Source organism: Drosophila gunungcola, unplaced genomic scaffold (genome assembly GCF_025200985.1).
Source record: "Drosophila gunungcola strain Sukarami unplaced genomic scaffold, Dgunungcola_SK_2 000001F, whole genome shotgun sequence".
Lineage (NCBI taxonomy): Eukaryota > Metazoa > Arthropoda > Insecta > Diptera > Drosophilidae > Drosophila > Drosophila gunungcola.
In genome coordinates this window covers 7,734,521-7,876,451 of record NW_026453197.1, presented here as the reverse complement: position 1 = coordinate 7,876,451, position 141,931 = coordinate 7,734,521, and the positions used below count along the sequence as shown (strand labels likewise).

Genomic DNA, 141,931 nt, shown 5'->3' with positions numbered 1-141,931 from the left:
ATTTGGATTCGGACTCAGATCCAGATGCTGATTCTCCCCTTCCACTTTTTGCAACTAACAGGAATTCCCAGGAAGCAGACTATCCGGGCACAAGTGCGATCCCACTGAGATTGCCAAACGAGGAACCCAAAAACCGCCAGCATAAATTAATAGATAAACATGTGCAATTCTAGAGACAGGTTCGGTTTTGGCAGGCAGTGTTGGCCATTTGGATATTTTCCCCTTAAGTCAAAATACTAACAGTTTTTAAAAGCAATGTCTTAAATTTTTAATGTATTTTGTATTCAACTGGGCACTATATTTTATATAATAATATTTTTTTAATAGTGAATGTAAATACAAATAGTTATGTAATTAAATGGGGTTATAGAAAATTGAAATAGAGTTAAATTAATAAATAAAAATGTATACAAGTTTCACTTAGATATTAAGCTTCATTCAGAGGGTATTTTATGAATTTTTTTTGTTTTTTCAATACATTGCAAAATTATAGCTAAAAAATTTTGTTAAACAAAACTTTATACACGTGTTGACTTATTTACTGGAAAGTGTCAGTAAAGATGTTGAGGAAAAACAAAAATTTGCCGTTTGTTTTGTAATTTGTAATGCAGGTATTGTAAGTCATCCATGATAGCTATTTTGGCCAAGTTTTTGGAGTTGAATTCAGCTGTTTTGGCCACTCTGTTGGCTCTGGGCCACGTACTCCGATTTACATGCCATGTCCAGGTATTTTGGGTCTGGGCATTTGGACCAGCTAGAGTCCCTGGGTCTGGGCATCTGTTATCTTATCGCACGTCGTTGGCTCGGCTGTGGTTATATGGCCAAACTGCCCATGACGTCTCCTCTAATTCCCCGTAGAAGTCAACGAGCGACGGAGACTCTGTCTCCGTTGTCGTTGTCGTTGTCTCTGCTCGATAGGCTGTTAACAAAGATTTAATGATCTTGTTAACTAATTTTTTTCTGGCTTCGTTCTTGGTTCTAGCCGGAGTAAAAGTGGTCGGGAGTGGGCCGGCAAGAGGACCACCCACCGCCAAAGTGGCTATCCATTCGACCGCTGTGCAAGTTAATTAGTTTGCGTTTGTTGCCGGTCTTAAATCACACTCGAACGGGTTTATTGCGAGCAATTCTACGTCAGCAAGTGAGAGTGGAAAGATCGCAAGTTATTTTGCTAAGCAAAGCAAGAAAATTAAAAAAAAAAAGGAAAAAGGAATATGAGTTCCAAAAATTACTCTTAATTAATTATTTTAAAGTCCTTGAATTACACTTGCTTACACTTAAATGAACTTTAAATCTTATTAAAGAAAATTGAAAACATTGTTAGTCTTGTTATATGAAGAGTAATAGTTTTAAAACACATTAAAAAACTTTAATAAGCTCCCTTTAAGCAAAGTTTAAAATCAATTTTTGAACAATAAAAAAAAAATAAATCAGAATTTTATATATTAGCTTACATTCTTTTTTTAGCTCTGCCAAAAATCAATCACGAAATTTATAAATAGGTGACCCAGATAAGCAAACCGCAGACTTCATTTCAGAATCGAAGCCAATACGCATCCCTCTGCCTGCCATAACATTTTGAAAGCGTGTAAAATGGTGATATTTAAGCGATTTTTGGATGTTGCAACATCCCATACACGAGCAGCAAAAAAAAAAGAAAAAAAATGAACCCTCAACAACATTTAACAAAAACAAGACGCAAAAAGAGGCCAAGCCGCAACAGGCTAATCCTATTTTGGAGGCAATGAAAATGAAACAAAAATAATAAAACTTTTTTACGACAAGCTCTAAAAGCAGACGTACAGCGCGGCCAGAAAGGGTTTCTGGGTTTCGGACTGGTTCGGACCTCTGTTTTGGTTTGGTCTGGGTCTGGGTCCGGAGCGAGCAACAAATTATTAACGACATTTTAAATGCAACGCCTCTCGCCTGGAAAAAAATATAAGGGAAAAAGGGTCACAACCACAAGTCGGCCGATGACTGGGCCACGATTTCTGGATGGACTTCGACATGGATATGGACTACAGGTCGAGAGCCCGACTCCTTGCGGGCTCAACACGAAGACGCGACGCCTTTTAATGAGATTTGTCTGAAGACATGAAAAACTTTTGTAATTCCCTCGTTCTTGCAGGACACGCAGCAAAAAGCGACAAAAGTTGACACTCAGAAAAAGAGATTCCATTATTTAAACTATATTTTCTTAATAAAGATCGTTACAACAGAACTTCCAATTTGAAAAATTCCGTTGAACAAAAATTAAGTGCATCAATGGAATGGAAGACATAAAATTAATCTTTTTGTGTACCAATCAAATTGTTTAAGTAAATGATATACAAATAAACTTTGATCAATGTCAAAAAACAAATATCTCCAGAAAAACTTTTATATACCGGCATTAATATATTTTTTTTTGTAGAACATATTTTATATATTTTCTTGGGATGTTTAAATTTTAATACACCTGTATTTCTGCAAACTTTTTTCGAGTGTGAGCATCCCATGTGGAATCACTTGCCCCAACGTGTGGCATTAACAAGTGTGTGCTGCAAGTTGTGCTTTATATTTTATGCTCTGGCTGTTAAAATTGAAAATTACTTTTGGCCCAGTCTCTGCGACGCTCGCATTTCGAAAACTTTCGAGGCCTACCGCATTTGAAAGCTGAGACAATAATTGCAGAGGGAAAATTACAATCGAGCGTTTTTATTATTGCTCAAGAAGACTCTGTCACGGATCTGTGGGGATCTTTAGTTCAGTTTGGCTTGCTTTGGTTTGCTTTGGTCTTCAATCCCAATCCCAATCCCAATTCCAGACCCGATGAAAGTGCGTGTGGGTTGTGGCCCCTTGGGGCTTTTGTTTAAGGTCTTCGGAAATGAAAGTTTTCTCTTCATCGATGCTGCAGGACATTATGTTTGATTAACGAAACGCAGGGCGAACGTCGGACGGTTGTAAATAAATTTTACAACCTTTAATGCCACCCGGGCAACGTTAAAACGAGAAGCAATTGAAATGTCTGAATTATGTTTGTTGAATTATTGAATTATAGGTGGTCGCAGGGCCAGACATATCGTAAAACACAACATACCCAAAACATGTAACCGAGCCAAGTACTTAATTACTGAAGGAGAAATTTAGTTTCTTACCGGAAAACAGAATAAATACTGAGAAGAAATCAAAGGGCCTTTAAAGACATCATAAAACTGCCAAAACATTTTGATTTTAATTATATATTATAAGGGATTTGCCAATTTAATTGGTTGTTTTAAATTTAAATTGCCGTCTGCTCTAAGTTTTCATCCTGGAAAATCAAGAAAAATATTTTCAAATTTATTTAAGCTATTAAATTAAGTAAATGTGAAGAATTTAATTTCCAATATAACCAGTTTTGGTTTGTAAATATTTTCCTATGGCAGCCTTATTTTTGATCTTTCAGTTTTTCGAATGTGTTCTTTCCTTAATTTAAATTTTTAAAATTTTATCCTCAAATAATTTGTATAGCTTTGTTGCAGGACTAATATAAAAATTTGAATAAATCGTGTTAAAAATGCACTAATAATACAAATAAAAATCTCGTCTTGCAAAAAAAAGCACAACAAAATCACTTAAAATCTGGCAGCGAGCAACAGGTCGAACCCCAGCCCATTTCAGCCCAACTAGTAGCCGCACATTATAACAACATCAACATCAAGCACATCGGTTAAGTATAATGCATGCCACGAGCATAATGATGCACTCCCCAAAAAGTGCTCGATGTTGACGATGGGGAGACACGGCGACTGCGAAAATTATTACATACGGAGCGGGAATTCGGCATGAACATGACGCGCGATGCCACCATAAACCGGCCGATAACCCGGTCCAAGCCATGGCCCAAACCGTGGCCCAAGCCATGACCCATTCGATGAGCAGGAGGCGGTAACGGAGCTCCAGCAAAGTAAAAAAAAAGTATCATATGCAAAAATTGCGGCGGAGGAGGGCGGTGGCAACCGCTTAATGGCTGTTAGGTTTTCTGGCGTGCCTGGCCTGTGGATCCAAGCCCGCCACACTGCCTTTAAATTGCACTTCCAAAAACCCTAAGTTAATTACCTATAAATCCAATATACATTTGCCTAAAATTAAAACATTTATTTTAAAAATGTATGATAATTAAAAGAACTGCTTATTTATTCTTATTATTGGTATTATTGAGCCATAATATTAGAATTTCTAATTTTTTGAATCAAATCGTATCCCAAGATACTTTTATTAATCGAATGCCATTATAGTTAATACTTTGGGTTATTTTTCTAAGTGCAGCATCATTTGCAGGCTCCAAAACTGCAGTGCACCAAGTCCATCGATATGGTTTCAACCTGTAAAATGTATAACGACAGCATTAAGCTCGTGCCACCAGCTGGAACGGTTTTCTTCTTGTTATATTATTTTTTTGTGGGGTATTTTCCCCACTTGGATGCTGCAACGCCACATGGGACAACGGTACACTTGGCGCAGGTTCAGGTGGGTTCAGCAACGTCCGATCTGATTTGTGTCATCAGTCTACCTTCTCTGCCTTGGTCAAAGCTCAAAGAATGCTCAGATACATTGTAAAATATCCTATAATAAGGGGACTAGCTTCGGTGGCACAGTTTAAAAATGCTTCATAAATTTTTAAGCAATAGTTTACCTCAAAAATTGTGGCAAAAATTTTATTTTTTACTTACAATAAAAGAATAGAAAAAAGTATGTTGATGAATTTATTTTTAAAGGCATTTAAAATTGTAAATAATAAACAACATTTTTTTTACTTTTTCGGAAATTATAAATGTTAAAATTTTTAAGTATGTAAATACTTTAATATATAATTTTTAGACAATAAATATATCGGAAAATAAATTATAGGTGTTTTTAAATATTTATTTTCAAAGATTAAAATACATTTCCTATCTTTTGGTAAGTATACTTATTAAATAAATTTTAATAGTCGTCTTTAAGGATTTAAAGAGCACTTAAAGTTTAAATATTTAACAAAAGTTTCTTCGTTCCTCTGAAATTTTACAATTTAAACATTTTTGTTATGTTTTAATATTTCTTTTTTGGTATAAGAAAACATCGAAAGATAAACTTGTAAATAATATGTGTTACCCTTTTAACGCTTTGCTAAGTATTTAAAAAGTCGACTTTATTTCCTATACAAAATTTGCATATATGGACATAATATTTTAATATTGTAATTTAAGCAGGACCTCCTGCTTTGTGTCCAAATATTCTGTGCTCGATCGTGAAGCTGGCTTCGCTTCTGTGTTTTTTTTGGGATGCGATCTTCAACCTGCTCCCCTACCATTTTAAGTAGCTTGGTTCTTAAAATCACAGCCAGGTGCGGCTCATTCAGACTGTCGTGGCATAAAGGATCTCGGAGCTCAGATCGCTGGATCTCCTATTGCATTCAGGCGAAGCCACCGCAGACATTGTACCTCCAGATGCCGGGGTGCCATTCAAATTAGTGCTCGACACTCGGGATGCATTATCCTGCGGCACGTTGATTTATATACCGACAGGCTGGCGCACGCTTCGTTCTTTTCAATTGCTCAACGCTTCCCCATCTCCAAATTTCGAGGGGATTCCCCTCAGCTCCCGTTTCGCCTGTCATGTTTCCCTTTTTTCCATTCTATTTACTTATTTTTATATTTATTCAAATGCATCGTGCCTCGAGAGGCCGCCCTAATGAACAAATCCTGTGCAGCCTGCCCGAGTCCTGAATATCGAATCCTGAATGGTTTTCCGGGGAAACATCTGCGCGTGCGATTGAAGTGCATTTCTGGCTTGGCTGTGGATAAGTGTGCCGATGTCAGTGCGTTGGTCCCTGTCGGAAATCCAGGATAATGGCTCACCAGCGATAGGGATACTCACAGGGGAAATGGGAAAGGTGAAGGCACTTTTACTTCAAAATAAATATATATTATATAGCAAAGAGACAACTAAGAAAGCTATTATGATTGAATGACTAATGGCTGAGTAGGTGCATTTAAACCATTTTGCATTTGCTTGCATTATTGTCTTGCTTACCCAATACAACATTATTTTATTTAGATTGCCTAAAAAACAATTAAGAGGTCAAAACGATTTAACGTTTTGAAAATATTTGAACATCAATCAATAAAACTGATAATAATATTTCAATTAAAGTAGTACCTTTCCTATTTGTATTCTAATCAAAACATGAGAAACATATAATTTAAAAAGCTACTTTTTACAATTTCTGTTATTATTTAACAAACCTCCTTTGCCTTTAAATTCCCTAGGCCCAATAAAAACTTAGTGCCTACGAAATCTTACCCACATTTGATCAGTCAAATCAGCTAACCCATTTTTTACTCGCTTTTTATCGCGTATGATACCTATCCTTACTTAGCCCCAACATCTGTAACCCAATTACGAACCCATTGAGAGAGATCTGTGGACCTCCCACGTGCTGTATGCCATAAAATAAAACTTCATTCCGCTCCGCGGCCAAAAAGACAACTCGCATTTTCACCTACAACCCATCAAATTGATGGACATGATTAGAGGAGAAAATGAAAGAGGAAAGTGCGACCTTTGGCGCCTCGAAAAGAGTGGAGACCGTAGACCGAAGACTGAAGACTGACGACTGACGGACCGATCCCCGAAATAGGCAGATGCATTGGGCATCGGGGCGATAATTGATGAGCTTTTAGCATTTTGAGCAGCGGAAAATACCAACTAACGCACTTCAGTCAAGGGCCGCGGCAAAATGATTAATCATTTGGCAGGTGCTCGCTTCGCAGCGAGGCCAAAAAGAGGCATCCATAAAGTGTAAAGGCGAAAGGGTTCAATATCCCGGCCCATCCCTGCTTAACGAGAAACTATTTAACTTCGTTTCAACGGTTTGCATTTTTGGTTAAACTGTCAAGTGGCCGCAGAAAAGGGACGACGAGCCGCACACAAAAGGATTCGATGGTTTCGGCCAAGGATTACCGACTTTTATTTGGCCTGCCTGGGCCACACCCACGCAAAAGGTGCGTCGTCGACTGATTTCGAGGGCTGTGAGTGGGCGTGGTCCCCGCTGACCTGGTCCAAAAAGATCTGGAGTAGGCTGGCCCCTGTTGGCATCATTATATAATTTGACGAAAGCAATTCGAGGCGAGCATCGAAACAGTTAACGGGTGAGATCAAAGACTTTGGCACAGTGGAGGTGAAATTGGGAATATTTTCTGTTAAAAAGTTAGAATTGAAATGGAATTTGGCAGCAGCAAAATTGCACAAAACTTTTTTACACTCAAGACTACACATTTTAATTGATTTTTTTTTAAATAAAGTAAAATAAGAACGAAAAAAAGATTTAAGTTCTTAAACAGTGTAACACTGTGTGACATTTAAAAAAGAATAAAACGCTTCGTTAACATTAAGTTTAATTCTTTTAAAATGTTTTGTATTATGTACTTAAACGTTTTTTTTGCATCTAAAACATCCAAAATCATAATTTAGTTTGCATTGATTTAAGTTGATTTATATTAAATGAAATATTTTCTAATAAATAATGCAACATAATATTAGCATAAGCAAATTTTAAGCTATAAAGGCCATACAGATGCAAGAAAAAATATTTTAAGAAAAAATATTTTTAAACTCCCATTTTCCTACCGCTCTTAACCCACGGTATGCCCCATTTAATGACGGGTTAAATGTCTTGGAAACTTTGCAGCTTGTACACTCATTCGTGGTCCCGACTTCTTATTATTGATCCAAGATTTATGACAATTAATAATAGGTATAAGGCAGCCCAGAATGGATGCCACTTCCGTTCCCAATCAATTAAGAGGGTCGAAAATCTCTCCAACGAAAATTATGACAAACTATATATAAGCCAGATTTATGCTGACAGTTTCTACTTATCTAAGAGGGCTTTAAGATCATTTCATTTTGTTTTCGGGGACCACCTAGCCGTGGATGATGTAATCAAGACGAGCAGAGCACCTTGCCAAATCCTGATCTTCTCCTGGGCAGCTGGCATGTGTTCCACAAGCCATCGACATGGCTTCATCTCATCGGATTTGTCAGCTGTCCCGAGCCCGCTTTTGTTTGCACTTCTTTTCTTCAGTACCCAATATGTTTTGCGAATAATAGACAGACATCGAGATAGGCATCGCTATATAGCCTAGGCGCAGGTTCCTTTTTCGCCTGACTTCGGCATCTCTTGTTTTTGCAGAACAATGCCCGGAATAAAGAAGAAAGATGTTCATCACCTGTCCTTGCGAGCGAACAGGATTCCATTTTTTTGCCAAATGCCTTTTGTATGAATTGATCCTGCGACCTGCGGCATTGGCTTGTGCCAGTTTTTGAACAGAACTCATAAATATTTGCTAGGAAAATACTTTTGTATATTTATCAGTTTTGAAATCGATAAAAGTTAAAAATGAAAATAGCATTTCATTTTGGGATGCATTTAATCCCCTTTTTTTTTATTTTGTTCTGAAATATGTATTGCGATTTTAATGAGTTATACTTATTTCATAGAAATATATTTTATTTTATTTTATAAATTTCTAAGCAGGGGAGGTTTCTTTGCCCTACAAATTTTTTAACCAGCTAATATATATAATATAAGTAAAATCTACATCAATAACATTTATTTTACTGTTGGTATCAATACTATTTTTGCAATTTAAAAAATAATTTAACATAGTTGTGGGTTTTATGGCCCTTGTTCATTATGTTTCATCCATTAACAAGTTAAATGGTGATATTTAAATCTGTTTTATTAAAACTAGGTAAAATATATGTTTTTAGGTAGAGTAATAGTTAGCTGGCACACCTAGTATTTCTTACATTTTAAGCTCTTAAGCATATTTTTTTTTTTCAGTGCCAGAGTACAGATGTTCAGAATTCTTTAGCCAGGAGCCCACCTGATCGAAGGGCGGGATCGGGCCACGCTAATGCGCCACCTACTGCTACTGGGAAAACAATGAGGAACAAAGCCCGCTGCCATAAGAATGGAAAAACTGCGCAAAATGCCAGGACGCATGCTGGGCAGGAAGGCGCTCGCCAAGGATTCATTTCGAGCCAAAGACAGGGGACAAAGGACCTCGTCGCGGGACAATGCTAAGCCAAATTGTATGGCTTTCTAACGATGTTGTCAAGCGGCGACGGGTTATTCATGGCCGATCGGTGCGACGTGTCGGTGGTCTGGCCACAGAGATAGCTCTAAACACCGATACCAAATACGAATTCTGCTTCCATATCGGGACAGATCTTATCGTTTAGCACCTGCCCGGGCATCTTGCTCTTGCCCAACCAAATATAACTGAGCAAATAACCCATTTTGTGGTAAATATGCTCATGTCATCGAAAATCACGATCACCTTGACTAGGTAGCGCCCAAATAATATGGAAATGGAAATAGTAAATGGTAAATGGTAAAAATTCAGGTGCCCAACGTGTGCGTGCCTAAATGACACTTAATTTATCTAACATTTGCTTTTTCCTGCGGTCGCCGAGTTAATATTTGCTCACAGTCCGCAACTATTTACCTAGTTTTTTCTGTTTTGTGTGGCGACTGCTTAACAAGTGTCTGTCTGTCTGTTTTTTTTTTTTTTTTGTTTATTCCAGTAACCCTTGAGAGTTACATGTTTCAGATAAGATAATTTCGGTTATCCTTTTTTCTGATATGTTTCGGTAATATTTTTGTTTGGACAGATTGCCTGGGAATGAAGGCGAGCATTATGGATCTCTGTTGATATGTTTTTCTAAAATCCCTTTCAGAAAAGCACTTTATTAAAGTGGGAATTCGAGATATTATTTTTTTTTTTTTTTGTTAACTTGAGAAAAATTATGGGAATTTCAAGAATTTTAATTAATTTGTATCTTTATAATATAAATTATTATTTGAATCTGAGTATAAATCTTAGTTTTCTTTAGTCCGAATTGGGATAAATTCCGAATATTACTGCAGATCATTGTTCTGCTCCCTGTGCCAGATTGGCAACATCTTTATTTTTGGAAGAAAAGGCTCTCGATAATCATGGGTGTAGAATTCGCATCCCCTTAACTCTATTGTACGCAAATCTGCACCAAATTTATGCAAATTGAAATTCCTGAGCAACACCTGGAAGGCAGAGACAATTGTCCGGATGATGAATGTGCTGCTGGATTGTTTTCTTGTTTTCTTGTTGTATTACTTTGCTTTTATTTGCCTTCTGCTAACCAGAACGGGCCAGACATCTTGGCGCGCTGAGTTCGAAACTGTAGCAAAAGGCAAGGTGTCAATTCTGGGAAATCTGCCCAGCGTGCAGACAATGCCTGTGCTCAGCGGGATATCCATGGGCCCTCCACTCCCAGTTGGCCAAGAAAATGGTTATGGCCATGTCCATGGCCATGGGTGACAATGGCACTGGTTCGAGGTGGGATCAGGTGAGGTTTTGCACTCTCGTATCGGTGCTAGCCGGGCCTTAACGAAGCGCAGACAACATTATTGTCATCTTCGACTTCGGCAAAAGTAGTCCAGTGGGCTGTGGGAGAATCCTCTAGTAGCGTTCCAATTTACTCCGTCCTCCACTCACTCACTCACTTATTCTTCTTCCCACCAGCAATTTGCATTTGCTGCCTTTTCACCGGCTAAAAATCACTTTGTTCGCCCTCTATTGCACTTTGCATTGGGGGAACATTTGTTTATCTAGTAAATGCTGATGATTTTGCATAATTTATAACGTTTTGCATTTACTGTTGTTGCTTATATGTACAAAAAAATTGTTTGTATGCAATTATTCGTTTGCAATGCAGCAGCTTATATAGAAATAGTTTGGCTAAAATAAAAATTTTTATCCAATTTATCAAAAAAAAAAACAATATTACAAAGGAACAAATCACTAACATTATTATTTTGTCATATATTAAAATTTGAACTATTTTTTATTTTTACAATTATAATAACTCAACATGTATATTTATTGTTTAACTAAAATTTTCAGGATTTGTTAGCAATTTAATGATATTTATCGCAACAAAAACCAACCCACACTTGTTGCTTTTTGGAAAAAATGAACCTGTTAACAAAGCAATTCCTGTGACCTGTTTCCCAAACAATGCCAAACTCAATGGGATGTTCTGGGAACGGAAACGGAGATGCTGTAAAAATAAATTAGAAGTGAAAAAATAACAATTCTGCTGTAGGTGTCCTTTTGCAGGCGTGTCAATTTACTTCCGCTTTTCTTAAGGGAGATAAAAAAATAAATCCCAAGGCAGGTGTTCATCCCACTCACCTTGCTATTACTTTGGCATTAATTACTACCCAAAATGGTTGATAATTGAAACATTTGTATGGTCTGTCTGCCATTTCCATAAGCCAAACAGATCGCTTCCCCCTTTTGACAGATGGGGCTAGCATTTTCAAATGCCCACGCCCACTTAAGTGGGAAAAAACCAGTAGCAAAACTGCTGCTGGGCTGTGGTTGCAATCAAAACCATCAGCGGCCACAAAGTCCACGTCGTCGTCGTCATCATCATCATCATCGTCGTAAAGCGTTTCCATGGCCAAGATTGATCATCGGGCTGGGCCCGAGCTCATCCATTTTTGTTTGTGTCTTTTTTTTTTTATTTTGCTCCGCTGCCTTAGCTTTTTGGCCTGCCCAATCAGCCACACCCACAAGATGTGCAACGCTCATATTAAAATGGCTTAAAAAGGCAGCAGGCAGCGCTGAAAGTGGCAAGACCGAGCAATAACAACGGCGACCCGCAGGAGATCTCCCAGAGATGGCTCGCTTCCGTTCCAGCTGCAAGGTGTGTGGCAGCAACCAGGCCCAAACAGTAGCTGTAGCTTTAGTTGTAGCTGTAGCCGTGGCCCCCACTTCCACATCCACATCTACTGCCACATTCACTGCCACCGAAAGCGCAACAATTGGCAATTTCATTTGCTGCGCCCCCAAAAACGCAGCTCCAACAGGTACGCAAAGCCGCTGATGTGGATATGGTTGCCTGTTGCTGGTGGGTCTTACAGTGAAGACTCCATATGAAAAACTATCATAGGGTGAAACCTAAAGACTTTATTAGAAAAACTGTACAAAGTATCAACTACAAAGGGGAGCAATTAAAGCTTACCCTAGTCAAGATAATGAAAATAAGTAATATGGTAACTCTATAATTTATTTTTAAATCGATTAACGAAAAAATGTAGATTTATAATTCTAACTAGATTAAAAAATGTTTTTGTACTGTTTCTTAATAAAAATAAATGCTATATTCAAGGTACAACATTTTATAAGTAGGACAAAAAAATTTTAAAGTATTATTGCTAGCATACATGACATTGTGCATCTATTTATAAAACCTTTAGCCTAATAGGTTAAATGTCAAAAATGTTAAAATATTTGTGAGATTTTTTTTTTATTACCTATGAAACCTTTAAGATTTTTTTAAGCTGTAGCCACAGTTCCCAACTTAGCATGCTCCATTCAAACTTTCTACGACTGCGACACGATGTGATCTCTTTGAACATGGTCTAAATGGCGGTGGGCCAAGTTGGAGGTGGAAGTGGAAGTGGGTACCGGGGTACAGAGCTGGTGCTCCGTGTGCAGTGCATAAAAGCTGGCGGTGCTACATCATCGTCAAACCCGTCGACTTGCGACTTCGATTTCCTGTGCCTGGATTGACGTCTCCCAGGTCACTTGCCACAACGTTTGGCTGCATTCGTAATTGCTCCGCAGTGAAATTTCCATATGATAATATTTATTCGCTGGAATATGCCTCCATCTCGAGTCGTCTCAACTGCATCTGTCCGTCCTGTGGTGGCTACGCCTGCGCTCCACGCAACACTCGCTTGCACTGAGAAAAAAAATAGGGGATTCATTTATGAATTGAAAGAAATTTTCATAAATATTTTAAACATATTTGATTATTTCTACATATAATTAAATATGTAACAGATTAATAATATTATTTGTTGGGATTCCCAAAAATGGTATTTAACATTTCAACCTCACATAAAACGATATAAATTTTAAAGAGGATTAAATGAATTCGAACGAAATTTATTAACTATTATTATTAAACTCATAAGCCATAAAAATGTTTTTAAAATAGATAACTTGTCAATTTAATTACATATTTGATTTTATTAACTATTTTTGTAATATTAAATATATACAAAAGACACTAAGTTTGAATTGTTATGATTTCTTTCTCTGTGCGGTAGTTTTTGTTGTCTATTTGACACTGCGCAGGCGGCGAGGATGCTCTGCATCCAACTCGAAACTCCACCTCCAAACGGCAAACGGCAAACTGCAACTCCAACTCCGATTCAAAAATGTGTGGGTGGTCGTTTGAATGCCCTGCCCGGCTGCAAGTCTTTCTCCCGACTCCCAGCTTCGTGTTCGCATTTTTATTTCCATTTTTCATCATTCGGAAAGGCCAATGCTTCCACTTCTTCAATCGATTTGAGTTTTATTATCTGGTTGGCATTTTAGTTGAATTGTTAGCTTAGTTTATGCGGTTTGCTCCTCGGAAATGGCAGGCGAAGACCATGTGTGGATTATGCAAGGCGTATGGAATCTGCATTTTCAACTGTTGTTGGGTGGGCATATAACACGGTCTGTATAAGACGTGAAAACTAGACAAAAAAAGGCTCAATTGAATTTATAAAAAAACTTAACAAATAAAAAAGAAACCAGTAAATAATTATAACACTATATAGTTAAGTTAAGCGATATTACCTATTTAAATTAAAATGAAGTGTGAAGCTTGAGCTTAAAAAAATCAGGACATTTACATAAATGATTTTACTAAACCAACCATAAATAAACCAAAGTATATTTTAAAACAAACATTTTTCGTTTGCATGAAATCATGAAAAGTATTAAATTTAAAAAAAAAATATTAAATGCGATTTTATTTCATTATAATTTAATATTATTGTTAATATTTTCTATTTAAAAAATATTTTAATTTTAATATTAAAAAGTTATACGCTATATTCAGGGCTTAAATATCTTTAAGGGATTAAAACCCATAATTGATTTTTAAGTCCAGGTATAAGTAATCTATTCTTAATTAGTTGAGTGCAAGTACAGTTTCCTTGGTCACTTTATAGAATATTTTCCTGCGAACAACGTGCACCTTGCATTGGAGTTAAACTGTAGTGACACCACAGCACCACCCGCAGCAGCAGGAATAAAATAGCTACCCCTATAAGTTCAGAGGGCACGAAATTTACAAAATAAAAAAAAAATAAACAGGTAATTAGGTCAACGCCGCGTTGTCGAGTGTCGCCGGCACGCGTAATGAACCTGTTCGGGAGTTGAGCTGGCCGACAAAGACACTCACTCGCCCTGCATTTCTAATAAATTTCTAGCCGGGCCGATGAGACGTCAAAACAACACGCGCTTCTTGCTCCTGGAAATGTCAGGTAAGTCGGCAATTAAATATGCGACCCAGCACACCCTTACACATACGAATGATGATGATCTTTCTGGCCAGAAGTTCAGTGGTGCACGGAAATGTGCGGGACACGGCGACAGGAGACGGCGTTGGAAAACGGGCGACTGTCGCGCGCCGCTGTTTTCACTAATATCCGCTCACCCCGACCGGCGACGGACTTTATTTTAAATGTCTAGGACAGAGGGCATTCCATCAGACCGCCTCCATTTGAATAATTAGGCGCTCGTGCCCGTCGCCAGTCGCCCGAAAAGGAAAAGGCCCACTTGCATTCCTGTGCACTTTGCATAACGTGTCCTGCGCCTGCTCGTGCTCCTTCTCCTCGTCCTCCGCCTCCTCCTGTTGCTGGGCATTGAACAGGAACAAGTGCTTTACCCCGGTAGGAGTTGGTGGGCCGTGTCAGGCACTTGGAAAAAATACTCATAAAAAATGCATTATAACTATTTTATTATCAAATTATGTTTTTATTACAGAAAAAGTTTAAGAAAGTAATTCTTTTCAAAAACAGTTTTTTTTTAAGTTTTAAAAATTGATTGAAATCTCTAAGCCATATTATTTCATATATTAATAAGAAGCAATTGAATTCATAGAAATAATTCATAAACAAATTTATTAAATTATCTAACAATTTTATTTTCTACAAATTAATGTTAGCTTATAAAGATTTTTGAACTTTTAATTTGGTTTTGGAAAAGCCGTTCAGCTTAGCATAGTTTTTAAAGTTACCAAAAGTTTTACGACAGCCAAAAATACAATTTACAGATTTTAGTGGCAACCCTAAAATGGTTTAGAATATAGCACAATTAATTGGCTTAGACTTCAAGCAATAATAAAAATAAACTACGAAATAGACATAGACAATATTTAGTAAAATTGCATTCAGCAAGACTGTGAATAATATAATAATATTAAGCAAATAAAAATGTGCTGAAACTAGTGGTATAAAAAACAAAGGGTGGTTTTATTCGAGTGTAGGAAAATGTTGCGGTCAGCAGAGTCCAAAAGGGGCGGGTGCACTGAAGCGCTGAATGCCGGCATATGTTTCCATGTAGGTGTTGCTGGTGGCTCGTGGCGTCCACTGTGGTGCAGTAGGTGGTATAGCACCTGGCTGGGTGGCGTAGGATAAGGGCTGTAGCGGAATTTAGAAGTCCAGCTGATGGGTTTCTGAAATCTCTTAATGGGAAATTCAGTACTGTACAAATTTAATAACCATTGTTCAACAATGGCAATCTATAAAAACTATAGTAGGTTTGATAACAGTTAATAAAATAATGTGTTTAAAAAAATAAAAAATATATATATTTTAAAATTATTTATTTATTTTTTATATTTATAATTATTTTTTCAATTCATTAATCGGTCTATATTAATTTAAATTTGGTTTTTATTAATTTGATATGACATTAAAATACAGTCATATTTAACACTTTTAGATTTGATTTAGAGAAATAACAATAATGTTAAAATTGTCTTTTTTTCGGAACAGTCCATAAGAAATGAAACATTTGCTATTTCCAATTGCAGTAGGCCTGGACTAACTTTAAATTTTGACAAGGAAAATTGGTAGGCCCATTTGTCCATTTGACAATTTTTCACTATAGAATATCAACCTCTTCCGAATTAGTTAACTATCTACAAAATAATGTCAATTCAACCCATCGAAGTTCCAATTCAGCCGTATGCTGGTCATCTGCTGATCATCAAGAGCATTCTGCCGGACGTAGCTCCTCAGGATTTGAACAAGTCTAGCAAGTCGAAAAAGTCAAGGCCATCCTACTTCGAGCGTAGTAGCATTCTCAACAAGCTACAGAAACATTTCGCCGCAAACAACCAGGCGGCTGAGATAGATCTGGTGGACTGCGAATCCCTCTTGGATGCTTTTCTGGCCGCCTTGGAAACCTACATGAAGTTTGTAGTTAAGAAAACTATAGAGTTGTGCGAACATCGATCGGGTTATCATTTGTTTAACGATGAACGCTGTGTGATGAAGAACGATATGAGGATTACGATGACGTTTCTCAACAATTTGGAGATGGCCGACTATGGCTCGTCGGATGACGATGCCGGCTTTTATCGCAAGCGCCGTGCGGAGAATGTCGAAAGGGAGAAAAAGTCGGTGCGCAAAGAGTCGTCGAATGACACGGCCATGATGGCCATCAGTGGTCGGAAGCGTCCGGCGGAGGTTCCAAGTTCGGAACCCACTCCTCTTCCCATTACCGCACCAGCTAAAGTCGCGGTCCAGCGGCCATTTGGCATGAGATTCAAGCACCTGATCATAAGGGATGTGATGCAGTTCCTGGAGGAGGACAGGCGCTACTCCCGCTCCAACATGCTCTTCGAAGCCTACTTGAAGTACAAGGCATAAAAAATATATTTGAAGAATTTTGAAAACAATAAAAAACTTTTATCATGCCATGAATATCCTTATAAGCCTACATAAACAACAATAACTAACACAATCCTTTCCTTATTTTTCAATTTAGTTGCCAAAGTTGCAATTGTTTTAATTGAAAAAATTTGTTTTTGACTTTTCTTTTTTAAAAATTGTGCCTATACTATTTATACATTTTTAGTTGTCAAAAAAAATACCTTTATAAAATGGAGGTAATTTTCTTATTATTTTAATCAAATATTTTTTTTTAGAAAGGGCAGCCAATTTTTAATGAATACCTGAAGGTATTTTAAAATATTTTTTTCATTTTTTTAAGCAACCACTTCTCATTCCATACATTTTTTGTGCTCCGCTGCACGCGCGTTACGATTTCAATTGCAGCAAAAGTAATCGCAGTTCAATGAACTTCCTCTTCGCGTGAATCCCCAATGAAAACCCGACAAAAGCCCAAGGAAACAGGTGGTGCTCGGTAGAAATGTGTGTGCTGTATCCTTTGTTCGGCTGCACTTGGCATTCAATGGATCCCGATCCCTCGATTCGTGCACTTTGAACTTTAGTGCTGCACTGCTGCAGACGCAGACGGAGACGGCTGACAATGGAGCCGGGCACTCAAAGGAATATCCGGCGGGACAGGAAGCATATGCGCACTGGAATCGAGTATCGAGCATTGCGCATGCGCCGCCGCGCGATAGGAAACGTGATTTTATCGGTGCGGCTCATTATGTTAAGCGCTGGCAATAAAATCAAAGCGCACGCGGGCGACACATTTCATTGAACTTCAATTGAAGCCGTTCGTTCTTCACCACTGCTCACTCACGTATTCTTACGGAGACATGACCGAGGATCGTGCTAGGAACCTTAGCATTAATTTCCATGTAATTGTGGGCATTCCAAAGGGGTTAGTGCGATTATAAATGCATTGAGGTTCGGTATATCTAAAAAGAAACCTGGCATAGAATTGGTATTGAGCTGGTGTCAACCTTTGATCAGTCTTATAAGACGCTGTCGGTAATATGTGCTCGAGTTCTTGGTGATATCAACAAAGAGGTTAAGAATAGGGAGTTCCAAGAATAGCAGAGCTATCAAAAATAATTTATTTAAAATATTTTGAATTAATATTAAAATAAAAGTAGTCAAAGAGTTAAACTCGCTACAGTAAACAATTAATTTATAATAATTGTTTGTGTTTAATATATATTTAAGTGCTTTCTTTAGTGTTTTCAAAAAATTTATTCAAAATCAACCATTTAATGTGTAATTTAAAATTTGGTTACCATTTTTAGTCACGCATTAGGACAGCTGCAAATACACAAGATCACAATCTAATATTATGTTTAGTTTGAATATAAAGAAACTTGAAAAAGAACATCCTTCGCCACAACAATGCACACATACAATACTGTACCCTTCCTATTCATAGATAACCGCTTGATAAGTGCCTAATGTTTAAACAAATTCAAAGTGGGCCCATCCGTAGGATCACCACCTGTCTGAGGTGCAAAGCTAGCCACCCCTATAAAATGCACCCTCTCCAAAGTACTTGCTACATGTTGCAACCTCAACTCGGGCGTATATCCCTTTTTTCAAGGACTCGCAGGAGCAGCTGGCAGCGATGGCTCGAGGAAAATATCAAACGCTGTCAGGCGTAAACTTGACAAGTAGACGAGCAGGAAAAGTTCTCCCTTTTTTCTCCTTGACCAGCGATCGGAAAAGAAGCGGAAACCACCCCAAATTTGGCACTTTAGGGCACTTAGAAAAACATTTTATAATATAAATATTAATTTATTGAAAATATTTTTTTTAAAACGAATGTGTTAAAATAAGTTACATTTTTTATTTTAATATTAGCAATGATCGTTGGCAATCGTTGATTTTTTATTTTTAAAAGATCTTTGGGATTTCAATCTGTTTTGTTTCCATTTCAACTGATTTAAATATATATTCATACTTGGTGGCCAAGAATGAATACAAATTTTTAATATTGGAATATTTTGTGAAAAAGTTTAAAAGTTTTTTATTTTGTGACATTTTTAAACGTACCAGTAGACCATTTAAAATATAAGTTTTATTAAATATCGATTTATTTACTCCTTAATTTTTAAATTTAGGTTTTACAATTTTAATTCTAAAGCAAAAACATTTTAGTAGTAATGTAGTAATGTATTTTGAAAGTGTACGTATCGCTTTTCCAGGCGGAAGAGACGACTTTTTATGATGTATGCAAGGTGTATTTGAACAGAGGGCCGTGTTGCCGAGAACCTTGCAACCCAGTAAGGACAGGAAGGCGAATTCCAGCACATGCAACACCACCGCACCACCACCAGTTTCGATCCGTTAGGTTCTTCTTTTATAGGTGCACCACTATCGTGTTTGTATAGCAGGAACACACAAAGAGTTGCTTTTGTGTGGGGCAGGAAAATGTGTTGCACCTTTTTTGCATAACGCCGTTTTCTGTTCTGTTCTGTTCCGATCCGACGATATATGTTTGTCATCGTTGTATTTTTAAAGACGACTTCGTCTCTTCCTCGCTGAAGTAGCAGCTGTGCCAATACGACACCGTTAAAAATCCAACAAATTGTTATTTACAGAATGGCTTTCGGGACCGGTGTTCCATTCAGACGGGGATCCCGGGGAATCGGAATGGGATTTGATTGGAGCCGGGCTACGCTGGCCGTGTTTACCCGCTTATTTACATATAATTGAGCACTCTCGTTATCTATCTAGTCATTTAAATAAACCCATATTTCGAAGGTCTCTGTGGGTACCCAATGACAATACTTTTATATGATTGAATTTACAAGTAACAATTAATATTTATAGTTTTGTCTTTGCTTGTGATTTAAAAAAATAAATAAATGTTTCGTTATAATATCACTCTGGCCCAGAAATTGGTTCTTCGATTTTACAATTTTTCGTTGTTCATCTCTTATCGAAAATAACTATACATTTTATTAAAGAATTATTTGGAACTGTTATTTTAAAATATGATTTGGTTTGAAAAACGATTTATATAGTTATGCATATAGTTTTAAGTAAGAAATATGCATATTAAGGTCAAAGCATTTAGGTCTATATTGTGAAAATATTTTTGGCTTTAAATTCTTTATTGGCATATTAAAAATACAAGAGGGCTTTCATTTTTTTTCTTATGGAATACTTCATGGAGGACTTTGTTCATTGACCTTAGGCCTTGATTTTTGTAAACATTATAAGCTCCACACTTTAATTACCACTACGATTCTGTATAATCCTCTGCCGTTTCGAAATTAAGGTGTTGGTCCTCAGTTAAAGTCGATCATAAAGATGATGAATAGAAGAATTCGAGTGCCTGGAAATCCTCACACTCCATTTCGGGCGGCACGGCTCCGTTTCTAATCCGCAACATATGCCGCCGAGCAGAGCGGAGCGGACCACCATCCAACAGCCAACAGTGGGCACTCACAAAAGAAGCCATAAAAACACATGGACACGTAACAATTTGCGACGCTGCAGACTGCGGCCCCAACTGTTGCGTATTAGAGCTGGAACAGTGAACAGTGAAGAGTGAACAGTGAAATCCGGGAAGAGGGAAGCGACCAGCCCCCGGTAAGACAATTTATGACTTTATTAACTTCAAAACGCAACCAGGCGGGCAACAAAGTGTTAAGCCACGCCGAAGCTGAAGCCAAGGCGATGAAGTTGTGTAAATGAAATTAATCTTCAATAGACACAGGGCAATAAACGAAACCAAGCATCCCGGGCACCTCTCACTTACACTGGTCGAAAATGTTGGCAAAATTTGATGAAATGTGGATTTTATGATATGAGGATTTAATCATGAAAAAATTTAACAAATACGGTATATACTTTTTAACAAAAATATTAAGAGGTACAAGCTCAAAGCAAAATTAATAATAATAAATATATTTTCATAAAAACGATTTAAATGCATTGATTTATTGAAAGAAAAATGATCTTATATATTTTAAGCTTTATAAAAAATTAGATATTCAAATTCAGACAATTATACAAAAATTCAATGTTTCAAGGTTCAGATTTGAATGGTCTATTATTTATGCAAAATAATAAAAATTAACAATGATCTGGGAAAACGTATTACCTATTATGAAAAAAAACACAAATTGTCTTAATAAAAACAACTTTATTTCACAAAATTTTGAGCAGATTTTTTGGTAAGACATAATTTTTGCAGTGTATTCAGCTATGCCATTAGTCATTAAATAACTTTTCGTCTGAAGCAGCCGCTTCCATCTACATTTTGAACTGCATCTCCTGGCGCAGTTGCTGCTGCTACTTTTGCTGCGGCTGCTGCGTATTTTGTCAGGTGTCATAAAAACTGAATTTATTGCGCATGTGCAGCGGCCATAAGAGCAGCGGTCTTCAGCATTTTGTTACAGATTTTCAGTTTTATTATTTAATTTTCTCGCTGCGAGAGCATAAATCACTATGCGTGCCGCACTAAGGTGACAGCACTTAAGGGCACATAAACACACATCGACAGCGGCATTGGAATCGAGATCGAGATCGGGATCGGGATCAGGATGGGTCGGATCCGCAACAAAAGCGAGGAGCAGGTTGCTGGAATTTTAATTAAATGGGACGCGGGCAGTTCCATTTAAGGTGCGTAACATGGACAGGGGTTTTCAGAGCGAAGTCGCTTTATCGGTATAGGAAAGCTGTTCGGTTTCGGTTGATTGATGTCCAGTCAAAAAACACATTGAAAATTCATAAGAATTCTCGAAATTTTTAAAGTAAGTTTGGTAATAAACCTTTTTACGTATATAAATACTAATGAAGTTGTATTTTTAATAAAAATGAAGGTATATCTTTACTTACAAGGTTTCGTTTTTGTGTTTATAAACTAAAACAGAATTATTTTATTATGTGTTCATAATTTAACACTATCTTCTTATATACAAAAAAAGTCAAGTTGAAAGTGGTTTTGTATTCATTTATATCCATTAAAAGTCGAAAAAACCAAATTTTAAATAATTTTAGTGTTTTTTCATATTAGAAATCTTTCAAATAAATTCAGACCCTTTTAGATATCCCAAAGTCCTTTATGTTTATGTGACATTTGTACTTCCCACTAACATCACACACAATATTTGCCATAATACCCAAAAAATCGTTCCCAAAAACTTGAATTTCACACGCTCTCGCCTGCGGGGGATCCTCCCTTGCCCCGAAAAAAAGAGCACGTAATGTGGTCGATGCTTCTTGTGCCGCTGCACTTGTTCCCACAAAATTCCGAGGCATAGGCCATTTCCATGAATGCCAAACAAGCAAAAATTTCACACTCAGCACAAATGGAAACCGGCGGGGGGAGGACGAAAAAGAGATGAACCTGAATGAGGCAGTGAACCTGCCAAGGGGCCTGAGAAACAGGCAACCGAATTTCTCGATCTCAATTCCAGACATCAGCATAATCAACAAGATCACGCATCAAACGAGACGACAGCCGCATAAGAATGCAAACATTAAGAGATTTTATGCGAGTTTGTTCACATGCCAAAAACGAAGGCAGCAACATCAGCAGCAGAGTAAAAAAAGGTAAAAAAACAGGGTGAACAAAGGAGCAGAACAGGTACCCAGGACGATTATCCTGTCATTCACTTGTTGCTGCCACAGGACAGGTAGAAAGGGCGGAGTCCAAGGAGCAGTAACCCCTGCAATTTCAGTTACACTTCCTGCAGATGAGGTGGTCCTGCTTCGGTTAGCGTGTGAACCTGTTTTTCCCCTACCCAGATTTTGTTTCTGTTCGATGCTAATCTGTGGCCTCAAATTTTTGCACAAATTTCTGGTTATTTTCGCTTTTTTTAATAGATTGCAACTGGGTCTTTGGAGCGGGCATTTCGTGTTTTTCGATAATTTATTACAGTTGCCCAATTGGACGAAACCGTTTGCTTCGGCCACTAAACACTTTTTTATTGTCATATTTATATTTGCGCGATTAGTTTTTCAGTTTTTCCTTCTCTCCCTTCTCCCTTTGTATTATATTTTGTACTATTCTCTTTTTTTGGCTTATTTCTTTGCTATAAATTCGAATTTTAAGTCGCACGCAAAATTTATTCCCACGCATTTTCAGTTCGTGATATTTTTTGGAGCTTTTATATTTTTTCATAATTTTTTCGAGAGCACAAATCAAGCGCAAAATGTAAAAAGCTACGTTTTATTGTTCTTTTTGTTCGCTGGGAGCTGCACTTTATTATCGAATTTAAGTTTGGAAAATGTGAAGCTCTTTGAATTATCATTGAAGGCAGATTTAATATCGAGATACTATTTTAGTATCATTAATCTATTTTTTTTATAAAAAACGTGAAGAGTTAATAAGTTGGATTTTTTATTTTTCCCAATAAGGTTAATTACAACATTTTTATTTTTACTATTTAAATAAATAATATTTCTTTCAACAATCTTCATAGTGTATAATGTCCTTTTCTTTAATCTTCTTCAGTTCAAAAAACTATGTAAATTATTATTTTTTGGCTTAACATAATTGTTAACTCACTTTTAACATTGTAGAGTAAAGAAGGTTCTTTAGTAAATAATTTATATTAAATATTTAAACACCCATTTAAATTTTGGGTAATCAGCACTATCATTCGCTTTCCAATAGTTATCCATCAAATCTTATTTCACTTTCTCCGCGACATACCATGGCAAATAACTCTTTTTGTTGGCCAATCATTTCCTATACAACTCGATGCTCGGTGGCCAAGTGACAGGTACAGCCATTCCCATTCCCATACTCATTCCCCACCCCTCGATTCAAATGACATGCAAAACAGTTGACATTACATTTAAGCCATTGCCGTAAAGGCAACCAGAAATATAAAATAAAATGAAATTGCTTAAATTGTTGGCCATAAATCAACGCCAGCCAACGAGGAGGAGATCAAGATCCAAGAGCCAAGAGCCAAGACCCACGAAAATCTTGCTTTGCTCGATTTCACTACCAAAAAGAAATAACAACGAAACAACAAAGCCGCACACAAAGCCAACTTCACCTGTTCGACGTACAGACAATGCTCCAACTTGGTGACAGGCATGTCCACCGGCACCTCCCCCGAAAAAAGGGGGGCAATGTTGACAAGTACCGAGAGGCGAGCGACTCAATTGCGGCACTTGTCGCACGACACTTCAACCCAAAGGGGGGTAAAATACCAAAGTACAAATACAAAACAGAATACAAAAAAAAAAGGGGGCAGAGATGGCGATGCCAGATGAGAAAACATCGAAAGTAATCAAAAATCCAGACCGGCCGAGTGTGTGTCATTTTCGGGGGAGTCAGAGACCAAAAAGAGAGGCAGTTCACCATTCGGTGGGCCATGACATGACAGAAACAAACCAAGAAAAAACGATTCGGCTTATTTCACGTTGCAGTTACGGATTTACCCGAAATTTGTTTACGGCCGAATACGTGACTTGCACTGAGAGGATGATACAGGAAATATATAAAATACAAATACCCAAATGGTTCATTTTCAAGCTTTAAACTATTTGTTATAAACCAAAATATACAAAATGAAACAAATAAAGTCTAGAATAGCTAAAATTCTCTATAGCTTATGAAGTAAATGCAGTGCTGTAAATTTTAAAACCATATTCAATCAAAAAGTAACATACCTTCATTTTCCTTAAATGATGTATTATTTTTCTGTAATTATATGAATAACGATTTAAGAAAAGAAACCGAAATTGATACAGAGTTTTAAACTTAATAAAAAGCGAAAACAAAATTAATTATCATTCCTTACAAAATTTAAAAATGTAATACAATAAATTAATAATGATAGTTAATTAAACGAAATATATTTAAAGATTTTAAAACTTGTCTTCAGGATAACTTTTTTTTCAAGCACATAATAAGGGTGTTTTGTTTACACCGCGTTTTTTTTATAAATTACAAATATTATATATATTTGACTTGCAACTTTAACAACACTTTATCTTAGTTTCGTTGCTTCTTTATACCCACCTTATTTACACGTGCTTAATTTTCTCCTGTATTTTAATTAACCGAATATTTTCCCGCAGTGCAGCTGAATGCCTTTTATGCATCTTTCGGCTGGTTTCATTTTCAGTGCAATTCCGTCTGGCCATTGAGGAGCTTTAGCCGGCCGACACGTCCCAGACGTGCAGACACAATAAGCACTAAGTGTCGCGGACCGACGAGGCATTCGCATTATGAGTTAGCAGTTTAACAACGAGATCATCTCCTTCTGCCTGTCGGAGCGCGGAATGGGACTGATTTAATCCCCCGACGAATGCAAAACATCGCCTTAATTGTGCTACAGCCATATTTTTACTAATTAAATGAGGTCCGAAGCGAAATTTCATTTCAGTTTGTTTAACAAATTCGCTGACATGAGCCGCTGACAGCAGAACAGAAACCGAAACAGAAACGGAAAACGGGCAACGGGCAACGGGCAACAACAACAAAAATAAAAACGAATAATATAAAAACGAAAGACTTAAGCAGCGAACTTGCCACACACTTGACCCCAAATGGGCGGTAACAATGGCGATGGAGTCGCATTTTAGCCGCTTTCCAGCCCAAAAGAAATTAAGCCGAAATTTCAATTTGCACTGGGCCACACACACTCACTCGCTGCCAGCACAATGGCTTTCTCTCCTCCCAAATGGCAAATCAATAGAAATTCGAGTATTTTCGCCGACTAGCGACTTGTATCTGTACCTGTACCCGGGTGTTCCCAGCTCACCAGCCCGTAAAAATAATAGAGAATTGAATGCCGGCCGGCCATATCATTCACCGCACCGGGGTAATTATTTGTTTCGCCAAAACAAAGCCAAGAGATTGTGGAATTTTTGTCGCTTACAAAAGTGCGTGTGAACCAACCATCTCTTTCTGGGCAATTCATTTCAAAAATTGTTCGGCCTACGCCCACACAACAAGTGCTTGAGTTTCGGATCCGCACTGGCATCAACAGGTAGCTACTGTAATTCGAAGAACAAATTTCTATAGACACTGATACTTTTTGGGGTGTTAGCGTTACTGCTACATGTTGGATAAAAACAGGCGTTGAAGGCGTGGCAAATCGATTGGGGTGAGGTCTTAAACTCAAAAGAAAAACTGCTAATCGGTAGAAGAATTGTTAAACACAAAAGGAGTTGTAAGTAGAATATGTTTGAAAAATCACGTAAAAATCTTAGAAGTCTAAGAAAATATGTTAAGAAAATTATGTAAAAGTCTTAAAAGTCTAAGAAAAATATTTGATTTTACAGTGTTTGTTTAGAATAATTTATAACACTTAACTGAACAATATTGCATGCATTTAAAAATATATGGTTTATCAATAATTATCAGAACATTTTTTAGCTATTCAACATTTTAATTATTTCTTTTTTTTTATATATTTGACAAGAATAGATTAAAATTTGTTTGTATTATCTCAAACCAAATGTCAATCAACTTTCCATATTCGGTTTGAAAAAATTTGATTACTGTGCACAAGATTTATTTAGAAATTCTGTGAGCTTTATAGTTTTCCAACATTTATCCACCTTTTTTATCAAACTCCACATAACAGATATCAGATCGAATGCACCATCGATGAATGAAATAAAAATAGAACCCATTGAGAACCCTGCGTGCCATCTTCCCCACACTTGGCGCCAGTTCACTGGACAATTCCCCTTCTCGTTTCCAGTAAACCATTCAAGATTCCTCCACAACCTGCAGAGTGCAGAGATGCAATCTCGACCATCTTTTTCATCAAAAACAAAAAGGAAAAAAAAACAAACAGAATACACGAGACTGGGGCTCCTGTTCTCGCGATCTCGTCACGTATCGCGGATATCTCTGCTCGCATCTCGGGCAATTAATTTAAGCGAACCCCATAATATCTCATTTTTTCGGTCTAAGACCAAGAGAAATGAGAATTCAAAGAAGCAGACATAAAGCATTTGAAATCCGAAAAGTTGAAATATAAACGAGAGTAGTAGGCATATCCACTTGTTACTCCATTTACAAGTTAGCAGGAAATGCGATTGAGATCGCTGTGGGGCAGTCGTAAAAAGCAAGTTTATTTGGAAATTTAGTTGTAAAAGTGTAGCTTGGCCCCAAGTGTGGCAGGGCAAGTGCCGGTCTGGCGATCCTAGACCTAGACTCGGCGCATAAATCTGGCCGGTGGGCAATTTAGTTTCCAAAACTTGGGCACTAAAAAAATTAGCCTAAAAACCGTTGACAAGTGTCGTTGTATATCTACGCTATACTGCAGCGGAAGTTGAAAATGAAGTCGAAGCCGCACGCCAAATCGCCTTTCTGGAATACCAAGAAGTTTTCCCCCGCTTTTCCCCCCAATTTTCCCCCCATTTTACCCAATCTGACAAAGTTGTCGCCATGTGTCGCGCAGCCCTGACTCTGAATTTAAGCCTTAGACCCCCGACTCTGATTCCCGATTTCGACGCGTTGCTTTGGCGGCTCGGATCCAATTTTATTTTTTCTCGTCTTGTGGTTCGTGCGTCGCCACCGCCAAGAAAACCAGCGCTTTTCGTTTTGTGGCTTTGGCGCGAGTTTGACTAATTAAAGCGCAGACTTTGGGCATTTTTAATTTGTACGCTTGTAAAACGAAATTTACTTTTTTCTGTCAGGCTTTGTTTTTTTCGGCTTTCTGCTTTTCGTGCAGCTTGTTTCCTTTTGAACTCTGAATTGGTGCGTGTCGCTCTTTTGGGTGATATCTTTGGAAAGGGAATCGATTGGGGTTGTTAGAATTTAGAATGGTATTGGCATGGCTATAAATATGTATTGAGAATACAAAAAAATTTTTGCTAGTAATCTTTTATGCCTTAAAAATAAACTTTTATTGAAATTTAATTGTTTCTATATAAAAGAAATACCTAACAAAAGTGTATACAATTCTTCTCTTGATAAAATAGGTCAATGACATATTCGTAATAATATATAAGAACAATTAATATTTGTAAATCTTGAATGTGGTAATGATTTGTACATAATTTTTAACAGGGTATTTTCAAGCTTTCCTTACATATCAACTGAAGTCAAAATCTTCTTAACTTGTCTTCCACCGGCCATTTGGTGCTTTATGACCAGCCCAAACTGTTTTCTGAACCCGGTACAATGTTATAGCCGACTCTTCCGAGAATCGCACGAATGGCCAGTTGACCTCTATAGCCTGGCTGGGCAAACTCAAAACTGAAAACTCGGAAGACTCGGTGTATATAGCTGCCACTTGAGGCACAGCCCCACAAAGCGCTGAACATTTCACTTTCAGGCCAAAACAACGAGCGGCAACGACATCTTCATCTTGGCTAAGAGCCAAAAATGGCTGCCATTGTAAATTTTGGACTTAATGGAGTGGGCGGGATGGGGGACTGGCTCGGCGCAGGTGCAGGTGCAGGTAAACACATGTTAACTAGCCCAGGTGAGCGGAAAATGAGGGGAATGGGCAACCATGTTGGCGCAAATGTCAAGCTATAAATACCGAATTGGAATTGGAATCGGGGAATTGGCCACAAATGCGTTGTACTCGCTACACATAACGCAAATATGGACATGGGCCTTTGTAGTGGTTGCTTGTTTGTTGCGGCCACAATTGTACAAATTTCGCAATCGAAATAAAGTTGCACTAAAACGCATTTGGCGGAAGTCGTTGCCGCCATTTGGAGGCATATTCAAATGAGGCTGAAAATCGTATTTCTCGAATTGGTGATGATGATGATGATGTAATTTGGCAATTGTTTTGCTTAGCAAATTAACACATTTTTCTCTATACACACACACTAAATGGGTTAATAATGACAGTGCAAAACTACACTTGAAAAACATAATTTTAAATAAATAATTCGGGAAACATAAGTGTGTTTCTTTTAAAATAACTTTTTCATAACTAAAGATGTTTGTATAGCTCCTAGGCCTTTATTCAGAAACTATATAAATCACATTATTACACCCATTGTTAGTTTGAAAGATTATTTAAATTTAATTCACTAATTTTCTTAATGGCTTAAAAGCTTATCTTATTTTTCTGTTCAACAAAAACTCTTTTCAGTGTACTAAGCAGCTTGTGAGGTACTTTCACCCACAATACCACACAATAGAAATAAAAGTTTACCTTTTGATATAATATTTTTTTGTATTTCTGTAAACAATGACCATATAAGATATAAGACTCACTCGGCTCACCTGCAACAATTGTTGATGTAATAAACAAGGGCCAGAAATGAGACAAAGAAACCGCTCTTTAGGGTAGAAAACTAGCCACTTTCAAATGCTAATGACACTCTCTCGATTTGTCCGAAATTTGAAAAGAATTTGTATGATAATTCTAAACGGCATGTGCCACACACACTCGATATAATTCATTTTTATGGTTTAGCGCATCAAATCGATTACACAAGTATCTATAGAATAAATCCAGAATAACTCACGGCTGGCACTTGGCGTTGATTTATCGGTGTTAAATATTTCTATGAGGCGATAAATGATATTAAGGGGAATGGGGATATTCAATCATATTGGGTTATAAATGGAAGGCTGAGAAAGCCACTCGGTAGTTGCTCCGCTTTCTTCTCCAAAGAATTTTGAAAATGAATCCCATTTCTATTGGAACCCCAATACGAACATGTTTGGATCTTGTAACGCCACTTGGCCCCTGGGGTGCCATCATAACACGTGTAACTCCATAAATAATGTCATCTATATGGCAAAAGTCTTCGGGTAAGCTGAAACCCTATCACTTATGAACTGCTATGCATTGCTACCGTATTATAACCCCAAAATTAATATGCAATCGGTATAATTTATGCACAAATACTTAAATTTATTAACGCAGCAAGTAGCCAAACACGGCGGCAGTACAAGATGAAGCTGAAATTAAATCAGACATAGGAACACTGACAAAAAAACAGTTCTTTCTAATAATGCAAAATAATATATATTATATATGGTCAATTTAATACAGTATTTAGTGAAATTATAAATTATAAAATATTTATTTTGTTTCTTTTGAAATAATACTTAATTCTTTAAGAATAGACAAATACTTTGTGATTAATAAATTTAAGATTACTTTGTTAAGCAACAAACAAACAAATTGTTAATAAATTGGCTATAATATTCTTTCAACAATAAATTATTAGATTTCCATATAACATGGTTTTTAAAAATGTGGGTAATTAAATTATAGCAAACTAGATTTCTTTTTCTCTGTATGAGAGAAGTGGAGTTGCAGGAAGTTTGATCATAACTCATCTACAGGAGGGGTGTTGTACGGGTGAAACGCGGAGATTTAGCCTCAACACGTGAGCATTGTATTATTTATAAACAATAATTATGGCAGCCACATGCGGTATCTAGTCTTTTGGGGCAGAGGAAAGTGCATCTGGGGTAGCTGGAAAGTGATTAGAGATGCTGCTGCTGAAGGAGGAGGCGAACGGAAAACGACGACATAGATGGCTTTCAAATTTGTTTCTCAGGATTGTCACCTTTCGCCCGACTTTGACTTTCCCCCATTTGCGTTTTCGGGGATGTGTTTCTTATTTATGAAATATCCAATCAATTGGCTTTCATTTTTATCTTAGGAACGGTGTGGGCCTGGGAAAATCCCAATCAGCTATGCCCCTAAGGTGGGTGCACAAGATAAACAAATGTTTCCAATTGGAAAAAATATATGGGATTTTCCCAAACTTCCTGTAAGAATGAAATATCTAAAAGTCTAATTGTGTTTGTCATGTTTCTAATAAGCAAACGTTAAAATGGAAAATTAAAAAACTAATTGTTGTTTGCTTAACAATATCATTTTGATGACTCTAAAATACTTATTTAATAATATTATTGTTTAATTTTGTAAATAACTAAAAGATTTATTAGATTTATTTATAAAATTTCTTAACCTTTAGAATATGGTTTATTTAGTTTTTACTAAATAAATTGAATATGCAGTGAACTACATATAAAAACCAATTTTAGATATTACCTTTGAAATTGGCTCAATTTCAGCACCTCAAGTTTGCTTCAATTTCAACACCCGTCATTCATCATCATCAATTTGCCATTCTCCGAGCTGAAATAAATAAAACTGCTTTGAATAAGCATATCTAAATACCAGTGGCTGCCGTTGCTTTTTACGAGCCGAACAAGTTGTTTGGCAAACTTACCGAAATGCCATTCATCAGACGAAAAGCTAATGAAAACATCAGTTCAAAAATTTGTAAATGCCCATATGAAAAAGTGCGTGTCGTGTCTGGGAAATAAAATGGAAATGCTTGTGACTAAAGGCACTTTGCAGTCGGCATTTGGCGTGACATTTCAATTAAAATGCTAATTTCGCAACGGAACGGATTGGAGGGACATGAGCTTGTTAAAAGGCACCCGAAAATATCAAGGAGGGTTTAAAATTGGCTGCCGGCAACTATTTAGCGGAGTAAATTACTTTATTAGAGTCGCGCCGTGGGCTGTGTAAGGCGTGCCATATAGCTCCACGGACTTTTATATATATAAAGTATAGTATAGTCAGAGGTTTCGAGTCGGGCCTGAGCGCAAGTGCATTAATCAAGTCCCCACACACACGCAGGTACGGTGGGTAACCCACTCTATTCCAAACTCCAATTCTCTCGCGCACTCACGCCCTGACACTCGTGACTTTTCTAAGCTAATTTATCATTTTTCGAGAAGAGGAAAACCGAAATTGATGCACTTTCTCCGCCATTCAGCGGCGTAAAGACAGTTCTGTACGGCGGTTTTCCTGCACTATGAAAAATGTATAGTTATTAAGTGCTCAAATTAAAAAACAAAGTATTTAACAAACGTCTATCTTATTGAAAAACTTTTAAAATAACAGCTTTTAAACGTAATCGTACATGTTGAATTGTTTTGGTTTTTTATTCATTTCTAGTGTCTAGCTAATGTTTTTAAATAATTTTTATCTAATTAGGGTCATCCTCAATACTAATTTTCACGTCTCGAAGATTTTTGCTAAATTAAAAATTGTTCCCACACGAATGAAAACTTAAATATTTATTTTACAAAAGGAATCAAATTAACTGAAACTTTTATATGAACAAAAAAAATTGTTTAAAATAATTTATGCATTTTTTTAAGTGCTTGACGGAAGTTTAAAAATACATAAAAATTGCAGCCCTTCACCTTCCATACAATCTATTTTCCTAGCCTTTAATTGTGACACGTGATGCGGCAGCCCGGGAGTGGGGAAATGGAAAATGGAAATGGGAAAACGGGAAACTGCCTAAACAGTTGCGCGCGCATAGAAAGCTGACAATTAATCTGAACAGATGCACGCTGCACTTTCGATTGCCCCAGCAAAAGGTAGGGTCTCGATTTGGGCTCGGGCTGGGGCTTTGGATCTCCGATCTCGGATCGGAGAAAACTATTTCCAAACGCCAATTGTTCATATATGTGGGTGGCAGAACATGTGAGGCAATTAAGGTCGTCATGGGTTTGCTGCTCTTTCCCCAGCACTGTCATGCATGGGATAAAATGCTGGAGGAGGTGTCATGCATAATGCATGGATCAAAAGTAAAGGCAGAGCTCTGAGTATTATGGGAATCGAGTTTTAATATAGTGGATTTTTGGCATTATATAGCTTAAAGAATTAAAATAATTTTTCAAAATACAATGATTATCTAAAAACTTAATGATAGATGTACAATCCAAGGGCGGCAAATATCTGGAAACAAAGTTAAAGAACCTACCTTTACAAAGTATTTTATAAATCAATTATAACATTATAATATATTTTAAAACAATTTTTTTTTTTTGAAAGAGTGTATAAAATAAAACTGCTCAATATTCAAAAATGCAATTGGTTTCTTTTATAACACATTTTATAACTACATTTTAATTTAATTGAACATTTTTATGAATATCAGATAATTGCATTTGCTGCTAAAACTCGAATACACTTTTAAACTACTTTTATTGACATTTACACATAAACTATTAAGCCATAAATTTTAACTTTTTGTTTATACAACGCTAGGCAGTCTTACCTTTTTTTCGAAGTTAATGTTTTGTTTTTAAATTTTTAATTATATAATTGTCCAGACATTGCAGTTTTATGGTCTACTGGTTTCTAATGAAGTTTCTATGCTTAGCTTTGCTCACTTTTATTATTTCTTACTCCAGCGAGCTAATTAATTTACTGCACAAGCATAATCAACACGTAAGTACGGCTCGCTTTTCGCGATCGGTGCAAACACCAAGTGGCCTTATCGCCCCACAGCATCGCAAACGCCTTCCGAGCCTTATCGGCTCTTGGCTAAATCGAAGTTCGGGCCACTTTCCGCTCGCCACATAATTTTACGCACGCGCCCCGCGGGCAAAGTTGCGGTCCAAGCTAAGCGCCAGTTGGGTCCACTTTGGGCCGGGTTAACAGGCCTCCACTTCGGTACTCCTCCCCTCCCCAGCCACTCTTCACCATCGGCTGGCAGGGATCGGGCCATCTTGGCGGCCAGGCCGCTTAACATGCTGCCTTCGTGTGCGCTGCTCATTGATCGAAATTGAATTGGACATAAATAAAACAAGATCAATCAATTGATTTATTTTGACATGTTGCAACAGCGTTGGCCTGTGCGACTTCGTCGTCGACTTTACTCCAGACCACGGCCGGTTTTGGCCAACTGTCCCACTGGCCTGCTGCTCCAGCTTCAGCTCCAGCTCCAGTTTGAGCTCCAACTCCTACTCCGAGCCCAACTTCAACTTCTTTGCCTTCTCCTTTGCACTGAGGAAAATGTTTAGCATGAAAAACGAGCTGAAAAGAAGACATTTTTAGTTGCATTTTAAGGTTTTATACAAATGTTTGCAGTACTAAATAAGGTAAAAAATATATTCTGATTAAAAACTATAACTGGTTAAAAAAATTTTGTGTATAAGGCAGCAAAGTTAATATGTCTAATGGTTAAGTTATGCAATATTTAACCTTTATATACTCTAAAGTATTTACAAAATAGGCTAACCTTATCATTTAATTTTAAAGATATAAACTTTAATTTGAAACCTATAAATAATGATCTTTAAATTTTAGGGCTTGTTAAGTGAAATTCTATTTTCAATTTTCAATTATATATTATTGTTAAATTATTAATGCAGAACACAAAATGAAATAAAGAAGTAACATATAAAAATGTTATATGTTTATTTTTAACATCCACGTTTGCTGTTCGATTAACACCTATGAAATTGTCATCATAATAGTTTTCCAGATTTCCTTTTTTCATCTTATTTAAATTAAATTAAAAATTAATGGTACATTATAATTTTTTGGCTTTCCTTGAAATTTACTTAACACAAAGTTGTTTTTTTTCAGTGCAATGCGCAGTGGGTCTCATTTGCTTTGTCGCTGGGGAGATTTGTATGCTGCCCCACTCGCATTTGCAACTTGTGGCATTGTTGTGGTTGCATTCAGCTCGACTGGAGTTTGAGTTTGATTTTATTGCTTGTTCTGCTGCCGTTTTTGGGCTCGTTTCGTTAATTTGTCGCTCTGTGGGAACGGGGAGCCTTTTGCCTGATTAATTTTTATATGCACTTGGGACACTGGCCCCCAGGCTGACATTGATTCTAATGAGGATTTTGATGGGGGCCATAGGAATTGACAGGTTTGCAGCGAAGACGATTCGCCTTCTGATTCGGATTACGCATCGTTTGGCTGGCGACACTGAATCATTGTCTCTGAAAAGTGATGAATATTGATGATGAACAGGATACTTAAAGAGCTACAACTGGGTTAGTTAATCTACCTGATTACTTGTAACATTAATTGGAGAATTCTTTAAAAATCTGCATAACATGACTTTTAATTAAACAGTATCTAGAGTTCATGTTAAAGAACTTCTTGTTTTAATACACATTTTTGTTTAATAACATTTTACGTGCCCCTAAACATATGCAACAGAAAATCATCATCCTCATTAGAAAATCAGATCAGAGATCAAAATCTAACTATCAAATGATTTGTTGAGCTCGGCTTATTCCTAATTTAGCATAATGCAGCGATGGAATACCAAGTCGCGGTTCTTTTCTCATATCTGGCCACAAGTTCATCTCCCCCATGACCTCGTATAAAGGCATAGATATGACCATGCAAATTTCACCTGCACCGAAGATTGGGTTTTGGGTTTACCCCGAGGTATTGCATATTTTGTCATATGCAGAATGGCTATTAAATATGTGCATGACATGGTATGGAAATTGTTTACAATATATGGATTTCTTTAGAGAGTTATGGACATTTGCAATACCCATCAGAATGAGGAGCTGTCAATGATCAATGGGGGAGTTCATTGTGTCCATTTGAATGGCAATCGCTTTGAATGGAAGAACTTCAAATGCATTCATTAAAAAAACGCTTGAAAAAGGTGTAGAATACAAAAGGAAATGCCTGCAAATATTTAAGAACAAAATATAAAAGAGAATGCATATATTCATGTTAATCAAGTTATATTAAAAGTGTAGCTATACATAAATAAACTTAAAAGTAAGAAGAGGATAACAATAAAATGTGGTAAGTATATAATACCTAGAACAACTTATGTTAACTATAAAGACACATAACATACAAACTAGATTATTTAATATATTTGTCGAGTATCTTTACTTGGTAGTTTAGATTAAAAGACAGATGTTAGGGTAAGCACTTGGTCTCCAGAGCTTTGTTTTCAAACTATAGTTACGTTCAGCATTCATAACAACAAAATGCATTGGAAAAGAAAAAACAAAAACGGAAAAATGCAATTGCATTATTTTGCATTTCATTCGGAAAAAAAGATCAATAAAAATCAAATAATACGAGAAAACTTGCCGCGACTGGGGGATCAATCACATTTATGCTAATTAAACTTACATAATATTGTTGCGGTGCGTGGACATGGACATGGACAGTATGCCTTGACAAATTCAATACAGATTTTGTTTTGACAAATTTCGTGTGTTGTGTGCAGAAAAATGTAAAATGCTTAGATAAGCCAGATATCGATGGCGATGGCGATGGCGATATAGATATAACGCTTAGGAAATGTAGCAACTTTATTATGCAGCCCAGAGTGATTTTGTTTTTTTTTTTTTTTTTTGTGGGGGGATGGGGAAAATGTGAGGGGTGGTTCCGTGGGGGTGGTGCACTCCATTGTAGCACAATGAACGGCTGTTTTGTGGTTCTTGCACTTTCGCTTTATTAATATGCACACCACCTACATTTGTGTTGCTCGCTTTTCTCGATCCGCGCGCGAGATTTCTCCACGCTGCAGTTCAGTGGCCAGCTATGTGGGATCGCCGGATCGGATCGGAACAGATCAGATCGCTTCGGATCGGATCGTTTCGGATCGAAATCCGTTAATTCCGTGCATGCTGCATAAAGCAGAAGGGAAATTGTTACGGGAAGACGATCTCCACCGATCACAGATCACCGTTCCGCGATCGATGCGGATGCTGTGCTGGGGACCATTGTTCTACTGCTGAATTGCAAATCAGGCCCATAGTTCTCACTGCTGCAATTTGCCGTTTGTTGGGGCAGGCAGCAACAACAGTTCTTCGCGGGATGTTTTTCCGTTTTCCACACTGCAAGAAACCAAGAAAATATTTTTTAATTCCAGGATTACATATTTAGGATTTATATATTTATGACCAATTTTACCAAGTTTAGGCCTTAGTTTTCAAGAGGTAAGTATGTATTTTATGCAGAAATTTAAATTGCTTGACCCTTAAGCGTTTACATCTTAATATTAAAAATAAAAATATTCAAAGCCTTCTCTAAAGAACCAATCAATTACAAAATAATTTAAAAGTACTAGTTATTTATAAAAAAATAAACAATTTTTCTTTACTTTTTAATTTATATGTTTAATTTTAATAAGAAAATAATTAATAGGTACTCTTAAAAGTAACATAATATGCAATATTATTAAGATTTAACAAATTAGTAGGATAAAGAAATGTTTATAAGATTAGTCTTTCATCTATAAAGTCTTTCTAAAGATTATTATTCTTTTTTCAGTAACTATTTTTGATTAATTAATTAAGCCTAAATTCAAGTATTATTTTAATAAAGAGTTACTAGGCTTAAATCGATTTTGGTTTGTTATATAACTTTGTGACCAATCAATATTCCAATGCAAGCAGCCGTTCTGAATTTGATTTTGCTTTTGGATCAATGACTGGGTATAACCTACACTTATGACTTTATAGATTGGAATAATGAAGAACGGATTCCTAGTGTTTTTGCCAGTGCGTGTTGAAGCTCCAGTTCAGTCAACCCGCCTGGTCAACGACTCCCCAGTCGCTGGACACACGTGGGTGTGGAGCGTGGTGTCGTTGGCGTGGCCTTGTCGCTTCCCCCCATCCAGGTTGAATGTCCCGTTGTGTCTTTGAACTCCCTGCCAGGGCTATGGCTATGGGTATAGCCATGGGTCTGGCTATGGCTATGGCATAATGCCCAGCGAAGTCGCCAGACAGTCAGACGTCTCTGATGAATGAGACAACGAACCCAATGGCCGCTGGCAGCAGCCGCCGAAAAAAAGCCGAAAGCCGCAAGATAAATCAATAAATAAGCAAATACCAGCCAAAAACGAAATATACCTGACGCGATCTTCGCATGCAAATCATGGGCAATGGTGGAGCTCTCCCTCGACGGCCAGTAATTAAAATTACAAATTCGCCCTCGCCAAACAAGCAGCAGCATTGGGCAAAAGGAAGACGCCTCTTCTGGCTCCGGCAATTAGCATCGCTGGGATAGGTTCTTTGCCGGATTGATATATGCATAAAGACGCGGCTACGTGACTTGAATGAAAGCGCTCGCTCCCCCGATGACAAAATCCTTGATCAGAGCGTTCATTGATCCCCGTTCTTGCATCGCCAGAGGCTGTTGCCAAGTCGGAGTCGGAGCTCTAAGATTGCAGCCACCACGAAAACAGAACGGTGATCTTCAAATTGTTGTAGATAACAGTGGTTTCAATATGGATCTTTAAAGATTAGAACACATTAGGTACTCATCATATCATGTTTTCTGGAAGACAAAATTCATTTGGAATTAAAATATATACATAGTTAAATCAAATTAATTTGGTTACATACTGTGAAGTAGCAATACAATAAAGGTTTAAAAACAAAGTAAATAAGAAGAGTGAATGAGCTAGAAAAAATCTAAACATATTTTATCCTCAAGATAAAAGTTTAATTTCTTTTCGGAAAACAGAATTTAGATTATCTTACAAATAGACTGATATTATGTGCGATACAGAAAGTAGTGTTTTATTTGAAAACATTTGGTTTTATATAATAATATTGCTTCAATTCCTTAAAGTATAAATACAACAAATGTTTCAAAAGCAGTGATTTGAAAAAGAAAAGATTTAACGAACCTCATCAACAAATAGTTTCCCACCCAAGGTCCATCTTCCCACTGTGCAGTCGTGCTGATAAATAAATGCTGGCATTAACTTGCCATATATTTTCATTATGTGCGACACAGAAAGTCGTGTTTTATTTCAACACAAGTGGATTTTAATAATAAAATGTGTCTAATTTGGTACCCACTCGCGGTGTGGACGAGCAAAGAAGGAGAAACAAACCTGATTGCAGCAGAGCCTTTTCGTATTTATTTTTATTTTGCCAGCCCACCAGTGGACCATTGGATGTGCCGGGGATATGGGTATATGGTTGCCTCGATGCACTTTCCTCGGCCTCGGCGGCTTCCTTCCCGGCTTCTATGTGGTACGTGCGAGGCGTCAATGCTTCATTTCCCCTGTCATCTTAAGTTGATTGCAAGTTACGACCGTGTCGACACCCTACCTGACACCCTACTCGCTCCTCCGCCCGGTTAACTAACGGTAATTGCCGCAGTTGCGCATGCGTGCGCCGGGGTTATATGGCTCGCGATTATGCTCGCACCTCGAGTACATCGGGTCCCGATTCGGGGTTAATTCCCGGCCTACTCCTGTCCATGTGCGGGCGGCTTATTAATCAGAGCGATCGTTGCACAACGCTCCTGCCACGAGTCTTTCGGGCATGATTCATGCTTAATTGGCTCCAGAAAGCCACACTGCAAAAAAAGCTTAAAATGCCCTAGACTTTTCATAATTTTTAAAGCAATTGCATTCGATTTAATGGGATAATTGCTGATTTAAAATAAGTATAAAAAAATATATATTTAGTTATGATTTTTGATTTGATTTTCATAAGAGATAAATATATAAATATTAATATTTTACTGTTGGAAAAAAACAGTAAATAAAATTGTTATACTTTAATGCAGAAATTAGGAAAAAGAAGATTTAATGGAAATACCGATTTAGTCTCTAAAAAATACAATCTTTGAAATTTCAATGACAGTGGGTTTTAATAATGTTTATAGAACATATAATTGTTCTGTGTCATTTAATTTGCATACTATTTAAATTTTTCCATTAATGCACATCTTATATCTGCGTTTGATAATTTTCTGAATATATATATACATTTGTATACTTCCAAACAAATAAAAATGTAGTAAGGCAAATTTGGTTTTTTCGACCAAGCTCAGGCATTCAGACTATTTTGTTTAGCAATAATTTTTTTTTAAACATTTGTGTTCAATTTAAATGGTCTATCTAAAATGTAATAGTTTGGACTAACTTCTCTGAGTGCCCCACCAAGCCGAAAGCGAAACCGAATAGCGAATCCAAACCCGAGACCGATCCAGCTGTAAGCCGTGCAAATCTCACCCAAGTTGTCAATTTCACAGACAACACATTTCAATCAAACTTCGCCGTGCCATAAATAAGCCGCCAAGTGGACCGATCCAAAAACCTGGCTCCACCACTCCAATCTTTTAAGTCTCCCTCGCTTAAATTACACATTGTACTTGTGGTTGCTTATATATTGGTTTTGGCTTTGGCTTGTTGTTGTTGCCGAGCACGCCTAACGTTCACATTTTTCCACATGAAATTATGAAGTTTCCATGGCAATTAATACGCATGCGCAGAGTTGCGAGTCCGAATCCCAAGTCTCAAATCCCAAGCTGCCATTCCAGGCGGGTGTTGTCGTCCGTCTCCGGCTGGCTCGCATGTCAATTTGATGGCAATTAACTTGGCTCCGACGCTGGCTTTTGTTTTAATAATAAATTTAATGAGCTGCCAAAAATGGTTGCAAATTTACGTGGCAATTAGCGGGCTAAATGACGGCGACACTTGGCCAAAGAGATCGTGCCTGGGCGGAAAGCTGCGACTCCGTATGTCCAAATGTCCAACTGTCCGTCTGCCGCTGCTGCTCCATTTTGCTAATGAGCGCTGCGATTTTCCTCGTATCTTTGGGGCTTGGCTAAGAGGTGGTGCTCAGTGCTCAGTGCTCAATGCTCAATGCTCAATGCTCAATGCTCAATGCTCAGTGGTTTTTGTTTTTTGTGCTATGTGGTGCGAAGGCATTTTCCAGGGTGTGGTTGCTTAGATTTTCGGCGGTGGGTCAGTTGGAAGTAGCCGCAAGGTGACAATGTTGCTGGTAGCTAAAGGTAGTGGTCGTCCGCTAAACTTGCGATCTGCCGGTTAATTTTCGAGATAGAGCGCTTTTTAAATACATTTTTATTTGCTCATGTATATTTGGTAAGCAAAAATTATGGTAATAGATAAAACTACTATTTAGAGATAACTGCTTTGCGTTACACATACACTTTTCATTTTTCATTGGGCTAAAAAAAACAGATTTAATATAAGCCACAAAAATAATACAACATGTTTAAGAAAAAAATATATTTTTTAATTATTTCGACAAAAAAAAATGCTAGCTAGGCTTAAAAAGAGAGCCCAAAAACCATCAACTTAAGCTGGATCGGGTGAAATATAGCTCTCAAAGGAATAATCGGAAAAATAAATGTAAAAAAAGTATAACTAAGCTGTTTTTAAAGTTCAAAGTTTAATGCGTATATCGATGTATAGTGAATTTAAGGAATATTTAATTTTTCAATAGTTCCAGAGGTGTGTAAACTTCGACTTGTCTAAGTTTGCTTCCTTTCTTGTTTATTTTATTCTGATAATCCGCTATATATTCTTATGATAAGAAACACCTTTTCTAGAATTAGTGCCAGTTTTTTGCATATGTTCGCCATTCACCATCACGCCAAATTAATAAAACGCTTACCTCTTTTCAAGAAAACTTCTTATTTGGTTTAAAATGTGTTTACAGCTTTGGTTGTTTAATTGAAAGCCCACTGAGTCCCTGGGAAGTGGGTCAACGACTAGGCAGGATTGTCATCCGTCTGAAGGCTACATCTACATCTGCGGATGGTAGCCGTGCATCTCGTACAGCTCCATCTTGGTCAGCGTCCGCTCCAACTGGTCGGGATCCAGCTGAAAGTGACGCCTGAGGACCTTCCACTGGCACATGTTGAAGTAGTTGTATTCGCCGGACTCCTGGAAGCCATGGTACGAGTAGTTGGGATTGTCCGCCTGCCTTTTGATCCAGATACGCTCGTGTGTGTGGTAGCGCCAGCCCCGTTCCGCCAGTTCCGCCGCCGCGAGCAACTGCATCATGTCGCCGGTGTACATGTAAAAGAAGAAAAACAGCAGCTCCGAATGCATCTGCCCCGTTTTGGGCTGTGGCAGACCCAATTTCCCAGCCATCCTATAGTTCAATGGCACATTGCAGTCATCACGTGCTCCGGAAAAGTACAACCAGCTGCTTTCTCCGGCCTCCACATTGTGCTGCACATCATCGGCGAACAAATTGGGCTTTTTTAGAGGATTTCGCTGCAGCGATTCCAATTTGCCGGCCAATCCCAGCATGCCAAAGGATCCTTCGACAGCAGCAGAACGTGGCGAGTTCTCCATCCTCCACATCCTGTCGTACAGAGGGGATTCCAGCTCGAAGTTGACCCCTCCGAATGGCATGCCCGTGTGGTTGGTATTCAGGCGGGCATACATTTTGACTTTCTCGAAGCCGGGCGGAGGATTGACATTTGGCTGGGACTTCTTGTGGCCATTGCGCAATGCCCGTTGACGGACGCCCTCGTGGAGGAATTGCTGGCCAAAGATTAGGCTCACATTGGGCGATGGGACGTAGCCGAACAGCTGGGGCAGGTACTCCTGACCCTTGAAATCGCTGGTACTGCTGTTCGTATCGCTGGACATGACAATGTCCTGGAATTTGCTAAACTCATCTGGTTCGCCGTCGCTCATCAAGGTCTTCCAGTCGTCGGGAATTGTCGAATTTGGGCTAGATGGTGATCTGGCAGTGCCTGGAAGGGCAGGAAAATCCTCCCGGAAGAGACTGAACTCCGGCGGAGTGGGCTCAGGCGGTGGGAGTGGCGTCGGGATCTCCAACTTCGGCATGTTCTTCACCACATCCACATATAAGGCCGGAGGATATCCATTGGTGGGCGGCGATGATTCTGGCGAGGAATATGTGGGCTGGCAGAGCGGCGGACTAGAGGAATTGTCCTTCTCCCGCTGCTGTTCATCCAAGATCTTGGTAATGTGGCGGTTCATCGTGTACTCAGGATTTGAATATATAATTCACAACGTAATCCGTAATTTAAGTCCAGATATTTGAGAAAATAACCACATGTGATTAATGACAAAAGTCGTTTGACAGTACCGCTCGCCATAATGACAAAATACGCTTACCAACACTGGCATGGTCAATAAAAAACTTCGACGAAACAATCGATAACCAATTGTTATTGTTGTCTTTTGCATTTATGTGAAAACAAAATAAAGTGCTTGAATTAATTTAAATAATGTTGATAATACAGTTCTTAGTGACATACAAATAGTTTAATTGTGTTTGTGCAGTTGTTTATTTGTGATATTAAATAATGGATTAATGGATTGATGGAGTTTATTAGACTTTTCTATAAGGTTCTTGAGGCTTTGCAAACATCTTTCAAATTGCAATTGTTAAACAATAAAGTAGTTTAAAATAATAACTCAAAAGAATAAGGAATGTTTTTATAAGTTAAAAACTATACATACATATGTTTTTTTATAGGGTTCAATTATTTTGGAACTATTTCATTTGTGCGACAGATTAAGTGCACCTCGGTCTTCCGCACAGTGGGCAGCTTTCAAATATTTGGTGACAAAAATTGTAAACTTCTTTTATGCTCAGAAGTTTTCATTATAATGTAGAATTAACCAAAACCGGATTTTTTAGATTTAATGATAAATTAATGCCTGACATTGTGTGGGTGCCACGGAAATTGCCATAAAGCAATTTAAAAGCCGAAGTCATAAATTCAAGTGAATCCACCTGCAGCTGGTGAAGAAAATACAAGAAAAAAAAAAGGCTAAGACTGTGCGAAGAAATAGAAAAAATAAGAAGCTAAGACGCACAAAAAAGTCTCTTCTATAAAAAAAGAAGGCAAAAATAACTGGTTGGGGAGCATAGCCCATTAACTTAAAATGACACCCGACTCACATAAATCTCGTTCTTTGGCCAGGCAAATGTCTCTGGGAATTGACAAAGGGAAAGGCCGCCAAAAGAGTATGAAGACCACGAGGAGGCGGATGAAGATCGGGCTAATAGCCCAAGTGCTCCTGCCCACAAAAAGGTTGAGCAGCAAATGGTCATTTGCCTGCCGCAAATCAACGAACTTGTCCAGCGGCCACAAAAGTCACAACACTCGCGGAGTCAGGTGCATGGTGCTCCGCAAATTAAGCACAAATAATATAAAAATACAATAACGTAGAATCCCAGCCGCTGGCCAAGAAAAATGATACACATAAGCACGGCCAAGTGCAGGATCCACAAACGAAAAGCTGTAGAGATTTCACAACCGAAGCTCGTAATACTCTTTAAAATAAATTAAACCCTGACCTTTTTAAACACCAAACCTAAAAACTATAGCGATATCCACGTATAAACTTAATAAGTAGTACCCCAGTTTCTTAAAATATTGGTGTAAAGTCCCTTTTGGTTTTGTTCCTATAAAAAATAAATGTTTATGTGTATTATTTATGTATTAAATTACTAAAAACTTGTATACATATATATTTTATAATATAAACCTAAAGACTATAGTAATATTCGCTCATAAACTTAATACGGAGCACCCATTAATTTAAAAAAATAGATGTAAACCCCTCTTGACTTTGTTCTAATAACACAAAAATATTTAAACGTTTTATTCAGTGATTATATTATTATAATTATATTTAATATAGTATATAATACATAAAAAAAACTAAGACAACATATCTAGCCCTCAAAGAATGTATTTTAGACTATTAACATACCAATCCATTTATTTAATATACCATTTCTATCTAGAAACATGATATTCTTGATCAAGAATGTAATCAAAATACGCCCCAAGAAAGGGTATAGAAGCTCGCAGGACCGCGACTAACGAAGCCAAGAAAAGCCATCACGAACTGCGGGCAGAAGCTGCTCCGGCCACATAAACTACAATAAATCATACTCATGTTGCTGGGGATAGCGTCAAAAGCTGCTTGGTCCGCTCCAGCTCCCCGATCTCCAGTCCACGGTTGGCCAAGATGGGTATGGGTCAGGCCAATTGCGAAGCCATTAAATCGCCAGGGCCATGGCCAGAGCAAGTGGAGTTCTAGGCCGCAGCGTTGATCGCCGAGAGGTGTCAACTGAAGGTGATCTTAAATTGGATTTTGGCTTTCATTTGATTGCGGAATACTCATTTTATATATATTTCAGAGTGTTACCCTCCCGCACTTGACGTGTCACTTGGTCATTCCTTAAGCAAAACTTCCTAGCTTACCAAGTCATTCATTATATGCATCGAATGTACGATTGTGGGTGAAATAATAGCACAATTTACTCTTAAATATTTATATAAATGCTGTGGATATACGTTGGAAGCTTTAAATATTTTTAAAAAATTTTGTTAAGAATCTAATATGTAACATAATTAATAGGCCTCTGAAATGGGTAAGTTTCTATATTTTTTAAGCCCAACAACTAGACCCATTATTCTTTCCCCCACTGTTTATTTGCAGAGTGAACAAACCGCAGTTGGGATCGGGACCTGTTGGCCGCCATCAAGGCGTGCATTATGGAAATTAGCATCGGCTTAAGTGACGCCCCATTCGTCGCCACAAATGACCCTGCTCCGAGCTCCGCCGGGTGCGTGCCGCCATTGCGCCTAATGACCAGCGGGAGCAGCACTTGTAGATGCATCTTAGACATCACTAAGCACCGAACGGGGCTCTGGGAGCAGTCGACGTCCCACAGCCTGGTGAGTTTTACGAGCTCATCGGAAACTGCTGCTGCTTTGGTCCGGGAAGAGCCCAAAAAACATGTGTACATATTCCACGCTTCAGTGGGCTTAGTGGCAGGCGGGCCATTAGCCAAAGCGTTCAGCATAATGGCCATATGTTTATGAGGTTCTTGGCAGTCTTTAAAAATTATTCACAATAGGCGTAGATCACTCTTGAGACTTAGCTCGTCTTTGTGGGCGTTCGTTTAGCCAAGTAAAGGTATATTTTTTACGACCATCAAGCTTAATTGCAAAAATTACTAAAACTCTCAAAGTTGCACTAATTGTGGGCAGAAATTTTCATTGCTTTTGGAAAAATGTGAACTAAAATATTTTAAAATTAAATCATTATTTAATATTATAAAGTTTGATCTCTATTTAAAATATCAAGAACATAATTTTGAACATTTATTAGCCATTAATTTATATTTACCATACCATTTCATTATCAGTGCATAAAAATTTCACAAACTATATTCTAATTGGTGTTTAATGGTAACATTTAAATCACATTTTTCTGGTCTACTTCAGTAATTAGTTAGCCTTTTCCATACTGGGCCAACTTTATGAGCTAGCCATGGGCAAACAAACTATGGGCCATCATAAACATTGGCACGGTGTTGGTTCGCCAACAATTGGCATTTGCAATCAGGAGCAACGGCAGCACGCACTGCCGGCAAGTGAATGGCAGGCGGCATTGGCACTATGCCACGACAGGTAGGTAGTCCTCATTGGGAGCTGGACTAAAGTTGGCCAACGTAGGTGGCACTCTGGACACTCTGGACAATGTACACGCGGAATGCCTGGCGGGGAATGTGGGGATACACTTACTAACTGGCCAAGTGTCAAACTTGCCAAATTGAAAACGAAGTTACGATGCAATCGCCGATTTGTTTATGCTGCCGTTTTGAACCGAACGCAATTATATTTATTTTTACTTTTTACTTTTTGATTTTCGCTGCAGTTGAAATTTAATGAAATATTACGCGCACGTGTCAGCGTAGCGATAAAATTTATTTACGCAGCATTGCGGGTCAAGTGAAAGCACATTTTTCTGCAGGCCTTCGGACCTTCAAATTGAATTTACGCTGGGATTTCGGCCAAGTGGCGAATTAAAAATCGAAACCGAAATCGAAATCGAAATGTAAACCTGACTTAAAAATGGGCGTAGGGCAGTCGCATTGACACGCGGCCATATTTTAAATGTCAACAGGCTGAGAGAGATCGGATCGTGGATCGGATGGGATCCCGATTCCGATGCCGATCCACCAGCCAAGGATGGGGGCAATCCGCCTTGTCCCTGCCCATGCCCATGCCCATGCCCATGCCCATCAGAAATTCAATAAAATACCATTAAATTACAAAATGAAGACAATTCATTTTTCTTGTTTTCCTTATTTTCGAGTCGATTCGATTCCCTGCGATGCGATTGCATTTTGTTTCTTTAAGCAGAAGCATTTACTGTCGCTTTGCGGTTATAAGCAATAAAGTATTAAAATCCTTCTGGCTTATAAATGTTGAAAGCGACATTTATCGTAATATTTTATGAAATCAGTGAATATTCGGTGAACGTTGCAACTGGCAATGCAATGCAACTTTGTTGCCCCTCGAAATTGACTTGCTGTTCATTCGGGTTCTATTGTTTGGCCATAAAACTGGATGGCCATAATGATGGATGTTAGTTGGTCCGATGCTGAATCCGCAATTGAGGCTTCATTTATCTTGATGTACTTGCTGCTCTCATTGGGTTGACAAGGTCAAAGATTATGGTTTCGATACGCTGCTGATGTATTGCAATTGCTTTTGTTGAGCGACCTAAATGGTTTTATATAGAGACATATGCTTAAGATTCTATTTGCTGCAATAAATCGAAATATCTTAGAAAACAACTTAATAATAATTAGTAACTATTGTATTTGTATTTTACAGAGCATTCCGAAGTAATGGCTAGGGGATCATAATTTCAGCCAATTTCAGGGAAAGGAAAGGCATGGAATCGGGCCAAGAGTAATGGCCAAGGGTTGGCCAGGGCAACGCCCATAACATACTACCGAATCGAATCCGGGGCGATTTTTCTTATTGCCTTCAACTTTGCACTGCCAAAATAATACGCACCGTGGCCCAAAAAAACCAAAAAGCAAAAATAAAAAGGAAAAAGGAAAAAAAAACAAGTAAGAAAAAAACGTAAATACGGCGAGCAAGGCGCACTTTCAATTAATCAAGGAAATTAATTAAGCCCCGTGGATGGATGGTGGTGCAAAGCGCGGTTCAGTGACCAGCCAGCGGGCAGCAAGCTCACCGATTGCAACATAATTTTCATTTGGCTCAGCATGCGTTTTCATCGTCGCGGTTATCATTTGGACATTTGGACTGCAACTGGGACTCGGATTCGGATTCGGATTCGGATTGGAGCTGAAGCTGAAGCTAAAGCTAAAGCTGTAGCTGGACCTCAGCCTGGTCAATTAGCACGCATGTAGCTCGCCGGGCGCTGGCGGGGCGATAATTAAACGCAGGTCGCTGGAGTTCGGTTGCCAATCCTGGTTGCTGGTGACAATTGGCCACGATTTATGCCCCGGCCCGGTTGCGCAACATTTTCCAAATAAATTTTCGCGCCTAATCGCTGCATGCTGCGCGCTCGGCCGCCTGGGTTAATGGGTAATCGGAGCGGTCCACTAAACCTCCGAATGGTAGTAGCTCAGCACGATCAACACATCCGCGGCTATATCTGCAAGGGATCAGGGATCGGGATGAGGAGGAGGAGGAGACCATCACTTGACGTAAACACTTACAGCCCATCATGAAGAACGCATAGGCCACCATTAAATAGTCCGGCTCAGCGACGGCGGCGGTCAGCATGTGACTGATCATTCGAAGGATCAGGCTACCCAGACAAGTCACCAGGTGCACGGGCAGCAGGTTGGGATTTTGCTGCAAAAAGGTACTACGCTCAGATAAAAAGCAAGTATTTCAATTAAATATTTAATTTTTATATTTATTTTTTTATGCATTTTGCTCTTAGGTTTCTTAGACAATAAAATGGTTTTCAAAATGCTAAAGTTACTTCTCGTAATATCTTTGAACATCATTATTCAAATTATTCAAGTAAAATATATAGGAAATTGCATGTATATAAAAGTATTTAATACTATATATGTTTTTTAGATAATTTATTGATCGTTTAAAAAAGTTCAGTAGTTTTCGCTGAAGAAATTCACGAAACTAGACTTTGGCTAATTATTTTTAAGGTACAAAATATACGTACTTAGATAGGCATTTTAAAACGAAGCTATTTTAATAAATTTAACAAATTATGATAATTAGTTTTTTTTTATCTCACCCGGTAGATTGCAGTCATCAGTACCATATCGGAAACGATATTCCAGATAGTGGATATAATCATGATGATCAGCACTTCAAAGCACAATTTCTCTTTAGTATACATCGTCAATAACGCATCTGTTATATCGATAAAGAGACTTGAATAGGCAATTATGAGGGCACCGGTTCGTAGACTAAAACAAAAGCAGAACTTTTTCAATATTGGCATCCTGAAATCGAAATTAATTTATTAAGAAGAGTGCTTTGTTTACAATTTAACACGTACGTGACAAATTGACGTCCTCTCGCTGTAAACTCTTTCTAAACGGCTCAGATCCATTTCTGTCGTATGGATTTCGAGTTCACTACCTCACTTGACAATTTTTCGAAAGGAAACCTTTCTAATCAGTTTGGAAAAAAAAGGGATAAATGCGGATGTGAAACCGGGACTTATCCTAGTGTCTTCTGTACACACGATTTAAATTTATTTGAAAAAAACTTTGACAACATATTAAAAGCTGCTTTTTAAAACGATAACTTAACTATCACAAAAATGGTTTCAAATTAGGAAATTTTAATTTGTAATCGGAACTTTAGACGTTCTAAAATTACCAATCGTTGTAGTTAACATATTTAAATTTTAATATTAGTTGACACAAGAAACCAAAAGAAAATATAAGCTTTACAATTTTCTGTGTTTCAAATAAAGTTCTGATTTTATCTTTTTTTGTTTAAACGACCCAAAAATTTAAACTTTAAATAGGAACTTAAGAGGTTTTAGATTTACCAATCGTTGCAGCTTATATATTAAAATTTTAAAATTATAAGAACAAAGCAAAAAAAAAAATCCATATATAATAACAAAATGCAGATTTTCTCTCAAACCTTTTTTAAAGACTTAAATCTGTATCTCCACTTTTTCCAATCAAAAATGACGTTATGAATATATACATTTGTGGATCCAGATAGAGTTCCATTTATTTTGGCCCCTTGTTTGTATCAAAATTAAAAGTATTAGGTATAAATTCAGAAAGATGTTGGCCGTGGAACCAGAGCGTAGCCAGCGCCTTGTACCCCTCTCATCGGATCTGATCGAGGACATAAAGACCCATGCAAATGAGTATCGAACACCTTCAGGGGAACTTCTAGAGAAGGATATAGAACGGCGCACCGTGATGACACCCACAGTTTCAAATACTTTCTTTTCCAAATCCAAGCCGAGGCCACAAAAGAAGAAAGTAAAAAAGGAAATTAGTGAAGAACTAGCCAAAGCCCTGGCCAAGTATAAAGAAGGCACCAAATCACTCCATTTAAATGACAAACTGACGCCGAGCTCTCTTCTGACCAGTATGGAGACTTGCTTGGACAATTTGGCGGATGGCATGCGCACCTTGCAGCCCTGGATGCCCATCCAAATAGAACAAAATGACCAGCTCAGAAAAGAACAGTCCTCCAAATTCACAATCACACTTTGCAGCCAGCCCAGTTCCGATTTGAGCATCCTTCCCAGTCCAGCAGCTAAGTCAGTGCAGAATAAGAAGTCGGAGAAGGAGTTCTACTATGGCATGCAGATGCACCTGGTCAACATGCTCGTCTTGCCCAAATCTCGCACCTCATTGTTTTTAAACCAGCGAAGGGAAATTAACTCCTATTTGGTCGGCTATGGTGATCGTTGGCGGCATGAGTACACGGATGAGGACTGGAAGCGGGATTTCAAAGCGGCTGCCTTCCTGAATGGTTCCTCCATGGATCGGCGCCCCAAGAATGTGCGTCGTCGGTGAAAGTGAAAGATCTCTTTATTTGCCGCGAAGCGAGTTGAGAAATAGTGGCTGTCATGTGGCGTGGGGATCGGGGTCTGGAATTTTTCGGGAAAAGCTTTTAGCTGGGACATCTTGTCTGCGTTGAGGGCTAAAACAAAAGCCGTGTTTTTAACGGCTCCGTTTTCCCCCATTGCTATTGATCGTATCAAATGTCGTGTGAGCTTTCTTTTGTGGCATCTCTCTGGAAAGATGGTAGCGGGTTCAATCCCAGTTCTAATCCGGTTGGTTCTTTGTCAAATTAGCTCTATCGAAACGAGTTTCATTCACCAAAAGAACGATTTCAGCAATATTACTTAAACTCTAATGGCAAAATTATTACAAAATTTAATAAATAAAATTCTTAAATAAATGCTTGCAAAGTTTATATTATAGAAATACGTTTTTGGCTGACTTAAAATTGCCATAGAATTGAAAATAGAATTTTTAAGCAATTGAAATTGACACCATTGAAAGTAAAAAACATTGTAGCTTTAAACAGAATTTTTGGAAATATTTCCATTATTTTTCTTAGTGTTGAGCACAACTTTTACCATTTGACAGCAATTTCCCTGACATTGCATGTCGATCAGGCAAAATTCCCGCATCCTCAACCTCCCTCGGCCAACATTTGCCAATTTAGGCTTGAAAGTAATGATTTTTATTACTGCAGCGGCAACATTGAAAACTTCCCCCCATCTGGAGTCACTTCGTCATGTTCGTGGCGCGGCAATAACCGCGGGCTCTTTGCATTTTGGCCAAATATTAGCACACAATTCGATTTTGCATACCAAGGGGGGGGGCAAGAGGAACCGACCAGTCAATTTCCACGAGTGCAAGTGGCGAGTTTTCCATGACACTCCATGATCTCTCCACTGTCCTCCGGCAGCTGTGCGCTTTTCGCTTTCACCTGTTGGCCTGAGTTATGTAAAAATCCACTGTCAAATTAATGGTGATTTATATATGCGGCTTAATGGGCACTTGGCATGGGATGCGGGTACTCCGTTTACGGGGATCATGAGTGTGAAATGCGCCGAATAGATTGGCCTTAAACTGTTTGTGCTCCGCCAAAGGAGAGCATAATAACTCGCTTTTAATTTAAAGTCAGCGGAGAAAGGTTAGAATAAGTTATCTTTGATGAAAAGTAGAAATAAATTGTAAATAGTATAAATACAATAGCAATGATATTTGAACTTAGACAAAGCGAATTGTATGTATATATCTTTCATTTCTTTGTTAGGATGATCAATTTTACTATAACTTAATACTTTCTTTTTAAATAATATATACATATATATCAATTTTTTTTTGTTTTTTGTTTTTAAATGCTTTTTAACTAAGAACTAAAAATGTGCAGCTTGCTGAATTTTTGTATTAATGTAAAATTGGTATAAACAATTTCAAAATGTTGTAAATCAACATGAAAAATTGCAATTGACTTAAGAGTGGTCCCTCTTCCCATTGCCCACAGCCTGCTCCCAATAATTCCTTGTAATGCAAGGTCGGGATCGCACCGAACAACACCCAACAAGTGGTGCCGCTTAATCCGTCGTTTAGCTGGACATCCGCGGAATGTTAAACCCATGCACTTAGCGATAATCCAAGTCAAACAAAATGCCTACAAGTGGCAGGGGCTTACTCCGGCGGACCATGTCGGGGGCAATTACCTGGACCTGGAGTGTCCACGAGTGACTGATGATGGGACCCAGACAGTGTCGTCGCAGGCGTCGCGACAAAATGCCACCGCACTCAAATCCAAGATGTGGTGACAATAAAAGTGCAAGACAATTTGCGAATGCGTCTCTAATTGAGCCCACTGGGGGGACAATTGGTAGATAAACTATACACTGAGAGGAAATATGGTTAAAGCGTCTACAAGAGTAGAAAAAATTGGTTGGAAGATTTTAGAAAAGATTTTAGTAATCAAGGCATATTTATTTTATCAAGCTAAAAAATGAGTAATATTTTATTTTACTTTCATAAGGGATTTATCTTTATCGGATTGAATAACAAAAATGTAAACGACAAATAGTCAATGCTTTACAAAATATTTATTTATATTCTTTCTTATATAAAAATTAAAAATGTATATATTAAAGATTTTTAAAGTTAAGTGATTCTAACCAAAGTAGAGTAATAGAAATTTCTTCAGGCGCAGACGCAAATTTAAATTTAGCAAATACGTTTTTAGAAAGGAGCTCGAGATGTCAAGTCTTTGATTTAGTCAGAGCCATGAAGTCTTTGCTCTAATTTTGTGCCTGCCTGCCAGGTGACAATCAGCTGGTATATTTTTACTCGAAATTATTTCTTTAATTTTGCGCACACATGAGCGGAAAAGCTGGGCGATTCCAAAGGGGGCAGGAGGGGGAGGGAGAGCGGGTGGTGAACCTAGTGCGATCGGAATTTCATTTAGAAAGTTGCACTGGGAAGTCGATGTGGTGGTGGGGTTCAATTTGCATTTGCCAACTCTGAGCGACATTTGGCCAGTGAAGGAGGAGAATGAGGAGGTGGCTGGAACTGAAACCGAATCCGAATCCGAAGCCCAGACAGGCGACATTCTTCTCCATTCACTTTTTTCTTGGGCCAAACCAAATGCCGTTTAGCCGCAATTGGGTCATTTAATAATACTCGTAATCGTTAAGAGGGGACTCCCCCGCGCACCGCTCACGATTTCCTATTCTAATTCTGTCAATCATCTACTGCAACTGTTTTTTTTTTTTTTGATTTTTTTATTTTGCTTCCCCCCTAGTTGATCTTGTGCTCTGTTTGATCTTGATTTTGATCTTTAACTTGTCTCGACGCATATTTGATTTTGCCACACCCACCCCGAGCATTTTCTCTGCCTTTTCTTTCCAGCGAAATGCTTTCTACTCCGCACCGATTGTCTTTGTCTCGGCTGAAACGCTTGGCTTTAATGGCTTTTGATTGATTATCGCGTGCCATGGGTGCTCCGCAATCCCGCCATCTCTGTGGGTGCTCTACAAACCCTCTTTAGCTTCAGCTTCAGCTTCACCTACAGTTCCAACTCCATCTCCATCTCGAGATTCAGCTCCAGGTGGTGTCGCTTGGCCCACGATCGAATCTCTTCTTTTGTTGGCTTTCATTTGAAGTCTGCTTAATTAGCCCGATATGTGTGTATGCCTGCCTTGTTGACTCCCTGCACGTGCTGTGATCTCCTCCTCCTCCGTCCAGATACCATATACCATACACCATAAACCATAAACCATACAATGTGATGTCAGTTCCTGGTACAAAAAACCACTTGGGGCAGCCATGAGTGGGCACATCGAATCGATTGTAGAAGTTCAAAGTTGAAACTTGTTGTACAAGGTGGAGCGGATGGGGTGAACTCGTGACGCATGAGACATGGGCGGGGTAAAGAAAATAACTTTCCACAAAATTATCTCAAATTATTTTGTTCTTCGAAATATGCATACAGCTCGGAAAAAATCTTAAGATTCTCAAATTAAAATTGTAATTGTAAATTGAGATTAATTTTTAAATTTTGCTTTGCTTTCTTTACAGATGTTATTTTCTAAGAGTGAATCACAACAAAACACCATTTAAGGAGCTAAAAAGTCTCGACGATTGATATTGATATTTGTTCATTGATTGCTAATTTTTTTTAATAGTTGAAGTATATTTGATTAATATCTGATTGATATTTTATTAACATCTTGCCGATGTTTTATCTAAGATTTAAGGAACGGTTTTCGTAGGTACATAAAAAACACTAGTCATTTAAAATTTTAGTTTTCAGTATATTTTATTTGTCCGATTCTTTTAGTAACGTCCATGTTGCTGACCATGTCCACCCTGCTGACCATGGCTGCCTCCGTGTCCACCACCGAATCCTTGCTGGCCGTGTCCGTCGTGTCCGAATCCTTGCTGGCCGTGTCCGTCGTGTCCGAATCCTTGCTGGCCGTGTCCGAATCCTTGCTGGCCCTGGCCGTGTCCGAATCCTTGCTGGCCGTGTCCGAATCCTTGCTGACCGTGACCATTTTGTCCAAATCCTCCATGTCCTCCCTGACCATGTCCTTGCTGGCTATGTCCTCCGTGGCCATGTCCTTCCTGACCATAACCACCGGCTAAGACCACAGCGATCAGGGCGAAGAAGACAATCTAATGGGAGAGAAGGATGAGACAAAATCCTTGTGAAGGCTTTTGAAAACTTACGAAGAATTTCATTTTGGTGGATTGATTGTTTACACTGTCGAAAGCGTTCTAACTAATTCGACGCTGGGCGGCTGGGCTTTTATAGCAAGATTTCAGCGACTGCCGCCAAAACAAAGTAATAAATAATACGATTGTGTTTTTAATGTTCGTTGTTTCCCGTCGAAATCTATATACCCCAAGCGGATTTTGCTGGGCGTAGTTCGATTAATCGTCTGAATGAGACGACACAATTTCAACACAAAACTGACAAATCTGAATTCTAATCGGCAATGGGGACCTTGAGCCTGATCTTTGTTTTGTTTATTTGTTTTGCATTTTTTGGAGCTGGTTAGCTAGTCCCCTAAAACAATGCTTGTTGTTAATTTACAACGCCTTTAAAATATTTTTTGTAATAGAAATCTTTTTCTAAATTTTAGAAAAAATGGCCGTTAAAAAATAAGCATAAGATTACTCTATATTCAAAATATAGTGACAAGAATCATGGCAGAAATGGTATTTTTAGTGTATATACATTTTAATATTATTATATTCAACTAATTTGTGTATAGTATCAGCTTTTTAGAAAGGCCCCTGATCCATTTAACTAATTTATTGGCCTTTGATTCGAGCAGCGTGTGCCTAATCAAATACTTTGACAATTCCAACATTGGAGGCTCTGCACTCATCTGTAATCTAGTTCTGAGTGATGCTCTGACTCTTAGAATATAAAGAAATTTGATAAGGCATTTCTATATTGAAGTGCTGTCTAAAAATTGACTAATCAAAAAAAGTGTACATATATACTGAGAATCTAGTATGCACTGCGACAATATAATTCGTATTTTGCTCCTCATTTTTGAATTTACGTTCGCATAGTGGAAGTCATAAATACCTTTCGATTAATATATGCATTTAATATAATATAATCGGACAATCGAAGTAGATTTTTAATTTTAATCTCGAACCCATTAAATTTATGTAAATTTAATACCTATTTTACTTTATTCCGAAATGCGATTCCTTAAAGTAACTACTGTTCAATAGATTTAATCAATTTAACATAAAAAACGGCACCACAAAAGGTTAATGCCAAAAGACTTTAGTCAACCGATTTAATTTTCCATTAAAAAAGTTTAGATAAGCTGGCTGCTGGTGTATTACTTTTCCTGCCTGCACCAACTTTCCACTCATTATGAATGTAAGTTGACAATATGGGCCCGCAGTTCATCGATGGCTGCATCTCAATCGCGGCCATCAAATGACTCTGACTTTCCCGACCCACCATCTCATCACAATAATGTCCTAGTCGGTAAAATCAAATCCCAGCGAATGCGCTGTCAAAATGTTATTCAACAGGAGAGTGGGATATACATACAAGGGGGTTACCCAACTATCCACTACATATGTCAACACCATGAACTTGAAACCAACCCACTGAGGACCCACTGGACCTGAAGCTAAGGAGCAGCAGCTGAAACCAAAATTGCAGTTTGGAGTCTAAAAGCATTTTGTATTCTAATTAGATTGTCAGCAGCACGACAACAACCTCATTTTGGCTCACAAAATGCCTTTTCACATTTGCATTAGCGCCAACGTGAGGAGAGAAGACAAAAATCTACATAAACTTTGGACAGTTGGTCGGGAGTGCACTGAGAAAAATAGATAGGCGATCTTTTCTTATCATATTATTAGAAGAAATGTAAGGAAACAAATTCCTGGCAGATTATTGTTTTAAAATCACTTAAATAAATCTAGTACATGTAAAAAGGTTGAATAGTTCTAATCTTTCTACACTGATAATAAATGGATCAGTAAAAACAAATATCTGACTATTGAATTCAAAATTGTATACTTAATATCTAAATTAAATATTAAATCATAGTTTCAAATACAATACGTGTTTAAAGTCATGATTTCATATTAAAATACTAATTGACGTATAAAATATAAGATTAAAAAAATTTTAAATATAGTAAATTTTTCTTTATAAATAAAGTTTGTTGAAACTGTTATTATGACTTATTAAAATTCAAAGAAAAAAACGTTTTTATTGTTCTGAATATTTCAAAAAGTTCAGTAATATATATATATATATATTTTTTTAAATCCTTTGTAAATTTAAAAAAGTTAAGTATGTTTTGACTACTATTTATCTCAGTGTTGTGGCGAAGGAGTTTGCAGTTTGAAGTTCATTAACATGCACAGGTTAATTACCGTTGTTGTTGGCCGCTCGAGGAAATGAGCCATTAGAGGAGGGGATTTCAAGAGACTTTAGAGCGCCGCAGTAGCCAAAGCCCGGCGATAAAACTGGCTAAAAGCATACATAAAAAGACACATGTTAAGTGTGTATGTCTGTTGCCTTGTTTTGCGGCGGGAGAAGGACTGTGACAAATGCTCAAGCTCGAGGAGGAGGACGTGGCCGTGGCCACTGCGCTTTCCTGGCCAACATGCAAAATGTTGCACTGATAAGAGGCACAAAGCCAAGGAGTCATCCCGTTTGCAGTTTGCCGTTTTGCAGTTGGCCAACTGCAGCGGTAAATGAGCATCCCGGGCACGATCATTAAAACAAAAGCGGCAGCCGAGGAGCCATCACTGACAAGCCATGACCAAGAGCAATGGCCAACAAAAAAAGGGGTAAACTCATTATGGGGTTTTCGACTACCGGATACCTGTTATACAGAATTATATAAATTTACTTAATCACGTTTTAACAGTAAGCTTAAATTAAAGTTTAAGTTAAAAAAAGAACGACCATTCCCACAAAAAATTTTTAGACAAAAAAAAATTATCCCTTCTTCATAAAATTGTTTCAATATATTAACTTCTAACACAAAACAAACAAATATTACAATCAGAAAATATGTAAACTTATCACTACTTAGTTAATCTATGTAATTTTCAAAATACAAAATCTTAAAAATAATAAGTCACCAAAAAGTATGCAACGCTTCCATCCCTGTTTTAAAAATATATTCTTATTGTTTTAAATCTCTGTACTAAAAATTAGTATTTTATTAATAACATGGTAAAAATTTCTATATATTGTTATATAGTTTGTAAGGGAGGAAACAATAAAATAGAACATTAAAGTCTTTTACAGAAAAAAAAATCGATCGCTAAGAACTTAGTATAAAACATAAATTAAATAAACAAAAAATTATATTTAAATCGTCTCAAAGAAACATTTTAATTTTACAATCCCAAATTCATAAGCTTTTAGGGAGAAGCAGTTATTCTTTTTGACTGTTTAACTATTAATTCTATATAAAAATACTACACACCCTTTTGTGTCTCATATTAAAGGGTATCCTAAATAAATACAGCAGTAGAGCAGCAGGCAGCTACCTGGTTTTTGCCTTCTGGTGTTGGATTGCCTTAAACGATCCGCGTGAATAACTAATTTCAATGGAGTCTGTGCCGCTCGCCTCTCAACATTTATCACCCACCATCGGAGCAGGAGCCCCTAGGTTACAACAGAAGCAATATCCAGAAGCTAGGCTGCTGGAGCCCTAATCCCAGAAGACAATGGGACAGTTCATTTATTTTTTTCGCTCCTCGGCCACTTTTTGCCTGCCTGCCTGCCTGCCTGCCCGCACAGACAATAAAAAGTTAGTGCCGGACTGCGTAGGACATTCTAAAAACGCATCGAGCCAGAGGATCGGTCTTAATGAGCAGAAATGGGACTAGCAAAAAGAAGTCTGCCTGCGAAGTGTGGTCAAGATAAGTTTCCTGAAAACCGCCAGTCACACAGATTTAGGTGAAGAACAAGTGAGCCTGGGTTTTATGTAAAACGCGATAAACAAAGATGTTGTAAGATTAATGGACTGTTTTTTTCAAGGGCTATACTTTGTTTTATTGATAGACTAGGAATTGCAAAAAGCTTTACGAAAAAGTAATAATAATTTTTTTTTTTGCACAATAATTGGGGTGAAATACACTTGCTTTAAAATTGTGTTTATAAAGAAATTAAATTGTTATTTTTAAATAAATATTTATTTTTCTAGATCATGTTGAATTTTTTTGCAAAATAATTTATAAATTATAAACAGAAATGGTTAAAAAAAAATGTATATAAAAGCATGAAAATATAACCAAATTAAATCAATAAGTACTTGATTTTATGCTCTATTGTACAGATCCAATGCAGTGGGCCTGGTGAAGTAGATGGTGCTCTTCTTGTCCGCCGTGAGGGCCACCAAAATGTTCTCCACCTCGCACTCGGAATTGTAGAGGTAAGCCTCTGTGAATTTGGTATTAGCATGGCCGTGTTTCGTATATTGATGCGGAGCCTGATTGACGGTGACCAGTTCGAAGGCCTCCCTGCAGGTGTCCTTATCCCGATAGTTCTCATTGTAATAGCCGAAGGGTATGAGGTTAGTCAACTTGGCATGTGGGGTGGTGATCTCGCCAATTAAATGACGGGTCACTTGATCGCTGGTCACGCTGTCCAGATTCTCCTGCGGCTCTGATATGTATCCTTTGAAGGTGGAACCCTCGATTTGCACGTCCAGAAAGTAAATGGCATTGCTGATCAGCGGGAAAGTGCCATTGAAGCACTTATACCCGATGCCCTCGCCTCCAAAGGTGCTGCACTCGAAATTACCACCCGGACTGGCAGATGTTGCATCCCAAACGGAAAACAGAATCGTATATTTGGAGCTCTTCTCGTAATTCTGTATGCCTATATATCCACTCGATTCGCTGGTGTAGAACTGTAGGAAATTATAGACGCCATCGTTGCGCGGATTGGGACTGGTCATCCACTGGAAAATGCTGCGCACTCCAATGAATCCCCTATCCTGGTATTCGATTATAGTCCTGGCGTTGCCCAGCACATCGTTAAATCGCGGCGAGCCGGCACTAAACTGCTCCTGGCGAAGCACTTTCATAAACCTGGACATATTCTCCTCGGCTTCCTGCGGAGTTGGATGTATAGCCAGGATTCCAGCCAGGCAAAAAGCCAAACACGATATTAAAACTAGGTAAAATTTCGCGAACGCAGCCATTGTAAAATTTGATTAATTTGTGACTGCCTGCAAGTTGAACAGTCCGCTTTATATATGACAACTATTGAGTGTTTATTTTTAAAGTGATAAGTTGGCCAACACTTTTCGCATTGCGCAAACCTCTTGAGGTGATAAGATCCCACTTAGTTGGCTAAAACTTTCAGTAGTTCACAAATGAGTGTTATAAAGCTCATAGGTATACTAAAGTCATTATAAAAATTGCATTGCACTCTACTATTATTATTGAAATTATAATGTTTGTTTATTATTAACATTTTTACCATGAGACTTGTTTTTATTAAATTAATCGTTCTTTATAAGTATAAATCGAAGTGTTCTAAAATAGGGTTTTTGTTATTTTTGGTTGAGTCCGATATTGCTCCTTATATTAAAAATTTATTGTAATTTTTATAAATTTCTGTAAATAAGCTTAATTGTTTTCTAAAAATCTTTTTTAACATTCATTGCAAAAAATGTGTTTTTGCCAATACCTACTGTAAAGTATATTTAATTCAAGCTCTCAGTCTTCTGCTTCAAGTGTCATTTGATGAAAAGCCTTTTTATCAGTTAGCAGAGAAGCGTTAAGGTATTTGCGATGATGGTTATGAAAACCCCAATTCCAGGGCAATAACACTGGCACTTGAGTTGTTATTGACCCACAAACTACAGGACTGAAAAATTCCACTCGGATCAAGGTCCGTAACCCGAACTCAAGAGCAAAGCCACAGAGTTCAAGTCATAACTCAGCAATCCTCCTCGTCCCCCGATGCCGATCCCAATCGCCTTCTCCATCCCGATCCTCGTCCTCATCCGCAGCATCAGCATCAGCAGTCAGAGAACGTAGCACTAAATCAAGCCCACATGGAGTTCAGGCCATGCGATGCGACCAGCATTAGTTGTTCCCTCGCTTTTTGACAGTTTTGCGCACAGTAGCAGTTGCAGTTGAAGTGGAAGTGCCAGTCCCTAGACCAGAGAACAGTAGCAGAGTGCAGTTGCACTGAAAACAGAAAATTAAGTTAAAATAGTGCAAATTTAAATCCTATTTTTGTAAGATATCTATATGGTTACAATTTCTTAGCTTTTTTGCCCTTTTTCACATTTTTAAGGTAAACTAAAATTAGATTTATTTCTGAATTTATTTTTCTATTAAAAAATGACTCTTGAATTAAATTGTCATTTGTTGGGTTCATAAAAAATAAACTTTCAAAAATACATTTAGTTTAAATTAATTAATAACCAATTCGACAAATAAATAATGAATAAAATTCTTAAACGAATGGACAAACAGTAGTTCAAATTTTTAGACCTTGTATAGTGGTAGCTATTAAGGAAGTAACAGCTAGTTAAAAAATCTAGCCAAATCTAAGTAATGGCCTTAACTTAACATTACAAACAAATAACTTTTTGGCCAAAAAATGATTCTAAGCCTCTCCGTTTTTTTGGTGCAGCGTAGAAACTGCCGTCATCATGATGTTGACTGTGGCATGATAAACGCAAGCTGGGCAAAAAGTAAAGGCGCAGGCCTAACATGTGTTGCCTGTCGAAGATTCAGGCGGAACGCGACCCACAGTTTTGGCCAGGTCTACGAGTGCCTGAATGGCTGTTCTTTTTTTTTTGGTCCGCTTCACTGGAACTGGCACAACCTTTCGGTGGCTCACATAAATTTTAAATATACGCGAGAGATGCGCCTGCTAGGCTCGCCGGCTTCCTTATTTGGCAACGGCCAATGCAGTTTTTATCCATTTTTATTGACCCGAGGGAGGCGAACAGCCAGTGGCTCATTAGTTCGCTTTGGGGGCGCATCGGGGCGTATGAGTAATGCCCCGCAATTTGCACCCCTTGAAAGGATTAATTCGTTAACAATTTTTCGCCGCTGTAATATGCAAGACAAAACCAATAAATCTATTAATTAAGCCGACATTTGTTTAGCATCTGTTGCGATTTCCTTTTCCTCTGCACAATTTGATAAATATGCCCAGTTCAAGTCGAGAGTCTGGTCTCGGTTTCCGAACGAATTTGCTGAAATTTAAGACAGTGGGTGGTCCGGATTGGAAACGGTTTTTTCGGCTGAATGAATCAACTGCCAGTACCGTGGTGCAGGGAAATACAAAATTTTACAAAAATAATATTTACTAAATAAATATATTTTTTCACAAGAAAGTATACAAAGTTTTTCAAGCTATAAGAAAGTTTTACTAGGCTGATATGAAAATATATACATGGCCGGAAGTGTTTTACTTGCGAGCTTCTAACTGAAATTATAATGACCTCTGCAAGTATATAAAAATTAGCCCTGCATATTATTATTATATTTTAAGTATTAAATTAATACTTAATAATGTCTGTAGTTTTTTTTTAAGACACATTTATTGAAACTATACTTTGAGTTCATTGTTTTAGTATTTATTCGATAAAATGTTAACATATTCCCAAACAATATTAAAAGCTTTTCGATATTGTTACACTTATTGATGTTTTTAAAAGGAAAATGCTTTTAATTTTGTTACATAATTATAAATATAAAGCTTAAAGAATAAATATATGCATTTTGAACGAATTTTTATTTTTATGTATTGTTATTATTATTTCTCTGCCATCTGCATAGTTAATATTGGTTGCTCCCACTGTGCTGGGCACAATAAACCAATTGCCGACAAGTAACAACCGACTGGCCAAAACTTCTGTGGTGTGTATAAATTTGCCAAATTAAAAAGCGACAGCAACAGCAGCGGGCCCAAGAAGGTTGTTCAGCTGGGAGGTGGTTTCGAGATCGAGAGTTGTGAGTCGCAAGCCACCCACCGCCGCCCCCAGATGACGCAACAGGGAGCCCGTCGCAGGCGTCTATAAATAAACCAACCGCCAGAGTAAATCAAAACAAGGCACGAACATGTGGCGCTTGCAGTTTCCATCCAGCCAGGATCAAGTGGGCCGACTGGAATTGGGATCTCGGATCACGGATCTCGGGTGTGGTCGCCACTGTGATATGTGCCCAGAATGGGATTGGGATTGGGCACGGGATTTGGTGGATTTGTCATCCCCATCTGGGCCCATAAATTCGTTACGCATTTTCCTAGCCAGCCAGCCAACCAGTCAGCCATCCAGTCAGCCAGCAATAAGCACACACACAATGCGGCCATAATGTTTCCGATCCGGCTTTTGATCTGGCCCGTTGTCAACATCTTATTCCCATCCTGACATGATTGATTTTTCATGTTCCCGGCAAAGTGGAAGCCTCTCTGGGGTCAATTGGGGACTTTCTAAAGAAATATTTCACTCAGGCACTCGCACACCCATCGCAATTGCAATGTGCACTGAAAAATTATATATTTTATGGCTTTTCTTTACAAAAATTATATAATAAATACCTAATGCTCGCAAATGATAGTAAAATATACACAGTAACATCATAGGCATTGACTATTGCATTTAAATTGTTAGTAGATATACTTCATACATCAAGATCTTCAGTTATATTATTAAGGTAATTAAATATTTTAAAACAAGATAAAAAGATTATTATGTTGAACTTTTTAACAACCCATATTTTTCTTTGTGCAAAAAATGCCAAATATTTTTGTGAAATCTGATACCAGACGCTCTGCCAAAGTTTTTGGCAAAGGTTTTTAGCCATATTTGGTAAGAAAATCCATATCCATTCACACCTCCCACACTGGGGCAGTAACCATTACATCAACATCAAATTCTGGTGGCAGTAAAAGTGCCTTAAAACGTTTGTAATTGAAATTTATTGTGCCGCAAGTGTTGCACAAATTATTCTGTTTGATATGGCCGAGGCAGATAGATGCCAGATCGGAGATCCAAGAGTGTTTTGCCGCCAAGGGGCAAGAATCGTCGCTTAGTGGAGCAATCAATCGACTATATATGGCCGGGGATACTGGGGAAAACACTTAGCCAAGACGATTTCATTTGGCTTTATGGCCGACCAAAATCGGCCATGTGAGAAAATTGTTGTGCGGAAAACTGAGGCAGTTGGGAAAGAATTGGGCTGGGAAAAAGTTATTAATATGGGTCGATTGCCCCGGGGCACCCGACCACAGACTCTTCTAGCCGCGGAGTTGGCTTCCAATTTTGGTAGCCTGATTTGTCACGATGCTTTTTTTCTGGTTTCCTTGCTTTTAAAGTTTTTTTTTTTTGTTTGTTTGTTTGTGGCAACCGGGAGAAGACAAACAAATTGGTCTGTAGTTGAAAATTGACAAGAATTTCGTGACTTTGTCACCTCTTTTTCCCTTTTTTTTCGGCGGTTTTTTTTTTTTTTTTGTATTTTTGCAGCCGTTGGAGGAGATCTTACAACGCCCTCGAAGCTCGAAGGCAGCAGGAGCTTTCTTTCCTTGTGGCCTCCGCTCGTTAAGTGGCAGGCAGCGCGTGCGCATTAAAGTCGCTCCACCGACTTCAAGTTGCAGTTCCCTTTCGGACCCCCTTGAGCCCCCATTCCCCACCCCCGCCCCGCACCCCCAGAAAGAGGCAGCGCCCCCGCCCCTGTAAATCACTTCATCATCGGACATCGGGCCATTCTAAAGTCAAAGCTGCGACTGAAAAACTTTTGTCAGATTTATTTCTCGGTTCCGTTGGTGTTTCTTTTAACTGCTGCTGCTGCTGCTGGTTTTGTTGTTTTGGCCAAGTTGTATAAGGTACACTATAGTATTCCACTCTCTATGGTTGAGAGTCTTTGGCTGATATAGATTTTCAGGACATTACAAAAGGAATTTTATATTTTTATTTATTATCTTATGCTTGGTTATTTTCTTGATATTTTACATTGAATTTAAACACACTCATAACACATATGAAACATACTATTCTTTCTGAAGCCTACTACATGTGCTAGATATTTTAGTTTTCTTTTTAAATAAAACACCTTTCTTATTTTCAAAACATAGTTGTAATGAGTTTTTAAAAATTGCAATTAATATTTTTATTTAAGTACCTAGAAAATATTAGTTAAATAACAAGTTTAATTGTTCTAGTTTACGGAATATTTGTATGCCTACATAAACAATATTTTCCAAAAAAAAATGTCTTAGCATTAAGCAGCTATTTTGTCGTAGTAAAATTGTAAATATTTATCAACAAAAGTTTATTAAGCCGAAGGATCTTAAATACTCAGAATAATTTCCTTTACAAGAGCATGAAAACTTCACCATCGAATCAATAACTCTCCTGCTTACTTCATTTGGTTTATTGTGATTTTTATTTTGTATCCCTTTCTTTGGTTCGTTTATTTTTTGTGTGTTGGCTCTACCTGTAACCTTTTGCACTTGGTACCCTTTTTTCAATTTAATGAATTTTTTCCGTCGTTTTCTTTTCCTGCGCCCAGTGACAGCAAACAAGAGGCCGGCAAACTCGGAAGGAGAGGGGAGATACTCTGAGGACAACTGCAGATGCATGTCGCCTTCGGGGCCTCGAGTTTCCTTTTATTTTTGGTGTTATTAATCGAGCATCGAGGGGGTGGTGGGGGAGTTGGGCTGGTATAGATGTTTTCCATGACCAGGTCCCACAATTCAACAACTCCCGGCAACGCCCTGAATAATCGCATCCATCCGGAATATGCATTTGTTCTGTCCTTCAGCGAGGCGGCCCATTCAATTGTTGTGTTTATGGTCAAGTTTGTAACATTTTTGGCAAGACTGCCAAATTGAGAAGAAGAGAGCCAAATGCAAAGTTCGTGTCTGTTTGCCCAGTGACACCACCTCCAACAATGCGAATATACAAGCTCTTTTTTCTGCTATTTTGCACGTGGAAAAATTATACTAAATTAAGTATACGCCCCAAAGCATTGATTCAAATTTATAAAAGCGGTTACACATTTTAAGATTCAAATCCGTTTAATACTGTTGAATGTGCTTTAATTTTTTAAAGAGCATTGCTTTAAATATACTTGTATACGCTTAGTAGATTTTTTAAAATATAAAACAATATTAATATTACTCTGATAAACATTAAATGTTATGTTATTATTATTTTTTTACAAGTAACTGCAAGTACAGTAAGTTTTAGTAGCTATACAAATTATTGCCTATAGTTAATAAGTTTTTCCCTCAGTGTTACTGCTTTTTTGTCCACCAAGTAGGCCAATATGAGTTGACATTAGGGAGAACATGGCCAAGAGGAGCAACAACTGGTGACTCGCATCCCATGGACCCATCGACATCGACGCCATCGCCATCGCCCTAGACTGACCTCGTTGTACCTTGTTGGTTATTGTGGTTGTTGCCTTGTTGCATTTTTTTTTTTGCTGGCCAATTTGCTGCAATTGCATTTCCCAGTTGGAAACTGCAACTCTGACTCCAAGTGTGCCACTTCGCCAGCCGAGATCATGTCGAGGCCAAAGGCAAAGTGGGTGAAAACCCAGGAAAATGGCAAAATAAGTCAATATTTGTGTTCGAAAATATGATCGAATTGGGTCATGTGATGCAATTTAGTGGGCTGGTACGAGGTACGACTTATGTTTCTGCCCAGGTGGGTCATACGTGATGCGGTTTCTTTGGGAGAAACTATTTTCTCTGGTCATTTAGGGCGGTTCCCTTGAATTAATAGCGAAATTTACTGAGATATTTCTCAATCATTTTAACGATTTAATGACGATTTATGGAAATCAAAATGTAAGCCAGATTTGGATGCCACAATAAATATTTATTAATTAAGCCTTTTTCTTGTATTAATGAAAAATTTATGCATTCATTAAAATGTAAACTTACAAACAATTGGAAGATAATTTACATACAATATAAACTTACATTTTTTAACCACTATTTAAAGACTAAGGTAAATTAATATGATGTTATTTACAAAAATGCCTTTTATGTTAAAATACCAACTAAAACCCCATTAATATAGCTGAATTCGTTTAATATTCTTGAAAAATTGTACCAACCATTAACGTCTTTTGCAGATTTCATATCTCGCACGCGTTTCCGTGCTTCTCCTGCCAAAACATTATTATTTCTTTTACCACTCCGCCTTTGAGCAAACAACGATCAATAAGGCAACTGCCACGCCCCACTTTATATGAATATGTGTCTGCCACAAATTTGCCCCTGCCAATAATTCAATTAGGGAGCAAGAGGGGGGGCCAGCAGGCAGGGAAGCGGACTCAGATTCAGATACGGATTCGGGATCGGGATCGGGCAGGGAAACATTTATTTCACAATTGGCGCACATTAATCAATGGGGCATGATCCCGGGGTGGAGTTAAGTGCCACAACAAGTACCCAGTAACTAAGCTAAGAAGCTCCTCTCCTCCGGGTGGCTGCAATTAAAAGTAGATTAATAATTCGCCTCCTTCGGTGCGGCGGAGCAGCTCGCTCAGGTGTAGACAACGTTGTCGATGTCGTTGTCATCCTCACTTTCCTAGACTCATCCACCCGGGTACAAAGCAGATCGAATTACCCACGGGTAATGTGGGCGCCGAGAGGAGCAGGAGCAGGAGCAGGTGGAGGAGGAGAAGGACTAGCCCACTTTAATTGCACATTTCATACTTGTTAATTTTTCAATTTTCCTGCCCACCGACTGCGACGTTGAGCGGTTGACCACTTGCCAAATGTCGAATGTTGGATGTTGAATGCTGGATGTTGGATGCTGGATGCCGAATGCGAATGTTGAATGTCCGGTGCCGAATGCTGGATGCTGAACGTTCGTTTGTCATCGAGCCGGGGAGACTCAATACTTAATACTCAAGACTCATGACTCGCGACTAGAGACTAGAGACCCGATGGACCCCTTGGACCACACAGACGCCACTTCAACTGGGCTGGGGTGCACCTAGAAAAATGTGTTAAAAAAATGTATTATAGGTATGTTAACAGCACAGCTTATATTTTAAATATTCATCAGGCTTTAATATATTTGATTTATTTTTAAACAGTCTAGCTTGGGAAATTTCTGAAATGCCAAAAACTAGACCTAAGTTACTTACTTAAACGTTTGTAAGAAGATTAAAAGTATTTTTTGTTAAGGGTGAATATGTTTTTGATCTAATACATTTATTTCATCTATTATATATTTATTTGTTTATAATTATGGGAACAAAATTAGTTTAACGAGCAAAAGGTTCCTTTGTGACAAAAATACTACGCAGATAACATTGGTAAAGAGTGCCCTTTATTTCTGGCAGTGCATCTGCTCCCGTGGCGGCTGCTGCTCCCAATCGATACAGGTGGACATGCGACTGACCCACCTCGACGCTCAGCGGGCGGTGCAGCTGCTGCAACTGTGGGGGCGCCAGTCCTAGCCCCGCCCACCGCCGCCTGCCGCCGCCCCTCCATCGGAACGCTTTTCACTGCATTTGGACCAAATTAATTGCTAGCGATTAAATTTCAAATTTTCCATGCAAGCCCAAAGCAACTGCAATCCCATTCGCTTCCGTGCGGCGACTTTTGCGTGAGCCAACTCCACTTGCCCTCCCTTCCGTCGTAGTTATATGGCCAAGTGAAAATCATTAGTTTTCATTTGTGGCGTTTAGGGCGTGTGCCGCGGCAAAGGCCTGTGGATCTGGATGTGGATCGGGATCGGGATCGGAATCGTGCAGCTATTTTGCATTGCAAATTAACAAAAATAAAGCACACACTAAAAGTGCAATTTTCACTTGCGCGACGAACGTAACATTTTCTTTGAGCATCGTTTTTTGGCAGTTGCATGTCAACTCCGTTGGCCATAATATCCTGTGGAGTTGGGAGGAGGCGGATTATGGGGCGGAGTTGGGTCGGCGGTAATTAAAGCCAGTCGAGTGGTACCCCTGACAGATTCCAACGTGGGCGTTGTACGTATGAGAGGTTCGAAATGCCCGAAATGGCGAGGGAAAAAGCAATAGAAAGGTAGCAATGGTGCATGTAAATTCACAAGTAATGGCACTCAAATAAATAATAGTTTATGGCTTAGTTTATTTGTGTATTAATGGGCTCTTCCTTTAAATACATACAAATATAAAATAAGCTATGAGCATTATAAACAACCAATATAATAAATAATTAATAAAAAAGCTGCTAAATAATTGTTAAATAATAGAATAAATATATGTTTAATTATGAAATAAACCCCTAGTTTTATTTTAAAATACGTTTCATTTGTTATGAGCAAAAAAAGGTCATTTGACACTTTTACTTTGATATTTAAAAAGAAAGAAAAGTATTTTCACTCATAGAGTAAGTAACCTAAATAGATAATTTTCATGCAAATTAGTCTACCGTTAAAACAGATAAAGTTTTAGAAGTCTTTGTGAAAAAACAGTTACCGTCTTGAAATGTACATGCTAAGCGCGAATAATCAGATTTGAACTATATTCTGAGTACTTATCTGCTGTGCCAAAAATAAATTAAAGCCCATATACTTCATCTTAGGGCCCCTTGCAATTACCCTCCCTAATTGCCGGCTGCGTTTCTTCACGGATCGTCCTTGAGATTCTATTCGATTCGGTCCAGCCCCTTTTGGATAAACGGCTTCCATTCTATTTCAGTGAAATTGAGTGGCCCAACATCGTGTTTGGGATTAGTCGCGTCAATAGTGCCATAAACATAAATCTGCCCGTTAATGGGCAGGAAGGTGGACCTAGACAACGTGGCTACCAACCAGTTGGCTAAAGTCGAGGACCAGCAATTACGCAGCAAATTAAAATCAAATAACTTAGCATGAAAATCGAGCAAGCCATAAAAATCACATGCAAATTATAGAGTATCCAATAACCAGACCGGCAAGTGGCGCAGTGGTAGCCGCAGCTCCTTGGTCGTCTGAGAAATTGTTGTAATTTGCGCCGTGGAGAGACCTGTCCCAGCATCGCTTTTTAGCCAGCGGCGCTCCAATAAAGCCTTAAACAAATGAAGTTATTTGAGCCAATAAAAAATGGCAGCCACAAAATGATGGGGAGCCATCCCCAGGAGTGTGTCAAGCGGAAAGGGAAAGTTGATCGGGTCGAGACAGGAGGATCTCTCAAATTCAGGTGCGGTTCAAGGCTCAAATTTGCTTTAAATATAGTTCTTAAATTGTATGTAATGTAATATAAATTTTTAGAAAAATATTTGATTACAATAGTTTTAAATAAAAAACTTTTTTTTTTGAGTTAATTCATTGTACTGTAAGAATTAAGAAATAGATAGAATAAAAAATAGTTCTTAAATTTTATATAATATAATTTAAATTTTTAGAAATATATTTGATTAATTTGAAAAAGATTCTATCCATCTTATAGCATTGTATATTTTATGGTGTTCAAAATCCACACCTGTTAGCAATCACATTCTGCAACTCCCTGAACAAGTGCCATAAATATTGGACAACCAGCAACTTGTTCTCAGATGTCCGGTGTTCTGGGATCCTTAAGGATTCGCAATCGGGTTCGAGATGTGGCTCTGGTCCGGCCCTTTCTTAATGCACACCTTGGCGCAGAGCTGCAACTCAGAGGCAATTTGTTATGTTTGCAGGGTAATTATATGGCATCTTCTCGTTTGCCGTTTGGCTTACTTAGAGCTTTATTTATTAAAGCATTTAATGTAAAATTGTTTGCCCAGGCCAGGGGCCATCATTAAACAAAGTAAATTGTCGGTATAAATCAATATTGGGCTGCGGCTAATTAATATCAATGTTGATTTTGTCGACTTGAAAAAAGGGGAAAAAAACCAAAGCAACACCCACGAAGATAGGCCTTGTGAAATTGCTTTTCCCGATCCTGAAACTTGCATATTTTATGCACATAAAGTGGATCATAAAGTAATTAATGCACTAAAATGCGACATCAAAATGCTGCGGGCCATGGCAGCCGAAAGAAATTTCTTTCAGCATTTCGTTGCAGCTTCGTGGGATGGCTGCACCACCAGTGTTACACTGAAATTTAATTCCATATAAAAGTTTAATATGAGTATCATATTTTTAAAGGATTCTATAACTGACAAATTAATGCAACGCAATCTTTTAAACACATAAACATATAAATAAAATTATGTATTCATTTAGTTTTCCCTTCGAAATATAAACCAGTGTATTTTAAAAGCTATTAAATGCTTTTATATTTAATCGAAAAATTAAATTTAAAAATTTGCTTGTATTTTTTATGTTCTATAGACTAACTAATACAATTAAATATTGTGATGAAAAATGACCAAAGTTTGTCAAGGCATATGAAGTAGCATTTCACAGGTAATTTTACGGATAAATCAAATTACTGAGTTTAAAATTAAAATGTACCCATTTTAATATGAAAAATTTCTTCTTTTTTTTGGAAATATTTAATAAAGTATTTTTTTTTTCACTGATTTAGCAAAAGCAACAACAAAGCGTCTGCAATCAATCTTAAGGCGGCGTTTTGCTGGGCGTGTTCTCTTTGCTCTGAGGTTGCACCTACGCTGCTTGCTGCAGTTGGGTGCAGCTTTCAGTCCGGGATTAAGACCCTTTGCCACATTTCAGGATCCCCATCGTCTTCACATAATTACAGAGTGTTTTCCTCTTTTTTCGTTGGCATGCGTAAATATTCTGAAACGGGAACTCTTTGGCCGGGGCTTTCTTTTTACCTTTTTGGCCCGGCTGACAGCGACTGACAGACAGCAATTGCCAAATAATAAATAATTAGTCGGGGCGGCTCAGATGGGCGTGGCTAAGTGACATGGCTTGCATTTTTCATGGCGTTAAATCAAATATCGGCTGGCCAAAAAATGTCCGCCAGCTAGAGAAAGCGGGTGCGACCCAAATTTCCGGAGATCGAGAATTAATAATTCCACAGAAAAATGTTAATTAAGATATTAAAGCATATGAGTTTACTTAATATGCGTATTAATATTATAGACAGGTTTCACGTGAATAACGGTGCCTTATAATTTAAGTTTTATTCAATATTGTGAACCTGGATAAATTGTAGTCAGGTGTATTTATAGTGTAGAATTATCTTAATTTTTAAGACATTTATTTTAGAAGTTGTCATAAAGTAGTAAAATATTAAAAATATTACCTCCTTTTTTTTGGTTACCTTACCTTTATAAAACCATATTTCCATATGCTTATATAAACTATTTATTTAAAATATATTGAGTGAATAAAGTATTATTCATTATTATACACATTGTTACATATTTCTTTACAAATAAAATACCATATTTCATTATTTAACATTATATTAACAGATCCATAAGACAGCTGTTCAGCAAAACAGCTGAGAGCACCTATTTGCGCGGCAGAAAAAGCGAATAAGCTTGTGAAAAGCAAAAGCTGATAACAAAAGCCACTTGTTGAACGAAAAATAAAGCTTTCCATCAGTTTACTTTCAGCAGCTGCACTTGTCTTTACCCTCAGCCACTTATAATAGTATCCAAGATCAAAATGTCGACGATTGTGAGGAAACTTATCAGCACTGTAAATGCTGCCAAGCCAGTGGCTCCCTACAAGTAAGTACAAAATGAAGGTACAAACCTATATAAACACCTATTATTTAATTGTTGTTAAATGCTTATATAGTCAGGCTGTTGTGGCCGATCGCACTGTGTATGTGTCTGGATGTCTGGGCCTCGATAAGGAGACCATGCAGTTAGTTCCTGGAGGACCAACGGAGCAAACAGAAAAGGCCCTGGAAAATCTAGAGGCCATCCTCAAGGCAGCCGATTCCGGAGTGGATAAAGTGGTCAAGAATACAGTCTTCCTGAAGGATCTCAACGATTTCGGGGCCGTCAATGAGGTTTACAAAAAAGGTAAATATAGTACTTATTTTGTAAAAATAAAATAATTTTTTATACTAATTGAAACATTGCTTAAATATATATTTAATTTTTTTTTTTATAAACTTTATATAAGAATACCTACTGTATACCGGCCTTTCGATCGGTGTCGCCTGATAAGGCAATCGGCATCGTTAGCGCCTTATCACCCTCATTTATTGTTTACTGTAAACGTTTTATGACTGCTATTTTCATGTTATTTTTGTTGTTTGCTTATGTTTTTTTATGTTTGCTTATCTTCCGTTTCAGTGTTCAATAAGGATTTCCCGGCCCGCAGTTGTTTCCAGGTGGCCAAGTTGCCAATGGATGCACTTGTGGAGATCGAGTGCATCGCCTTGACCGGATCCGTTGAAACGAAAACCGTGCAATAGCAATTAAAATCCAGTAAACTGTGAGAATATAAAGAATATTAGCAAAAATATCATAATCATCGAACGATGATTGAGTGTTTAATGATAGATCATTGAACGATTAACAATTTAAAAGCAGTTCAAGTGCTGGAAAACTCAGTAAAAAACCAACACTGTAGCCAAATGAAGCCATACAAGCCAAGCAACATTTGTTGCCCGGCGTTATGTAAACATGCAGCGGCCAACCGGCAAGCAGCAACCAGCAACTAGCAACATGCAACGTGCAACAGGCAACGGACAACACACTTTGCATTTAAACCTTATATAGTTTACAATTTAGCGTGCGGCAATTTATCTTTGTTGTTGCTGCGGCTGCTGTGCGCCTTTTGTATTATATTTCATCAAATGTTGCTGCATAAATCACTGGCAACAGCGATTGCAGCAGCAGCAACAGTTGCAAGAGTAGCATGTTGCTAACGGTAGCCCGTTTAGACAAAGCGTTTATTTCACATTCAAATTTCAAAGTTATTCATAATGCCGACGTTGGGTTGTTGTTGCAACTGCTGCATACACAGCAAACCATTTTAAATCTTATATTTTGTTTATTGTTTATTTTTTCCAAAAGATTTTATAATTGAATTGAACTTGTTAAGCTTTGTAAATTTTGAAATGCTTTTTGAAAATGATAGCTACGAATTTTGGTTATGTATTTTCCTTAGTTTGCGGCACATTTGAATAATTTTTTGGGAAACCTTATTTTTTTTTTGTTTAATTTCTGTACTTGTTTTGTTTTCTGTGTATGCTCCATATTGATGCGGCTGCCTTTCAGGCTCTTTTCGCCTTTTACGGACCCCAACTCCCGGACTCGTGTTTTGTCTAGCATTTGTTTTGATTTTTATTTAAATTTCAGTGAATTTGTCTGCACTCGACTGCCTTTTGGATGATTTATTGTCCTTGTTGAAGCGAGTGCCTGGTGTGAATATGAGTGGTTGCGATGCGGCACGATTATATGGTGGCTATATGGTATATGGTCGCGACTATTTCTACAATTGTCGGCTCCGCTAACCATTCATTTTTCCACAATTTTTGTTTGATATTGTTGCACCCGCAGCGTGCAACATCCATGTTGATGTGGCCGTCGTGTAATTAATTCGCGGCGCATCAGCCGACAGTTGTGAATAAATGGTAATAAATACGCCTGAACCGACGACAACGGACGAACACCTACGCGTAAAAGGAACTTGAAGTGCGACTAATTAATTTCGACGCACGACAAATGAAGCCGAAAAGGGATCTCATCCTCCGCTTGAGCGGTGAAAGTGCGCATAATTTACACGCACCGGCTTGCGCCCAAAATTAAACGCATAATTCTGTTGTACATTTTGGCCAATTTGCTTATCAGCCAAGGCAGTGGGCCAGGCTTGCGACTCGTTGGCCAATTAAGAAAGCCACATGCGGTAGCCAACGCTGGATATCAGCTTACATGTGTTTTTCGGCCAATTGTAAGTTGTAAGTTGTCATAATTAAAATATTATCCGAATCGCGAGACCTTGTCGCAGGGTAATTAGTTGTTAAACTGAGCTTTCACTTGTTGGCACTTAAAAGGGACCTAACATAAGCTGGGTAAGGGATTAAGAAGGTATTCCACCATAAAACACTTCTTATAAAAACTTAATTGAAAAGTATTATTTATGATTTGAAATGTACAGGTAAAGTTATATATATTACCATTTTAATAAAAATTTGTTGTTTTATGTTTGTTTTGCTTTTTAAAATCTATAAAAAAAATATTGACTTTAAATAAAGAATTCACACATTAAAAGCAAAAGAATTTTGTTTTCCTAAAAAACGTTTTAAAGAAACATAAAAACACTTAAAACTTGCGCAAATAGTAAAGTAATGCCTACTTTTAGGGCTGCCATTATACAGAACTGTCATTCACAGAAAGATAAACGAATTGAGCAACACTGCCAGCTAGAGATGGGCGTGGGCAGACTTAGAATTTACAAATAAAAATTAATTGGATGCAGATGTTTTATATTGTAATTTATTACTAATTTAATTAAATGAATGTAAAAATAAAATAAATTTATAGAATATTTTATTTACATTTCTTGGCACACGTTTAAAATTAAGTAACAATGCAATGTCCAAAGGAGTATCGGAACTATCGACAGACTGGAGTAAACATCGATAGGCATTGCCATTCGCAGCGAGAAACAACAACACTCCGACGATTATCGCCCATCCCTATTACGAACTACAATCAATATGCAATGCCAGTAAATGCTGAAAACAGCAACAAATCGAGCTAAATAATATCAGTTGAAATATAAGTGCATTTGCACCAGTGAAATTAATAGTGTATATCAACAATCGTTTAAAAAGAGCCGTCAAAAGCCGCTTGGAAAGGCCAGGTACAAAAACATACATACACAAGCGCAGACATAGACACCCACACATGGAAGACGTCTTTTCCATGACAAAGTGAAATAGAAGAAACCGTAAAGAAAATAAAGCGAGCAACAAATTAAAATAAAAGTATGAAATCACAACCGTCTGGCATTTAGATAGACCTATTTTGGATATGTATTTATCGGTCATCGACCGACAGTGCGAGTGAAACAACGGTTCTTGTATTAATTGCACGTATATGTACATATGTACATAACAATTATATTGTCGCCGTGTGAGTTTTTTTTTCTCCTCCGTTTCTCTTACACGGAGAGATCGGCTGTGCCTGCGAACATATATCCCCGATTTCTGCGATATATGTAATATATATGCAACAAAGGAAGTGGCGTCGCAGTATGGTGATCGGGATTACCTCCCCCGCGAGCCCGGGATATTCGCAATTGCGAACTATTTGCGAATAAAAACCGCCGCTTCCCCAAATAGACATACACACACTCGCACATATGTTTTTTTGTGTATGTATGTATGTATGTATATTCGCGCTTGACACCCTAACATTTTGCGTGGAATGTTTGCATAAAAGAAAAAGGAAACTTGCCTCGGGAGTGACAACCTACTTTGATTATCTTATAAACAATAGATGGAAACTCTGGTGAAACTAATTGATTTAACTCCTTTATCTTCTAGGATTACCCGTAGAACGTGAGAATTTTGCTCGTGTCTTGTGGAACATTGTTTACATCCGAAGGAAGCAGATTCCGTCATCGGAAAAGTCGGAAAAGCACCTGCACCTGCAGCTCCCTGCTCCGGAGTCCGGACCGCCAATAAAGTGGAGGAGCAGTGCCGACGCTTGCAAAGCATGAATCTACGGGGAAATCCTCCCAAGAAGGAGGGCAAAATGCGCATACGCGCTTTTCCGGTAAGAATCTCAAAAGGATTGAAGAAAATCTTTCGAAACAGGGCTTAAGTTGAGAATAAGAAAAGGTACATTAAACAGTTATTAATACAAACTAATATTTTAAAACGGAGAGCCTGCCCAACCAGTTGGGAACTTAAATTAGGAAACGTTTCGAAAACCCTATGATCTATAGTATCTTAACTGTTCTTAACTAATTATTATTAATATTAGTAACAATTAATTGTTATGGGTTACTATTATAAAACATTTTTAAACTGTTCTTAACTAATTATAATTATATTGTAATAAATTATTGTTATAGGTTATTATAATAGTTATTGTTTAAACTTTGTATATGTATTTGCTTTATGATCTAAATGCAAACGTAAAGTTGGAATCTCAACAGCTTTTATCGTTATTACGACTAAAAACCGATCAATCTTTAGGGTTTATGATTATTAATATTATATAAGGTTATATAGGAAACAAAAAGCATTCCCTAGCAACTTTTATTTCAAAATAACTGAACTAACTTAAATATTTTAAAGTGTTTTTATTTAATGGTAACTACAAAAGTTTGACTGAATGTACGACAAGGGTTAAGCTATTTTTAGACACTGATTAAGTCCTAATCGCATTTTGTGAAAGTATTAAATAACCAAACAAACATTCAAAAACCACTTGCAGTTCAATACTTTTCCCATTAGATGTGCGCTGAAAATTACTTGAAAAATCAGCATGAACTTGCAAAATTTCCCGATTATATTGTTAATATGTTTTTATTAATTGTTCTATAAAATACTTATATGTACATGCCCAGGTCGTGTGAGCTTTCACCCTCCATCCAATCAAAATGTCAGGCGACAAGAAAAGCAAACCAAAAAAAAAAAACCTAGAACAAATAAAAACATCAAAACACCCAACGGGGCTAGGGGAAGTTTGAACACACATTTTAGTTTTTAAGTTACAACGAATTCAATCGTAGTTTTCGAGAAATTATTGTTCCCCAACAGCACACACGAAAAGTCTGTAAACATCTGTATGTGGAGAGCAGGGTGAAGGGCGAGACCCGAAACGCGAGAAGAACTCTGGCCGGAGCAAGGAGCACAGCGGAGGAGGAGGAGCAGCAGCAGCGGAAGAGGAGCACCGCGCGCGCGCATGTGTCATAGAAGCCGTCACCATTAAGTCGTCAAACGAAAGTCGGTCCCGCAAGGCACCGGCCTCAGCAGCGGGCCATCATTCAGCCCGTCGCTCCCTGGCGCTCAGCGAGGATCAGAGGAGGAGCAACCACCACCACTACCACCACCACCACCAGCACCGCCGAGGGGACAGGACAAGGGAGGAGGAGCTGGACCAGCGTAGCCGACCCATGCACGGCCGCGATCCCCGCCAGCAGCAGCCGGAGCCACTGAACAACCTCAACGCCCATGGTCGCTACCACAACCGCATGGTGGCCGGCTCCAACAACTTCGATGGCGCAAACGTGGGCAATGTGAGCGCCAGTGCGACTTCCCAGATTGCCAGGCAGGAGCTTCTGGGACGGCAACAGACGCGGAATTTGGACACCAACGAGCCCACCGAATCCTTAACACAGCACCAGCGTCTGCTGGCCCAGCGTCGTTTGGAAACGCAGGGGTTGCTTGCCCTCCAGCAGCGCAACTACGTTCTTTCCGGCGGAAGGATTCGATCGCGGACGGACAGCAGAGTTACTCCTGCTACCGCTACCGCTTCTGCACCTGCTCCTGCATCTGCACCAGCGTCTGCACCTGCGCCTATTGCCATGCCAGCTCCAATTCCTGCTGCTCCCGCTACCGTTAAAACTACACCCACTGCTACGCCCACCGCTCCACCAACCCCCGCATCAGTGATCCTAGAAGATGTGAAAAAACGCATTCAAGAAATTGGACGGAAGTATCCGCTCTGGCTACCCGAGTACAAGCGAAGGGCTTTTAATGTTAGCCCAATTATTAATAACTTTTAAACAGGGACCTAAACCTAAGATCTAGTATCTACCTGAATAACACAACCTTTACTTTGGAGGAAGGAAATGTTAACAGATGGTTTCATAGATTATTTTATGTTCAGAAATTCGGAAATTTGACTATCTATACAATCTAACCCTAACCAAAACCCACGCTGATTTTAAGCGAATAAGTTAATATTTAAGATTAAATTTACTCTTAAAAAGATCAATTTTATATTTAAATAGTACTAAATGGAAACAAAGTTTTATGAACAATATTTTAAAATCCGTTGCTTTTAAAACCGGTTATACTAAAGATACCCCAAAATAGAGAAAGTTTATATGTAATTAAATAGGTGCTTATAAATGTAAATGTCAGGGTGTAAATGCGATACCGATACCCAACCTGGTCCCTGAAAACTAACCCGCTGCTTTATACAAAATAATAAACATAATTATGTTTTTTTTTCAGGCCTCCATGGACGAGAAGTACGTGGAGACCATTTGGGCCAGTTTGAAGAACGCCATCCAGGAGATACAGAAAAAGAACAACTCGGGACTGTCGTTTGAGCAGCTCTACCGGAATGCGTACAACATGGTGCTGCACAAGCACGGCAACAGACTGTACTACGGCCTCAGGGAGGTCGTCTCCGAGCACCTGGAGCACAAGGTGCGGGCGGACGTGCTGGAGGCACTGCACAGCAACTTTCTGCCCAAGCTTAACCAGGCCTGGACGGACCACCAGACATCCATGGTGATGATACGCGACATACTCATGTACATGGACAGGGTCTATGTGCAGCAGCGTGAGGTGGACAATGTATACAATCTGGGATTGATTTTGTTTAGGGATCAGGTAAGGAACATCAACATCAACGATAATTTGTTAAGTTTTAAACGCCACTTATTTGCCAGGTGGTTCGCTATTCGGAGATCCAAAAGGCTCTGCGGGAGAAACTGCTGGGCATGGTGATGGAGGAGCGACATGGCGAACCCATTAACCATCTGGCGATCAAGAACGCTTGCAGCATGCTGATCACACTGGGTATCAACTCGCGCACTGTCTACGAGGAGGACTTTGAGAAGCCCTTCCTTGCCCAGTCGGCGGCGTTTTACAAATTCGAGTCGCAGAACTTTCTTGCCGAGAACAACGCTGGCGTTTACATCAAGAAAGTTGAGGCGCGCATCACGGAGGAGTCCTCACGGGCGGCGCTCTATCTGGACAAGGACACAGAGCCGCGCATCGTGCGCGTCGTCGAGGAGGAGCTGATCAAAAAGCACATGCGCCCCATTGTCGAAATGGAGAACTCGGGCGTGGTGTACATGATCAAGAACTCTAAGACCGAGGATCTGGCCTGCACATACAAGCTCTTCTCGCGCCTGAAGGAGGAGGGCCTCAAGGTGATAGCGGACACCATGTCGGCATATCTGCGGGAGCAGGGACGCATGCTGGTCAAGGAGGAGGAAAACGGCAACACGAATCCCATCACATTCGTGCAGAACTTGCTGGATCTCAAGGATCGTTTCGACCAGTTTCTAGTGCACTCGTTCGCCAACGATCGCATCTTCAAGAACGTCATCTCATCCGATTTCGAGCATTTCTTGAACCTGAACAACAAATCGCCAGAGTATCTATCGCTTTTCATCGATGACAAACTGAAAAAGGGCGGCAAGGGAGTAAGTGTTCATATTGCAAAATGCTTGGCGGCATGTATAAATGCTTTCGGTTACTTTTTTTTTCACAGATGAGCGAGCAGGAAATTGAGTCCATCTTGGATAAAACAATGGTGCTCTTCCGTTTCCTATTGGAGAAAGATGTCTTTGAGCGCTATTACAAGACGCATTTAGCCAAGCGATTGCTGCTAAACAAATCAGTCTCAGATGATTTCGAAAAGAACATGATATCCAAACTAAAGGTGGGTTTAAAATCTAACAACTAAGTACTAGGTACGGATGTATATTTCATGCTTTCTGTTTGTTTTTATTGCAGACTGAATGCGGCTGTCAATTCACCTCGAAGCTAGAGGGCATGTTTAAAGACATGTCGGTCTCCAATACGATCATGGATGAGTTCAAGAGCTATGTAAATAATAACAATTTATCTCTGGGCGGTGTTGAGTTAACGGTACGCATACTAACCACCGGCTTCTGGCCCACACAGGTAAGTTCGATAAAGTCTGCAATGAGTCTGGATATATGTATGTTGAATTACATTGCATTTCCCTTACAGACAGCAACTCCCAACTGCAACATACCTGCCGCACCCCGCGAAGCCTTTGACATATTCAAGAACTTCTATCTGAACAAGCACTCAGGGCGTCAGTTGACGTTACAGCCACAAATGGGTGAGCTAAAGATGCAAGCCCTTGCTTGTTACATTCCCGTTTCTAACATACTCCATTTTTGTAATACAGGAACCGCCTATATTAACGCTGTGTTTTATGGCCGCAAAGCAGCCGAAAGTGAAAAAGATAAAGATGCACCCAGTTCCAGTTCGAGCGGCTGTGCAGTGCCCACCACCACACGCAAGCACATTCTGCAAGTGTCCACCTACCAGGTGAGTTTCAATGTTTAATAAGCCTACCAATAACACTTAACAAATAAACTAAATATTGATCAATATATTTAATAACCCAAAATAGATGTGCGTGCTACTGCTATTTAACAACCGCGACGTGCTCACCTACGATGACATCCACCAGGAGACGGACATACCGGAACGGGAGCTGGTGCGAGCTCTGCAATCGCTGTCCATGGGCAAACCCGCTCAGCGTTTGCTGGTGCGCAATTCCAAGACGAAAACTAAGGACATCGAGCCCACGGATGAGTTCTACGTGAACGATGCCTTTGTCTCCAAGTTCCACAGGTAAGACATTGTTCTTGACTAAGAGGAATCCATGACTAACACCACGAATTCACACAATTCAGGGTGAAGATCCAAACTGTGGCCGCCAAGGGCGAGTCGGAGCCAGAGCGCAAAGAGACGCGCGGCAAGGTCGACGAGGATCGTAAGCATGAGATCGAGGCGGCCATTGTGCGCATCATGAAGGCTCGCAAGCGCATGGCTGTGAGTATTTCGGCTTATCTTAGTAGAAAATGTCTTTTAATTGTGATTTATTTATATACTACACAGCACAACTTGCTGGTGTCGGACGTGACGTCGCAGCTGAAGTCGCGCTTCTTGCCCTCGCCCGTGTTTATCAAGAAGCGCATCGAGGGTCTAATCGAGCGCGAGTATCTGCAACGATCACCCGAGGATCGGAAAGTTTACAACTACTTGGCCTAAGCGGCTAATGCACAGCAGTAGCAGTAGCAGCATCTTGATCCGAATTCGGACCATCACTCATCTTCAAACCGCCAGGGCTAACACACTGAAAACAAAGTCCGAGTCTCGGATAGCGCATGCGAATGATATTTTTGACCACGACCATAGATGACCGCCAGCCAATAACCCAAAAGCATTATTATACCAATATTAGTATGCCCCGAATTGTGAAATTTCGATTCGCAAACCCATTTTGTAAGCCTGACATTCAAAATTGATCAGTTTAAAATGCTATTGGATAAGACAAGCCTCACACCATAATTATTATCCCTCTAATATATTTCTTGATATTCTCTAACCACTGTTTATGGTCATTTCTTTGCGCATAGCAAGTGTTTAGCAGTAAGCCCAGCCCACACACACAAACACACACACACCTGCACACCCAATTCAGAGCCACACCCACATCATTATCCACCCACATGAATTGTACGCAAAGCAAGATAAGAGAAATAATGCATAATGCAAGCACTAGTTGTAAGCAGCTGAGTAAAAGGTAAAGAAGCAACAACAGAAATATAAGCAAAAAAAAAAAAGGAATATTAATAACTATAAATATAGCTAAAATAATAAATTTATAAATGAATTATTAAATTTAGTGAGCGTTTGATGATGTACATTTATACGTCTGACCTAAATCCAAATCCAAGCCCCAATTCCTTTGCGAAAACATTCAAGCCACCTTTTGAGATTGATGTGAACATAACTTAAAGATCGCAATGATTTGTTCATTATTCCTATCTTTATTTTTGTGTACGCCCAAAGCAAGTGTTTAACGTGCAGTGATTACTATTATCTGTATCTGTATGAAAGTTGTTTTATCTATTAGTTGATATGTGGATTCAATTCCAAGTATATAGGCAACAGTTCTGTAATGGATTTGAATTAAGTAGGACACAAAGAATTCATTTTGAATAAAACACGAGAGAAACAATTTCACGCCGAACAAAAAAGCATGAAAACGGAAGCAAACGCGATCTAAATATTGTAAATACATTTTTGTTCTTACGTATGAAAAATCGATATAAATAAAACGTATAATGAGCGTTAACATTTAACAATTGTTGTCTATCTTTTAAAAGGATTTTAAAACATTTTCACTATGGAATGCTTTTATTCGCCTGTAAAATAAAACTAATTTGGTAACAATTTTTATCCACAACAAGTGTTGTTTTAAATTGGTGTTTGAACATTTTAATGCTATGCATTTGATTTTGGGCGGGAGAACAGGAAATTCTCTTAGATATTGGAATTTGCATTTAAATTTCTTTTTTAAATTTATTCTTAAGTCTTTCTTAATATTTTTTTTCGGAATTTTTGAAAATTTAGTATTATGATTTTTAGTGAAACGTTTTGTTGTTTTTAAAATTTACTTTTGTTTATTTGTTGCCTAATTTCTAACAAACGTTTCCCAAAATCACACAGTTCTTGTTCAAAAGAAACAATTATTTTGTTTAATTTGATTTAAATTAGTTTATTCGTTTTTCAAAGATTGTGTAAACTTTTTGAATGCTCAGCTTATCGGGCAGCCAGACCATTCCCATACCGGAGTTATCAATTTCGGCCAAACAAACTTATCCAATGGCAAATACCCCACCGAATAAGTTAACAAATATACGAATTTGGCCGATCCGAGACCGCAACTTGGGCAAACAGCGATGACTTGCGGATATATAGTGAGCAGTATCGGGAGCAACGGGGCTGGAATTCACAACTGTTAAGCTCTTGGGCAAACACGGAGCGATCCAATTCCAATTCCGATTCCAATCCAATCCAACGCACTGATAAGCAGAGAGTCGAGTCGGGTTGAGTTTCCTCAGTGTACGAGAGGTTCTCTGGGTTTTGGGTTTTGTTTCTTTTTTATTTTTAGGAGCGAATACGAAACGCTGCTCGGTTCGCTTTAGTTAAGCGATCGAGATTCAGTTTTCAGTTTCGGTTTCAGTTTTTGCCACGGTCTCCATGCGAAACGTTGTTCGCCGATCTTGCGGAATTTCGATCGGATCGGGGGAGGGAAATAAAAACAACAAGCTGGAAATCGTATACTTAATACGCGTGTGTGTAGCTCGAAAAAAAATAAAACAAGAAAAATATAAATAAACAAAACTACAGGCTGCTACGTCAGAAGACTACAAACAAAAGATATGAACGCAGCGCGCTGACGTCGCCGCCAAGGTTCGAATCAGATATTATATTTTATTTTCTTTTTTTTTTTCGCCCATTTTGAGTGTTGTTTTTTGATAAGTTTACAACTTTTACAACTCATGTGTTTGTTGTTTTTGAGTGAGTGAGTGAGTGAGTGAGTGATTTTTTGGCCAAGTGATTTGAATGCACTTCAAGGGGAAGGAGAATCGCATTCTCTTTCCGATCAGCAGTGCCTTGAGATTGCCGCTCTCGAAGTGAACGTTCCGATGTGGAAACCATATACACATGTCTAACTACGCCAGCTAATCCCAGCCAGACTAGATCAGCCTTAAATTGGCCGCCATAAGAACTCGCAAATTGAATGCCATCACGCAGTGGGAACGGAAGGAGGAAGTAGTAGTCGAAAATTTGGACCATAGTAGTCATGGGCTCTCGTCGAGCTGGTTTTATCCTGGACTCCAGGTCTATGGGTATGGATCGCTCCAGACCACCATCACCATCACCGTCGCCATCACGATTGCCAGCCGCCAGTCCAGAGTGCAACAATTCGCAGGAGCAATCGGGGAAGCAAGCCGAACAGCTGGACAGTGCCAGTAACTCCAAGTGGGACATCCTGACCAGGGAAGGTCCCTCCGCCGTTGGGGCATCCTGCCATGCCCAGTGCAATGCCAGCACGGCGCCCGTGACCACCGATTACTTCCGCTGCCTGCTCCAGAAACTACGAGACGCCTCCGGCGAAGCTGCCGGGATGAACTTCGAGCTGAACAACATATTCCTCAAGCGGCTGGAGGAGATCGACTGCCTGGATGGACAAAGCGGGGATGCAATGGTGAGCGGATAGGTAATCCAATGGAGGATATATAAATTTATTAATTATAACAAAGTATTTGCTGTTGAGAAAATTTATTTATTTGTTGCACAAGTTAATTCAAAAATATTAAGCAAATCTTTTCGACTATAAAGGTAGAAAATTCTTATAGTTTCTTTATATACGGAAAGCCATTTTTGTTTAAATATTGATTATTGGTAAATAAACGGAGTAAATTTAAGGTTTTAATACCCAATTTAAATCTATTTCGCTTTGATTTTCATCTATTGCGGTTTTTAGCAATTTTAAATGTATATTATAATACTTGTAATATTTAATTTAAACATTTTTTCATACGTTTTAAAATCTGAAAAAGTAACTAACAAACAAGATTTTTTTTTAATCTAATATTTTTCACATTTAAAATATTTTAATATTTAATCACGCATTTTAATAAGAATTGTATTTGGAATTCTGATTTCTGTACTCGATTTAATTATTTTTTGTTTTGATTTTCATCTATTGCAGTTTTTCGGTAGTATAAACATGAACAAATTAATATTTTTTTTTTTTAAATTTCACTCAAGTATTTTTAAAAGTGCTTTTAATATCCAAAAATTGAATTTCAATATAAGCCATAAAATGCATTAAAATAAAAGAGGAAGTATTTTAAATCTAATATTTTTCACACTATAAAAATAGCTTTTTATTAATTGTGTTTAAGATTATAATTTAATATTTAATTAAAATCTTAGGTATATAATACTGAATTCATTATTCAGGTTTTTATTCCTACCATTTATCAGTGTAATATTGTGCACATCAATTTAAATATTTTATTATGAAATCATGCAGTCTAATATGCCTTGTAGTTTTAATTATGAACTCATTTTTCTTTTTTCCTCATAGTACACCTCCCAGCTGCGTCTGGTCACATACCAGGATTGGGTGGACTTCCTGCTCCACGTGAACAACATGATCCTGGGTAACATGTCCGATTTGGAGGAGGAGGCGTACGGCAAGGTCGTCACCTGCTTCCAGTCGGTCCGCGGGGAACAACAGCAGGCTCTGGACGAGAATCGCAAGCTGCGAAAGGACTTCGGCTCGATCTTGAAACTTGTGCAGACGGCCTATCACCACCACATCTGGGAGATCGAGGGCCTCAACCTGGAGACCCTGTCCCTCAACCAACTGCTGGGCCTGGGCCGGGATCAGGTCCGGCCGGAAAGCGAATGCGAGAAGGTAGGCCACAGATCCCCGAGCGAAAAGGGCAGCGGCGATTTCCAGTGCAAGAGCCCGCCCATATCTGTTAGAATCGTAAACACTACAAAACAAGATACGCGTTGAATTCGTAGTTGGGTTGTATATGTTTCCGTTTAATAAATTGCTATGTTTTGTTCGTTTTGCTCATCAAGGAGTGCCTGGCTTTAATTGGTGTCTTACTCCTTTGCAGATGGGCGAGTGCATGAAGTCCTTGGTCACCGAAATGGCCGCCAAGCATGACGAGGTATGCCATTTGAAGGCACAAATCAATGCCCTGGAGGAAGTGGTCCAAACGGCCAGGCAGAAGCTGCTCCTCAAGGATCAGTGCATAGCCCAGCTCAATCAGCAGGTGAGAGAAACAATATTTAATATTTAAATTAAATTTAAATATTTATACATATTTAATATTTAATATTCGTATAAATGTTAAGTGTATAAAATTTTCCTATTGACGAAAATCAAGATCAATATTATTTTTAAGGGCTATCTGGTGGTCTAGTGACGTTGCTCATTATTGAGCTGAGTTTTATAATTTATTTATATATTTATATATATATTTATTTTCTTATCGCTTAATCGTCTCAACGGAAACCCGGTCATCTTACGTTTCAGTAGATTGTCAATATTGTAGGAAAATTCTTAGTGTAGTCAACTCAAGGGATCTGAATTTTTCAACTAATCATTTATATTCCATATACCCTGAGAACAGGTGCAGGAGATCACGGAGTGCTTTACCAACATGACGGAGCATACGCCATGCGAGGGGCCCTCGATGAATGCCACCAAGGATGTGCACCAGGATCAGCCCACTCTGGAGGCGTCCTTGAGCGACACGGCGACCGTGGAGACGATATCCAACGACATGTTGCAGAACCTCTCCATACAGGACAACCAGGAGAGCGAGATGCTGCGACTGCTGAACACGGAACTCAACGATCTCTTCGATCTGCATAGCAAACAGGAGTACCAGGCCATGGACTGTCGCCGGAAACGTCTGTCCTGTTTCTTCGAAAAGCTGGTAAGCAAATCCCCGTTTTTAACAGAAATAAAAGCTATAGATTTTATCATTTCTAAAGAAATATATCACTTGTCTGTAGCTTTACTTGCTCACAAGTTATGAATATACAAAGTCTAGCTTTTTCTAGCTTTTTTCCCGCAAAACTAGCTAGTTTTAAAAAATATCGTAGAAAAATGTTTTTTTCAATGACCTGCACATCTCATTAAAAATTATCCGAGGATCCTAAAATAAACCCTTTTATTTGTTTTAACCGATAAACAGAGGCTCAAAAAGTTGTATTTAAAGATATACCAAAAATTTGTAATTTTTGAACAACTTTTGAGTTTTTGAGGCTTAAAAAAATGCGTTAGAAAATGCTTTGGTAGAAAAAAAGTTTAAATACCTGGCTAAAGCGGTCCGAATGGAAAACATTTAAAATTTGTTTTCCTAAGTCGAATGTTTTTGTCAGAAAATTGAATATCAGCAACTTCGCATGTTGAAGATCCATCACGATTTTTGTTTGATTTAATTATACTTTTTATATTCAAGTCTTTCGAACGCGATGATACGGTGAGAAAGCTGGAGAGCATTCGCAGTCATCTGAGGATCCTCCAATCGGACCTAGAACAGTCCTGCCTGAACTCGGAGCCCGACGATCCGGACACCCAGATAATAGAAGGCGTGCGAAGACGTCTTCACTCCCTGGAGCAAAAAAACCGGGAATTGCACGGAAAATGCCAGCGCTCTGATACCGAGTCCAAAAGTTCGTATTCCTGATAATTCAAAATAAAGGGAGTTTCGCTATAACTATGGAAAAAAGTCAAAATTTCAGAGCTGCGAGCCCAGATCGAATCGGATAAAAGTTTGAGTCAAAGGAATTCGGATATTTTGAAGGAGATTGCCGATTTGATTTGCAAATTGGTAAGATTATGTTTATAGGCTTTAGTATAATATCTATGAAATTTATTTTTAATGAATTTTAATTAGAATAAATTTAAATTTTAGTTTTAATATAAACATATAATATTTAATATAAATATATAAATGGTATTGAAACTCTAAATTCAATGATGAAACTTAAATGGCATTTTAGAGATACATAAATATTATATCGCGTTAAGTTAAGTTGTCTTATTAAACCACTATTAAAGCCCACTTTTGAAATTAGCACCCTTCGGCTTTCTCATACAACGACGCCTACGATGAATCCTCGAGGGAAAACCCCTTTTGCATAGCCATTAAGGAAATGTTCGAGCAGAGTGCCGAGAAGGAGCATAAACAAATGGCATGTGTGAGTATCTGACGCTTTCGATTACCCCGCAATTAAGCGATTCCAATAACCCCGGTTGTCATATCAAATGCAGAAAGGCGATACGAAAATACCTACACTAAAAAGGGAGCCCACCAAAGCCACCAAACCTCCTCCTGCAGCCACAGCAACAACACAATCAACAACTAAACCTTTAACTAAGCCAACGACAACTAAAACTACAACTAAAACTACAACTACAGTAGCGAAAACAACGACAAAAGCCAGGACCTCCAAGTAACTATGTCACTTGTTGACCCTCTTAAACATTTAGTCTAAGCTAAGCCAAGTTAAGTGCAGTTAAGTATAGCTTAAAGTTCGTCAAAGTTGTAAAGTTATTTATCATCGAAATGGTTCCCGCCAAAAACTAACAGAAGAGCAAAAAAAGAAAGAATTTGATTGTTTATGTACACAAATCAGTTTGTTTATATACACAAATGGACTGAAATCTAAGTGACGAAAATCGAGCCAGAAGCTCACTCAAAAGGGGATAAAAACTAAAACAATTATCTGTAACAAAACAATTTTAATTTAAGCATTCCTCTGACTCAATTAATGTTTACTTAGTTTTAAATTTAATATATCATATATCCCATATTATATTGTTAAATTTTTATGGCCATGCCACTGGCGTGAAATACATTTTCCGCTCCTTACATAGAATTTTCCTATGTGGTAAATGACATTCGCCTTCGCGAAGGAAACTCCATATATATTTAATACATATAGTATCCTGGCGGGAATCACAACAAATATTATTGCCATTCGAGTCGTCTGATTTATTTACCCATATATTTTTGCCTGGTCGCAAAAGTAAGTCCCCTTTTGGGTTTTGTGTCTACATTCGACAAATACAAATCGCTTGCGCGAATGTGTTTATTGTGGAAACTTGGCTGTATGTTCAACTGCAATTGCCCGAAGAGGGAGTGCCTCCTGCCCTCCATCCATCCATCCATCCATCCATCGGGAGCCACCTGCACCCCAGGAATCGCTGGCGAATCGGAAATAGGTTTCGTGTTATTTATTTACCCACAATCGACACGCGAGGCAGGCGAGCAGTGATATGCATATCGATGAGAGCCTCGGGGATTGGGCAGGAACTCGAGTGACGAGAGATGCTCGTGATCCTCGTGAGCCCAAGGAACCCGGTATTGAACCACATACTCTCGAGGTTTTTATATGGAATTTTTTTGTTTTGGGAAAAATTAAAGGCTTCAAGGCGACTTAAATTTAGCCTTTAACTAAACAAAGGTTGCAAAATCGAAAGTAACTCATAGATTAATTTCTTTAAATCTTTTTAAGTAAATTTTTTTTTAATAAAAACTGAAAGAAAAATTTTATTTGGTTTATTTAGGAACGTCTATTTACATATTTTAAAATATATTTATTTAAGGCATATGTAAAATGTTAAACAAGTAACCTTTAAAAACCAAAAAAAAAATAAAATAAAAAAAAAGTTTTTTTTTGATGTTATTTTTTTTTTTTTGTTAATACAATCGATATAAAATTTTTAGAATTCCCTGAGCCAAGAATATATATTAAGCATATAACCGAAAAGATATATGATTAGAATTTTATTTATTTAATTTGTAATTATTTAAAAAAAAAAACTATTTAAATGTGGAGTACCGTCACGCGATCATCTCCTTGGCAAACGGCAAAATCAAACACAAGTCGGCAGGAAGCCCCAGTCAAGGAGTAGTTTGCTTCAGAATCCTGTCATCCGTCGGCGGTTGCTGTTTAGTCGCGTGAAACAAATCGGGGAAGCGCAAGGATTCGGCAGCGGGAATATATCGCGGTATATATATATATGCCGAACATAAAACAGACAATTTACGACCCCCTAATTAGCCGACCTCGCGCCCAGCCAAACAATTTGAATTTATTCGGCGCGAAAAGCGAAAGGAAAAAGGCGTGCAATTAGCCACAAAGTTTTGGGCTCAGAACGCGAGGCAAAAGTTGGCCAAAACTGCAAATTGTTTTCGAGTGTTTCGAGGGTGGGTGGCGACATACATATATATATATATATATATATATATAGTGCAAAGAGTGCAAACTGTAAATGTGCAAATTGAGTCAGTGAAAAGGTGTGGAAAACTCGCGTCGCTCTAATGGGTTTAATGACAGACAAGGAATCATAACAATTCATTGCCCCCGTCTTAATCGATTTTCACATTTTCCCGGGCTGTATCAAATTCGTACCCCGCCCCCGCTCTATTATAATATGCCTTTAAAAGTGTTTTAAGTGCGCGGAGCCACGCTTTCCCCCAAACGAATTCATTCCCCCATCTCAATAAGGATATTATTCGCTGCCACCCGCGGCAACTTTATTTTCAAATCGTGTCAAACAGTCGGGCCGGGCAAATAATAATGTCTATAAAACTGGGGGACGAAGTACCCCACCAAATTCAGTGTTGTTGCCAAAGTGCCAAAGAAACGAAACTTTGAAACCCGAAACTGAAACAGAAACTGATACCAAAAGCAAAACCAAAACCTTGCCACCTATGGGTTCGAATTGGTTTTATATTCGTGACAAACTTTTAATAGCAATATTATTGAAATGAAATGAAACGGTAATGAAGCCGAAATTCGTCTGGTTTATGCGAGATATATTTCTACTGCCGACACGAAGGCTACGTTTTCAAGCATTCGACACCGAAAGGGATTTAAATATATATATTATATATATATATATATATGGGGGGTATAAACAATCAAGAATCGACAATTGACAATTGACAATTGACAACTGACAGGTGATTCCGTGAGCGGATTTTCTGGGCAATTAGTTACAGATATCTGACTTGCCATGGTAAGCCTTTCCAAGCCTTTCACGATATCGAGAACAGCACCCACTTCCCACTTCCGTTTTGGGTTTTTGTAGAGCGGAGCAGAGGACGGCTCCATCGATTGCCCCCATCGCCAGCAGTTGGAGCACACGCTGCTCCACTGTCGCACCCAGTCGGAGATCCTGCAGGCCACGCGGGACAACTACCTGAGCATCATCGATGAGTTCAAGCGGGATCTCGAGGAGCTGACCGAACAGGTGGCCCAGCAGCAGCTCCAGCAGAGCACCCAGACCAGCCAGGCCAGCCAATCCTGTCCAGAGCCAGAGCTCCACTGTCTGGATAACCCGCGAATCAACTGCGAACTGGAGTTACAAGTTGGGCCCAAAAACAGAGCACAAAACACCTTTAAAGCACTTGATTATTACTATGATATTTTTTCCCTTATTTACTTCTCAGAACGAACACCTCGCCTGCCAAATCCAGGGACTGCAGGCCAATTTACAGGATCGAGACAATCAGATCGATCAACTGCAGTCGATGATCAAGAGCTACTCCGATTTCAGCGAAAACAATCGACTCAAAGCAGAGATACACGAGCTCAAGCAAAAGAATTGTGAGTCAACGAAATAAATAGTAACAAAAGGATGCCCTTTAGTTTTAAACATTTTAAAATAAAATCGATTTCTTCATTCAAATTAAACACTTTAAACATTTTAATTTAAAATAATAATAATAGTTTAAGAAAATGAACAGCTAAAATAATAAAATGTTTTGCTTGGACTTAACTTGCTTTTAAAAATACTTTTATACAGTAAATGGGGTGTATTTAAATTGAAACACACACAATATTTGAACAGGAGCTTTCACATTTACAACGACATTTTCAAATATTTTATAAACTTTAAGTTTTAATTAATTTTTAAATTCGGTTTGTTTTATACAAAACTCATGAAAATGATACGCATTTGGATATGATTAATCTATTTCCTAAAAAAAAACTGTCAATTACAACTTTTGGTACTAAATTTAATTAGCATTTACATTCACAAATCATGTAAATATATATGTTATAGCTACTTATAAATTTTAAAAACTGTTCAAAGTATATTTTTTTTTAAAACTTAAAAATTTGGCAAATACACAGAGAAAAAGACTTTTTGAAGCTTCGATTTAGCCATATTGGGATATGATTTACTTATTTTTTAAAAATATGCGTATGTCAATTACAATTTGTTTGTTAATTTAGTACAAAAAAAAATAGCATTTACATATACAAAACATGTGATGATATCTTCTACAACCACTGATTTCTTTTAAAAGCGTTTTCAATAGTTTAAAATTATTCTATTTAAAATTCTGTTTAAATAACTAACTAAATAACATTGAAACACTTTCCTCCGTAATAATAATAATATATTTTCTCTTCTATTTCAATTTTCTGTGCTCATTTTGGAATAATATTTCCCTTTGTTTTAGGTGATCTTTCCCGCCAGATGCGAGAACTGGCTGGCCTGCTGAAGAACCAGGAGGAGCAGCGCGCGGAGCTGTGCTCCGAGTACGAGACCATGAAGACTACCTTCCAGACGCAGTGCCAGGAGCTCAAGGGAGCCAAGAGAAAAGCGGAGAGCCTGCAGTTGCGACTGGACAAGATGGAGGAGCTGCAGTTGGAGCTGAGAACGGAGGTGGGTTTGGCTACTCTTCGGTAAACAAATTGTACAATTATATGATGTATTCCAGCGCAAAGTGCTGCGGGAGGAGGTGATCGCCCTGAAGGAGAAGGAGGCCATGTCAGCGGGACGCGAACGGGCTCTGCAGGAGCAGCAGAAGAGTGGCCACCTGGAGGTGGAGAAGATGCGTCACCTCATTCGGGGCATGCAGGCTCACCTGCAGATGGAGGACGCCCAGCATCGAGAAAGTGTGCTGCGGCTGGAGGAGGCCAACGAATCCGTGCGGGAGCAAATGCGCGGCTTTGCCAGCGAGTGCCAGCAGATGCAGATGCGCCTGAAGTAGGTAATCCGTTCGGGATGGAGTGCATCCATATAAGAGCAGCTGCCATGTCCTCTCTCTCCGGTAGGCAACAGGCCGAGGTCAACGAGCAGCAGGAGCAGATCATCGACTCCTTTCGCAGGTGGAAGGATGCCCAGGTGCGGGCCGACGAGGCGATGCGCCAATGCGCCAAACGGGCCGAGGAGCACATCCGAATGCTGCTGGACGAGAACCAGACGCTGGCCGAGGAGTATCGCACCCTCTTCCGGGACCACACGCTCCTCGAGACGGAGATGCAGCGGGTCAAGCAGGCGGTCAACTATGCGTCCAGCTCATCGATGGGATGTCCGCCGCAGGCGAGCGGCGGACGGATGAATCCCGAGGCGGGAAACGATGTGAGTGGGAGAACCTTAAAAGTTAACATATTATTAGTATTTAAAATCACTTATATATTTTATAATTTATACCTTATGTACTTCGTATACCTTTATAACTCCAAAATCATGTGAAATTCTTATTCTTTGCTTGCCTTTATCGGATCTCCTTTCATCATTTTGACCAATTGGATTGTTATTGGACTATAGATGACATAGTAATAAGTATTTTCCACAACATTTCCGACTTATCCTGTGACCTTCGCAGATGGCCAGGCGCCTGCAGAACTTGGCCAGCACCTCGCAGCGTATTTCCAACCAGAACAGGACACTCAGGACAGCAGGTCATCCGCTGGCCCAGTCCACGTTGAGGCCCACACGATCCTCGGACGATCTGTCGTAAGAGCTAGCCAGGATTTACAGGAACAGGAAAAGGAACAGGAATCTCTAGCCCCTCCCTCCGTCCATTTCAACTTGGTTCACACTCAAAATCTCTAGGCCAACCACATTTTGAAGGCTCGTCATTTGTAAATTCTCTTTGTAAATTGTAGTAGAAACTAAATAAATCCAAGTGCTTGTGTAGCTATGTGTGTTGTCAAAAAGAACTAGGTCATTTCTAGTTTGTAATGATCTTTAAGTAATATTACTCAGAGCTTCTGTACAACTGGATGAATTGCTGAAAAGCCTTATTAGTTACATGTAGCTATAAAATATAATGAAGAATCTAATAAAATACTTACAAATATAAAAAGGAGTTACTTTTAAAGTCAAAGTTCGTTTGAAAGTACTTTCAGCTATCTAATCACTGCCTTTAAAGTTTTAAACTTTTACTATTTAAAGGTTCAAGTACTTATTTCAAAGCTTTTTAAATACATGAGGGGAGAGTACATAAAACTATTGCAAAGTCTGTATATAGAAATATATTGCGAACATTTTGGTACCATAAACTCAACGTTTTTATAAGTGTTTCAGTATTTTACTATTCTATGTAGGTACACAACAATAACTATCATATCCTCAATTTAAAGGAGTTCCTGCTATTTCCCATCATCCTGTTGGATGAGTTTTGCTCTTTCACTGATTGCTATCAAGGCCATCTTGATTTGGGCCCTTTTCTTGACGCTCTCCTCGCGCAGGACATCGGATTGCTTGGTCAGGATCTTGACGCGGGTGTCGCTGAAGCGTTCTGCCTCCGGAATGGTCATCTCCAGGTATATATCCTTGCCCACGTTGACCAGGATGCTGTCCATCTTGCGGACACGTGCCTGCATGAAAATGTTGCTGCCGATGTTCACCTGCGTCTTATAGCCCTCCGGCAAATGGGTGTCGAAGGTCTGGAGGGTGTTCTTCAGCTGGACGTACTCCATGATCTCCTCGTTGAACTGACCGATGCACTTTTCCAGCTGCCGGAGGTCCTCCTTCAGGACTTCGTTGATAAACTCCTCAATCTGCGTGATGCGCGCCTCATTTGCAGCCAGTCTGTAATTATAATTCCATGGTTTTAGAGGATTCCCTAGTGGTTTTATTACTTACTCCTGAATCCGCTGGGCTTCTGAACTATTTTTGGATTTTATTTGCATTGCAAAGGCGTTGAAATATACAAAAATAAACCGGTAAGAAAACTCTGCAATCCTTTTGTTACTTCCTTCTTCTTCTTATTTTTCGAATAGCGCCGAAATGCTGTTATCGATAAGCGAGAGTGCTGACTGGAAAACTTTTTAAAAGCCATGTCTGGCTTTTTTGTTGGCTTTTTAGTGCAAGTTAATTTTTTTTTTATACCAGTACAACATGTGATCAGTCAAAATAAAAACAAAATAATTTAATTTAAATAGAAATATAAGTAAAGACCAGAACCGGTTAGGATCTCGGCTAAGCCATGATGACTTAGTACATTTGAGTTCCCAATGAGTTGAAAGTGAAGACACGAACCGGTTTGGATATTGGCGAAGTAAAGGTGACTTAGTACTTTTGCGTCTCCAACGAGTTGGCAGCCCCGCGTCATTACATTTCGCTTTCGCGCTAATTTTTGTCAAACAATATTTCGCGACTGCATTTTGCAACGAAAATGTCGCTTAAAAAGGCTCTCGACGATTGCCTGATCGATTTCGATCGCTGTGTGCTGGTCACCGATCTCCTGGAGGAGTACAAACTGCCCTACAAGGAGGTGAACGCTGTGCTGGAGGCCTACATCAAAAAGCAGGAGCCAAAAGTGAAGTTCGAGAAGCGATTTTTGGTTCACGGCAAGCGTAGAACGCAAGGATCTGGTGATTCTGGTGAAGATCTGTACTCCGTGGTTAAGGAGAGTAAGCTGAAGGATTGGCTCTCCAAGGTTCAGGATGCCGAAACGCAGCTTTATAGCGTGGAAATCGCAGGGGGCTCCAAATCGCCGGCAGCAATTTTCAAGCCCATGCAACATTTGGAGGTGAAGTTGGCCAAAGTGGAGCAGCGTCCAGGAGCGGGCAAGACTGCACCCATTGCAAATGGTCTGCCCCCCACCAATGGCGTTAAATCGGAGTCCTCCAAATCTTCGGTTAAAGTGGAGCCTTCAAAATCCTCGCTTAAAACAGAACCAGCAAAGTCAGAGCCCGAAAAACCAGCAGTCAGTAAGGAAAAACCATCTCCGGAAACCAAAAAGACCTCCCCAAAGGAGCAGGACTCGAAGGGCAAGCCTGCAGCAGCCAAGAAGGGCAGCATCAATAGCTTCTTCACAGCAGCGGCCAGCAAACCAAAGGATGTCAAGGCCACGCCCAGCAAACCAGCTGCGGCGCCCAGCACCATGGACAACTTCTTCAAGAAGCAGCCGCCCGGTGCCAAGAAGTCGCCACCCGAAAAGGAGAACAAAATCAAGAAAGAATCACCAGCTGCTGCCAAAAAGGAATCATCCAAGAAGAAGTCACCCAGTTCCAGTAAAAAACCCACAGTGGCAAACACCTCAGTGCAACTTTTCGACGAGGAAAGTGCCGAATCCTCCGACGAGGAGGAGAAGCTGGACAAGCTGCGACGCCATGTGGTAGGATCGGACAACGAGTCCGATTTGGAGAAGCCCACCACCTCGAAGCGGCGACGAATCAGCGACTCCGAGGACGAGGAGCAGCCGCCCAAGAAGGCAGCCGAACAAGAAGTGGTCACTGTGGACGATGAAATGGACACGGAGCCGGCCAACGAAACGTATTTGGATGACGATGGTTTTGTCATCACGCAGCGCAAGCCCGTAAAAAACACACAGCCCGTCAAGAAGAAGGTTTCTCCCAAGGCAGCAGCCCCTGTCAACAAAAAGAAATCGCCTCCTTCGGCCGGAAAAGCTGGAAAAGATGGGTCCAAAACAAAGCAGGCCGGCATCATGAGCTTCTTTTCCAAGAAGTGAATTAAGAGCATGCAGGAGTCGCACTAAAGGCTATGCACTAAGTAAGCAAATTATTATTTTTGTTTTTAATAAATTTAAAAATATTTAAAGATGGGTTAAGAAATGTTGGCTTTTAGTGCTGGAAACAAAACTCGTAAACAATTTACCAATATAGGTGTTCAGGCCCGGCTTTAAAAGGCTTTTAAAATTTATTTTCAATTGAAACCCCAGTTTATGAATCTGATCAATAGAAGTTTAAAACAGAGTTTATTTTGTTGTTAAAAAGAATTTATTGCATTTGTTTATAGCTGCTAGAAGTTGTTTGAGTATCTTGTTTGTAATTTGTATATATTTATTTATATAGATTCGCGTGTCTGATTTTGTGTCCGTGTGTGTGTGGGCGTGTCGGTGTGAATTTTGCCTGGCCTATGCTGTATCAGTGCGTGTTGCTGTTGTTGTTTTTTTTTCTTTGTCCTCGTCATCTTTATCTTTACCGTATTTCAAAACACTTTAAAAAATTAAGGCGAGGTTTGAAAAACACTTGTTCATTCATATAATTCGAATATTCATATTCAATAATTTAAATTGTTCATTTGTTGTCTTGTTCATTTGTTCATTTATTCATTTGTTCATTTGTTCATTTTGTTGTTTGGTTTCTGCAGTGATTGCGTTTGATTCCTATCTGATTTTTAAGCATTAAAAGCTTACAGTCAGGCTGCCGATGGCAAGCAAATACATATGTAAGTGATTGATTAAGGGTTCTTATATTTTGGGAGGGTGGTTAAAACAATTAGTCGTGTTCATGGCAAACAATCGAGATCAGTGGCTACACTTAGGTAGTAGCTTCTCAGAAGCTAAATTAATGCTTACACTTAGTTTTGCTTCGGCCTAACTACCGATTGGTTAACCCGTTTTGGGAGTGCTCACTGTACGTTCGTGCCAAGATTCAAGATGTTTCAATATCGCCGCCTGTCAATTATACTAAATTTTGAAGATTTAAATCGATCGATGAACATACAGTGGGCCATCCCAAGAGGGCTGCACTTGTAGCTTTGTTAATTCATTAATATTGCTCGCAATGCAAAATGAAAAAGTCATTTGCTATATAATCAATAAGTTAATTAATCATTTCCTAGGTGTGATATGAACATAATGTGTGCATGATATGACGCTCTACTAATATGATCGATTTGATTTCTCTCGCACGCTATTTGCCTTGACTTAATCACCTAAATGAATGTAACATTCGTTTCGTACAATTTAATATCTCAGCACCATTTTTTTTAATAATAGCACAAAGTATATATGCAATTACGTTTTGTATGGATCAACAATAGAATTTTTCTAGAATCATTTGTGGGTGTCGTTTTCGTTTGTCGCTACAGAGTAAAATATATCTAAGTTTATTTAACATTGCTCGATTCGTTTTGTTTCGTTTCGTTACGTTTCGTTTTGTTTCATTTACCTTTCTAAACTTGCGTATCTACGACACTGCCATAGGACTCTTCAGCAAATTTGGGCGCAATATAATCCTCGTAGTAGTTGATGAATATATCCTTGAACTCATCGGCGATGAACTCCAAAGCGTTAAGCATTTGCATAAGCTCGCGATCGTTGCACTTGTAGTTGCTCAGCGCCATCACATCCCAGAAGTAGGCGAAGTACTTCACGTACTCGATCGACTGTCCGCCGTACTGGGCCATCACGCCGGGCAGCACGGATCGCAGGATGGAGCCCAGTTTGTTGAACTCCCAGTCGTCCAGAACGGTGGCCCCCTCTTTTGGTTGCCGCAATTGTTAGAGGTTGTTATAGAAGGAGCAGACGCAGAAATAGAGATCAAAAGTGATAGTTTACTAGGACTTGGAAGTAGAGGACTGAGCAGTAAATATTTTTGAAAATATTACAAGTATGCCTTCTCTCAATGATCTTTAATCTGGACAGATTACTTTAAAAATTTTAAACATTAATTGCATTTTTACAAAAGTAAAGTCCTTTTAAAAACCACTTCTACTTTCTTGCTAATTTAATTTTAATGTAATTCAAAATTGTTGAGACTTAAAAGGGATGTCACAAGCCCTTTTCCTTACAAGTTTAATGTTTTTAAAGTGTACATGCCTTCTCCCGATGATCTCCAATCTGAATTGACATTAAATTTTGTAAAATTTAGCTTACAACAGTAATGATTATTAACAACCAACAACTTAAAAATATTTAAAAATTGTAAATAAACATTTTTTAATTTCAAGTCAATTTATTTTTTCAATAGTCTAAGTTATTTCTTTAAGATGCATTTTTCAGATAACTTTCAAACCAGTTGTCCTATACATTATATTAGGCCTTATTCAAAATTTAAACAAAACTCTGTTAAAAATCTTTTAAATATTTGCAAAGAATTAAAGTTTTGTTAAGAAAGTCTTACATCTGTTAGACACCAAAATAGTTTTGTTAAAAAGAATAATTTAAAGCTGCTTAAATTGCAAGAAACTCCTAGTAAAATTCCAATCTAAAAGCAAAAAATCTAAAAATCCGCCTGTTTTAGATATATTTCGGATAAAAAGGATGTTTTAAATGAAATGTTGGGTAGAAAAGAAGAGAGATGCGCAACCGAGAGAGAACAGTGAGCTGCTGGCAATGGGCAAAAAGCAAGTAAATGGAGTGCTTCGACTTCTCAGAGGAGGACTTACCACGGTGCACCATGAGGCACTGCTCCAGGAGGAGCCTGGCCAGAGCCACCTTGCACTCGTGCAGATCCATCAGTTGGTTATCGGCTCGCTCGATGGCCGCGTACAGTTTGCAGCGCTCCTCGATCAATTCGCAGTCGATGAGGGACGTGGTGAAGGCCCAGAACCACTCCAGTTTCTGGGCCTCGCCGCAATGGGGGCACAGGATCAGCTCGGCGCCATTGCACTCCGGCTGGGTGTACTCCTCGGAGAGCCACCAACGCAGATTCGGGGCATGCGGCAGGGCGTTGGGTGTGAAGATTTCCATGCACTTTGGGTTATCACAACGGTAGCGATGAAACTTGTGCTGCAAAGTGAAATAGGTATTTGAGTTATAGGTTAATTTGTAATTGCAAAGCCTATTAAATATCACATATTATTCATCTATATTATGTACTCTCTTAACATAAATTATAAGGGCAATAATCTTTTTAGAATATTAAAAAAAAAATGTTTTGATTCGAATCTGCCTTATAAATTGGTAAAATAGTAGGGAAACAATGCAATCCTTCTCAGAAATATAAGGAAACACAATATACCAAAAATATATTAAGTAATTAAATGTAAAACAGAAATTAAATGAATACTCGAAAGACTAATGCGTCGATAAGTCGGCAAATGTGCTATACGTTTCTGTAAAATAAATTATTTTTTAATTTTTAAGGCTACAATCATATTAAAATAACGTTTAAAATTTCACTAAATTTTAAACATTTGTCTATGGCCTTTTTTTTAAATTTTTATTTAAAAACAAAAAGATTTAAAAACAGATCGATTTAAAAACAGAAAGTTTTAAAAACAGCTTTGGTGTAATAAAATTTACCATAAGTTTGTTAACAAAAATCAAAAATAATGTTTTTAAAAAGGAAACTATACCATTACAGTAGATAAATTAAAAAGTAAAATGTGGTTTTTAATATTAAGTTTTTGTAGTAATTATAACTAAGTAGTAATGTGATGTCCTGTCTTACGAACTGATCATCCGCGTGCGAGAGCTGGCAGGCATTGCAGTGGCACCTGATGCCGCGCTCCTGGAGCTGCTGGCAGCGCTCCTCGCGCGGCATCTGCTGGAAGTTGCCGCCGGCGAAGCAGTTGTAGATGCCCGATCCCGCCGGAAGATCGAGAAGGGCCAGGGCGGTCACCTTGCGGCCGGAGAACTTGGCGCAGATCGTGGAGGAACAACTGTGGCGGCACAGACTCAGGGTCTCAGGAAAGACGGCGTACGAGACGACGGCCACTTCGCCGGCCAGCAGATGCAGATGCCCCTCCTGGAGGCGCATGGGTGCGGACCACAGCTGGAACTCGTTGAGCGGCGAGAAGACATGGGGATCAGCGGGCAGGACGAAGGACCGGCAGGCGGTGAGCGATCGGTGGCGCAACTGGCCCATGTGCCGCATCAGCAAAGCGGCGCACAGCAGCTCCCACTCGGCACTCGACATCCGGGAGGCCGTGGGCAGGCTCCGCTCCAGCTGCTCGAAGAACGTGGTGCACTTGCTCAGGTAAATGGCCAGGATGTGGGCGGACAGGGCCAGTGCGATCACCGTGTCCGTCGGCCGCTGCTCCTCCCTCAGGCGCTCCAGTCGCAACACAGCACTATAGGCGATATCCTGCCGCTCCTGCAGCCCGCCATTGATGGCCGACCAGAGCTTGCTCAGCGTCGGCTTCTTGCGGCAGTGACCCAGCAGCTCCGGCAGCCCAGTGATCAACATCCGCAGGGCCAGCTGCAGGAGACGCGGCATGCCGAAGACCTCGCCGAAGGACTCGAACAGCTCGATCTGGTGGCCAAAACACTCCACCGCATGGATGGCCGCATGCTTGAAGCGGCACGAGCGGGAACAGTAGACCACCAGCCGGTTTGAGCAGTAAATGCAGGGGAATGGAATGAACTGGGTGATGCCGCAGTAGTCGCACACCCGGCAATTGCCACTCGGCACCATGGCCACCGCTTCGGACTCAAAGATTAGTGCGTTCCTGGCCAACGACCGGGTGGTGTGCAGCGACGAGGAGTTGTCCAACCAGGCTCTATTTGAATGTGTTAAAATGATTAGTCAAGAAACCAAAATTCATAAGCTCAATCAATCAATCAACTCACATTTCAAACGCTCTTGAATCGTTGGTATCCAGATCATCGCCCGTCTGAACGGCCATCTCGAAGCGCTCCACCTTGAGCACCTCGCACTGGTGCCAGAGCTCGTGGGTCCTCGCCTCGAACACCTGGTTCAGTTCGATGTGCAGGAGCTCGTGGAGATGCTCCTCGCAGAGCGCAAAGTTGCGCAGTTTTAAGGCACAGGCGGCTTGGCGCAGCTTAATCAATGGCAAATACTCCTCCGGATAGCCCAGATCCAGGGCGCACAGGCAGTCATCGTAGGATTCCTGCAACATACATCACATACTTAATTATCAGGACACTCAAATATGGAATTCGGTGAGTAAGAAGATCAATTTTAATATTTTTATTTTATATATAACCCTTTTATTAACAACATAAGTTTATGCTTTTATAATTTAGTTTATGGTAATAACTTTCTAATCTTAAATATTATAAAAGCCACTGAAATCTCTAGATTTTTTAACGCCACTGCATATTGTTATTTTATATAATTCTCATTCTGTGAGGAAACTTTAAATATTAAAAAAAAAATAATAACAAATTACGTAAATGCAATAAGAATGCTATAAGCTTTACTGACTTAGGCTTTCCATTGCTTTTTACTTGTTAGTGGACAGTTTAATATATATAGACTACAAATTACTGAGTCTCTAGCGGCTTAATAAATATTCAGGTATTTGGAAAGACACAACAATTTCAAAAGCTTTAAAAAAACTTAAATTTGTTTTTAACAGAACGATAGAATAAATAACTTCTTCTGTTATGATTTGTCCATTTCACTTTCAAATTTTAAAATTAATTATAACTAGACAAAGGATTATGTAAAAAGCAGTATTCGAAACATACGATTCTAAGCGATCTTAAATTGGAAACAAATTTTTGCCACAAAATCTTTGTTAGTTAAAGCTTTAATCAAATTAGAGTTAAATAAATAAAAAAAAATTTCAATAAAAGTTTGTTTAGAATTGAAAGTTTTAAATCTAATTTTGCATATAATCCGATGTTGAATGTTGATAAATCATTTTAAAAATCTCCAGTATTTAAAAAAAAAATACTGATACTGGAGGTAAAGACGTATAGGAAACGATCTCCTTACCGCATAAAGGCCGCAGTCGAAGAGGACCAGGGAGCGGTTGGCGTGGGCCAGGGCGGCGGCCAGCGTGTTCCGGGCCGGAGCCAGGAAGATGGCCTCCGTGAAGAGGTCGCTGGCCTTGAGCGGATGCCGCTCCTTGCGGTACGAGTCGTTGCCAGCCTCCCGCAGACGACGCGACTCCTCCTCCGACTTGAAGTGGCCCGTTTGGTGGCGCAGATGTTGAAACCATTTGAGTACGTGTGGCCTGTGCGATGCGATTGGGAAGTGGGTGGTTGGTCGGTTGGTTAATTATTCACGTCAAATGTCAGAACGAAGTGACCCAAATTCCGAGTTCGACAGCAAACAATGCTCCTTAACTTAAACGTAACGAATGCATGCGATCGAAACAAACCAACCTAGTCAGGCACCCTGGGCAAAGTTTTCAGTTTTCCGGTATATATAATATTTCGAAAAATGTTAGACACAATTTCTAATTTCTAATTAATGTCAAATTAATTTTGAAAATAAAAAAAACCCTTTTTTGCCATAAACTTAATGGTATAGTCTATATGGAATCTGTTTATAAACAAGGCTTGAGTATCTTCTAATATTATAGTATTTATTTAGTGGCTGTCAAATTTGTGAAGTGACAATGGGCCGTAATATCGGAAATCTATGCCAGTGTGCAGGGGTGCAAAATCAGCTCCCATAAATTAATTTAATTTCATGGGGTAATTATGGATTTGCATAATGGCTTGGTCGTCCGCCCCTGGCACAAAGCCCCTATAAGGCCACTGCACACAAAGAAATTTCTTTGGTCAAATTGTAGTTTGGCTTACTATTTTATAGTGAAATGGCCATCAAAACATTTGAAGTTATGCAGTTTGACCAATGTATTTTTTTTAGTCTGCATTAACATTAAACAAAACTCTATGCAAAAACATAAGGAACGCCTACAATCTATTTATACAAAATAAATATACAAAATGTTGTCTTTAAAAGTATAAACCTACAACAAATTCAGGATACGTTTGCGTACGATTATTTGTTTTTTTTTGTGATATTAAAGTATTGACCATTTAGCCAACGAGATTGTTGGTTTAACAATAAAATAAAAATTGTTTCTGTAAAAACTACACACAAACAAATATATTTGTTATATGGTTAAAATTCCTCAATTTCTACCATGAAAATTCTATCTAAGGGTTATCACCTAAAATTATTACTTAACTAAAACAATTATGAACATATAAAGTATATACATTTTAACGTATTTGTGGTAAAAAGTAAAAGCCTTACTGGTAACTATACAAATACCATTTTAAAAAAACCTGGTAAAAGTTCCTGAAGACTGACTACTACAGGAATTTTCTAACTAAACCAATCTACTTTTATTTTGTACAGTCTGAAAAGTGTGTCAATTGGTTAGCTTAACCAGACACATTTTTTCAGCGTGTATATAATGACTTAAAGTCCTTTTACCCCAAAGCAATGGTTTAAGAAAGCGACAGCTTATTCAATCTGTGGATGGGATTGACATGGGCCCATTAATGGTCACAATCGCCAGTCAGCGGTTTCAGTTCACCTAAAATCCAGCAGCGGCTCTTTGGTGGCGGTTGAGGACGAAATACCCAGTCCGCCCACCGCTCCAATCAGGTCGTCATCCTCGTCGGCGTTTTCGGGGCGGGAAAGCGGTGCCGCCGCCTCCGCCGCCGCCGCCGAGGTGCTGGCACCCACGTCGCCGACGACATCCTCCAGGTCGCGACTTAATTTCCGGCGCTGCACGGGCGTCAGGTGGAGCACCAGCTGCAGCTCATCCTTGTAGAGCAGCTCGTCGGGATTCAGCTGCTTCAGCTGCTGGCCAATCAGGTCACTTAATGTCACCGCTGGCGGAGCAGGAGCGGTAGCAGGTGGATTAGCAGCCGAGGAGGCGGAAACGGAAGTGGAAGCGGATGAGGAGGTAGCGGGTGGTGCGGCCGGAGGGGGAGCGGTGGTTGCGGCAGAGACAGAGACAGAGGCAGCGGCAGCGGCAGCTTTGTTGTTGGTCACACGCGCAGAGGATGAGGAGGAGGCCATCACTGGGGGGGACTGAGATTGGTTGGTGCTTTTGGCTCGCTTTTCACTGGTTTGCGCGCACTCCTTCCGTTCAGTTGGCCATCTGGTCACTGCGGCGGCGGCAGTCCTGGCGAATTAGTGGCTTTCGAGTGTATTTCGAGTGCACAACGCCCCGACATCATTGACTAATAACTCTTGCTAAACTTTCACGAACTCCCGCACGTTGTGGCCTTCATATTGATTTTTTTAAACATCACCTTTCGTGCCAGCGATGTGCCAGTCGTAACGGACGTGTATCGCATAGGGGTGGACCACCAGAGCTACCGTTATTTTGGGGGATGACACTTCCTATTTTGGGGATGCCACATAATCCTGAATTCCAGTTCTTATAAATTTGTTTAAAAAAAAGTTTATTTGTTCGTCCTAACAAAATGTTTTTGAGAAGCTGTGTCTAAACGGTTTCCTAAAAATAGCTTTTCAAAATTTACTAAACATTTTAATTTAAAATATATACCTACGTATATTAAATTTAAAACCGCTTCTACAACAAAGTAACTTTTATGAGTACCTTTTAACCAATTTAATAAAGAGAAATATCATTTATGGTTATAGTTATGGTTTCACAATTTCTCAAAATGATTTGTAATATAATTTAAATGTTTTATTATCTTTGAGCCATGAAAGTTTTTGAATATTTATATTTTCTTCTAAAATTGCTTTGCAAGTGTCACACCTGTATACGAATTTGGCCCAGTCTCTCGTGATTTCCACTTAAAAACCACGATGGATACCAAAAATATACCAAATGCAAACATTTTTCTCTTTATCTGGCAGCCCTTCGAAAGAGCGCCAAGTTAAAAGTTCTTGTGAGAGTTGTTTTCCCATTCATGTTCTTATCTGCTGGCAAGGTGAGTCCGCTCTTAAAGGTAAACAAGTCCCGTTGGTTGGTTGTCTTACCGCACGTTACCATCAATTGAACGGTCCGTGTGCTATATTCACACTAGACAGTCTTGACAGACTTGACAGACCCTGCTGATAAGAGCGGACATCGTCTCTGCCTCTCTTCTCTTCTCCTCTGCTCTCCTCTCCTTTAAGTTTGCCCACCTTCCAGATTGATCCACCTCATCGCCCATCTCCATCTCTTCCTCTCTTCTCCCTCTCCCTAAACTTTGCCCCCCCTTTCAGATTGATCCACCTCATCACCCATCTCCACCACTCCAAGAACAAACACACATGCATTGCACTCGGCTCTCTCCGGTCCGAAAAAAAAGTTGTAAGTTTAATCGCGCTTATCTGGTATTTGCTCGGATCTTATCATTCACAGCCTCTGGAGAAGTGAAGATTATGGGATGGCGTATAAAGAAAACACTTGTCGCTCGAATCTTGCGTTGTAACGTGTCTGCTGTCGAGTGTTAGTGTCTTTAATTGTTGGAAAAAAAAAACAGAATACAGAAATAAAGTACAGAAAATAATGTCCAAGAACGAGGATACACCGATTGCCAAGTAAGTTTTTTGGGCGGTATAACGGTTTATCTATCGCCTTCGACTTCTTGCGCAAAAGTTTTTCCCCATTTTCCAGTGCAAAAAGTTGGCCAAAAATAAAATCTCTTTTGGGACGAAATTAACATAAAGCGCCAAATGAGCTGCTGATTTGTTAAATAGGCGTAAGAGCGGACCGCGTGGGAGCGGCGACAACTGACGGTTTTCTCGGATTTCTCGGCTTTCTGGGGGTCTTGGGGATTTTCAAGGTGCGCAGAGGCCTCGAAAAGTTGGCTAGAAAGCTTAAAGCGGGGCAGCTAACGGTTTTTTTCTGTTTTTTTATTATTTTTTTTTTTTACATTCTCCCCACTATTTTTTTTCTTTGTGCAATTGCGTTGGAAAGTTGCAGAGCAAGTAGTTTAGCGCCATTTGCACTTTTCGTAGTAAAAATTACGCGCACTTGCTCTGGCACACCCACACATGGAAGGGAAAACTTATCAACGGGCACATCACACACACACACACACACACACACACACTTACACACGTGCTGCTGACGAAGGCGGCGGCGGAGGTGGCAGTGAAGTGGGCGTGGCCTTTAAGTAGTCATCGTAGTTTGCGTTAAGTAACAAAACTTCAAATTGAATTTTTCGCAGCACTTTTCATTTTAGCACCTATCAAAAAAAAAAAAAAAACCCCTTTTGCAGCGCGTTTCACTTCGTTTTCCGAAGCATCAGCTCATTACAGTGGGAACTGCCTGCTGATGGACGGTCGGTGGGGTTCTTTTGTTTGGGGGAGTGTTCAACACATTGAGTGTGCTTAAATGCCGCAATTTTCCGTTGGCACCGGCAACAACGGTACGTTTTAATTCTTTGCTGGGGTTTTTGGAGTTGAAGCTTCCCCAAAAAAACTTTTCCTGCTGTGGCTGCACTTACTTCTCATTCTTCTCGGGCTTCTTTCACTTGTTTACCGTGGAAAACAAGTACATTTCTATAGAAACTTGGGTAACACAAAAAAAGTTGAGCCAAAAACTCTAACGAATGGCAAATTTTAATTAAAGAATTAGTTGGGAAATAACTTACAAGTATTCGTGTGGTTCTTGGGTATGCATTTCTAGTTCATTCTTGACTTTGATTTTGGAAAATACACGTGTGTACTGAGATTTTACTAAAAAAAAAATTTCAAATTGTCCCTCAATCCTTTAAATATACCTAATGACCCACTGTACATTCAATTTTAATCCTTAATCTAATTTATAGTTCATTGGATTACTTTAAAATACCAATTATTTCAGAAAGGATATTTACAAAATATAAGAATAAGTATCTCAAAATATTGAACCTAAATATTACTTGATAACTTGTTTTATACTTTTTTAAAGTACATTTGTTATCTTTATAACTCCCCAATAAGTGGCTTTAAAATTAAACTGTGAGTAAGGTTTAGTTTTATGTAAATATCAAAGAAATTTGCAAGAACAAGTATAAAATCAAGTATTAAATATTTAAGACTCTTTTCAAAGAGCTTTGCCCTTTAAAAACCAATTAGGGATTCAGTATTGTGTTTTATTTTTCCCATATGCGTCGAACTACAAGCTTTGATAGCTCAAAAGTGAACTCTCATTCAATGCTGCTCGATTGTGAGCTCTGTATTGTTTTTAATATTTAACGTCATTTTAATTAATTCTCGCTAGGCTGCACGCTGTTTTTCATTGGGACAATGAATTTCGAATGGACGGTAGTGAAGTGAAATAACCACATCATATTGTTTTCTTGCAGACGCAACTCGGATCGGACGCGTCGGAGCAACTATGGCACGGCTCCATCGTTCCACCTGCTGGAGCAGGGACAACCAGGTGTGAACGGCAATGGCAACAACAATCACCCGGCAACGCCCTCAACACCTGCGCAAATTTTTTGTTTACACGGGCGGTCCAACAACGTTGAAGGTGAGCGAGGGTGGGGCAACAAGGGGTTAAAGGGTTAAGGGGTTAAGGGGGCGCCACATGAGGTGACTGTGACAAACTGCGGGGCACTTTCGTGTCGCTTTCAATCAGGACGGGCGGACTACCCAGAGTACCCACTGCCTCGCAGCTCGCAGCAATTTGCAGTCATTCATAAATTATCAAGAAAACGCAGCAGGCAGCGCGGCACTTTGCACCAAAAGTCAAATGCAAACAAATCAAATTCGACAACGACGAGAATCAACCAAATTAGTTTTCACATTGTTATATTCGTGCTTTATTTGGCTGTGTATGTTCGCAATATCGTAGATGTTTGATTGTTCTTAAGCGGTTGTTTGTTGTTGTTGTTGTCGTTGTCGTTGTCGTTTTTTCATCGCTATTTTCTTTCGGGGCAAATCGGAAAATTCTCTGCAATTTTCTCCGTGCATTCAGCTTGTATATAATATCGAGTAAACGCTAGCTAATTGGCAGACGTCACGGAAATCGTCGGAAATGAATGATGCCCGGCTGTATAGGAAAGCGGCGATTCCGCTGGATAAAAGCCGCATGGAAAAGCTGCACGAATATGGTGAGCAAACAACTTACCACCTACTCGAAGCCACATTTCCACCCACCACACACTTTTGGGGCCCCTCTGTCATCAATCAGCTGATGATTCCCGAGGTCGGCAAACCAAATTATGTATGGTGGAACTGGTGGAACTGGTGGAGCCTTGCTCCTCATCTCCTCCCCCCTCAGCATCTGTGGCATAATCAAAATTTATGCTCTTTGCTGACACACCGCTGCTGGGAGTAGACCACCGCATCCCACCAACCACCACCCACCATGGCCATATGTCATAAATCGCCAGAGGAGCCAGCGTCATTTTCGTACGACGACGTCGATGAACCAAATAAATGTTTGGCTCATTTTTCGTTTTCTCATCCCGCCCTCGAAAGAATATGTCTACGTTGGGTCAAATGGCTGGAAATCGATGTGGCTATGTCAAGTTTATATTTTAATTTCCTCTGCAGAGACTCCTAGGTGCTTCATTTTTTACACTTGGCAAATATAGTTCGAGAAGCAAATCAATGGTGGCTTATATCGACTAAGACTATACCCTTTAGTTTCTGATAGTAATAAGTGAATTTTTGCCCATATAAAGATAAGTAATTTATCAAATCAAAGAATTTCGTATAATTTCATAAATAATTTTAACGAATTTCGAAAGCGAAAAAACAGGACCTATTGCATATATCTGTTTGGGTAAATTTCATTAACAATACAAATTTGTATTTGATTTATTTCCCTTTACCTAGCTTAAAGTTTTTAAATTTCACTATATTTTCAATACTTTAATGGTATAACCCTATAATACCAGTTTTCTTAGCAAACATGACTTTTTCAGATACTTCATGATTTTTAGTGTCTCTTCGTTATTTATTTGTTAAAAAGTGTACCTTGACCTGATTAATGGCCATCCGAAAGTCGCAAGTGTCCAATAAGATATCCCTTTTTATTTCTCCATTTTTGGTGATGATTCGATTTATTGGCAGACGAGCGAGCTCGAAATGAAATTAACTTGCGTCTAGACGAGGTGGAATTGCCTCCGAGAGCTTCTGCCGTCGTATATTCCGTTTATTGGCACAAGCCGATGGATATATAGTATATTATGTAATCGTCTTGGGGCGCCCGGTGCATTCAATCATAGTTTGAGTTACTAACTCCCATTAGATGGCTTGACTAGCCAAGTGCAGCTGCTCGATACGGATGTCGATGTCGATGCCGATGACGATGCCGATGCAGCTGCTTTGATTTGCGCTGGCCCTTAGTTAGTCGTTCGTTAAACGCGCTCCAGATGGGACCATTTGCAAATGCTCCAGCATACTGAGCTGCTTGAATAGGTCCGTTCATTGTTCCCCCGAGTGAACCTCGTCATTGTTATTGGCGCGCATTCCGATTCCGGGCTATGGATGATATGCTCAAGCTCAGGGAGGCGGAACTGAGCACAGGTAACTTGCTAATTAGGACGGAGGATGCTATATAACCAATGTATCTCAGCTGCGGAGTTAGCTCCAATTAGCATATCAAATATCAAAAACACACGTTTAGCCCAAAGTCATTGCTGAGAATGAAATCAAACTTGGCTACTAAGGCTCTCGAGATATTTGTATTATGATGTCGATTTAAAGTTGGTATGCAGATAGGCCTTTTCCAACTTTTGAGTGCTTGTGCGCTTACTAGAGATGCAACAACATTTAAGCAAGGCACTTGCTTGTAAGCAAAAATAACACAGATTTTATTGAGCCACCTGAGATATTGCTATCCTTTGGATTATATTTAAATCATTTTTTCACTCTATAAAAAATGACAAAGAGAATTTTACGAGCAACAAAAGCAAAGTCCAATTTCGACAATATTTCATATTTTCATATTTCATATGTATATTTACCAAAGGAAAAATCCTTTTTTTTAATATTTTATTTCTGTAACATTTTGAATAACGTTGTTTAATAAAGAACTATTTATTTAATAGTCTTGCAATACATTTTCCTTTAGACTTTAATTACTGAGAATTTTTCCACCAGTAATACAATAATTTAGACTTTCAATTAGTGAATATTAAATGTAGTAATGTTGTCAATGACTTGACGGATCGCCTTTAAACCTCAGTTGACGAGCATTCTTGTCACCTGCCGTAACAATGTCATTGATATTTGCACATAATGGAATGCCTTTTGTCGCGTATTTATTTCTATCCAATTAATGCTTGTGCGCCTGCACTTGGCATCCAGTTTGGGTTCGTCTCCATCATACTGCCATACCCATACCCATACCCATTCCCATTCCCATTCCCCAGCCGATGCCTTTGCCCTCGTCTTCCATTAATTATTTATAAGAACAAGTACACAGTACAATTGTTGCCATGGCAGAACCAGATATGGATGTAAAGATGGAGGTGGCGAATGCGAAGTTGAATGCGAAGGAGCACATCAGTGAATGTGCCGCCCATATCCACCATCCACCATCCACCCAGTATCCAACATTAACCTCTGCTGCTCGGGCATCCAACATACTTTCCGCATTGCGCAAACAAACAAGGCGAACGTTACGTTACGGCACGGCACGGCACGAAATGGTCCAAGGCGACCAATTAAAGATGCAGATGAATCGGAGTTGTTTAAATTGCAAGTATGACGATTCTTATGCATCAGCTGGCTGCAGTGGCTACAGTGGCTGCAGTGGCTCAGTGGCTGCCTCCGACCAAAAAGAGCGAGCCTGGGATGCGGGTCTAATAGGTGAAATTTTCACGTGCCACAATCGTCGCCGTTGCAGGTTGCAGGTTGCAGGTGGCAGGTGGCAAGTTGCAGTGGCTCTTGCTCCGAAAGTGCGGAGCCTTGGTTATGCACTGGAATTTAATTTCGCTGCCGGCATTGTTACTGCCATTGTGTGAGTGTGTGGGCCAGCATGTGGAAGCGAAGGATGTGGATGTAGAGGATGTAGAGGATGCAGAGGATGCAGAGGATGCAGAGGATGCAGGAGCAGGAAGCAGACGGAGGCCAGGCGTCGGTGGCCTTGTGCTGGATTCAAATGAAGAAACCGCGTTCACAACGCCACCATTGTCAGCGATGAGCGACTCCACATTTTGGGTGTCACGCACGGAAAACCATAAATTAACAGAGGGTTAACTAAATTAAAACACTTCGATAATAGACGATTTATTTCATTAAAAGTTTGCTCATGACTTCGCTAGATTATGGAACCTATTAAAAAACTCGTACTCGATAAAATAAAATTACAAATCCATTATGGCCGATTTCTAAAAAATCAAATAAAAGATCGCCAACTTAATTTTAAAATTAACTATGCTTATGGTACAAATATGATTTTTATACAGCTCGCAATGTCAAGGATAAATTGTTTGTTTATAACCTGTCTTTAAGTCTTAAAAATGTTCTAAACTAAGATAGGAAAAAGCGGATCTTATAGTTTATTTAACTTGAGTCGCTCAAATATAGTTAAATTATTAATTATGCTTGGTCACTTAAAACTAAAATATTATTGTGAAATTTAAACCCCCCAAATTAGCATAAATCTAAAAAAAAAATGTTTATTAAAGATTAATAGAGGCTAGATTGTCGCGAACGTGGTCATCTCTATGGCTTCCACTTGCAGCCAACGGAGCATATGCATACGGACATGTATGTGCTCCTGTAGCTTTTACCGCTTTTCCCGCTCCGGACAATGGAAAGCTGCGCTGCAAGGAAAGTTCGAGGAGTGGGCGACCAGGGCATGTGCAAGAGCAAGAAAATGCAGCGGAAATGACAAAGCATGAAATACGGCTGCGACAAATGCAATAAAGTATTTAATAGACTGCTCCTAGCCGACCAAGAGCAACCAGCCAGCCAGCTAGCCAGCCAACTGGCGAACCAAACCGAGCCAAGCAACTACAAACTACCAACTACCAACTTTCGCCTGTCACTGACACCCAAAATGAATAAAACCAGGGGAAGAAAGAAAAAAAAATGGAGAAATAACATAAAAAACAAGCGGAGAAACTCCCGGAAATGGGCCATACACATATTCCGTATCCTTATGGGAGGGGCGTGGCAGGATCAGGAGCAGGAGCAGGAGCTGGAGCTGGAGCTGCGCTGGTGGTCATTATTCACGTACCATGTTAAATAAATTTAAATGCCTGTTTTGTAAATATGTATTGCATGCTCAGCGGCATAACAGATGGGCCAAAGGGAAACTTATTCCCCGAAGGGAGCCCAATGCGCTTCGCATGTGTGTGCAGTGGCACATTGTTAATTTAACGCTTTCGCAAAAAAAAAAAAGACTCAATGGACTTAAGCAGGGCTTAAGAAAATCATGAAATTTATTCAATGGGCATCAAGTGTTTTAAGACCTCATGTAAGCAACAACAAATAATTGAACTAAAAAAAAAAGCATTTAATGAGTACACATTGGTCATGTGATTTATTGGTGTTAAATTTAACGAGTATGCAAGCAGGAAATTCAATTATGGAAAAAATTTGTGTTGTAATTGGCATGCAATATTATAATTTTTTAAAATAGTTTTTTGTTGTGCAATTAACTAATTGGTTAAAAAAATATCAAAAAAATTTGAAGGAGTTAAGTTGTCAGCTTCTTGAAAGATATTTCAATAATTAATAAAAAGTAGCTGGATTTTATTAATCGTATGCAGTTATATGATAAATATACTAGTCAATACAATAATCCCCCAATTTATAACTAACATAAATTTCATTGCTTTTTGTTATGAAACCACATATCATTAGAGTGAATTCTTAACTGTTTCATGTCTAGATGGTCCTGACAAAGAATATATATTGTATATCCTTCATTATAATGAACTTTACAAGAAAAAATTAAGATTAAGTATAAGGTTTACAAGTTTTGGGCTTTGCAATAGAATTTATACTCTTTTATTTTCGACTATTTATTATATGGTTTTAATTTAAAAGAAGAAGACTTTTATTATCCTTAACTTTTAATATTTTCTAATTTGTTTCCTGTATTTAATTATATTTCAGTCCGGGATCATTGCCATCGGGCCCGAAGTGAGGGCGTGGACGTGAAGGCGCGCCGGAAACTGATCATAGCCAGCATTCTGTGTTTGGTCTTCATGATTGCCGAAATCGTGGGTGAGTTGGGTTAATATTTGTAGTAGGGAAACCTTTGCCCTGGCCGTCTGCTCTCAGTTCATCCTTACAAAGGACTCTTTCACCATCAATTCCTTTTTCTGCCATTTCTCTTTCTGTCTGCCTCTCAATTCCCAAACTAATTTTACTCACCTCTGAGAATCTGAGACAACAAATAAACAAAACGTAAAGAGTGAAAAGCGAAAGGCGAAACAAAAAGTTAAGTCAAACAATGCGGGCAACGAGGGGAAGGTAGAGGAAGAGGAAGAGAAAGAGAAAAAAGGACACGAAGGAGACGATTAAAAACTGAGGACCGGAAGTGCAACAATATGGCGACCGGAAGGGCTTACTGTCTGCCCTGTCAACCCACCTCCATTTATGACGGCACTGGGGTTGGTTGGTTATACAATAAACATTTAATTTTCGAGTGGCGACGACGATGTCGTCGCTGCTTCGACGGCTGTTGCCGTTAATCGCTTTGCAATTACCTACAATGTTCGCTTGGCAAAAGGACCCAGAGACCGAGAACCCAATGGAGGTGGTGACCAGTTGTTGGGCCAAAGGATTTCACCCCCTTTTTGCGCCCTTCGCTTTGCACTTTTCTTTCGCTTTCAAATCGAAATCGTCGTTGCGATAATGGAAAATAGAGTGAAAAAGATCTCCAGCTACCCGCTCCTTTAATGTTTTTCCGACTAAAGCCGTCGGCGGGGCGGATTGTCACCTTTTCCCGTTCCCACAGATTGGCGAGTTAATTTTTTGCGCATTTATTTACTTTCACCCCGGAACTTTTCACCTGAAACAGGTGGCGTCCTATCGAACAGTCTGGCCATCGCAACAGACGCCGCACATTTGCTCACCGATTTCGCCAGTTTTATGATCTCGTTGTTTGCCATCTGGATTGCCGGACGCCCATCTACGCAGCGGTAAGTACTCGCAGCCAAAATGAAGACACTGCCAAAAGTCGTTTGCCGGGTGGGAAACGGGTTGGGGAAATCAATAAAACGTAAAGTTTCAATCTTTTCCGCATTTCTTTTTGTGTCCCCCTTATAGTAGCTGCTGCTGCCAACTCCTTTCGGAGATGGTTCGTGTTCGTTCTCCTTTATCACCGTACCGGGTGACTCGAGAGCCCGCTCAGGGAAATAACATAAAACTATTCTCCAAATATCCTCAGCTGGGGTATAGCCATTCCAAGAAGACTCAGGGGAACTTGAAAGCAATGGCTTAAAAATCGAATCCTTAATTAAAGTCATCAATGAACACTTACCTTTTTTTAGTTACATAATAAGTTATGCATTGGTAATTAAAAAGTCAGAACTTGTATTTCTTTTATGATCTCCGGTTTCAATAGTTTAAAACATTTAAAATTTGTAGGTTATTTACAATAGTCAATATTTAATTAGGAATGTTCAGTTTGTTTAGACATTTTTTGTTTTTTTTTTCTGTAGAGATTCTGTAGAGATTGCAATTTTAGATAGTGGCTGGGAAACCTGGTGTATGGCTTTTATGCCTTATTTTTATGAGTACATAGAAAAGCACCTCTTAGAGAAAATTCCCCCTCTAACGAGTGTATCTGCAATGCCCTGCAATTTATATTCCACTCTTATAAGGCTGCGCAGCCTCCATAATTTCTGTCGCTCGACTTGGCCATCCTCCATATCCTCCATATCCTCCGCTGCTGCCTGCATTTCCCATTCGCCGTCGTCTAATTAGGCGAAAAGCCTGTTTCCAAATTTTCAGTGCCTTCCACCAGCGTCTGTGGCTGCTTTTGTTGCTATGGCTAAAAGAGATGACGATTTGTCTTATAGCAAATTAAAATTTTGGTTTATCTGCAAGACACATTTTATTGATCTTAAGCAAGTTGAAAGATACTCATCACTTATAAATTTAGAAGCTTACGGAAAAAAAAGGTCGACTGTATAGTATGTTTGTCTTTGGTAGATTGCTTAGTATAAGATTCTGTAAAATCTTTAAATCTCTTCTCGCTGATTTGTCTTTGATAAATACAGTAATAAATAAATAAATAAGTATAAATACTATATTTTTATTCATTTTAATAATAGACGCTTGAAAATATAAATTTTATATTAGATTAAGCTTTAGCTGCAAAACTAGTGGTAATTTATTTTAAATCACACTTTGTCCATTTGTCCATTTAAAATTTTTGAGAAATTTACTTGTTTTTAATGATTTATATTTACATTTGTTAGATGATTCTCTTTTTTTTGAAATTTATTTCGTGGCAGCACTGTTGGCTGCTGTTGCTGCTGCGCACTGTACGTTTGGCCGTTGCACATTTTTCAATTGGTCGTTGGGAGGTCCTTCCCCTGCTGCCTCCGCTCCTGCTTCTGCCACGCCCTCCCCCCATTCCTGCCCCCCTTTTCCGCCACAGCATCCATCTTGGGCTCAACTAGAAGGAGGGAGGCAAAGCGGCACGTTCTGCTCATTCATGCAAAAATCTCACTCACTCGACGACTCGACTGCAGCCACAAAGTGAATAATGAAAAACTTTTGCAATTTCAAGCGTGTTGCATGGTAATTTTGTAAATTTCGCTCCAGCCACCAGACTCTCAGACTGGGTCTCCTTCGTCTCCGGTGCGTTGATGTTGCTTCTGTTTCTGTTTCTGCTGCTGCTGTTGCTGCTGCTGCTGCTGCTGCTGCTGCTGCTGTTGCTGCTGCATGTTGCAGCAGTCCCAGTCTCAGTCTGGCTGAATGCCACTCTTCTTGGGCCTGGTCCTCTGGCCGGGTTTTGGTTTCAGTGCGGTTCGCAGCCTTCTCTACCTCATTTTTGGCTCCTGCGCCCGCACCACCACCCATTTTGGCGCTCGAGCTGCCGTTGCCGAGTTGACAAGCCTAATTTATCAAAACAAAACACATTTGCACAATTGCAAAGGCAAACGCAGAAAACGAAGTGCAAAACGAGGGAAAAACTAAACACGGTACAGTGGATTGATTCAATTATTACATATGGTATTTTAAGTGATAATGAATGCAAATACTATTCTAAAAAAGGTTATTTGAATAAGTAAAACCCATTGAAATATATTGCAAATACTTTTATTAAACTATGTAGTTATGATCAGTTTACAACTACTATTTTCAACACTTGTAACATATTCGATACTGATAAAGGATTTAAAATTTATAAATAAATATTATATTTGATTTACTCATATTAAGTGTGCGCAGAAAAAAAATTAAATTTAAGAGTAAAAAATAAAATAAAAATGTATAAAAACTGTTTTTTTATGCAGGAATTTCTGTTTCTGTTTCCTTTCAAATACCTGTACATAAAAAATCAATCAAAGCTTATTATTTCTTAGCTAAATAATAAATTTAAATTCTCCAAAGAGTCAGAGTAGAGAAATGAGGTCTTTACCATTTAAAACGTTTTTTAGCATCAGTGGAATATTATTAGATAAATAATTGTATGTAACTTTGCTATTTTTGCTTATACTCCTTATAGCTCATTTTGCTTCGTGCCAAAATGTTTGTTTGGCAAACGTATTTCATTATCGCTAATCCCAATTAAGTGTTTTGGCTACTTTCTTTTAATTATCACAGCCGGTCCCAGTGTGCCCGGAACCGCCATTGAGGTAGCGATGTAGCAGCTCCTCCGCTGGGAAATGGAAAGGAGGAAGGACGAAGGGGTGGGACGCCAGCAGCAGGCGGTCATTAAGTAAATGGCTGCACTTGCAACGCCAACTGCAAGGCCCCAACTTGCGTTTATATTTGTATATACACATATAGAAAGCTCTGCCATACATTGACATTGCTGTGGGGTGGGGGGGGTGGAAGGGGAGGGGGTATTCGGGGCGAGGATACGACGGATGTTTGCTGGAAATTAAATTGTATTATTATGGCGAGACATTAACGAATGTTGCTGCCTGCTGCCTGCTGCCTTCTGGCATCGCATTAGTTAGCAGGCTGGCAAAATTGTTGCCTTTTGCCATTATTTCAATTTTATAACGAGAGTGGTATTCACCCTGCCCACCTGTCGGTTACCGGTTGGTCCTGTTTTTGGTCCTTGGTTTTGGTCCTCGTCCTCGTCCCCGTCCCCGTCCCCGTCCTCGTCCTGATGTGGCTTGGTTTGCTTTCTGGTCTGGGTGGGGCTTTAATTGAACAACCCTCGACTTGGTCGACATCGCCGTTCAGGTGTTGACTTTGACCCGAGCAAAAAAAAAAAAAAACAAAAGCACAAAAAATAATAATACACGAAAAATAAGCATGCAAAACGCTCATTACATTAGGGAAATTTAGAAAAACACTCCCCACTTCTTCCCCAAAAATTTATCATCCGGGGGGGATGAAGCCGCGCCCCAAAACGAACTCAAATTAAAATAGCATTTGACAAATTTTGGTCACATTTATCAACTCATGTTAATTTTAACTACCCCTCACTTTCCGCTCGTGTTTCGTTTTGTGGCTTAGAAGTTCAGCTCTTGACATCTTGAAGAGGATATCATTTTATTGCTGGCGACTTATTTCGGTTATTTGAAAGCGTGTCACTTCTGACCGATGAATGTTTGGCATTGATGTTGAGTAAATTAAAAATTAAAGATCTCTCAAAATGTATTTAAAATAGAAATCCCAGTAAATGTTGTGAAATTGCGGATTGTAAAGAAGAACTTAACTTTCTTAAAGACAACATTTAAGTTAAATCTAATCAGTTTGAAACACCATTTATCTAAATGCCATATCATATGTGATTAAGTCAGTAAGTCTTTGCTGAAATTTCACATTAAGCTATTTGTCAAATTTATTTAAGAAAGATATTTAATAATAATATTTAAAAATGTTTAAGGGAAAACTTTACTTTCTGAAAGAGAATGTTTAATTTGACCCTAAGCAATTTGAAACGCTATCTAAATTCCATATCGCTTGTGAATAAGTCAGTCAATATAAGCAAATTAAGAATTTCTGATGTTTAAATCAAAAAAACAATTTGAAGCACTTCAGGATGTTGATGCTTAAATCAAACAAATTATTTATATAGAATTTTTGAACGTTAAAGCTCTAAGGGTGCATTTAAAGTGCAATACTTTTATGCATACCAAACCAACTATTAGTTTGTCAAGTTATTTTCTCGTTAAACTACCAAAGTTTTGCCAACGTTATCGTGTGGCAAGTGGAAATTATTCTCCTCCCCATCGCAGACTCATTATCTTCACCTGCCTTCACATTAATTAAGCTGACTCCCTTTTATCTTTGACAGGATGTCCTTCGGCTGGTATCGGGCTGAGGTTATTGGCGCCATGGCCTCCGTCTTCATGATCTGGGTCATCACGGGGATTCTCGTCTGGCTGGCCATCGGACGTCTCATTAGCGGCGACTACGAGGTGAATGCGAAGATCATGCTGATCACCTCGGGCCTGGCCATATTGGTGAATGTCATGTGAGTATGTACCTACTATGTAATATTTGCCCCCTGATATGCAGATCTTTGATTGCTGGCCGTCTGGGGAAACGGCATTCTGTCTGCTCGCCCGTGCGACTGCAAAGTTTTCCCGTTTTCCCCGGGCAGTTTTCCAATTGCAATTGCCGCAATCAACTTGTCCCAGGCATGGGCCACCAAATGGGTCAACACGGCGCACACTGCAAACGTCTCCCGATCCCAGACCCACTCCGATTCCTGGATGCCATTCCCTTACGTATCCGCCAGTTGTTGCGGCAACTTTCTCCACATTTTAGCGACAACTTTTTCCACAAGTTTAGAAATTCTTCTCGTTTTACTTTTTTCTATTTCCTTTTTTTTTTGGCGTCAACAAAAGCCAAAAGCGGCAGCGTCGAGGAGTTTGCTGGTGTTTGCTTTGGCCAGCAGCAAAGGTGGGAAATTCTCTAGGCGGAATGGGGTAACGTGCCATCGAAAGGGGTTTCGATAATGCCCCTCCAGCCATTGGATTTTTTTTTTCATTTCGGGTAGCTAAAAATAAATCGAGGCCGGCAAAGTTTAACGTTTTATTTAATATAATTGTAATTTCTCAATCGACTCTTTTCACGATTCCAAGGAAAAAACTGTAGGGACGAAGAAAAATAAAGATTCAAATTGTTATTATTAAAAAGAATTTAAAAAATCTTAAGAAAAGTTCTAGCGTATACTAAAATATCTGTTATTAAAAACTTTAAAGGTTTTTTTAATAAGGATAGTTAGAAAACATCAAGCAATTGTACAAAATGGATACTTTTAAAGTTTACCCTTTTTATGTATACTATAATAGTATGCAACAACCGATTAATTCTGAATTTTGATTATAAGAAAGAAGACTATTCTTTTATTTTAAGGAGGAACAAAAAAAAACTAGTTTTGTATTTCTTTAAAGTAGAAAATGGCTAGTGTTTTGTTGAAGGGCATTTTCAGTTCGTTAAATTATTTACTAATCGCTTCGCTTGTTTTGATTTTGAGGAGTGCAGAACTTGCAAGCATCTCGCCCCTTTGCCTGCCACGCCCCCCTTCACCGCCTTCTTGCTGCCATTGATGCTCATTCATGTGGCTGTCGAAGCATAGTTTTTGGCGCATAAATCGCAACGTTCAATGCCGAGCTAGCTTACATACACACACGTTATGATTCCTGCCCCTCTATTCACCACCCACCGCCCAGCGCCCCTTTCCCCATGCCACGCCCACCTCAGCTCACCTATTTTCCTGCACGAGTGTTGCTGCAGCTGTTGTTGCTGTTGTTGTTGCTGTTGCTGGTACTTGGGCGGTAGCGCAAAAATTTTCCAGTTGACGTTGGCATTTTCAGTGTTTGCCACTTGAATTGTTTGATTACGTGAATTGATTGTGCAAAACGTGCAGCAGTAGCAACTCTCCTGGCTTACAGATTTGGCCAGGAGGAAAGGGAAGAAGATGACCGGACTTGGCCGAGATGGGCGCCAGTCCGGGGGGCGTGGCTGAGGCCATCTTTGGAAGCTGCCATAAAAGTAGGAAGTTAAGTCAAGTCAATACTGGCTGCTTCCTCCAGTTTATTTTACATAGAGCAAATATAGTAGCTATTCTTTTAGATTTGCAATTTGTTCAACCTTTTCGAACACAAAAGTTTTCACTGAAGTTCATCTTAATAAAACAAAACCAAATGAACGTAAAACTTAAAACTTTTTTTTTTTAAATCATTTTTATTGGAACCACTTGGATTGAATTTATTTCTTAACTACACTATTTTCGGTTCTGTGTTGATTCCTTAAAATTTATAGAGAGTTTTATGTATATAATATAATATATACATTTTTTTTTATAAAACACTTTTTTGGTTTTTGGACTTGAGGAGGCATCCGGCTCGATTTTTAACATGCTATCTAAAGGAATTTTTTTTTTAATGGAAACATTTTTTTTCTGTGTACCCTCGACCTGTGTTCGAACAACAGAATTAAATGGCCACCTTTTACCGTTATGCGTTTGGCCAAACGAGTTTGCAGCAAGTTTCAACTATTTTCGGTCTGGCTTGCGCTCGTTGTTATATTGAAGGCTTTTTACTTAGTTTCATTTAGTTGTTGAGCGCTCTCTGGATTTTATTTTTTGCGAGTTTTTAGTTCAATTAGCACAATGCCAAAAATAGCTCGAAAGCGCTTTACCCACACACACACACACGCACAGAATTTTCCGGATTCGCTTTGTGTGCTGTTGTTGGGTTAACTTTTGAGTGGCGGCAACGACGTCCGTCGACTTCACATCGTTAAAACGCCCATTAGAGCAAAAGCGGGGAAACCGGAGAAACAGGACGAGAAGCAGAAAAACAGAGAGTTAACTAACCCAAGTACTGTAATATAACCTCCGATGAACCGCACCTTCGATCCTCACTTCATTTCACTTTGTTCTCAAACTAATTATTTGAAACATACAAAGTATGTAGTAGTAGTATGTAGTATGTAGTATTTTTAAAATGCTCAGACACCTTTACGTTAATAAAGCGATGGAAGAGTCTCAAATAATATAGAGAAATTTTTAGTCATATTTTCCTCCCTGTTTTATTTGAATCCTCAAGATTTATAAAGATAGAAAAAAACCTGATATAAGCCATACTGCATACAACATTAAAGGTGTTATTTTCGAAATAAATCTGAGACAATCCGTGCATTCTAAAGCTTCCTAAAATGTTCTGATTAAAAAGCTAAATGACTTAAATTAAAACTGATTAAATTTAAATTTTATCTTAAATTAAATTAAATATTACATATTTTTGTAGTGATTTTTTAGATATTAAGTAAAAAAAGATAAATCTTTTTAAATTTTGCATTTTTAAATCATTTAAGAATTGTTTTGTGTAAAAAGTATTTGTTTAAATTAAAAGGTACTTCTCTCTCAGTGGTCTTTTATTATTATTTTATTATTATATTTTTGCCTGTGGATAATGAAATAAGTTTTACGAACATGAAATACAGCTTTTTTCAGTTCGCTAAAATCATTGCATTTCCTTCTGGCTGTCGACTTTTACTACAAAGTTTCCGTAAAAAATCTCTAAATAAATTAATTTAATTTTTAACCATAAAATCCATATTTAGAGTTTTGACTGTACGCAAACACATCCGAACTCTCATAAGGCCTGACCTTAAACTGCAAGTGGGACATTAGCGAGAGCAAATGCCAGTGAAATATGAGAGGTTTGTTCTGGTGGGAAAAGCGGGGAAAACTACTGCGGCAGCAAGGTGCTAAAGCAATTACAAGCAGGGTGTGGAGCAATGGAAATGGCAGTTAGGACAGATGGATGAATGCGCAACGAAATCTCTCTTTAAAGCAATCAACAATTTGAAACGAACCAGAGTTTGTTCAATTTAATTTTAAATCAAATTTTAATATGTTGTACAATTAATTATCACTATGCTAGAAAAAAAAATTTAGGATGTTATTTGAATGACAGAAATCTGTTTGCCTTTCGATTTTTTTCTTTCAATATACGAGCTTTTTTGTTTCTTTAATAACAAAATAAAACTCGTGTTTTATATGCACTTAAAACTTTTCATAGATTTGGAAGCAACCTAAGCTGAAAACAAACTTAGTTTTTACCCCTAAAGGTAACTGGATTTGTTGAACATTCAATCAACTCTGAACGAACATGGTAACTAAACGGTGGAGTAGGATGTATTTACAGAAGCAGTTATAAACATTGTTAGTTGGTATTATACAGCGTTATTGATAGATCTTTCAATACCTCAAAATTGCTAAAACTTTTGTTTATTCTTCAATAGTTCCCATATTTTCTTCTATAAATTCACTTCTTCCACTAGATGTATTTTATTTTTGTTTATGCTTACTGCTCACTATGTGAATATTGAGCCTGGTCGTCTGTTCTCCCCTCTCCTCCGTTCTGGCCAGCCATTTGAGACCGAAGCTGGCCAAAAGCTTGTTAGCCTGACAACTCAATTTCATTTTCAATTTCTTAAGACCACGCTGCGATGGCCCAGCCAGTTCGGTTCGAAGAAGTTACCAGGCCAAATGTGGCCATAATTTGTCAAACAGCAAAAAAATAGGAGACTCCAGGAGAGAAAAACAAGGAGCAAATAAATATAAACGGTGATGAAGAAGGAGAAGCGCTGGCTGCCGCTTCGTGTGGGGCATCTTGTTAATGGGCACTAAATAAATTGTACAGGGCACCGTAGATCCAGTTGCAGGAGTGGTAGTGGTGCCAGATCAGCTTTTTTTTAAGTGTAACAAATATAAAAATAGTAATCAGTGCAGCAAATCACTCCCCGAATGACCATATAAATATTCTTGTGAAACTTTCCCATAAGAGCCCATAAACAATACTAGTCTTCAGTTAACACTTCTTCTATTTTAGAACTATTCTGATTTGGACAACTTTATTATAAAGCTGCCCTAAAAACAAAGTAATGTTTTTATTTTTGTAGAATTCATGTTAAATGGAAAACGTTGAATAGATAATAAATACATAAGCAAAGTATAGAAAAAAGAAAGTAAAATAATTAATTTGAATTTTATTTTTGTTATTTTTAAAAATATAAAAGAACAACAATTCTGATGTCGATTTGAAATAGGAAAGGAAATTCAGTTTATTCGGTACGCCTGGAACAGCACTTTGTAGTCTCCGAAAATAGCTCACATTGTTATGACCCTGCCTCCGCCTTTTTGGTCCTAACCAGCGTGGCCACGTGGTCGGTCAGCGATAGAGGTCCATGTTGGCGCCACGGCTTCCATGCCGAGCACATACGCTTTTCGACTTTGAACATCCGATTGCCGAGGCATTACCCCTGCTCCTGCCCCTGCTCCTCCTTCTACTCCGCCAATCCCCTCCTGCGTTGTGTGTCCTCGAGCGCAAAAAATGCCAATGCGAGCGACATTCCCCAGCCATCAGCAGCCCCCATTTTCCCCCGGATGCCTCGCCAACCTGCCACATAGCCAACCCGGCATTGTTGTTCCAACTGTGGCGCTGTAATTTGTAGCGCGCAATGAAGCATTTCCCCTTGATTTTGCGGCATCTTTACTCGCCTCGTTAGTGGCCAACAAACGACAGCAGCCATGACAACACCAGGAGTTGGGAAAACCGGGAGCCAGGAGGTCCTGCAACCCAGCAGAGTGCCAGTGCCCCAGGACCAAGAGCGAAAGCTCCGGCTCCAGCTCCCGGCTGTGTGGCGTATATGCCATGTCCTGATTTAATTGACAGGAACATAAATATTAGCACATATCTTGACTCAGCTCGCCTTGGCTTTGGTCGCGTATGTGACTGCTGCCAGGATTTCCAGCCACTAAGGATGTCTCGGGGCTCTGGTCCTGGTGTCCTAGTCTTGATGTCCTGGTCGTGGTCCTCGTCTGGGTCTTGGTCTTGATTTCGGTGTGGTCTGTCACCCGGATGAGCTGCTCGTTAAGCTGTCGCGCCAAGGAGCCCAGGATCCAAGGAGCAAAACCAGGGATAACGACAGCGGGACACGTTTATTGCACTCATCGTAACGCGACTTTTACACCCAGAGCTGTTATTTATTTGACTAGTGGTGTGCTGAGACAGTCCCTGTAAATCTTCCAAAAAAAAAAACAAAAACTGTTTTAAAACGAACTATTAGTCTACATTCTATACACGTAGGGAGCCAAAAAATATTTGATTGCAATGCTCAATTTTTTAAAATAGTATATATAAAATTTGGCAATTCTAAACATTTGAATACTAATAACATTGAGAGGAAATTTTTCAGTATATTGTTTTTGGTTGTAAAACAGCAATTGTTCATTTTCCATGTAACACTAAAGCTTATTCATTTATTTTATTTATTAATTAAGATTTAAAGCCGCTATTTATGTTAAGCTTTTAAACGCTTTTGTTAAAAATTATTATTTAACAGCCGACTGAAGTATGAAAAGAATTTTTGTTTGAAACCAATATGTTTATGACGCCATATAAAAACCAATCTATACTTTTTAAATATTTTTTTGGAATGGAAACAAGTTGAGTTTTTATTGAAAAAGACACTTATACGTTTACGTAACGTTCGCGTAAAATAAATGAAGTCATTTTTCCACCCAGCATAAAGTCGTTTTTAAGACCATCAAAATGTCTTTGAGTCCCCAATGGAGAACGTCAATTAGCCGCAAATCGACGTCGCAGCAGAGGTTCCATTGGAATGGTTAGTTGGCGGCGTTTTTGGGTTCCGCTCCGTGGCTGCTCACTTTGTGCTTTGTGCTTTGCCCTCCTCCGCTGCCAAACGGTTGTGCGTAATTTATGCGAGTTTATTTATTGATGCCCGGCACACTGCATTGTTTCCCAAAAAGCCGGCTAAGTGCAGCCGGCGGCGACGACGGACGGAGAGTCCGTTGGCATGTCGGATGGTCGGACGGTGGGATGGCCGGTCGACCATTGCCTTTTTCCCCAAATAGAAAAGCCATAAATCTGCAATGTCGGAGCATTTAAAATGAATAAAAAGTCAATGTGCCGAGCTATTAACTGCCGATCCATGCCGTGAGCTGAGGGGATGGTAGATGGCCTGGTCAAGCGGTTGCCATTTTCGACAATACATTTGTATTTGCATGCGGCAATGTGTCCGGACGTACTGAACTGGGGCAGCCCAGATGGGGTCGGAATCATCGGACGGGAGCGGTTAGTTTGGCTGGTCGGCTCTTTCGGAGGATCCCTTGCACACTTGCACACTTGCACACAGGACTCGCACACACCTTCCGGTACACAGAGCAGCAAAACAGTGAACAGTGAACAGTGAACAGTGAACACTGCATCCAGGATTCGGGATTCAGGACTCAGGACTCACGATTCAGGAGGGAGGAGGGGCAGAGAGCGCACTGTACAGTGCCCAAAATTATTTATTTTGAAAAGAAAAATGTAATTGATTTATGGAAATGACTGCACAACCTATAAAGTCTAGTTAAAGGGGTCTCAAAAATAAGGGGCGATAAAATAAAAGTTGCAAAAATATTATAATATACTGTTATGAATATTTTTTATAAGCAATCAGTTTTTAATACAAATTGGTTGGGACAGCAGAAAAAAATATAGGAAACCATTTTAGCTTTTAACTAGCACTTCAAATTGATACATTTATAGAGTGCGCTATATGTTTCTTTTTTTTTTTGTGTATTGTGAAAGCTAATGAAAGCTGGTTTCTTTTGTTCAAATTTAAATATATTTTAAATTTTTTGGGAATATACATTTTTGTACTTAATGAATATATCCCTTTGCTACATTTTTTAAAGATTGGTTTAGGTTATTTTAAAGTCTCATTGTAAAAGCCTTCTACTCAATGATTTATTTCATTTTCTGATATAATTTCTGGGAATTTACATTCCGGATCTTATCAGTATAGGCCATGTCCATTCCGAAATCGACAGAGTCGTCTTTTTATCCAGACCTTGTGCAAAAACTGACAATTCGAGCGTTAAATTTCATTTAAAGAATTCAGCTTCCTGCTGTTTAATTCCATTTGGGGACTTGCTCGGCCATTTGGCTCCACTGTCCGTGACCTGAGTGTGTTTGTCTGACTGTGCGGTGCGGTGCGGTGCGGTGCGGTGCGGTGCGGTGCGGTGCGGTGCGACTGTTGTTGGTGCATTAAAATGCTGAAATAAAATGCCAAACAATGCAAAAGCGTTGCCCGCATACCGTACCAAAGCCCCTTTTCCCTCTTTTCGGCCAGCAAAGAAAACACACAAAAAATAAAGAAACGAAACATTTTGGGTGCGTTTTTGTTTTCATACTGTGGCCAGGCCAACGTGCCCCAGACAGGTATGGATTTTTTGGTTTTGCTTCTGTGTGTCGGTGTATCTGTGTGTGTGTGTGTGTGTGTAAGAGTATGAGGCTGCAGAACTGGCACAAAAATAGCTTGCAACATTTTTAAGCATATTAAATATTTGTGATAACGTTTCCCATTTCTCTCTCCAATTCGTTTTTTTTTTTTTTTGTTTGGTTAGTATGGGCGTCCAGTTGCAGCACGGCCATTCGCATGGTTTGGGAGGAGGTGGTGGTGGTGGTGGTGGTCATGGCCACAGCCATGGTGGCTCCTCCAAGAAGTCGAAAAAGAAGACGCCCCAAGCCATTCCGTCGCACGCCCATGCCACGTCCACGCCCTGTTCCGCCTCTCCCAACCAGCGGATTGAGGGGGGCGTGGCCTTTGCCCCCGAGGACGCCGAGCTGCCCGGCAGCGGTCTGCCCACGTTCTCCTACCAGAACGCCAAGCTGGTGGATCCGGCCGCCGACCTGGAAATTGCAGCCGTTCTGGCCGAGACAGCACCCGGATCACATCATCATGGCGGAGCGACTGGACGCGAGGCGGTCAACATGAATGTCCGGGCTGCCCTCATCCATGTGATTGGCGACGTCATCCAGAGCGTGGGCGTTTTTGTCGCCGCCGGTGTCATCTACTTTTGGCCAGAGTACTCCATCGTTGATCCCATTTGCACGTTCGTCTTCTCCATCATCGTCCTCTTCACCACGTTCACGATCATGAAGGATGCCCTGCTGGTGAGTGCAATATTATTTCCATTTGCTTTATCATGCTTATATTCATCCAATTGATTCAACAATGTTCGGTTCTATTGAACTTCTTTAATTTTTATATCATAACTTTGGCATTAGCAGCTAAAATTGTCACCATTAGACCATTTTGCACTTTTCATGAGAACCATACAAAATATAAGGCCAGGTGAAATATATTAACAATACATACTTTTTTTTAAAAATACAAATAACTTTGCACATTCGAAGTACAAATTAAGAAAACTATTAAAAATTATTAATATGATTCTCACCACAAAAACTGCTGTTTAAATCTTATTAGTCTAATTGCAGTATTATTATAGATGCCTTGTAAGAATTCAAAATTAATATAATGCATTTTTTTGGTTACTAAATTGAAACGTGTTTTTAGCTGTTGGCTCTGCACTTATATATTTTATTTATTAACACTGAATGTCACGGATTGATTAAACGGACTAAAAAAGTATCATTATAAGCAGCATTTTATTTGGCTAAAACTTTTACAGTAATTATATAACATATTACTTAAAATGTTAATACATTAATAGTAAATATATGAAAGTTAGCAGATAAGTGCTGATTTTTTATATTCGAATTTAATAAAATGACCTAAAATATTAGTATACGAATATATTTGGCTACAGCACATGCCCTTACAGTAATTAATTTTGCATTTATTTCAATTGACTTGACTATTTTACAAATATTTATCAGATCACCGGTTAACTGCTGTACCTGTTTGCTTTTCATCCCCGCAGGTGCTCATGGAGGGGACGCCCAATTACATGCACTATGCCGAGGTGCTGCAGATTTTCCAAGGCATCGAGGGCGTTGAGCGGGTGCACAATTTGCGCATCTGGGCGCTGAGCATTAATAAAGTGGCGCTATCTGCGCATTTGGCCATTGGTAAGTAGCTGCCCCCGGGCGTTCGGTCCGGCCTCTTTCGACCAAAACAGGCCAAAACAGCACAGAGCCGACGAAACCACACCGAATCAGACCAGAAAGGTCGTTGGGTGGGTGGCCTTTTTGGCCCTGATGCATGTGTTTGTCGAGATGGGTGGTGTGTTGGGGGGTCGCGCTTTTGGGCATGGAGGGTAATTATCCCAATGGATTTGTTGTTGTCCCAAGAGCTGCACCCACTGGTTCCCGGTTCAGGGCCATGTCCATGGGCAGACAGTGAGCAATTAGCTTAATTATTTTTGAAATGGCTTTTTAAGCGTGGACAATTTTGATAGAGCCAGTGAGCGAGAGCAATGGAGTTGCGCCCCCATTAGTGTTATCCCTCTGATACCGCCTAATCGTTTCCCATACTCCTCATTCTCCGCACACAGCCACCAATGCCAATCCGAAACGGATTCTGGATGCAGCCACCTCGGCGGTTCATCTGCGCTACAACTTCTTCGAGACGACCATCCAGATCGAGGACTATGTGGCCACCATGGAGAGCTGCCTGCAGTGCAATGTGCCGGAGAAGTAGAGTCCCTGTGCCAATACGTATGTTAATATAATACGATGTATGTTCAATATTTATTTTGCTGTACGTCAGATAAGAGTGACACCCTGGCCATGCATGAAATCGGTCAACAAAAACCCGGTAAACAAACCAACAACTAAACATAATAATAAAATTGGCGTTGATTTTGCTCCATACTTGTTGTTTACCACAAACACCTGGGTGTTGCCTAATATATTCAGCATTACATGTACCCATCATAAAGTGTCCAAACACCTGGAGTTGTTTAGCATATACCCCTCATAACGTACACTTCATCATGAGCTGGTGACAGTGGGGTGATAAATATCACTCCTACCATAACCTTCATAATGCGGAATGCAATAAATTTTTCAAATTCTACTTAAAAGTTGTGTCAGGCTGACTCTAAAAATGCAATGAAAGAAATCGCTTTAGTATTCGGACACCAATCAGCTCTATCGAAATTTATTGGGTTCAGCTTTTAATCGAATTCCCCAACTACAATCCCTTTGGTCGACTTTTTTCTAGCAAATTTGTTCATGGTTCCCTGCGTTGCATTGGTCGAAGGGGGCTAGTTTCCATCAAATTCGATGCATGAGCGATATGCAAACACGCATAAAAGTTATTAAGCTGCCGATGGCTGCCCACCGGCGATGATGTTGCACCCAAAAAAAAGGCCACCGCGCCCGAAACTAATGCCAATTTATGGGTGGGGGCTTGGGTTGGTTATAGTCATGGGCACGGTGGATTTCCCAGGCCATCACACCTGGCGGCTTACCCCCTAGCCCACTTACCCACTTACCCCTAGCCACATGCCATTATGCATAATTTGGATGTGTGTGTGGCCATTGCGTAAGCGACATTGCGTGTGGAACGAAGAGCCGCTTTCAAATTATGTCTAAATTGTTGACCGGCCCGGCGAACATGGAAGTTGTGTGTGGGAGTGGGTGTGGGAGTGGGAGTGGCAGTTGAAGTGGGAATAGCCAGTGTCTCTAATCGCCGCCAATTTGTTGACAGATTTGCATGCTCTGCCGGGTGAACAAAGATGACGCCGTCACCTTGAACAAAATCCGCATATATCCGGCAATGTGAAGACCAAAGGCTGTCTTTGCTCCCAGGAGCAGTAATCCAGCACCCCAAACCCAATCCCTAATATTCTACTACTTGCGCATGTGCAGCTTTTCGCTGTTCTAAAAAGGACTAAAAAGAGCAACCAAAAAGGAGAGTGGTTTGTTTTCGTACATGTGCTCACGTTGCGGCTTTTGCTTTGGCGGCCACTTGACCTGCACTTGGAATTGAATGCACTTTGTACGCCACCCGCCTAAAATAGGATGCAGGACCCACACTTTAGGAGATTAACATGCAGCGCCCACATCCATAATAAATAAAGACTGCAGCTCAGCAGCCAGCCGTTTGAAAATCTGAATGATTAAATGTGAAGTCAGCAGGATAAATACAAGAAATCATCTTGAAGGATTCGTACAATGCTGAAGTTGTGATGTACATCACAAGCTGATTGTTGCTTAAAATTGTTGCCATGAGCAAATGGAATATATAAAATGTATTTAATATTAAAGAAATATTGATTTATATATTAAATATTTAACATTTGATTTTACTTTTACTTGATTTATCTGTTTTTCCTTATGTCCATGAACAAAATGTAAATATATACTCAAAAACAAAATTCCTTGATTTTTATTAAAATTTTTTTGCTTAAGGAAAACATTAATTAATGTTTCATATTACAAGCAAATGCTTTTTATAACAGCACTTACAAACAGATTTAAAACGATTTTTAACGGCTTCAACCTTTATTAATTCCTCAAAAACAATTTGCGTCAATTTAATACAAATTTGTATGTACCTGCATTAGTAAATATTGTTGAAATTAAATAACTCTGTTAACGAATGTTGTACAATTGTTATTTGAATGCATTATATTCAAGGTGAAAACCCAGTTGATTAAGATGGGGCAAATTGCTGACTGCCAACGTAATTGGATAAGCTTCTGATTAAATTATAACATTTCTGGGAAAACTTAAAGCTTTTGATAATTGTTTGTCCCCCGCAAAGCCACCCATCTTCCTGTCACGATTTCACTCCAAAATTTCGCAAAGATGCACAACAAATTTCAGCAAGAAATTTCGCGTGCAATATATATATATATATATATATATATATATAGTGGAATAGAGGAGCGTGGCTAAGACGATGACGTCCAACGTCGTTGCTCATTAAAAACTTTTAGCCAGTTCGAACTTTTCGAGCCGGGAGATAAACAACAAGCAAGACAAGGAGGAGAGTGTAAATTATAAATGCACAAAGTAAACGAAAAGGGCGCGAAATGTTTTTTGTTTTTTTCTGGAAACATGAAACTGGAGCAACATCAGCATAGCTCCAAACTCATTGAGCCAATAAGACTAGCAGATTTATTTGGAAAATAAACATTTATTTTAAATGCATCTTGCAATCGGCACATGCTCGCCAGCACATAAACTACTGTTAAAGGAAGAGGAGGAGCTGTGACTTTAAGCCGGCATAGATTGGCCGAATGCCCCGGCGGAAAACAAGTGCATTGCATATTTTAATCAAGGGAAAATTGTATTGAAAAATATTGTTAACAATAACGGGCTGCAGCGGCGGCATCGGTGGCGGCTGCATTTTTAAATGTCTCCGCCATGCAGGCCAACATGTGACAGCCGTGGCGGCGACAATTAAAACTTTTTACTAGCATTCAAATTTTTCAATATAAACCGAACCGAACGAACGTCCTCCGCGGCCATCGTGACCATCGTGGCCGTAACTGACCACCGCCAGGAACACAGCGGCAATACAACAGCGGCACGGCAAAACAAAAAGAGCCATAATAAAAAAATCAGCTGAAATAAAAGCCGAGGGAAAGCAAAAGCCGCGACATTTCCATGCTGTGTACAGGACGGGGGCAAGCCCTCGGAAAACGGAGTCATGGAGAACATGGTGGCATGTGAGGTCCCGCAGATCGTTGAAAGCGGCATTAAAAAATGGAAAAGTTGGGTCACGTCGGTAAGGCAAAGTCTATATACCCTGGCGGTAATTTACTTGTCATATACTCAATTTTTTAATTCATCTATACAGTCTAATTTCTTAAACGAGTTTTTGTTATTTTATGTTAATCATAATCAAAAGTGGTCATATAGGTAGATTGTCATTGAACCAAAAATATAAAATAAGACTGTGTCATGAGGCCTTACTCGAAAGCTTAGTTTATTTGGAACAATCTTTTCTATAACAATTTTAATTTAGAGCTTTAAATTGGACGTTTAATTCTGAAAATTTGTATTTAATTATTACTTAAACTAATTTAATTTAATTTAATTGTATTCATATACTCACACCATTCAAGTTTCTTAGATAATAAATAGTCTGTTACAAAAAAAATTCAGATATTTATTTTTGTCTTATTAAAATAAGCTTTGTTATACTCAATTTCAACTGATTTAACTTTTTTTATATTTAACTCGATTTTCAATCGAAAAAACCTCAATAGTGACTAAGTAAATAACAATCTTATCGATATGACATTTTTTGGGTCAGAAAGGTCTCCATCACCGCAGCACAAAAAGTCTGTAAAAGAGTAAAGCATCCCCAGAAAGGGTATAAAAGTACGTGCCAGTTCATGAGGAAAGTGCAGAAAGTCCGCCGCAGGGCATCTGCCAGTGCAATATTTGTCTATGAAAGGAAGCCGCGACAACTGAACAAGGGAGGTGCGGGAGTGGGTGGCTGGCCGTGCCAATATAATTCCGCATCGGATCCATTGCAGTTGCTTAATAAAGCTTTAAAAAAAATGCCATAGACCCCCAATGGAGCATAGCTGAACAAGCGAAATATTTAATTGATGGATAGGGCAGAATGCTGTATTTTTTTAAGGGCAAACAAAATATGCATATTTTTCAGTGAAGAAGTGAAAAGATCAGAGAGGGTACAGCTTTTTCTCATTGGTATGTATGTATGTTATACAATTTGTATTTTATGTATTTTTATACATAGGGGTACATTTAAGCAATTTTCGACATTCTTGTCACTTTTAAATTTCCCCCAATATTGTTTTACTTTGTCAATTGTCCATTTTATGAGGGTTATTGACAATACAAATTTACGGCAATATTTTTGGGAAAAAAGGAAAAGCCAAAAGTGTACCTAAGATATTATAAATAGTTTAATGAACCCTTGCATTAACCCCCAAAGAATATTTTGTAATATTGTCCGTCTATTGTTAAAGCAAAACAATTGTTTGAATTTTTAAAGATCAACTCCGTTTAAATCAAAACAGAACAGGCCAGTGGCATCAAGAGAAAGTTGAAGCCAGGACATTCTGTCAGCAAACAAGCAGGGATACAATGTGTCACAAAGTTTTCCGCTAACTTCCAACTTCCGGTCGAACTCATCTAGGACTTGGCCGCATTAAAGTCTAGGGTTTTTTTTTCGGGACGCAAGAAATTCCATGAATTATGTAGAATTTAATCCAAAAGCTTTGCAAAACGGATCGATGTTGGTCGGTGGGGCCTTGAAGATGCATTCTAATTTTTGTTTTTGTGTTCCCACCAGCAAACAACGAAAGCACAAACAGCCCGAGCAGAAGCAGAAGCAGAAGCTACAACAAATTGTTGCAAAGTTTTCTAGCGCAGAGCCTAGGACACAGAAAAGCATAGAAAATGGCACAATAAACACTGAACGCATATAAAGGACATTTGAGTTCATTTGTTCGGCGCGTTTGCGGCGGCCCATGGTTAAAGGATGTAAAAAGGGCGTCAGGACGATAGGACGGCAAGTGGGCGTGTCGCTCTGGGTCGACTGGTGCATTGTAGTCGCCATTGTTGTTTTTGTTAAAAACAATGCCACGACGGCGGCACCGAAAAATGGCTGCAACAAACTTTTCGCAAACTATACAATTGCATAAAATCGTAAAAAATTTATAGGGAATACATGCGCTCTAGGGGGAGAAATGGACAACAACCACAGGAGCAGCAAACAACAATTGTTGCCATTGCAATGGAGAAGTTGAAAAACGAGAAAATCCAACAGAAAAATAAAGGGTTTAACTACATAGGCGACTGTGTAATTGCGCTGAACACCCAAACACAACAACCATCCAACAAAAGGCCTCAAAATAAATACAATTAAGTCAATAAAGGGGTAAATTTTTAAAAAGATTAAAAGAACTACTCAAATTGATATTACATTTCATAGCCAATGTGTTCGTTTGAATATCGAATTATTTTAAATTAGCTTCAAGATCTGATACAAACTGTCTAACAGCTCTTCTATACCATAAAATCGTTGATAATTCATATTTTACTGGGTCCACAGAGGTTCTGAATTTAAAATAAGTGCTGATCCTGAATGTATGAACACTGATTAAAATATAATAGTAAAAATAAATATTTGACTAATGAAATCCATATTTATTTTAATTGTAATATTAAATCATCATATTAAATACAATGATGCATGTTTAATGTTACAATAGTTCAATTAATGTAAAAAGATTTAAAATAGTTCATTTTTCAATTAAATGCATTTTATTTAATTTAAACACGATTTAAACTTATTTTAAGTTTTCAGTATTTAAAATAACTTAAAGCCGCAATGGTTGAAAATCAAAGAGATAAATATTTTTTTACCAGTGAATTCAGTAAAAAATTTTATATTAAAAAATCATAGTTTTCTGACAAAAATGTCATTGAAACTTGCCTTCAAAATTGTTGTTTCTGGCCAAATTTGAATGGCTTTAAAACAGCCGAAAGAGATTTTTCTATCACGACTTTTACATTTATCATTCACGGAAGCTATTGGCTTTGGATCAGTCAGAGCTCCACATCATTTATCATTCACATTCGTCCCATTCATAACTTTTTGCTGCTGCAATCCACCGTGTCGCGTTTCTGAGTCCCACAGAAGCCTAAACATTATTTGTGTTGTACTTGACTCAGCGAAGAAAAACTGCAAATGAACTTGGACCGGGTGGAGAATTCGAGGTGGAGGTGGTTGGATCTTGGTGGGAGGACCACAAAGTCCGGCTTAGCCACGGGGCTCTTTCTTTCTTACTTATATTCCCTTTGTTTGACTCCTTTTTTTATTTTGGCTCTGCATGCAAAACCGAAAATATAACGCCCGGCACGTTAAGCCAATATTTTGCGGCAGCTGAAAGTTATTCAAAGCTCTGCGGTGGTTTGGTTCTCGTTTCGTTTCGTTGCATTTTTTCACGCTTCTCGCGGCGAGTTAGCGAAATAAAAACAATTAACCCAAGCGAGTTGAGTCGGGACAACTAGAAGCGCCAGAATAACTATGACCACCCCTACACCTTCACCAATTTAGCCCGCTGGCGAAAATAAAAAATTGGAAAGGAGTTGGTCACCCACATTGACTAGCCACAGATTTTCGCGGTTTTTTGTTAACACTTTAGGGGACAGCAGGCTCTTTTTGTCCCACTGGGTGGCTTCTAGCATTTTCACCGATTTCCTTCTGGCTGGTTTTCTTTTTCACTCACGTTCACATAAATTGTTAAAAGCTGACAGGGTTCAACTACACAAACAGTGCAAGCGACATAATTTTTAAAAAAATATATTGGATACCTAAATTTTAAAATAAAATTTTTATATAAAAGATTACAATGATCCAACAATTTTTGTACCACTTTTCGCGAATTATAAGCACAAAACTATTTATAATTTTACTTCTAAGTGTTGTTAATTTTAACAGTATTTTTGATTAACAATAACTAATTTAAGAATCTGACTTATTTTCTTTCGCCAGACTTTTGCCAAAGGTGTGACCACAAGGAAGAGCCTGCTAATAATAAAGAAAAAGTTCAACTTTAAACATATAGCTATCCGTATCGGTATCAAGTCTAATGATGCTTACACGGCATACGTAATTTAAATTGAGACCACTTCTGTGCAAAATGAGCTCGAAATGCTCTATACATCAAGTGGAAGAAGTTGAATGGGGGCGTGGCACTGGATTGGCGGTTGGCTGCTGCTGCAGTCTGCGCTCCGTGAGCTAAATGAATAAACTTTTTCCGCTGAATACTCTTTGGGCGGTAAATAGTGTTAAAGTTCACACATTTGATTTGTTTTTTTTCCTTCCGTTTTCGTTTTTGGTTTTTTTATTTTATATATTTTTTCGGCGCTTTTGCCACGAACCGCAGAGACCCGCCTCCTTTATTTCACAGTCACTTGACTGTTTTTTAGCATTCACAAATTTTTTGACAACATTTGTTCCTCGCAAAATAGTTTTTCCATTATGGCGTTATACAGACACACGAAAACACACCCACATACACAAACACACTCACACACACACACACACACACGATGCCGTCTATAAAGTAGCCGAAACAACAAAAGTGTAAATTAGCTTTTGGCTGTTGTTGACGTTGTTGGGTTTTGGGCTCTCTCTGGCTGTGGAATACGCTGGCTTCTGGCTTCTGTTCGAGGGAAAACTTTGTCATTCGGTTTTAATAAAAACACTTGCACAATCACACTAGCCCCTGCAACTCGCTCAAATGCACTTACACCCGCACTCACACTCACACTCACACTCACATTCGCATTTGCTCATGTGGCACTTCATTTGCGCCGCTGCAAGTAGGAAAAGTTCGGTTCAAGGGTTTTCGGGGTTATTTTTCGGCTTTATTTAGATTGCAAGGCTGTGCGATGATGATGGTGATGGGGAGGTTGCTCTCCCTTTGGCAGGACCTGCTCCTGACACGCCATCGCCTTCACGGCATCCCTCGCACAGCCGCAAAGTTTATTTAGAAATTAAAAACGTTTCGAGCCCTCATGGAGGGTCCTTAAAATTACATTTACTGGCAAATAAATTACTTGCTCAATATCTATACATATTATATACGTTGAGACTATTAGCATAAAGTGGTTAGAAAGACATCATCGATAAAGTTTGGCAAAAATCCTTGTCTTTTTTAAAATATCAGGGCATATTTTTGAATTAAGGTTTATTTATTTATTTTTATTCACTTAAGCACATTTTTCATTTTAGTTTCCAATTAAATCTTACCTTAACATGTGTTTCTGCTTGCGACAATTTATATTTTGGATTAATAAAATATATATACTTGTTTTAATTTAATAAATGTAATATTTTAATAGCAAAACACAAAATATTTGTTTTGTAAAATTGCTAAGGAAATCAAAATCACCAAAAATTATTCATACGCCACGTTGGCCTCAATCGTAACAATAACCAGTTAAAATTAAAACCAAAGAAAGTTGTCTGGTTGTGAAGCTGGCGAAACTTCAAGCATGTTGTCTTAAATGACGGCTAACCAAATTAATCTAACCCCACAAACTCATCGAAAGTAAACAGATATTGAAGTTAAATAATTAAGATTGTTCAAGATAAAGTACGAAGACCTGCTGAGAACTGTCACCCGAGCTTAACTATGTCCAAATTGATTGAATGGTTGCCGCAACGGGGAGACTTTTGTTTTGTACTAAATGTGTGCGTTGTGTCTAGCCTACTGCTGTTTTTATTTACAAAATGCAATCAAGATCGGATCGCTGGGCATCGGGTTGGGTATTGGACAAAATGCAGCTGCGAAATTGAAAATGTCGCGCCCCTTGGGCTTTCCCCACCGATTTTACGTACTGCTCTGCTGCAAAATAAAATTCCACGATTTGTTGGCGCGTAAATCTGCAACCAAAGCAGCAACGCTTAAAGCAACAAAAGCGGCGAGGCAACAACAATATGACTCTGGCCAAAAGCAGCTGTTCGTGTGCTGGCTCAAAGGATTTGTGCGGGATTTTGGCATAACGACAAAAACGAAGTGCCGCGTTTAACAAAAAACAAAAAAAAGTGAGACAAGAAAAAGAAATAACAAGAGTGGAACTTTTTGGAAATTAAATTTAACCCGTAGATGCTGCATGCAGCTCACTGGAGTGGCTGGCTAAGCGAATCGCTGAATTCACCCCCTTGCCCCCGGCCAAGTGCCGTTTACTCTTCGCTCCACTTAACCCCTTACCCTCGCATGCCGAAATTTTGACAGAATTTCAAATTGAAAATGACAAACATTTCGGGGCGGCGCCAAATCGGTTATCAGCATTATTTCCAATACAAAAGAAAAGAGAGAACGAATTTTATGAAATTGATTCTTGAACAAAATAAATAACTGTTTTTATCATACCATTCAATGTCAGAATTGCAGCCACAAAATCAGGAATTGCTGGGATCTCTAACACAAGGCAATCAAAATTGAACTGTAACTGAAATATATATGATAAGTGTGGTTAAAAAACAAAATATTAGTTAAAAATAATACTTTTGAAATCTTTTAATAATGGGTTTTTATTTTGAAGAGGACGAAATATAACATTATAAATTCAAGAACAAGAATTAAGAATTATAGAAATTTAAAGACAATTTAAAGATTTCATAAAAAAAATTTCTTAAAGTTTTTGTAATGGATTGCCTTTTAAATCTTAAATCAAAGAAAAAAAAAATAAAGTAATCTATGATATAGAATATACATGCTTCATATATTCTAGTCAATTCATTGAACAATATGATCTTTTCATAACATTTTGAAACAAAATTATTTGACATGCTACACGTAAGCATTAAATTTAGTTGTAATTTTTCGGCTTGCCTTTGGAAACAAGAAATATTTCCACAATTTAGTTTATTACTAATCTCACACACCTGGCGAAGGACTCTCAATTTATTCTCTGCTCCTGTTCACCACCCGTCTGTCACCTTTCCGCCCAGTTTTGTGTCTGGCCCATTTCGATTTGGGCTCTGATGCGATCCCAGTGATAGATGTACACAATTTCGCCCATTTGCATACGTAGTCAAACCGAAGCGAAACGCATTTGGGAGTGGAAGTGGGAGTGAGAGTCTGCCGAAGATAAGTTGAAACCAGCAAAATGATTTTCATTTCAATTATTTATTGATTGATTTGCAATTTGTAACCGACCAAAAAGCTGCACACCTGCACATATGTACATTGTACATATCAATCGGCTTTCCAAGGATTGATGGCAATGGCAATGGCAATGGCAATTGGGGGCGGGTGGTCTGCTCCTATTTTCTGTGAGGGCGTGGCTGAAAAATTCACTTACATAAGTGCGTGTGTGTGTGGCGATTTGTGCAGCTGTGTTTGCCGGAGCTGCGCATATTTAATTGAAAATGTTACCGCATTTATGAAATTGTCAATATGCAATACAAACACACACCCCTCGCCACACGCGCACAAATATGCAGGTGTTGACGACATACATTTGACATATTTACATACAATTAGTTTGTGAAATTTTTGCGCAAAAACGAAAATGTAAATTCCCACACACACACACACACACACAGAACAACAACCGCAACAAATAACAAAAAAAAAAAAAGGCTGGGACACAAAAAAGAAATCAACAAACAAATTGAAATGGTAAAAGCGGCAGCAATGGAACAACTTTTATGGTTTGCGTTCCACAAATGTTCACCAACAACAATGAGAGGCAAAACAAATTTTCGGAAAAATGAATAAATAATATATATTAGCATAGATTGGTAGCCATTCAATTAGCGTGTGTAATAATAATTGAAACGTTCAGCCCAAAAAAAAACTGCAATTGTGTGCGCTTTTTGACGCAAAATTCGGAAGCGTTTTAATGAGGGTAACAGTTCACAATGTGACGGCTTAAAGCTTTTTTAACCTTTTATGTTGAAAATGGGTTTATAGTTAGTGTGTTCAAAACAAATATATAGAATTTTTGAATGGTTTACCCAAATAAAATATTCAGGATGTTAAAACATTTTGAATAATTTATGCAACTATTTATTGTAGGTGACTGAAGTACCTAAGTCGGAAAGGTAAATAATCAACCTATAACAACACATAAGTTAAAACCAAGAGATTGCAGATGTGTGTAACTAACAAATAAACACAATAAAGAACCAGTTTTCATAATGTTTATGAAAAAGGTTAATGCATATACCAAAACAAAAACGTATAAATGAAACTAATTTTAACTCTGCAATTTTTTATTTTTTTTTTTATATAGTTCTTTGAGATAAAGTAATGGATTAACATTTTGGAGCTACTGTTTTAATTTCATTAAAATCAGCCGCCAGTATCATGTAGCTCCCATGGAAACAATCGAAATTTTTAACATTTTATATATTTTTTTAAATTTCTTTTTTGCATAGTTATGGTTTGATTACGCATTTAATTTTTTTGAATCGGAAAACGATATCATCATACATATGCTTGCCGGCTTGCCGAAGTTTGCTTTGTTTCTTGTTAGAAAAAGAATTTACGTTTTCCACCATGTCAATGTGAAAGACATGAGCTATTGACTACTTTAAGCTTCAATCTGTTCGTTTTACTTAATCTTCGTTTTGCTGAATTTCTATTTACTTATGTGCCTGCACCAGGGGAATCCTCACAACAGGAATTGGTTTAAGATTTCAACCGCCGAGCTTGAAGCACGTAAGGACGATGCCAGTGCACTTGGGCACTTGAAAGTTTTCTTGGCTAATTTCTTAAGGCTCGTGACCACGGTGCTCGGATGGATTGCTTAATTTGCTCGACTCCTCACTGTCTCAAGCCAGCGAAGAACCACCACAACAAATCGCAAAGCTGCGCTGTTGCCCCTTTTCCATTGGCCTTATTAAATTTACAATTGCATGGATTATGTCAGAACTCTGGCTGCGTTAAGCAGCTCAGCTGAGGCTCAATGTAGTCACTCCACTTCGATTTTTGCTGACAGCCTCTTCGACTGCGGAACACCCATCCTCCCTCCCAGATCCTTCGCTTCGATGGATGGCATGAAGAGCTATCCTAAAGAGCTTTAAATGCCAATCAGGACTTTGCTGTGATTGTCTGTGGGTGTTTGCCTGTACAACGGGATGGGATGGAGGCCAAAGTGGCAGAACATCTACAATCTCGACCTCGGCCAGTTGATAATTAATAAATTTCTTGCTACAGTCTTAAGACCAGCAAGTTTTAGCTGTATATACTTACTTATGTGTCTGTATGTCCTGGGTATGTGGTTTTTGGCTTATGTGTTTTATTTTGCTTTATCTAAGGGTATATTAATTCTTCCAATAAGAAGCCTAAATATAAATATGTATTAAATAATTTCAAAAGGCATTTATACAAATTTAAAATTTTAAAGATTTTAATTTTTGTTTAATTTTATTAATAGTTTTATTAAATTTTTGGTCTTATGACACATACAAAAACCCAAAGCTTAATCTTTGAAAATCAGCAAAAACATAAGGAATCAATAAATAGTGTCTGGGAAAAATAGTCAAGTGTAATCGGATTTGTTTCTCTTTATATTTTCATCTTGTAAAGTACTTGGCAATTGAACGGATTTGGAAATTTGTCAACTTTTTGCGGTCTAACATATTTCAAAATTTTTAGTTACATTTTCTCCCCCCATTTTATGCCATATGTATAAATATTTAACCTTACATGATGAGTATACCTTATCTCGGTCAAAAATGTCTTCAATATCTTCACACAGCATGGCTGTCTTTCATTTTTATACGTACATGTCTCTTTTGAGGTTGTCGCATAACACACAATATTCCGGCGCTTGTCATTTGTCTCACGTTTCTTAATTAGCTGCAGGATAATGGGCTTCGTGCACATGTAGCAGGTAAACAAAAAGAAAATTTGAAGCCAGTGAGCACGAATCGCTGCGACGCGTCACCTCGAATATGCAGTGGAAAATGTTTTCCCAATTAATCGCAAAGTAATTGAAATATTTCATTAAGATCTGGTGAAAGACAAAACTTTCTTCAAAAATACTGAGTAACACTCAAAGAAAAGGGGGGAAATTCGAGACAGGATTATAAATCAATTTGGGGAAGCCGCGTCCTAGATTAAGCAAAACGTAACGGAAACAAAACATAATCGAAAAAAGAAAAGCAAGAGGAAAAAGTTTACCCAAAAATTCAACTTAAGCGTATTTTCACTCCCCTTTTCCCTTCCCTTCAATAACCACTCCCTATATATGTACATATAGCACAATAAATATATTCTTATGTGTACATAAGTCAGTCGGCTTAGGCGTTGCTGATTTGTTTTGCTTGCCATTAGGTTCTTCTCCTCTACTGGCTATTGAATTTCATTGTCCTGTTCCCGGAGCCGTAATAAATTTAATATGGGCCATTTGTATGACATTGTATCTGCCATCCCGCTTGCTCCCAAATCTTTCATTTCTCTTGTTTCCCTTTCTCCCCCTTAACCACCTACCTTTCTCCCTTTGCTTTCTTCTTTTTTTTTTTTTGGTCATTTCCCATCGTCTATCACACTGTATATGTTTTTGCGGTGACCATCGTAGGTCGATTGAAAGTTTTGCTTGCAAGTGCTGATTGCCGACTACAAGTAATGAAAGACAATAAATCATTTGGCAATAGGTCGAACCCAAATTTATTATTTAAATAAAGACATATTTTAGACAAAGCCAAGTCACTAAAAAGTTCTTAGAAAATTCTTCTGGTAACAAACAATATGTTACATGTTCTTTCTTTATATTCAAAAATGAAACAAATAAAGG

At 38.9% G+C, this 141,931-nt stretch overlaps 13 protein-coding genes across 27 annotated transcripts; 7 read left to right on the top strand and 6 right to left on the bottom strand.

Annotated features, from left to right (window-relative positions):
- The first annotated feature begins 15,948 nt into the window (after positions 1–15,948).
- Positions 15,949–16,818, top strand: LOC128263002 (transcription initiation factor TFIID subunit 4). Its single transcript, XM_052997632.1, has one exon. It carries the CDS (start codon positions 16,052–16,054, stop codon positions 16,772–16,774), a length of 723 nt encoding a protein of 240 aa, XP_052853592.1. The 5' UTR covers positions 15,949–16,051; the 3' UTR covers positions 16,775–16,818.
- Positions 16,819–40,897: 24,079 nt separating this feature from the next.
- Positions 40,898–42,346, bottom strand: LOC128262999 (uncharacterized). Its single transcript, XM_052997628.1, has one exon. It carries the CDS (start codon positions 42,245–42,247, stop codon positions 41,033–41,035), a length of 1,215 nt encoding a protein of 404 aa, XP_052853588.1. The 5' UTR covers positions 42,248–42,346; the 3' UTR covers positions 40,898–41,032.
- A 4,595-nt stretch (positions 42,347–46,941) lies between these two features.
- On the bottom strand, positions 46,942–48,829 carry LOC128263006 (uncharacterized). 2 transcript variants are annotated; one of them, XR_008268397.1, is made up of 5 exons: positions 48,596–48,829; positions 48,329–48,539; positions 47,781–47,919; positions 47,291–47,716; positions 46,942–47,087 (listed from the first exon to the last, which is right to left on the bottom strand). XR_008268397.1 is itself a non-coding variant. In XM_052997636.1 (4 exons), exons 2-4 carry the CDS (start codon positions 48,536–48,538, stop codon positions 47,664–47,666), a joined length of 402 nt encoding a protein of 133 aa, XP_052853596.1. In that variant the 5' UTR covers position 48,539; positions 48,596–48,829; the 3' UTR covers positions 47,125–47,663. The 2 variants fall into 2 exon arrangements, 1 of the variants encoding a protein (XP_052853596.1); XM_052997636.1 differs by lacking the exon at positions 46,942–47,087 and having other exon boundaries at positions 47,125–47,716.
- A 412-nt stretch (positions 48,830–49,241) lies between these two features.
- LOC128263001 (uncharacterized) lies at positions 49,242–50,459 on the top strand. Its single transcript, XM_052997631.1, has one exon. It carries the CDS (start codon positions 49,344–49,346, stop codon positions 50,088–50,090), a length of 747 nt encoding a protein of 248 aa, XP_052853591.1. The 5' UTR covers positions 49,242–49,343; the 3' UTR covers positions 50,091–50,459.
- A 3,386-nt stretch (positions 50,460–53,845) lies between these two features.
- Positions 53,846–54,363, bottom strand: LOC128263008 (aspartate and serine-rich protein-like). Its single transcript, XM_052997637.1, has 2 exons — positions 54,282–54,363; positions 53,846–54,227 (listed from the first exon to the last, which is right to left on the bottom strand). The coding sequence occupies exon 2, from the start codon at positions 54,182–54,184 to the stop codon at positions 53,855–53,857; it is 330 nt and encodes a 109-aa protein (XP_052853597.1). The 5' UTR covers positions 54,185–54,227; positions 54,282–54,363; the 3' UTR covers positions 53,846–53,854.
- A 3,950-nt stretch (positions 54,364–58,313) lies between these two features.
- Positions 58,314–59,304, bottom strand: LOC128263000 (uncharacterized). The gene has a single exon (XM_052997629.1). It carries the CDS (start codon positions 59,264–59,266, stop codon positions 58,379–58,381), a length of 888 nt encoding a protein of 295 aa, XP_052853589.1. The 5' UTR covers positions 59,267–59,304; the 3' UTR covers positions 58,314–58,378.
- Positions 59,305–71,485: 12,181 nt separating this feature from the next.
- On the top strand, positions 71,486–72,394 carry LOC128263005 (rutC family protein UK114). Its single transcript, XM_052997635.1, has 3 exons — positions 71,486–71,646; positions 71,717–71,946; positions 72,223–72,394. Exons 1-3 carry the CDS (start codon positions 71,582–71,584, stop codon positions 72,342–72,344), a joined length of 417 nt encoding a protein of 138 aa, XP_052853595.1. The 5' UTR covers positions 71,486–71,581; the 3' UTR covers positions 72,345–72,394.
- A 2,150-nt stretch (positions 72,395–74,544) lies between these two features.
- On the top strand, positions 74,545–81,985 carry LOC128262995 (cullin-3-A). Of its 2 annotated transcripts, XM_052997618.1 has the most exons (11): positions 74,545–74,740; positions 75,426–75,657; positions 78,072–78,455; positions 78,515–79,276; positions 79,345–79,515; positions 79,590–79,760; positions 79,830–79,944; positions 80,014–80,156; positions 80,242–80,465; positions 80,528–80,666; positions 80,733–81,985. In XM_052997618.1, exons 2-11 carry the CDS (start codon positions 75,598–75,600, stop codon positions 80,883–80,885), a joined length of 2,322 nt encoding a protein of 773 aa, XP_052853578.1. In that variant the 5' UTR covers positions 74,545–74,740; positions 75,426–75,597; the 3' UTR covers positions 80,886–81,985. The 2 variants fall into 2 exon arrangements, with proteins under 2 accessions (XP_052853578.1, XP_052853577.1); XM_052997617.1 differs by lacking the exons at positions 74,545–74,740; positions 75,426–75,657 and adding an exon at positions 76,549–77,590.
- Positions 81,986–82,434: 449 nt separating this feature from the next.
- Positions 82,435–93,174, top strand: LOC128262996 (early endosome antigen 1). Of its 8 annotated transcripts, none has more exons than XM_052997619.1 (13): positions 82,439–83,096; positions 83,297–83,895; positions 84,784–85,116; positions 85,328–85,486; positions 85,847–86,155; positions 86,684–86,897; positions 86,955–87,055; positions 87,303–87,425; positions 90,689–90,845; positions 91,709–91,914; positions 91,970–92,238; positions 92,307–92,613; positions 92,861–93,174. In XM_052997619.1, the coding sequence occupies exons 2-13, from the start codon at positions 83,491–83,493 to the stop codon at positions 92,993–92,995; spliced, it is 2,718 nt and encodes a 905-aa protein (XP_052853579.1). In that variant the 5' UTR covers positions 82,439–83,096; positions 83,297–83,490; the 3' UTR covers positions 92,996–93,174. The 8 variants fall into 8 exon arrangements, with proteins under 8 accessions (XP_052853585.1, XP_052853579.1, XP_052853580.1 ...); XM_052997620.1 differs by having other exon boundaries at positions 83,294–83,895; XM_052997621.1 differs by having other exon boundaries at positions 82,440–83,895; positions 92,803–93,003.
- A 323-nt stretch (positions 93,175–93,497) lies between these two features.
- LOC128263004 (protein UXT homolog) lies at positions 93,498–94,256 on the bottom strand. Its single transcript, XM_052997634.1, has 2 exons — positions 94,126–94,256; positions 93,498–94,071 (listed from the first exon to the last, which is right to left on the bottom strand). The coding sequence occupies exons 1-2, from the start codon at positions 94,170–94,172 to the stop codon at positions 93,630–93,632; spliced, it is 489 nt and encodes a 162-aa protein (XP_052853594.1). The 5' UTR covers positions 94,173–94,256; the 3' UTR covers positions 93,498–93,629.
- A 325-nt stretch (positions 94,257–94,581) lies between these two features.
- LOC128261207 (DNA polymerase delta subunit 3) lies at positions 94,582–99,621 on the top strand. 2 transcript variants are annotated; one of them, XM_052994774.1, is made up of 2 exons: positions 94,582–95,997; positions 99,603–99,621. In XM_052994774.1, the coding sequence occupies exon 1, from the start codon at positions 94,658–94,660 to the stop codon at positions 95,954–95,956; it is 1,299 nt and encodes a 432-aa protein (XP_052850734.1). In that variant the 5' UTR covers positions 94,582–94,657; the 3' UTR covers positions 95,957–95,997; positions 99,603–99,621. The 2 variants fall into 2 exon arrangements, with proteins under 2 accessions (XP_052850734.1, XP_052850733.1); XM_052994773.1 differs by lacking the exon at positions 99,603–99,621 and adding an exon at positions 98,475–98,614.
- On the bottom strand, positions 97,213–104,327 carry LOC128261204 (uncharacterized). Of its 3 annotated transcripts, XR_008268243.1 has the most exons (7): positions 103,423–104,327; positions 101,862–102,102; positions 100,748–101,028; positions 99,627–100,677; positions 98,620–98,962; positions 98,239–98,557; positions 97,680–98,202 (listed from the first exon to the last, which is right to left on the bottom strand). XR_008268243.1 is itself a non-coding variant. In XM_052994768.1 (6 exons), the coding sequence occupies exons 1-6, from the start codon at positions 103,911–103,913 to the stop codon at positions 97,405–97,407; spliced, it is 2,715 nt and encodes a 904-aa protein (XP_052850728.1). In that variant the 5' UTR covers positions 103,914–104,327; the 3' UTR covers positions 97,213–97,404. The 3 variants fall into 3 exon arrangements, 2 of the variants coding, with proteins under 2 accessions (XP_052850728.1, XP_052850729.1); XM_052994768.1 differs by lacking the exon at positions 98,239–98,557 and having other exon boundaries at positions 97,213–97,712; XM_052994769.1 differs by having other exon boundaries at positions 97,680–98,557.
- Positions 104,328–105,138: 811 nt separating this feature from the next.
- On the top strand, positions 105,139–128,545 carry LOC128261205 (proton-coupled zinc antiporter SLC30A2). 3 transcript variants are annotated; one of them, XM_052994771.1, is made up of 9 exons: positions 105,139–105,395; positions 107,150–107,319; positions 112,872–112,982; positions 113,782–113,902; positions 118,192–118,371; positions 126,331–126,880; positions 127,654–127,801; positions 128,227–128,389; positions 128,442–128,545. In XM_052994771.1, exons 1-8 carry the CDS (start codon positions 105,364–105,366, stop codon positions 128,370–128,372), a joined length of 1,458 nt encoding a protein of 485 aa, XP_052850731.1. In that variant the 5' UTR covers positions 105,139–105,363; the 3' UTR covers positions 128,373–128,389; positions 128,442–128,545. The 3 variants fall into 3 exon arrangements, with proteins under 3 accessions (XP_052850731.1, XP_052850730.1, XP_052850732.1); XM_052994770.1 differs by having other exon boundaries at positions 128,227–128,545; XM_052994772.1 differs by lacking the exons at positions 105,139–105,395; positions 107,150–107,319 and adding an exon at positions 107,555–107,902 and having other exon boundaries at positions 128,227–128,545.
- The last annotated feature ends 13,386 nt before the right edge of the window (positions 128,546–141,931 follow it).

Coding starts and splice junctions, on each gene's coding strand:
- LOC128263005 (XM_052997635.1), top strand. CDS start 71,582: ATGTCGACGATTGTGAGGAAACTTATCAGCACTGTAAATGCTGCCAAG. Junction 71,647..71,716: donor AAGCCAGTGGCTCCCTACAA/GTAAGTACAAAA, acceptor ATGCTTATATAG/TCAGGCTGTTGTGGCCGATC. Junction 71,947..72,222: donor CAATGAGGTTTACAAAAAAG/GTAAATATAGTA, acceptor CTTCCGTTTCAG/TGTTCAATAAGGATTTCCCG.
- LOC128262999 (XM_052997628.1), bottom strand. CDS start 42,247: ATGAACCGCCACATTACCAAGATCTTGGATGAACAGCAGCGGGAGAAG.
- LOC128263002 (XM_052997632.1), top strand. CDS start 16,052: ATGTCAATTCAACCCATCGAAGTTCCAATTCAGCCGTATGCTGGTCAT.
- LOC128261207 (XM_052994774.1), top strand. CDS start 94,658: ATGTCGCTTAAAAAGGCTCTCGACGATTGCCTGATCGATTTCGATCGC.
- LOC128263000 (XM_052997629.1), bottom strand. CDS start 59,266: ATGGCTGCGTTCGCGAAATTTTACCTAGTTTTAATATCGTGTTTGGCT.
- LOC128261204 (XM_052994768.1), bottom strand. CDS start 103,913: ATGGCCTCCTCCTCATCCTCTGCGCGTGTGACCAACAACAAAGCTGCC. Junction 101,029..101,861: donor TCGACTGCGGCCTTTATGCG/GTAAGGAGATCG, acceptor TGTATGTTGCAG/GAATCCTACGATGACTGCCT. Junction 97,713..98,619: donor GTGCCTCATGGTGCACCGTG/GTAAGTCCTCCT, acceptor GGCAACCAAAAG/AGGGGGCCACCGTTCTGGAC.
- LOC128262995 (XM_052997617.1), top strand. CDS start 77,006: ATGCACGGCCGCGATCCCCGCCAGCAGCAGCCGGAGCCACTGAACAAC. Junction 79,277..79,344: donor TGAAAAAGGGCGGCAAGGGA/GTAAGTGTTCAT, acceptor TTTTTTTCACAG/ATGAGCGAGCAGGAAATTGA. Junction 80,466..80,527: donor TTTGTCTCCAAGTTCCACAG/GTAAGACATTGT, acceptor CACACAATTCAG/GGTGAAGATCCAAACTGTGG.
- LOC128263001 (XM_052997631.1), top strand. CDS start 49,344: ATGTTGGCCGTGGAACCAGAGCGTAGCCAGCGCCTTGTACCCCTCTCA.
- LOC128262996 (XM_052997619.1), top strand. CDS start 83,491: ATGGGCTCTCGTCGAGCTGGTTTTATCCTGGACTCCAGGTCTATGGGT. Junction 87,056..87,302: donor CCGATTTGATTTGCAAATTG/GTAAGATTATGT, acceptor TTTTGAAATTAG/CACCCTTCGGCTTTCTCATA. Junction 92,239..92,306: donor CAGATGCAGATGCGCCTGAA/GTAGGTAATCCG, acceptor TCTCTCCGGTAG/GCAACAGGCCGAGGTCAACG.
- LOC128263004 (XM_052997634.1), bottom strand. CDS start 94,172: ATGCAAATAAAATCCAAAAATAGTTCAGAAGCCCAGCGGATTCAGGA. Junction 94,072..94,125: donor GAAGCCCAGCGGATTCAGGA/GTAAGTAATAAA, acceptor TTATAATTACAG/ACTGGCTGCAAATGAGGCGC.
- LOC128263006 (XM_052997636.1), bottom strand. CDS start 48,538: ATGCCAATATTGAAAAAGTTCTGCTTTTGTTTTAGTCTACGAACCGGT. Junction 47,920..48,328: donor TGATGACTGCAATCTACCGG/GTGAGATAAAAA, acceptor ACCTTTTTGCAG/CAAAATCCCAACCTGCTGCC. Junction 47,717..47,780: donor TGCGTTCTTCATGATGGGCT/GTAAGTGTTTAC, acceptor GATCCCTTGCAG/ATATAGCCGCGGATGTGTTG.
- LOC128261205 (XM_052994771.1), top strand. CDS start 105,364: ATGTCCAAGAACGAGGATACACCGATTGCCAA. Junction 105,396..107,149: donor GAGGATACACCGATTGCCAA/GTAAGTTTTTTG, acceptor GTTTTCTTGCAG/ACGCAACTCGGATCGGACGC. Junction 113,903..118,191: donor GGACGCCCATCTACGCAGCG/GTAAGTACTCGC, acceptor TATCTTTGACAG/GATGTCCTTCGGCTGGTATC.
- LOC128263008 (XM_052997637.1), bottom strand. CDS start 54,184: ATGGTCAGGAAGGACATGGCCACGGAGGACATAGCCAGCAAGGACATG.